This window comes from Myotis myotis, unplaced genomic scaffold (genome assembly GCF_014108235.1).
Source record: "Myotis myotis isolate mMyoMyo1 unplaced genomic scaffold, mMyoMyo1.p scaffold_m19_p_5, whole genome shotgun sequence".
Taxonomy (NCBI): domain Eukaryota; kingdom Metazoa; phylum Chordata; class Mammalia; order Chiroptera; family Vespertilionidae; genus Myotis; species Myotis myotis.
The window spans coordinates 108,857,532-108,964,830 of record NW_023416357.1 but is presented as its reverse complement, the minus strand read 5'-3'; the positions used below and the strand labels follow the sequence as shown (position 1 = coordinate 108,964,830).

Here is a 107,299-nt window from a genome sequence, read left to right as displayed (position 1 = left end):
AGTATGATTCTTTCCAAAGGTAATCCATGTTCTTTGTTGTCAATGTGTGTATGTGATTTTTCTGACTCTTCTACTTCTTATAAACTTTATGTTCCATTTGTTTTGTTCTTAAAGGATAGCTCTTTCCCCCGCCCCCCTTCTTTTTAGTGTTCTATATGACCAAAAGACTTCATTGATTTTTTTTCTTACCCTTTTGCCTAAAGTTTTGGTATTCCCACTTGATGTTCAGTAAATTCACGGTTTAATCTCTTAAGTAAATGATCAGTCCTGGCGACACACGATCTGTTGACATAGAGGAAGGCCCTGAGAGGGTGTTGGGAACTCGCTTTGGGTCACTCTTAGCTATTGTTTTGCATCGTGGGCTTCATGGGAAGAACAGTTGCATTGATTTTGTCTTCATTAAAAGGCTGCTAGCCACAGTTACTCTGACTGTAGTGACTGTTTTACCAACCCACTTTAATCTTCTTCTAAAATTAAACGTACATTCACAATACAAAACAGTAAGCTGTCTTTCAGAGCTAATTTTTGAAGGATAAAAATATGTGAAGGAAAAAAGTGGCCTGTGTAGGTTGGGTTCCCTACACAGGACTTATTGTATCACCGCAAGAGATTTTGAAGTTTGTGATCAAGGTCTGTATATTACCCCAAACTTTATTAAGAATTGTTTTGTAATTGGTTATAACACTTTTCAATTAATAGTTTCAAAATAAATTGTTAATACAAAATGTATAAAATGAACATAATTTTCTTCACTTGTATTTTTGTTATTGAGCAAGTTATCAAAATAAATTGTCTACTAAAACTAAAAGGGCTTCTATTACTTTGAAATAAGCTTTGATTTTAAAAATTTATTTCAAAATTGACTTGGAGATTTCACATATTCACACAGTGGCACTTCCATGCCTTAGTTTGGTTTTGCTGTTAGCAGTGTGGGGAAAAGTCTCCCCCCTCTTCTTCCATTTCCACTCCCAGCTCCCCATCTAAGGAGAGATGCCGTTAATATTCCAGAATAGATCACACCATGTTTACCAATGAGAGTCAGTCAGCAAGAAAAGACCATACACATGTGACTCTCCCTTGTGTTTCATGTTTCTGAACGAGGAGAGAGAACTGAGCCCAGGCTCCTGGAGCCAGCCATCTTTTCTTTCTTCCTTGCACAAAGACCTAAGCCTGTTCATCTTTGCTTCCTTCTTCTGTTTCTACTTTTCCTGCAGGCCAAAGGATCTTAGCGTCTAAGATTTAGATTTGTGTTGAAGGAGGAATAGAGACCCTTGGTGTCTAGACTTGTCCATGTGCCCCGTCAAGGTTTCCCGGAGCTATCGAGATGAGCCTAGTCTGATAACTGATGATCAAGTAAAACACTTTATTTACCCCTTGCTTCTGTCTCCTCTTTATATGGCCCCTTTTGGAGCCTCAATGGGGAGTTGAGAGAGTAAGACAAGGTAGGATTTGGACTTTCTGGAGTTCTGGATCTTAAGTGCATTTTCTTGTGCTCAACTTTTGCAGTTTGCCCAAGACTGAGGGGTTTCCTGGGACACAAGACTTTCAGTGTCTTAACTGAGAAAGTTCCAGGTAAACAGGATAACTTGTTCACCCATCTGCACCGTCCAACCCTACCCTGATGTATAACATAGATGAGAGGTATCAGAAGAGTTCTTTTCCATAAGCCTATTAGTGAATAGGTCAGTTGGAAATTGTAATGGTGGGTTTATAGTGAACTAAGTTAGGGGGGCACTTTTCCCTGCTCTATGGTAATACCTTATGAAAAGGCAACAGATTGGCCCTCAAACCAATAACATGGGTTCAAAAATACTGTTACCTGGTCTCCCACCAATTCTAGCCACTCTGAGAAGATTATAGAAAAAAAACACCAAGACTGTTTCTTTTAAGCAAAGTCAACAGTTCTGGGTCTCAGTTACCCAGCAACAAAATAAAAGTAGTTATAAGTGGTGCTAAAGCTAGAAAGCATAATGTCATATTAACTTTTAGAAGCTTGGTTCTTTTTCTAGCAGGAGAAAATACTGAGATGATATTTTCAAGCACATTCCAGGTTTCTACCAATCAGCCCTGATTCCACAGACTAATACCACCCAAAATTAAATTTCAAGAACTTTTTCATGAGACGTAGAATATTTCAGAGCTGGATGGAATCTGCAAGAGCTGGCTCAGCATTTCCATTTTCCAGATCAGGGACTCAGAGAAGCTTCTTGGCTGTGGCAACGGCACACAACTAGGTTTCAGCAGGACACTCGGTACAGGACAGAATGCCTTTGACAGGCTTGGACAGCTGTTCGAACCCGATAGCCACTTGACCCAGTCTTCCTTCAACTAGTCATCTACTGCAGTCCATCCAAGTCATTCCTGCCCAAATAATCTTAACAAATGAAAGCGTATGGTTCCAGTTCCTGTCATTCCCCATCTACATGGCTGAAGCCCAAACTTCTTTAGCACAGCATGGAAAACCCTTCATGGTCTGGCTTCAGGCTCTCCGTCTTCTTTCCCACCACTCTCTCTCCACTGACAAACCTGTTCATTCTTTCACGACACCTCTGTCTTGACTGTGTCTATACTACCTCCTCCTTGCAGTTTTCCCTAATCCCTCCTATATTTGAATTATATTTAATTTTTTGTGCTTTTTCTTTTGCTTATACCTCTGTAACAGAACTTAATAGAGGGATATAGGCTGCCTGGGTTCAAACCTCAGTTCCACAATTCTAGTGGTGCAACCCTTAATCACTTAGCCTCTGTGAGCCTTGGTTTTCTCATCTGTAGATTGGGCTAATAGTCCCTACATCATAGTGTTATTGTTGGTTTAAATGAGATAAAGCGTGGAAAGTGCCTGGCACATAATAAGCATTCAAATGCCAAAGCTGTTATTATTAAATACTTCTCTATAACTAGATTGTAAACTCTTAAATGCAAGGAATTGGCTTTCTCATGTTCCCTAGAGACCTGTCAGAGTGCTTTACTCATGAATTGAGTTATCATAACTAAATTTAGAGCTGGGTTATAAAGGAAAATCATGAGACTTTCCTGGAGGTTTGAAGGATCCAGTCATCTAGAATTGCTTCGGTGGACTTCTTTCTGAAAGCCAAGGCTTGCCTCGAGCAGCCAGTGCAGTCCTTCATGGTAAGGATCTGGCTGTGTAATATGCCAGTCTCATTGACCTCCTCAAGGTATGTCTGTAGACCCGACACCTTCCTATTGAATCACCGCGTGCTAGTACTGACAGGACCAGGATGCTGCGAGCTCCCTGTGGATCCCGAGACTGGAGGTTTCTTCGAGCTGTGGGTTCTCCATAACCTTGAAATGATACATTGGTTATGTTTCATAAAGACTTGGTTTGGTCTGCCACAGTGGTTTTAATTATTTCTGCTAAAAGGAGTGGACTCAAAACTTTGAACTCATTTTAGATGCAGTTATAAGTCCGTAAAATTAATGGTCTGTCCTCACTCTGGCACTCTTCATGTTGTCTAAATATTTGATTTAGTTGTCTCAGACCATTCAAGAATCTTCCTAAATTGAAAAGTAAAAACTCATTCCTTTACATTGCTTTGTTCTTCAGGGAAAAATACAAATATAGTTGAAGAACCAATCCAAGAAAATCCTTTCCTTTATCCATAATAAATTGCTCAAGAGGAAAAAATAATCCACATATCTGAGAAAGCTTTTAACTGCCTCACCGTCTACATATTTTGCTAGTGTAGTGAGAAGCAAAATGGACGAGTTGCAGTCACCCCCACTCACACGCCTCGTTCTGTTTTCAGGGCCAGCATAACTATTTCTTGTCACCAGTGCCGTTGTGGAGGACATTACCACGGCCCTAAACAGAACCAATTTTTTTTACAGTTACATCTGTAATTATTTTTTATTTTTATTTTTTTTTTATTTTATTTTTTTTTTTTAATATATTTTATTGATTGATTTTTTACAGAGAGGAAGGGAGAGAGAGATAGAGAGAGTTAGAAACATCGATGAGAGAGAAACATTGATTAGCTGCCTCCTGCACATCTCCCACTAGGGATGTGCCCGCAACCCAGGTACATGCCCTTGACCGGAATCGAACCTGGGACCTTTCAGTCCGCAGGCCGACGCTCTATCCACTGAGCCAAACCGGTTTCGGCTGTAATTATTTTTTATATTTTTATTGATTTTTTAGAGAGGAAGGGAGAGGGGAAAACATCACGGTATAGGGAAACATCCATTGGCTGCCTCCTGCACACCCCCTACTGGGGATGAAACCCAGGCATGTGCCCTGACGGGAAATCAAACCAGCAACTCTTGGGTGCATGGATACAACCATCTGAGCCACACTGACCAAGGCACCTGTAATTATTTTTAATGAGTATAGGAAATTAAAGTTTCCTCCCCTCGATCCAATCTCCAGATATTTTTTATATATATATATATATATATATATATATATATATATATATATATATATATATCTTGCTCAGTTTTAACAAAAGCAAGATCATTATACACATCTGCCACTACTTTCTTCTTAAACATATCTTTGTCAGTAAATATAGATCTTCATTTTAATGGGGCTGTAATATGTATATCTTGCTCTGTTAGTGTATGTTAAGGTTGTTTCCAAGTTTTTGTTATTACAAATAATGCTGCTGTGAACTTAGACCTTAGATAACAGAAACTTCCCAAATATCATAGTAACCTGAAATTCTAATGGAAGGATATCAACTACTCTTTAAGGCAATTCACCTTTTTGAAAGCACTGTGGTTAAGAAATAGTGTCCTTCATTAAAATGAGCTGTTGTTGCTCAGTGGTTGTGTCATGCACCTGACAGGTTGCCAGTTCCATTCCCCGTCTGGGTACATTCCCAGGTTTTGGGCTGAGTCCCCAGTAGGGGGCATGCAGGAGGTGGCCAACTGATGTTTCTCATTGATGTTACTGTCTCTACATCTCCCTTCTCTTAAATAAATAAATAAATAAATAAATAAATAAATAAATAAATAAATAAATAAATAAAAATAGTGGCATTCATTAAAAGTTTGGAGAAAGAAATGGGCATTAAGTTCATGTTAATGTGCTTTTCCATATGCCATTTTACTGTATCCTCTGGGGAGTAGGAGGAAGAAGTTTATGGACTAGAAAAACTATGGATCGCAAGGGTGAACAATTAGACTCCTCAACAAAGTGTGCACTGCTACTGCTTGATCACCAATCCATATATATAAAAGGCTAATATGCTAAGTGTCCCTCCGACCGTCAGACCGGTCGCTATGATGTGCACTGACCACCAGGGGACAGACAATGCAGGAGCTGCCTTGACGTGCACTGGGCATTTGCAAAGAAATGGCACCACGGACCTGGCACCAACAAACCAACACTCGGCTCCCCCAAGTGGGACACAGGCCCCACCACCACCCCAAGCAACAGCCCACCAAATCGCAGCCAATGCTGTGGAGACCCCATGGTGCAAAATGCAGCCCACCACCCAGCCCATAAATGGTGGCTCTGGGCACTGGGTAATGACATCAAATAGCAATGCCCGGCTTCTTCTCCTAGCAACTAGCCTCCTTGGAGTTTCTTCAGCCCAAGAACATGACTTGCCTCTATAGCCAGGTACAAACATTTTACACTTTAACCAAATGTCTGTGAAGCGTTTTCCCATACCTCATTTGATCCTCACAGAAGTCCTGGAGTAGTAGATAGGAGACTTGGTAGAATCCTATTTTCATTAGCCAGAAAATGGAGATTTAGAAAGTTTGGAAACTTGACCCAACTGAAAAGAAGAAAGAAATGGTGGACCTTGAAAATGACCAGTTTTTCTCACTGAACAGAATATAGTCAAACACGGCTGCAGTTAAATATTTTACCCTTTGTTCTCCCTGCATGATCTACAATAATAATCTGCTTCATGTTGATATTTACTGCTGTGCTGCTGACAATTACCTAAAAGAGAAGTTGGGGTGCTTCACTGGGCTGGAAAAAGTTTAGCTACATCAGAAAGCAGGTATAATTAAGCAAGTTTATTCTATATCTATAAAAGGCTAAGTTGACTCACACATGCGCAATACATGTAAAACTCTCGCTGGCGCCAATTGCACCTGTGTGTTTCAATCTGTCATTGTCAATTGTGAATTTAGTTGACATTTCTATTATAGAGAAAGGGCAAATAGTGATATTAAAATATTTCTTCTAATTAATTTCCTTTCAATGTGCATGAATCCATGCACCAAGCCACTAGACCTATATAATAAAAGGCTAATGTGCAAATTGACTGAACAGTGGAACAAACGGTCACTATGACATGCACTGACCACCAAGGGGCAGACGCTCAATGCAGGAGCTGCTCCCTGGTGGTCAGTGCACTCCTAAAAGGGAGCGTTGCTCAGCCAGAAGCCGGGCTCACAGTGGCGAGCGCAGTGGCAGTGGCGGGAGCCTCTCCTGCCTCCGCAGCAGCACTAAGGATGTCCGACTGACAGCTTAGGCCTGCTCCCCTAAGACGTCAGTCGGACATCCCCCAAGGGGGGATTGCAAGAGGGCACAGACCAGGCTGAAGGACCCCCTTCCAGTGCACAAATTTTGTGCACCAGGCCTCTAGTCTATACTAATAAAAGGGTAATATGCTAATTAGACCGGGAGACCAGACATCTTCCGACCATCTGACTTCCTTCAGGACAAAGGCGGTTAGGGGTGATGAGGCCAGCAGGGGAGGGCATTTGGGGGCCATCAGGCCGGCAGGGTAGCAGTTAGGCAGCAAACAAGCGGGTAGGCAGGCAAGCGGTTAGGAGCCAGCAGTCCCGGATTGTGAGAGGGATCCCGAATTGGAGAGGGTTTAGGCCGGGCTGAGGGACACCCCACCCCCATGCACGAATTCTGTGCACCGGGCCTCTAGTATTTAATAAAATTCTAGCAACAAAAAAGGGGTGTACTCAAAGTTCTATAACTTGTAATTGGTGAATTGGGTTTCAAATGTGGCTTCCCTGACTTCAAATCTAGGACTATTTCTGCTGTACCACATTACCAGTTTGGCTTGTCAAAAGGATATAAAAAAAAACCTTGTCCCAATTTCATGACATGATTCCTTGGCTCAGGCATGAGCAGCTAACTCTGGTTTGCTGCTTCTGGCTGTGGAATAAAACAACCATGAAAGGTAGTCCTACTTAGAAACATTCTGTGGATGTTACATATTCTGTTGGGGGGGAAACAGTAGGTAAGTTATTAAGTTTGTGTTTAATCTTCCATCATTTCCCTCTCGTTGTCAAGCTTTATCTCTGGAGCTGTCGCTAAGCAGTACTGTAACTTCCTTCATTGGTGAGCTACATTATGCCATCCATTGATTTTATTGAGACCCTTTTGGGAATTAAGCACCCAGGAAATTTTCCCAAAAAGGCTATCAACTAGTTCCCTTCCACCTTGTTAGTGGGAAATCTAACGGTTATTGAGTTACCCTGGACGTTATGCAAAGGTCCAGGGCTCAAACATTAGGAAGGTTCCTCCAGTAGTTTGTCATCTTGTAACCAATCAATGGGTCTGTGCTGCTTGTCACTACTTGAGCCAATTAAGCAGACACGGGGTTGAATCATATGAGCGTTTATCCCAATACTGCCGGCAGCAGGGAGAGCAGCAGGTCAGCCACAGAAATCTGCTCTGCCCCCACCATAAGCCGGCTTCTTATATTGGGTAGAAGGACAAAGATTACATAGGAAAGTAGGCAAAAGGGCAAATGGGCAGTTTATTGAAATGCAAAGGGCTGGGGTCTTCAAAGGGCTGGTTGCTCTGGTTTCTGCCATAGGTTGCTAATCTTCCACGCTAATAGGCAGCTCCAAACGATGGGCTGCGTCTCCAAGTGAGCTCCCAGGGCCTGTGTGGCACTGCCAGCCAGGCTAGCATGTGCCTTCCTTAGTCAGAATAAAATGAACCATCACGGTTCACAGAGCAGGATTAATATTTCTTACAATCTAGCTGGTTCCCAGTATTCTATTTCTGCCCCTATCAATCTGTCTGCTCTTATTACTGCTGAGACCCAACTGTCCCAGGCTGAGGGGGACTGACCCAGTAGTTTTGTGTCCAGCCCACACGTGGGTCATGGTCAGCTCTGTGAGCCGGGAGCCCCTATGCCTGTGGACTTTCTCCCTGCGAACACCCAGGACCCATTTCCTCAGGTTTTGCCATCTCACCGAAGTGTTGCTACCAAACACTGAGCAACTCCCTGCTCCCTCTGATGTCCAGACCTCTGATTTCTTGGCCTCTGGGATTATCCTCATCCCCTTTGGCTTCCCACAGGGGTACATTTGCCATGCCCCCTACATTGGTAAAGAAGACACAGAATCCAGCTCTTTTGTTTGGAAAACTGCCCGTAGGCCACATGGTTTCTCTGGCTCCAGGGCTGGATACAAGCCAACCTGGCCAAGTCATAGTGCTAGGTTCAGGAATAGGCAGGTCATGTGACCAACCCAACGCTGGGACTTGCTGAAACTCCTGGGAAAGGGGTGTTCTCCTCAAAGGTTGCTAAGCCGTGTGGGGAAAGAATAGTGTTCCCAGCATCCGGCATCCGAGCCAGCCCTCAGGAGAGCCTGCCTGAGCGCCGCCTCACAGAGGCCAGGAAGCCCAGAGGGGGAGACCGATTTCCATGGGCGCTTCAGCCTGTGAGCCAGCCACTCCAGAGCCAGAACTGTCCCAGAACTGAGCAAATTCCCTTTTTCCCTGAGCTGGTTTGAGTTGGGTTTCTGTCTCTTTTAACCAAAAGAATCTTGATACACTTCCACTTTCTTCTTGACATACAACCCTTACTTCCCATACTCTGACATGTCACTTTAGTATTTCAATTCTCGGATCAGGCTTAGAACTGTTCACTCCAGGCTACTGCTTCTCAGCGCATCACAAAGCACCTGCTGCTGGTTTGAAATGGACGTAAGAAGTAAAACAAAATACAAATTAATATCTAAAAGTATGTATCACATAAGAACATTTAGTCTGGGCTACTGTGACAAAATGCCACAGGTGGCTTCTAAAAACAAATTTAACTGGTAGGTGCTAACTAAATTGTGGTTACATTTTACAGTATATACAGATATGAAGTCATTGTGTTGTACACAGGAAACTAATACGTTGCATGCCAATCAGATCTCAGTTTTTAAAAATCAAAGGGGGTCGTAAATTGCTAAAAAAGAATCATGAAGTCACTGCGGCTGCTCATTCCCACACGTGGGGATTGCAGGGACTCGATGCCGCACAGCAGTTACTACTGCGCTTATTAAAAATTAAAAGGCCTCTGGAATTTTCCAGATTAAACAAATCAGGCCCCACCTGGGTAGTTCGGTTAGTTGGGATGTTGTCCTGTGCACCAAAGAGCTTGCGGGTACGATTCCCAGTCAGGGCTCAAACCCGGATTGCAGGTTCTAACCCTGGTTGGAGTGGATACCGGAGGCGATAATGTATGTCTCTCTCCCTCTCTCTCTAAAATCAATAGACATATTCTCGGGTGAGGAGTAAAAAAAAAAAAAAAAAAAAAAAAATTGCCTGTCTGGGATGGTTCAGTGGTTGAGCATTGACCCATGAACCATGAGATTACCAGTCCAATCCCAGTCAGGGCACATGCCTGGGTTTCGGGTCCCATCTCCAGTAGGGGGCGTGCAGGAGGCAGCCGACTGATGTTTCTCTCTATCCCTCTCCCCCTCTCTCTAGAAACAATAAAAACATTTTTTTAAAAAATGATTAAGGTGCTGACACTATACACTATATAACAGCAGTTGCCAACCTTTCGGACCTAACAGTCCACGAGTGGTCCACAGACCACCGGTTGGCGACCACTGCTCCAAAGGTTTCCTTAAACCAGTGGTTGCCAATCTTTAGGACCTCAAGGATCACCAGTGGTCCAGGGACCACCGGTTGATGACCGCTGCTATATAGCATCCCCATCAGAGACTGAGGCAGCATTCTCTAATCACAAAACGTCTAAAGATTCACATTAAAAAGAATAAATTGTGCCCTGCCCCGTGTTGCTCAGTGGTTAGAGTGTTGGCCTGTGCAGCAAAGGATCTCGGGTTTGATTCCTGGTCAAGGGCACATATCTGGGGTGCAGGTTCAATCCCCGGCTCCTGTTGGGGTTTGTGTGGGAGGCAACCAATCTATGTATCTCTCTCACATCAATGTTTCTGTCTCCCTTCTACTCTTAAAAAAAAAAATCAATGGAAAAAATATCCTTAGGTAAGGATTAAAAAAATAAATTTTAGAAAAGAAGAAATTGTAACTAACCTCGTGCCAGTTCAAATCATTTTGCCACCAAGTGAGCCTGCTGTGAACTTAAATCTTTCTCTTTTTTTAATTGAGTTTATTGGGGTGGCATCTATATATATAAAAGCCTGAGCGACCGTTCGCCCAGTAGGTGTGACGCACAATGACCACCAGCGGGCAGATGCTCCAACCAGGAGAGGAGGCGTGGGTTGGGTTGCTGCTGGGGCACTGTCCCCCGATCTGCCTCACCCGCACCCCAGGCCCATTGGGGGAGTCGGGGGCCCGGGGCACGGATTTGTGCAGCAGTGGGGTCCCTCGGCCTGGCCTGCACCCTCACAACCCGGGACCCCTTGGGGGATGCTGGAGAGCCAGTTTCGGCCCGATCCCCGCAGACCAGGCCAAGGGACCCCACCGGTCCTCGATGCACCAGGCCTCTAGTTGATTAATAAACTTATACAGGTTTAAGGTGTACAACTTAAAACTTTTAGTTTTAGGGTATTTTACTTTTAAAGTTCCTAAATTCATGCATTTTACTTTTGTGTCTTTATCTTATAGAAATGAAATTTCAGTACACAAAGATGTAAAACTATGGTCATTTCAATGTCGCTTTAAAAAGGTTTATTTCTCACAGTTCCGGAAACTGGAAGTCCAAGACCAGGTGGCCCCATGGCAGCCCTCTTCTGGGTTGCAGACTTCTCGGGTCCTCGCATGGTGGAAGGGGGCTAGGGAGCTCTGCCTGCCCTTTCCTTAATAAAGGCACTAACCCCATTCACAGGGGGTTGGCATGACTCATCCCCAAATTCCATTACCTAAGGCAGGGGTCCTCAAACTACGGCCCGCGGGCCACATGCAAATACAAATGTTGTATTTGTTCCCGTGTTGTTTTTTTACTTCAAAGTAAGATATGTGCGTGTGCATAGGAATTTGTTCATAGTTTTTTTTTAAACTATAGTCCGGCCCTCCAGCGGTCTGAGGGACAGTGAACTGGCCCCCTGTTTAAAAAGTTTGAGGACCCCCTGACCTAGGGGGTTAGGTTGCTGTCAGCACTGCTGCTCTGAGCTGCTCTGAGCCCATGTATTCTACATTCTTTCCATTCGGCTACGCCAAGCACCGGGCTGGTTCCTCCTCAAACCCTGCCCACTGTCCTGACTGTTGGGAACTTAGTCCAAGTTCCTTCTTCATTCTCTGCTCACTAGTTATCGGGGTTGGGTCTGAGCCCTCTGCCTGGGGCTGGACCACCTTGGACGCTGAGCCTTAGAGAAGCAATGAGAGGCTGTGGGTGTATAGGGATGAGTCTTCATTGCAGAAGCCCGTGGCCACATCGCCATCAGACAGGACAGTCCTCCGTGACAGTGCCCATAAAACAGGCAGCTGCACACCGGCTGGTGAATACATGTCTTTCCTACAAAAAGCAGCATTAGTCTCTACACCCACAGCTGTTACCTGAGCAGCCGCACGCTGCCCCCTAGACTCACCGCCTCCCATCGTAGTGGCACCTAAGCTCTGCCTCAGCAGCTTCTCCGTCTCCCTGTGTCTCCTTGCCCAGCACACTGGCTGGGTAGCCTGGTAGCTACATCTGAGCTCTCTATGAGCTCTTAGCCTTACATTGTAGCAGTACCAGCTCTCAGCTCCGTCTGAGCTCTTCTCTCTTCTCCCCCTAGCTGCTCGCTCTCTAGCAGACTCCTGGTCAGTAACCTGTACTAGGATATTACTCCAGACGCAAAGGCTAGTTGCCAACAGGGACAGCAATCATTTGGCTACAGAGGGGCACAGTGTCCTTGCACCCGCGCGTGGTGTCTTGGCTTTGGGCACTCCAATCAGGCTCATGCTCAGAGTGGCCTTGGCCATTCTGGTGTATTGACAACCAGGTCTCTGTGCTCCCATTGGTCTTGACTATCCGGGGACCCTGGCGTGGTCCCCACAGTTTCCAACAGGAGTTTTGGTGGGACACAAACATTCAGACCATAGCAATTATATTTTGGACAATGGTACCAGATTAGCGCTCCTAAATAAAAACAGATAATTTGACCTCAATCAGGTACCAAGAACCTAAGGTAAGAGAAAGAGAAGTTCCTACTGTGCTTCAATCCCTTACTGAAAGGGTTAAAGAGAATAAACCTGGGCAGAGGAAACTTATTGTGCTTACTTAGCAGATATCTTGCAGAAAGCTTGCAGCCTTGAGCACAGCCTAGCTCAGATAACCAGAAGACGCCTGGCATGGGAGGAACAAGGACAGACCGGACCCTTCTGTCAGCAGAGCGGCTTGCAGCCAGCAAGGCTTAATAAAAGTCTGCCTCCCCCTTCAGTCTCCGCTGACTCCTTTTTGTCGGACTCAGCCCTCCTGCACCCAGGTAACTGGAACAAAAATCTCTTTTGATACATTAGGGCCTCATGTCAGACGTGCGGGATCCCGGCCCACTCTGAACCTTTCACTTACTAGTACATGGGGGCCATGGTGAGCCGTGTATGGTCTGAGGATTGCTGAGCAGGATGGTACCCGGACATAGCTTTCCTCATGGCTGCTCACACAGCCTGAAAAACTTGCTCTGCTTATCCGTCTGCTCAGCCTCCTCCAGATTATCTGTGTCATGTAAGCTCACGCAGGAAAAAAGCAGTGACAGAGGCTGCAATACTGGGTTTTACTTCTGTAAAATGCTGAAAACGGACGCAGCCATCCCTGGCCCGAGCGGTGGAGTGGCGAGAGCTCTTCGGTTTGATCTCGGTCAGGGCGCATGCTCCAATGACAGGCCGACCCCAGCGGGGGGCATGCAGCAGGCAGCCCGTCCACGTCTCTCTCTCATCAATGTTTACCTCCCTCTCTCTGCCTCTCTCTATAAAATCAACAACAGTCTGGCCAGTGTGGCTGTGTTGACCCAGGAGCCAAGAGGTCACCGGTTGGATTCCCAGTCAGGGCGAGGGCTGGGCTTCGGACTCCAGCCTCAGGAGGGGGCGTGCAGGAGGCAGCGGATCTAGGATGTTTCTTTCTCATCGATGTTTCTATCTCTATCCCCCCTCCTCTCTCTAAAATCAATAAAAACATTTCCAAATCAATAACATTTTTTAAAAAAAAAACACCCATGTATTCAGGAGCAAAGGAAGTTGTGAGGGTGGTTACCTGTGTCTCAGCCTAGTGTCTCCAAAAACGGCCTCAAAGGGAGCCACCCCGCCCCGGGCAGCGCAGGGACCCGCCTGGTGCACCGAGTGGCCACCGGTGGTTGGTTGCTCCGGCCTGTGCGAGCCTCACTCCCCGCCTGGCTGGTGTTGACCAAATGCCTGGGTTTACACGTGCTGCCTGGGCCCAGGACGGCTGCCCAGAGGGGCTGGTGGCGCCCGCAGTGTCTGTTGGGGGTTTGTTGCTGTGGGAGCCTCTGAAGGGATCGCTACATACAGGACTCCCGCCAGCTGCATGTGATCCAAATGACCGAATTCAAGGCCAGAGCGTGAGGACGCGATTGGAGAACTGGCCGGGAGAAGAAAAACGAAGCAGGCACCCTCGGCCGGGTACAGGCCGGTGGACGGGCAGCCCTGCCTGTGGCTCCGCGTCCAGCTCCGGGGGAGCTGGTGACACCACCATCCCTGGGGCCATCGTCAGAGATTCGGGGGATGTGTGTTTCCTTCGCCCGCAGCCAGAGGACTGCAGGGACCGGGTGCGGGAACCCCTGCAGCAGACGCTGCTCCGAGGCTCCGCTCCGAGGTCCGGCCTGCGCGGCTTTAGCCGGGCGCCGCGGGTGGGCCGCCGCCTCTCCGCTCTCGCTCTCTCCGCTCCACCCGCGGCAGCTCGCTCGGGGCTCTGCTGACCAAACAGGCGCTGGGCCCAGGTGCCCCTCCTGCTCGCAGGCCTTTGTGGGCGGCGAAACCCGAGTGCGGGGGGGGGGGGGGGGGGGGGGGGGGGGTGTTGCTAACGGGCCGCAGTCCCCGCCCCGCCCCGCCTCCGGCCGCAGCGGGGCCGGCCGTTGCCTTGGAGACCAGCTAACACATCCCGGCCGGCGGCTGACTTCCCGGCTTAGAAGCTAGAAGGAACCGACCAAGCCCCGTCCTGCGACTGCGGGGCTCCTCTCCCAGGGATGGAGACGTGAATGGAGGAAGCCAGGTGAGGGCCACGGGCTGCCAGGGCCGGTAAGCGAGAGGGTGGGGGACGCTGAGCTCCGGACTGAGAGGAAATGCTGGGAGCCCGGGGCCTTGGCACCTGCTCCCCCCCTGCCAGGCACTGTGCCAGGTGTGGGGGTGCAACAGTAGGCAAGGGGCTAGTCGGGAAGGACAATGACAACTTGATGTGAAAGGGGGCGCGGGCGGCAATTGGAGAACACTTCTCTCACTGGGACTTGGGGGGCAAGTGGGGTTCAGGAGAGACTTCCCGAGTGTTCTTGCCAAACAGAAATGGCAAAGGACATTTCTAGAAGTTGTTCCAACTTGAGCAAAGAGAGGCATAAACAACAGGGGGTGCGTCGGCGCTGCAGGGACCGTGGGCGAGGAGAGAGGAGGTAGAGGGGCAGCAAGGGCCACAGCCGGGCGGGCGGTAAGGCGACCCGCCCTTCAAAACCCGGCCTGTCCGAGTCCATGTATTCAACGAGTATTTGGGGGAGCTACTGTGCTCTAGGCATTGCTTTATGCAGAAGCCTTCTCGCTGCCAACCGAAGTCCCCGCCCCGTGGGTCTTACCTCCAGTGCGTGTGGGAGGAGACACAGTAAGTATGGTTAGGTGGTGGCACCGCTAAGGATTACAGAAGCGAGGCAGACGCACTGCTCCGAGGTGGCTGCTCCAAAAGGGCCTCCCTCATGAGGTTTCCTTTCACAAAGCACAAGGGCTGTGTTCCCTGCGCCTCAGCCTCGCCCCCCGCACCCCTCTTCCCTCCCCCCAGCCAGCCCCCTGCTCCCAGGCCTCCAGAGGGTGCGGGGAAGGGAGGATGGCTGGTGTCATGGAGGTGCTTACAGTGTGCGACACCGGTTGCCGCTCTTCCCTGGTACTTGGCAGTTCACAGGGCCCTTTCACGTTCTCTGTCTTACTGGGTCCCCTTGGCGACCCGGTTGAAGTAGGCAGGGCCGTTAGTCACCCCCCTTCCATTCTGCAGAGAAGGAAACAAACAGGAGGTCGGGGCTCTGTCTAAGCACACTTGCTACATTGTTCTGCAACCCTCCTCCCCGCCCACACAGGGCACCCCCGTCCAGTCCTCAGGCCTCTGAGCTCATTAGGGGACCTGTCCCTGGGATGGAGCGGAGACCAGCATGCCCGCTCTACACGAGGTGTTGCTTTTTCAGCAGTTTCTCTGCCGCTGGAGCCTCCCAGCAAAGCGCACTTGTAAGACATCGCCACCCTGTCTTGGCGCTTCCCAAAGACGAGCGTCCTCTGAGCAAAGCGCTAAGGCCCGAGAGAGCAGCGAGCTGAGCTGCCGCCCCGTTAGGCTAGTGAAAGACTTCTCCGAGGCACGCTCGCGCTCAAGCTGCGTCTCCACTGCGAGCTTCTCGCTTGCTATAAGTTGCCCATATTTCTTTGGTTGCAAACAGCAGACACTCCAGTGGGCTAGCTTAAGCAACAAAGGTTGGAATGATCAAGAACATGGCCTTTCAGGTACCGCATGGAATCTGAGAGCAGGAAGTGAAGTCAGTTCTCACAAGTGCTTGGGATCAGTAATGAGAAATTCAAGACCTAAGGCAGTTTCGCAATCCCCTCCTCTCCCTTCACCTCCCATCCCAAAATATTTATCACCTGTCCTCCCTGCTCCATGTCAATTACAACCTAATGGAGAGAGGACACCAATGCTTTAGAACCTCACTGGTGTATCATTCTAGATCAGCGGTTCTCAACCTGTGGGTCGCGACCCCTTTGGGGGTCGAACGACCCTTTCACAGGGGTCGCCTAAGGCCATCGGAAAACAGATATAATTACAGATTGTTTTTGTGATTAATCACTATGCTTTAATTATGTTCAATTTGTAACAATGAAAAGACATCCTGCATATCAGATATTTACATTACAATTCATAACAGTAGCAAAATTACAGTTATGAAGTAGCAACGAAAATAATTTTATGGTTGGGGGTCACCACAACATGAGGAACTGTATTAAAGGGCCGCGGCGTTAGGAAGGTTGAGAACCGCTGGTCTAGAAGCAGACAAGTGTCCTGAAAGACAGGAGCACCATCCTCTAAGTTTCTGTAACACAAAGGAACCTGCAATAAAGTGAGATGCTCAAGACGACCTCCCAAGGAAGTGATATTTGAGCTGAAATTTCAAGAAGGATCAGGTCGGGAGAAGATGTTCCAGAGCAGAGACAGCACATCAAAAGGCCCTGTGGTCAGCCCTGGCTGGTGTTGCTCAGTGGCTAGAGCAGTGATGGCGAACCTTTTGAGCTCAGTGTGTCAGCATTTTGAAAAACCCTAACTTAACTCTGGTGCCGTGTCACATATAGAAATTTTTTGATATTTGCAACCATAGTAAAACAAAGACTTATATTTTTGATACTTATTTTATATACTTAAATGCCATTTAACAAAGAAAAATCAACCCAAAAAATGAGTACGCGTGTCATAGGTTCGCCATCACTGGGCTAGAGCGTCGGCCTGCGGACTGAAGGGTCCCGGCTTTGATTCCCAGTCAAGGGCACATGCTCAGGTTGGGGCTCGATCCCTAGTATGGGGTGTGCAGGAGGTAGCCGATTAATGATTGTCATCATTGATGTTTCTGTCTGTCTCTCCCTCTCCCTTCCTCTCTGAAATCAATAAAAATATATACATTTTAAAAGGCCCTGTGGTTAAAGGAACGGTAGCTCTCCAGGAATGAAGAGAGAGCAGTGAAGTGGGAAAGCTGGAGAGGTGGGCAGTAGCAGCCACTATGCGAGGCCTCAGGTGCCACTGTTAGGATCTTACTCTTCATCCGGGAAGTGAAGGGAGGTCTTTGAACAGCTTTAAGCAGGAGAGAGAAGCACGGCATTGGGTTTGTGTCTTTAAAGGATCACTTGAGCTTTAGTAAGGAGAACATGTTGGATACAGGAGGCCAGTCAGGGCTAGTGAAGTTGTCTACGGCAGAGATGACTGGCCTGGACAAGAGAAATGTCAATGGAGACAGATCAGTGGAGAGACAGACAAGATCAGGTGAGGGATTGGATATGGGGAATGAGGCGTCAAGAATAAGTCCTAGGTTTCTGACTCCTGGGTAGATGGATGGTGATTCTTTTCTCTAAACTAAATAATAAAAAGAGGATGGACGGCCTCCTTTGTAGAGAACACGATGGGTTTGGCCATGTTGAATTTGACGTACTCTGGATGGGAATGTCCAGCGTCAGTGAGCAGCCGGGTCTGGAGCCACAGTGGGTCTGGGCTTTTGACACCCAGTTGGGAGTCACTGTTGTTCAGGTAATAGCTGAAGCCATGGACTAGGATACGATTGCCCGGAAAAGAGGAAGTTCACAAACTAGCCTGGAGGACACGGACTTAGAACGCTCAGGTAGTGGAGGAGGAGCCTGGTAGGAGACCGCGAAGGGGGACGCCAGAGAGAGCGGCCCACGGAAACCCAGGCAGGCAATGGCCACCAACTCCACTTTTCTCCAAAGAGAGTCTTTTCCTGCTTCTGATGCTTCCCAGAGAATCTTGGATACATGTCTACCACGGAGTCAATGAGCTGTGAGAGGCAGGCTGTGGGGCTCAGCTCTCTGAGTGCAGATGTGGTTCTCAGAGAAAAAAATTAATCTTATCTCAGTATTTTCCTTTCCCCATCTTCTCAAAAGCGCTATGGTCACTTGCTGTCCCCTCTTTCTCATGCAGCCTTCCCCAGACTCTTAACATGGCCACCTCCTTTTCATCCTTCAAGCTCAGCCAATATGGCTCAGTGATTGAGCATCCATCGATGAACCAGGAGATCATGGTTGGATTCCCAGTCAGGGCACATGCCCTGGTTGTGGGCTTCATCCCTGGCAGGGGTTGTGCAAGAGGCATCCGATCAATGATCCTCTCTCATCATTGGTGTTTCTATTTCACTCTCCCTCTCCCTTCCTCTCTGACATCAATAAAAATGTATTTAAAAAATAAGGTTGAAGCTCAAGAGATACCTTCACTGACCACCTTCCTGATTATTCTCTATCCTGTCATCCTGTTTGCTTCCTTCGTAGCCTTTCCCCAATCTGTGAGTAAGATTGTTGGTTTTAGCCTCAGTCTTCCCCTCTAGAATCAAGCTCTGCAGAGGACAAGTCTAGCTCCGTGCCTCTCCACTGGGGTGGAGTGTGCTCCCGGGGAAACGCAGGCCTGTCCACAGGCCTTTCAGGCTGTCACACATCGGGGGCGGCAGTGCAGCTGGCAGGCAACAGGCAGAGACCGGGATGCTGCCGCGCACCCTGCAAGCCCCAGTGGCGATGCAGTTTGACAACAGGACAGCCTCACAGCAAAGAATGACCCGGTCCCCAGTGTCAAAGGGCCAAGACTGAAAAACCCTGTTACCTTGCTCACTGTTCTATCCTCAGCACCTCGCACAAAGCCCGGCACCTTGTAGGCGGCTGATAAGTGTTTACTGGGTGAATTAAAGGAGAGCTGAGCTGTATATAGATGCCACCAAGGCTGTTGTCTATACATTGCCTTACCCCATGCCTTCTATCACTAAAACCATGCAATTTTTCCTATTGGTTAGAATTTTTAACTCTTAGAAACCTTAAATTTTAGGTGACAAGTAAGAAATTAACATTTCTCAGATTAGCAACACATTCACATTTTTAAGAGATAGAATTCAAATAAAATACATGACATATTCATTAATAGATTCAAATCTATCTCCTAGATTCTCTGTAATAAAATCCAAAAGTAGGCAAACTCAGATTAATATTTCAGTATCCTTTTATTTCAAAATACCTAGATACTTAATAATTTTTAATATTTAACCCAGCAAAATCTGAAGTTTTAAATTACCAAAGACTTTTCCCCCCTTTGGAAAATAAGCATTGGGTATTTTTCTAATAAAACAATGAGTGTTTCTCTAATAAAACACTGGGTGTTTTTATAATGGCTACACACACTCGTCATGATAACAAAGGCTAAGGTAACAAATATCTGGGAAATTCCTGGGAAGCATCTTCTCTGATTTTGTAAATGAAAACAATAATAATATTTTGCTCTTGGGAGTTGGAGGGGCATACCTGCCCTGAATGAGGAGGTAAATGGCATTGCACTGTCCCAGACCTCAGGCTTCAGTTACCTTCCAGAACAGGACAGACGTCCTCGTGAACCTGGGGCCGTGTTTTGTCAGGACCCTAGGGAACCCTCCCCAGTGACTAGACAGAAACGAACTGTTCCCGGAGGCACGGCCAGCTGGAGTGGCTGTCCAGGGCTGGCGCGCTGATCGAGTCACTGTTCCGCAGCATGAAGAGGAACACGGACAGAGCTCCAAAGAAGCAGCTGAACCAGGACGATGGCAGTGGACTCGGCCAGGATCCAGACAATGGGCTCCTGGTTACACACATTAACCAGACGCAGGACTTGCTGGTAAAAACCTTTGTGCTTTAACTGAGTCACAGTGCTTACGGGTCATGGTGAGGGAGTGCAGAATGTGTCCAACCCTGAGTGTATTGTCTCTTCTTGGCGGATCCCAGGACCAAAAAAGATTAGTTAAGCATTCACTCTGCCCCTGCCTTTAGAAATGACAGAGCCTGTGCTGTCCGTAGGCAGGTGCGGTTCTCTTGGGCATGTCATGGGATGTCCAGCGCATGTGAAGAGCGCTCTCCATGTGACCAAAGCCCGAAGTCTAAGAAATTGAATTCCAAAATCCCCCTCCTGAGACCTGGGTTGTTCAGAATTCTCTAAAATCCAGACCTAAAAGGCAGTGCTGCGAATTGCTGTCAGAGCGAGAGAGCTGCGGCAGAACTAGCCTTTGGAATAACCAGGACTGTGGTTTTAGGCTGAGCCTCAGTGTGAGCCGCCTTCCCCTTTTACAGTTATGCTCCTTTAAGATGCAACCGCTCTGCCTGCAGTCAAGGTCCAGGATGCATTTGAGTGAACCTTCAAGTATTTTTTTATTGTTTATTTATTTATTTATTTTTGTTTTGTTTTTGATAATTTTGGCTTTCAGATTTTAAGTTCCATTGTATATTAAAGAAACTTAGTTTCAACATTTTTCACCAGAATCTCTGTTCCCAGTGTGTAGACCCCTGGGAGAGTTTTGAATTGATAAGTCACTAGTGAGACCAGTCAATGATGAGAGAATCATTGATCAGGTGCCTCCTGCACACCTGGTACTGGGGATCTAGCCTGCAACCCGGGCATGTACCCATGACTGGAATCACACCTGGGGCCCTTCATTCTGCAGGCCGATGCCCTATCCACTGAACCAAACCATGTAGGGCTCCTTTGCCCATTTTTAAATAGGATTGTTTGTGTTCCTTTTGTTAAGTTGTATGAGTTTCTTAAATATTTTGGATATTAACCCCTTATCAGATGAATCATTATCAAATATGTTTCCCCATACAGCGGTCTATTTTTCATTTTGTTGATGGTTTCTTTTGCTGTACAGAAGCTTTTTATTTTGATGTAGTCCCATTTGTTTATTTTCTCCTTAGTTTCCCTTGCCTTAGAAGATGTATCCACAAACATATTGCTACAAGAGATGACTGAGATTTTGCTGGCTATGGTTTCTTCTAGGATTTTTATGGTTTCACAAGTTACATTTAAGACTTTTATTCATTTTGAGTCTATCTTGTGTGTGGTGTAAGTTGGTGGTCTAGTTTCATTATTTTGCATGTACCTGTCCAGTTTTCCCAACACCATTTAGTGAAGACACTGTCTTGACTCCATTGTATGCTCTTGCCTCCTTTACCAAATATTAATTGAGCGTAATGGCTTGGGTCGATTTCTGGGTCTCTTTTCTGTTCCATTGATCTGTATGCCTGTGCTTGTGCCAGTACCAGGCTATTTTGATTATGATGGCTTTGTAGTGTAACTTGATATCTGGTATTGTGATCCCTGCAACTTTGTTCTTCTTTCTCAAGATTTCTGCAGCTATTCAGGGTCTTTTTTGGTTCCATATAAATTTTTGGAGAGTTTGTTCTAGGTCTGTGTCATATGCCGTTGGTATTTTAATAGGGATTGCATTGAATCTGTAGACTGCTTTGCTTGTTTATATCTTCCTCTATCTCTTTTTCATACCTTATGGTTGCCAAGTACAAGTCTTTTAGTTCCTTGGTTAAGTTTGTTCCTAAGTATCTTACTTTTTTTTTTTTTTTTTTTTTTTGCAATGGTAAATGGGATTGTTTGTTTAGTTTCTGTCTCTGAGAATTCATTATTGGTGTATAAAAATGTCATTGATTTCTAGGTATTAATTTTGTATCCTGCTACATTCCCAAATTCATTTATTAAATCTAGTAGTTTCCTAGTGGAATCTTTAGGGTTTTCTATGTACAATATCATGTCATCTGTGAATAATGAGAGTTTTACTTCCTCCTTTCCAATTTGGATGCCTTTTATTTCTTCTTCTTGTCTGATCACTGAGGCTAGCACTTCTAGAACTATGTAGAATAAGAGTAGTAAAAACTGGCATCCCTGTCTTGTTCCTGTTCTTAGGGGAAGTGGTTTTAGTTTTAGTTTTTCCCCACTGAGTATGATGTTTGCTTGCTGTAAGTTTGTCATATATGTCCTTCATTATGTTGAGGTATGATCCCTCTATTCCCGGTTTGCTGGGAGTTTTTATCAAAAATGGGTGTTTGATTTTGTCAAATGCTTTTTCTGTATCCGTTGATATGATCATGTGGTTTTTGTCTTTCAATTTTCTAATGTGATGTAACACGTTTATTGACTTGAGAATATTGTACCAGCCTTACATCCCTGGAATAAAGACCACTTGGTCGTGGTGTATGATCTTTTTAATATATTGGGGGATCTGATTTGTTTATATGTTGATGAGGATTTTAGCATCTATGTTCATCAGGGATATTGGCCTGTAATTCTCTTTCTTTGTAGTGTCTTTTTCTGGTTTTATATTAGGAGTAGAGGCCCGATGCACAAAATTCATGCAAGAGGCTCGGCCCTCGCAACCCTGGCCAACCCTCGCAGCCCCTCGCAGCCCCAGCTGGCCCTTCATCCAGAGGTCATCTGGAAGGACGTTCGGCTGTTTGGTCTAATTAGCATATTACCTCTTTATTATATAGGATAATGCTCATAAAAAGAAGTTGGAAGTGTTCCTTCCTCTTGGAGTTTTTGGAATAGTTTGAGGCATATAAGTATTAGTTCTTCTTTGAATGTTTAGTAAAACTCTCCTGTGAAGCCATCTGGACCAGGGCTTTTGTTTGCTGTGAGATTTTCTTTTAACACATTGTATGCGGGAAACATATTTATACGTTTTACGTTGACTGTAGTAGTAGAGCGCGGGACATGTATTAATACGTTTTTTTATAGACTAGCGGTAGAATGAGGGTAACGTATAAATATGTAAACTAAAGTTATCGTAATTTTACTGAACGTTGCCACTTGCGCAAAAAATTAGCAAAAATGGCCCATGCCACCTGTTAGCGCGCGATAAAAACTACCCGCAAACAATGTGTTAATGTATTTTTTATTGTTGATAGTATTACAGATATATTCTAGGCTCCTCTCTTCCCCCCCTCCTCTCAGCCCCTATGCACCGCCCCTTCAGGTCTTCACTACCCTATTGCCTGTGTCCATGGGGTCTGCATATCTATAACAGAAAAGCCTAAGCAACCATTCGACCAGTAGCTATGATGCGCACTGACCACTAGGGGGCAGATGCTCAACACACAGGCATGGAAATGTGGAACACACAAATGAATCTCAGAGGGAAGCAGGGAGGGAGGAGGGCAGGAAGAGATTAACCAAAGATCTTATATGCATACTAGAGGCCCGGCGCGTGGATTTGTTCACCAGTGGGGTCCCTCGTCCTGGCCTGCGGGGATCAGGCCGAAACCAGCAGTCCGACATCTTCTGAGGGGTCCCGGATTGTGAGAGGGCACAGGCCAGGCCGAGGGACCCCACCGGTGCATGAATCTGTGCACCAGGCCTCCAGTAAGTATATAAGTTCTTTGGTTTATCTGTTTTTGTTCCCCCAGCCCCACATCGAGGTGTGTCAGTCTGCTCCATCCCTCCATGCTTTGGGTCTTATTTTGTTGGTCAATTCATTTTGTTCATTAGATTCCACAGATAAATGAGATCATGTGATATTTGTCTTTCTCAGTTTGGCTTATTTCACTTAGCATAATAGTCTCTAGGTCCATCCAGGCTGTCCCAAAGGGTAAGAGAACCCTCTTTTTCACAGCTGCATAGTATTTCATTGTATAAATGTCCCACAGCTTTTTTATCCACTCATCTACTGATGGGCACTTGGGCTGTTTCCAATTCTTAGCTATTATAAATAACACTGCTATGAAATAGGGGTGCATATATTCCTTCTGATTGGTGTTTTGGGATTTTTAGGATACATTCCCAGAAGTGGGATCACTGGGTCAAACAGAAGTTCCATATTTAAATTTTTGAGGAAACTCCATACCGTTTTCCATGGAGTGGCTGCACCAATCTGCATTCCCACCAGCAGTGTACTATGGTTCCCTTTTCTCCACATCCTTACCAGCACTTGTTGTTTGTTGATTTTTTGATGATAGCCATTCTGACAGGTGTGAGGTGATATCTCATTGTGGTTTTAATTTGCATTTCTCTGATGGTTAGTGACTTTGAGCATATTTTCACATGTCTCTTGACCATTTGTATGTCCTCTTTGGAGAAATGTCTATTCAGGTCTTCTGTCCACTTTTTAATTGGATTGTTTGTCTTCCTTTTGTTGAGTTGTATGAGTGCTTTATATATTTTGGATATTAACAACTTATCAGATGTATCATTGGCAAATATGTTCTCTCATACAGTGGGTTCCCTTTTCATTTTGATGTGGTTTCTTTTGCTGTGCAGAAGCTTTTTATTTTGATGTAGTCCCATTTATTTTCTCCTTAGTTTCCTTTGCCCTAGGACAGTGGTCAGCAAACTCATTAGTCAACAGAGCCAAATATCAACAGTACAATGATTGAAATTTCTTTTGAGAGCCAAATATTTTAAACTTAAACTGTATAGGTAGGTACATTGTTATTAACTTAATTAGGGTACTCCTAAGGCTTTGGAAGAGCCACACTCAAGGGGCCAAAGAGCCGCATGTGGCTCACGAGCTGCAGTTTGCCAACCACGGGGCTAGGAGATGTATCTGTAAGCACAGTGTTATGAGAGATGTCTAAGATTTTACTGCCTATGTTCTCCTCTGTGATGTTTATGGTTTCATGCCTTACATTTAAGTGTTTTATTCATCTTGAGTTTGTTATTATATACTAGAGGCCCTGTGCACAAAATTTGTGCACGCTGGGGGGGGGGTGAGGTGGGGGAGACCGAGCTCCCTTCAGCCCAGACTGCACCCTCTCCAATCCGGGGCCCCTCAGGGGATGTCCGACTGCCGGTTTAGGCCCAATCGGGCCTTAACCAGCAGTTGGACATCTGGCTCACAATCCTGAACCACTGGCTCCTAATCGCTCACCTGCTTGCCTGCCTGGTCACCCCTTACTGCCCCCCCTGCTGGCCTGATTGCCCCCAACTGCCCCCCCTGCTGGCCTGATTGCCCCCAACTGTCCCCCTCTGCCAGCCTGATTGCCCCCAACTGCCCCCCATGCTGGCCTGGTCTCCCCTCATGGCCCCCCTGCCAGCCTGGTCACCCCACATAGCCTGCTTGTTCAGTTGTTTGGTTGTCCCTCACTAACACCCCTGCTGACTTGGTCGCCCAACGCAGCCTACTGTTTAGTCCTTTGTCGTCACTCACTAACCCCCCTGCTGGCCTGGTCGTAGACAGCCATCTTGTGAGGGCACGAGGGTTAATTTGCATATTACCTCTTTATTATATAGGATGGTATTAGTTGGTGGGCTAGTTTCATCTTTTTGCATCTGTTTGTCCTGTTTTCCCAGCACCATTTGTTGAAGAGATTGTCTTTACTCCATTGTATGTTCTTCTCTCCTTTGTCAAATATTAATTGATCGTAATGGTGTGGATCAATTTCTGTGGCCTCTCTGATCCATTGGTCTATATGCATGTTCTTGTACCAGTACCAGGCTGTTTTTGTTATAATGGCTTTCTGTGTGTGTGTGTGTGTGTGTGTGTGTGTGTGTGTGTGTAACACGCTATACATTTTATTAAAATTAGAAATTGTTAATATTTATTAAAGAATTACTGCAACAGGAAAATATTTAAAATACATAAAAACATACAATGGCATTTTGGTTAATCTTGTTTTAGAGTTCTGTGCCTACTTTCATTATAAAAACACATTTTGTATAAAAATTTGCATACTGTTCTAAATTCTATTTTTACTTTACTTTCCCTATAGTAAAGAATATATGATATATATATATATATTTCTTTTCCTTTTTTAAAATTAAATCTTTATTGTTCAGATTATTATAGTTGTTCCTCTTTTTTCCCCTCACAGCTCCTCTCCACCAGGTTCCAACCTCACCCTCTGCCCTTACCACCCCCCGGCCCCACTGTCCTCATCCATAGGTGTACGATTTTTGTCCAGTCTCTTCCCACACCCCCCCCCCACACACCCCTTTCCCCCTGAGAATTGTCAGTCCACTCCCTTTCTATGCCCCTGGTTCTATTATATTCACCAGTTAATTCTGTTCATCCGATTATTTATTCACTTGATTTTCAGATTCACTTGTTGATAGATATGTATTTGTTGTCACTTTGTTGTTCATAATTTTTATCTTTACTTTTTTCTTCTTCCTTCTCCTCTTAAAGAACACCTTTCAGCATTTCATATAATGCTGGCTTGGTGGTGGTGAACTCCTTTAGCTTTTTCTCATCTGTGAAGCTCTTTATCTGACCTTCAATTCTGAATGATAGCTTTTCTGGGTAAAGTAATCTTGGTTGTAGGTTCTTGCTTTTCATCACTTTGAATATTTCTTGCCACTCCCTTCTGGCCTTCATAGTTTCTGTTGAGAAATCTGCTGACAATCTTATGGGTACTCCCTTGTAGGTAGGTAACTGTTTTTCTCTTGCTGCTTTTAAGATTCTCTCTTTGTCTTTTGCTCTTAGCATTTTAATTATGATGTGTCTTGGTGTGGTCCTCTTTGGATTCCTTTTGTTTGGGGTTCTCTGTGCTTCCTGGACTTGTAAGTCTTATAATGGCTTTTTAGTATAGTTTGATATCTGGTATTGTGATCCCTTTTACTTCGTTCTTCTTTCTCAAGATTGCTTCAGCTATTTGCAGTCTTTTATGGTTTCATATAAGTTTTTGGAGTATTTGTTCTAGCCCTGTGAAGTATGCCATTGGTATTTTAATAGGGATTGCGTTGAATCTATAGATTGCTTTGGGTAGTATAGACATTTTAATGATATTAATTATTCCAATCCATGAACATGGTATACGCTTCCACTTGTTTGTATCTTCCTCTATTTCTTTTTTTTAATGCCCTATCATTTTCCAAGTACCCGTCTTTTACCTCCTTGGTTAAGTTTGTTACTAGGTATCTTATTTTTTGTTGTTGTTGTTGTTGCAATAGTAAATGGGATTGCTTTTTTAGTTTCTCTTTCTGAGAGTTCATTATTGATTGGTGTATAAAAAAGCCATCAATTTCTGGATATTAATTTTGTATCTGGTTACCTTGCCGAATTTATTTTTTAAGTCTGGTAGTTTCCTGGTGGAGTCTTTTGTTTTGGGTGTCATGTAATTTATTTATACACACACACACACACACACACACACACACACACACACACACTAGAGGCCTGTTGCACGAAGAGATTCATGCAATAGGCCTTCCTTTCCCCTGGCTGCTGGCACTGGTTTGCCTCTGGCACCCAGGGCCCAGGCCTTCGCTCTGGCCGAGTTCTGGCCAGAGCCAGCCCTGGAAACATCAGGCCTCGCTGCTCTGCCGACCCCGGAGTCATGAGGCCTCGCTGCTCTGCCGGCCCGGGGCCGTGAGGCCTTGCTGCTCCACCGGCTCCAGAAACATCAGGCCTCACTCCACCACTTGGAGCCTACGTATGCAAATTAACCGCCATCTTTGTTGGTGGTTAATTTGAATATTGTGCTGATTAGCCAATGGGAGGTATAGCGAAGGTATGGTCAATTACCATGTTTGTCTATTATTAGATAGGATATGTATTAGAGGCCCAGTGCACCAGATTCATGTACTCCGGTGGAGGGGGGGGGGCGTCCCTCAGCCCAGCCTGTGCCCTCTCGCAGTCCAGGAGCCCTCAGGGGATGTCTGACTGACAGCTTAAGCTGTCAGTCAGACATCCTTAGTGCTGCCACGGAGGTGGAGGTGGGAGAGGCTCCCACCACCACCGCTGCACTTGCCAGCCATGAGCCCGGCTTCTGGTTGAGTGGCGCTACCTCTGTGGGAGTGTAGTGACCACCAGGGGGCAGCTCCTGCATTGAGTGTTTGCCCCCTTATGGTCAGTGCACGTCATAGTGACTGGTCATTCTGTCGTTTGGTCAATTTGCATATTAGCCTTTTATTATATAGGATTTTTTTTTATTTCAGAGAGGAAGGAAGAGGGAGAGAGAGGTAGAAACATTAATGATCAGAGAGAATCACTGACCAGCCACCTTCCACATGTCCCCCATTGGGGATTGAGCCCACAATTTGGGTATGCACCCTTGGCCAGAATCAAACCTGAGACCCTTCAGTCTGCAAGCCAATGTTCCATCCACTGAGCCAAATTGGTGAATAATGACAATTTCACTTCCTCCTTTCTAATTTGGATGCCCTTTATCCCTTCTTTTTTTCTGATTGCTGTGGCTAGGACTTTCAATACTATGTTGAATAAGAGTGGTGTAAGTGGACATCATTGTCTCGTTCCTGTTTTTAGGGAAATGGCTTTATGTGTTTGGTGTGTTTTTTTTAAATATATTTTTATTGATTTCAGAGAGGAAGAGAGAGATAGAAACATCAATGATGAGAGAGAATCACCGATCAGCTGCCTCCTGAATGGCCCCTACTGGGGATCAAGCCCACAACCTGGGCATGTGCCCTTGACCAGACTTGAACCCAGGACCTTCAGTCTGCAGGCTGACACTCTATCCACTGAGCCAAACCAGCCAAGGTAGGGGAAATGGTTCTAGTTTTTGCCCATTGAGTATGATGTTTGCTGTAGGTTTGTCATATATGTCATTTATTATGTTGAGGTATGATCCCTCTAGTGACTAGTCTCAGTTTGCTGAGAGTTTTTATCAAAAAGGGTGCTGGATTTTGTCAAATGCTTTTTGTACATCTATTAATATGATCATGTGGTTTTAATCTTTTAATTTATGTGATGTATTACAATTATCTATTTACAAACATTGTACCAGCCTTGCATCCCTAGAATAAAGCCCACTTGGTCATGGTGTATGATCTTTTTAATATATTGCTGCATCTGATTTGCTAATATGTTGTTGAGGATTTTAATATCCATGTTCATCAGGAATATTGGCCTGTAATTTTCTTTCTTTGTAGTGTCTTGTTCTAGTTTTGTGTTAGGTTAATGCTGTCCTCATGAAAAGAAGTTGGAAGTGTTTCTTCCTCTTGGATTTTTTGGAATAATTTGATAAGTATAGGTATTGGTTCTTCTTTGAATGTTTGGTAAAACCCCTGTGAAGCCATCCGGACCAGGGCTTTTGTTTGCTGGGTTGTTGTTTTTCATTAGTGCTTCAACTTCATCAGTAGTTATAGGCCTAGTCAGGTTTTCTGATTCTTACTGATTCTGTTTAGGAAGATTGTTTTTCTAGGAATTTGTCCTTTTTATCCACATTGTCCAGCTTGTTGGCATATACAGGCAGTCCTCAGGTTACATCGGACTCGACGTATGTCATTTCGTGGTTATGTCACCATCTCCCATCTACACTAATAAAAGACAAACATGCAAATTGACCGTACCTTTGCTACACCTTAAGCCACACCCACCAGCCAATCAGAGCGACTATATGCAAATTAACCCAACCAAGATGGTGGCCAGAAGCCACGGAGCTGGAGCAAGCAGGAGGCTTGGTTTCCCCAATGATGGAAGAAGCCAAGCTTCCCGGCCACTGCTGCCTCCTCTCAAGGCAACAAAGTTTCAATTATAGAAGGTAAATAAACCCCAGATACCTGCTTCCAGTCGCCATGGCCACGGAGCTGGAGTGAATGAAAAAAAAACAAAAAAAAGAAAGGCTGGGAGCTTCGGTCACCGGGGGACTTGGCCAGTCTGAAAACGGCCCTCAGCCCCTCATCCAGGCTGGCCAAACCCCCATGGGGTGAGGGTCCCCACTGGGGGGCTTGACCAGCCTGCAGACAGCCATCAGCCCTTCACCCAGGCTGGCCAGGTACCTCAGCGGGACTCCCACCCTGATCCAGGACACCCTTCAGGGCAAACCAGTCAGCCCCCACCCATGCACCAGGCCTCTATTCTATATAATAAAAGGGTAATATGCAAATTGACCCTAACAGCAGAACGACTGGGAATGACTGGTCACTATGACACACACTGACCACCAGGGGCAGATGCTCAATGCAGGAGCTTCCCCCTGGTGGTCAGTGCGCTCCCACAGGGGGAGCTCTGCTCAGCCATAAGTCAGGCTGATGGCTGCCAGCACAGTGGTGGTGGCGGGAGCCTCTCCCGCCTCCTCAGCAGCGCTAAGGATGTCCGACTGCAGCTTAGGTCTGCTCCCTGCTGGCAAGTGGACATCCCCCGAGGGCTGCTGGGCTACCAGAGGGATGTCTGACTGCCAGCTTGGGCCCGATGCCCCAGGGAGTGGGCCTAAGCCAGAGGTAGACATCCTCCAAGGGGTCCCAGACTGCAAGAGGGCATAGGCCCAGCTGAGGGGATCCCCCCCCCCCCGAGTGCACAAATTTTTGTGCACCGGGCCTCTAGTTTATTTATAAAAGATAAAAGTTCCATCATTTTGATATATGTGCTTTATGTTTTTTATTATTTATTTACCACAAGTAAAAGTCAAGAATTGTTATCTTTCTTTTAATTTTTTTCACTGTTTCACTTCATTACTGCTTCATGTGTATGTGCTTTATGTGAGAGACGTAGGTGCCTATGTAGGTGGGTTCTGATTTACAGTGAAAATCACGTTGCATCGCACCGTAGGAACTGATCTCCGACGTAACCCAAGGACCTACTGTAGTTATTCATAGTATTTTCTTATTATCCTTTGTGTTCCTGTGGTGTCAGTTGTTATTTCTCTGCTTTCGTTTCTGATTTTATTTATTTGGGTCCTCTCTCTTTGTTTCTTGAGAGTCTGGCTAATAGTTCATCAATCTTGTTTATAGTTTCAAAGATCAGCTCTAGGTTTCATTGGTTTTCTAAAATTTTTATTATTTTTTAAATATATTTTTTGTTGATTTCAAAGAGGGAGAGGGAGAGATAGATAGAAACATCAATGATGAGAGAGAATCATTGATTGGTTACTTCCTGTCAATCAATTTATTTCACTCTAATCTTTATTATTTTCTTCCTTCTACTTACTCTGGGCTTTTCTTGCTGTTCTCTTTCTAATTCTTTAAGTTGTAGGGTTGGATAAGTTATTTTTAGAGCTGGGCCTGTAGTGCTATGAACTTCCCTCTCAGGACTGCTTTAGTTGTGTCCCAGAGATTTTGGGTTGTTGTGTGTTCATTTTAATTGTTTCCAGGAAGTTTTTAAAATTTCTTTCTTGATCTCATTGGTAACTCATTCATTGTTTAATAACATGCTATTTAGCCTCAATGTGTTTGAATGTTTTTAGGGGTTTTTAATTGTAGTTGATTTTTAATTTTATTCCACTCTGATCTGAGAAGATGCTTGGTATGATTTCAATCTTCTTGAAGTTGTTTTGTGTCCTAACGTGTGGTGTATCTTTGAGAATGACCCATGTGCACTTGAGAAGAATGTATACCCTGCAGCTTTGGGGTGAGATGTTCTATAAATGTCAACTAAATCCATCTGATCCAGGGTGTCATTTAAAGACACTTTTTCCTTCTTAATTTTTTTGTCTGGAAGATCTATCCAGTGAAGTCAGCAGGGGTGTTAAAGTCCTCTACTACAACTGTATTGCTGTTGATCTCTCTCTTAAACTCCTCCAGAAGTTTTAAAATATATTTTGTATTGGGTGCATATATGTTTACTAGGGTTATATCCTCTTATTGGATCGATCCCTTTAGTAGTATGTAGTGATCTTTGTTGTCTCTTGTGATGGCCTTCATTATGAAGTCTATTTTGTCAGATATGAGTATTGCTACTCCAGCTTTCTTATCCTTTCCATTGGCATGAAAATTTTTTTTCCATCCATTCCCTCTCATCCTGTGTGAGTCTTTTGTTCTGATGTGGGTCTCTTGTACATATCATATAATTGGGTCATGTTTTGTATCCATTCAGCTACCCTGTGTCTTTTGATTGAAGCATTTAATCCGTTTACATTTAAGGTTATTATTGATAGGTACTTATTTATTGCCATTTTAATTCTGTATGCCTATGTTTCTCTCTCTTTCTTCTTCTCATTACACCAGTCCATTTAGCATTTCTTGAAGTGCTGGTTTGGTGGTGATAAACTCTTTTAGACTTCTTAGTCTGGAAGCTCTTTATTTCACCATCTATTTTGAATGATAGCCTTGCTGGATATAGTAACACTAGAGGCCCGTTGCACAAATTCGTGCATTGGTGGGGTCCAGTTGGCCCACACCGATGGGGGCCAATCAAGAGCAGGGCCAGCCGGGTGAGGGACCACGGTTGTTCTGGTCATTCTAGTTGTTCTGCCATTCAGTTGCTGGGCTTTTATTATTTAGAATTAATCAGCTCAGCCATAACAAAATATCATAAATTTCTGTGGCTTAAACAACAGAAATGTATTTTTCTCACAGTTCTGGAGCCTGGAATTTGGGGTCAGGTTACCAGCATAGCATCGTCCCATACACCAGAAAGTGGTGGATCGATTGCCAGTCAGGGCACATGCCCAGGTTGCAGATATAATACCCATCCCAGTGAGTGCAGGAAACAACGGAACAATGTTTCTCTCTCTCCCTTCTTCTCTCTGAGACCAATTAAAATGAATGATAAACAATAATGTTCTATAGGTATGGTTTAACAGGAAAGACATTAGTGATTTACGAAGTGAAAAACTCGTTGTAACACATACATACAGCATGACCCCATTTTTTAAAAAAATATTTATTGATTTCAGAGGAAGGGAGAGGGAGAGATAGATAGAAACATCAATGATGAGAATCATTGATCAGCTTCCTCCTGCACACCCCTACTGAGGATCAAGCCCGAAACCTGACCGGGAATCATATTGTGACCTTCTGGTTCATAGATGGATGCTCAACCACTGAGCCCCACCAGCCGGGCCCCACTTTTATCAATACCAGGCTCATGAGGTACATTGGCAAGATCTCACTCCTAGACGAAAGTCTGAAATTGGCCAAACACCTTTGCAGCTAGGTTTCTGGGTATGAATTCGTCTCTGCCAATTGGATGCGCTTGCACAATATTTTGAAGGCAGAAGTGGGGCAGAGGCATCTTCCCGCAGTTTGCTGCTGTGACCATGTTTGCAGACACGTGGAGGTTTTCTGCAGCGAATCCAGGCTGTGCACAGTAAGCTGTGGCAGAGACAGTGCCCAGTGACCTGTTTTGTGGGCGCTGGAAGGCACTTGCGGGGGCAGCCGTTTCCTGATCCCCGGGTCACAGCTGTGCCAGAGTGTCCTAGAAGTCAGTGTGGCTGAGGGAGCAGCTCCTCCCGCTGGGCAGGGAGTCTTTCCTGGGGGCCCAGCCTAATAACAGTCCTCCAGCTTTCCGACGATTTCCCAAGCACCAGTTCCCTGTGCTGAATTCCTTCCTGCCTAAAATGGCAAAGATCTAAAAACATTTTGGATCCTCTACTGTCAACGAAAACAATGCTGCACAGGGTCAGGTCTGAGAAGTGGGTGAGGTGTTGCAGAAGGCTCCCTTGAGTCTCAGCTTCCTCTTCTGTAGAACGGAGACCAAAGATTATCTGCTCATAGTTACTGAAGACCCTTGCAGCTGTGTTTCCCAAAGATGGCCACATTTCCCATCCCTCCTGTGGCCTTGCCACTTTCCGCCACATCCTCCCTCTTGAAGCAGAGCTGACCTCTGGTGCACTGGTAGCCAGTACACTGGTTGCCTGCAGAATTCTAAGGCCAAGGCCGAAAAGGCGAGGGCTGCAGCCCCATCCACTCCCCCAGGGTTTCCAGCTCTGCCCAACCCCCGATGCTGCTCCGGCTCTGGCTGGTGCTGGGCCTTGCCCTCCTGGCTTGCTTCCCCTCACGCCATGGCCCACCTGCTGGTGCTGCTGGGCCCAGCAGGTGGGGTAAGAGCCCAGGTCGGGCCTCGGGCCTCGGGCCTCCGGCTCCTTTATGCCTGTGTCCCGTGGCCCCTATTCCTGCCGCTGCTCCAGCTGGGACCGGATGCCCTGGTGCTGTGCGTAGCCGCAGGCACTGCTGTGGCCACCAGGAAAGCCTCCCATCCCATCCCCGACTCTGGTGCCCTGATCCCAGGTCCACTTCCGCCAAAGGAGAGTTTTGCTTGTGCAGTTGCCAGAGACCGAGCACCTCCAAGGTCCCTGGACCCCACATTTCTGCCAGCCAAGGCGATTGGCCGGCTGGCCCTGCCGTGATGGAGGTGTTGGGGGCGATCCAGCCTGGATCAGGCTGGTTGGCTGCCATAGTGTGTGTCATAGCCACTGGTCGTTCTGGTTGCCCTGGTCGTTCCGCTGTAAGGGTCCCTGGGTTTTTATATACAGGCAGTCCTCGGGTTACGTCGGACTCCACGTACGTTGTTTCATGGTTACGTCGCCATTTCCCACTTACAGTATTTATAAAAAAAAAAAAGTTCTGTCATTTCAATGTATGTATATATGTGCTTTATGTTTGTTATTACTTAGTTACCAAAAGTAAAGGCCAGGAATTATCTTTAAAAAATTTTTTTTACTGTTTCATTTCATTACTGCTGTGTATGTGTTCATGTGAGTGACATAGGTGCTTATGTAGGTGGGTTCTGACTTATGGTGAAAATCGCATTATGTCTCACAGTAGGAATGGATCTCTGACGTAACCTAAGGATCTACTGTATATAGGTTGGTTTCAGATCCTTGTTTTCCATTGCCTTGAATACTCCATGCCATTCTCTTCTGGCCTGTGAAGTTTCTGATGAAAAATCAGGTGTCAGCCTTATGGGAGCTCCTTTGTAGGTAACAGTTTACTTTTCTCTTGCTGCCTTTAAGATTCTCTCTCTGTCTTTAATTTTTGACATTTTAATTATGATGTTTCTGAGTGTGGGCCTGTTTTCGGGTTTTTCTTGCTTGGGACTCTCTTTGCCTCTGAACTTTTATAACTTTTTCTTTCACAGGTTAGGGAAGTTTTTGGCCATTATTTCTTCAAAAATATTCTCAATTCCTTGCTCAACTTTCTTCTCCTTCTAGCACTACTGTTATGCAGGAATTGTTATGTTTCATGTTGTCCCACAGCTCCCTTAAGCTGTTCTGTTTTTAATATTTTTTTCATTTTGGTTATCTGATTGAGTGATTGTTTTTCTGCCCTGTCTTCTAATTCACTGATCCAGTCCTCAGCCTCCCCTAATCTGCTGAGTATTCCTTCCAATGTGTTTTTTGTTTGTTTATTTATTTTTTGTTAATCCTCACCCAAGGATATTTTTCCTTTTTTTTTTTTTTTTTTTTTTTTTTTTAGGGAGAATAGGAGAGGGATAGACAGAGAGAAACATTGCTGTGAGAGAATGAGAGAAGCACATCAATTGGTTGTCTCCTGCACAAGCCCCAACCAGGGCCCGGGCCAGGGAGGAGACTGTAACCATGGTATGTGACCTTGACCAGAACCAAACCCTGGACCCTTTGGTCTGTAGGCTGATGCTATATCCATGGAGCCAAACCGGCTAAGGCCAACCTGTTCTTTATTGGTGCTATGTCATTCTTTATTTTCAACTGTTCTTTTTTCATAGTTATTATATTTTTTCTTATTCTGTTAAGCATCTTTGCCATCATTATTCTGAACTCTGTGTCTGATAAATTTCTTATCTCTATTTTGTTTAGCTCTCCTTCTGGAGAATTCTCTTGTTATTTCATTTGGGGCTCATTTTTTTTTTATCTCCCCATTTTGGCTGCCTGTTTGTGTTTGTGTCTATGTATTAGGTAGATCTGCTACAACTCCCAATCTGTAGTGTAGGACAATGTCAGATGCTGTTTGTGACTGGCCCTTAGTACCCTGTTTGGAGCTATTAGTGATCCTCAACTTGTGTCTCCCTCTGCTTGGACTGGGTGACTTTGGAAAGGACTAAGATGTGCACCAACCAGGGTCTGCTTTGCCAGCCCCAGGCCCAGAAGGGGATCAGGCTAAGACTCAAAGCCTCCAGAGATCCACCGCTTCAAGCTGTCGACCACAAGGTGGGATAAGAGGTCTTCTAACAAGGTGGGGCAACTGCCTTCCCCCAGGCATAAACCGCCTGGGTAGCAAAGGTCTGCAGAGAAAAATAACCGCCGCAGCATGAGGGAATGACCCAGCACACAAAACTGTGATGGCTGCCCTCCAAGCTCCAACCCCTGAGCCCCCAACCCTGGACTCTCCTCATACAGTTCCAGCCCCCTCTAACCTCCCTCTTCCAGACCCAAGGTGAGTGGCTGCACACGAAATTTTGTGCATTGGCCCTTTAAGAGGGTGCCTGCATTTCCAGCCATCTCTGGCTGACAAACAGCAACCTTGCTGCTTCTCACAGCCACATGTCCTGTGGGCACCTTTCTCAGTTCTGGTGCTCTGGGCTGGGGCCCAGATTGGGGTTTAGACCCCAGAGTTCTCAGTGAGTAACCCCCACAGCTGAGATATCCCTCCAGACCTTCCGCTGCTGTCTGTGGGAACCCAGCCACCCCTTCTGCATCTCCACACTTCCTACCAGACTCTATGCAGTCTCCACTTTCAGTCCTTGGTTATCAGGGTTCTCTCCAGCTAGCCTTCAGATGATTTTTCAGGGTCTTTTTTTCTGTTTTAGTTGTATTTCCAGTTTGTCAGTGTAGCTTTCACTTACTCTGCCACCATTTTTAATCTAACCTTCAAGTATTAATAATACAAAATCAGTGTCCAAAACATGATGGATCATTTCAAATGCAAGTAAAATGGAAGGGAAATTGCTTCTGCTATGCTCAGTGTCCTGGGCCAGAGATGGATGAGTCCTGAAAGAGGAGAAGGGCGCCATCTAGTGTTCAGATGAGGAGAGTGGCAGTGCTTTCCTAAGTGGGAATAGGAGGAGGATTTTAGGCAGTGCTTAAGGGCAGGGCATTAATTAGCATAAAATCACATAATGAGAAAGTTATCTTTTCAGTCCCTTCTCTCTCAATTCTTAATGAGGTAGTCACAGTTTGGTGCTAGTTTAAAGACAATATATTGTGGTTACAGCATGGCTTGAGCTATTCTATTCCATTGGAATCCTTGCTTGGAAAGTGTTTGACACCTAATAAGTGCTATTTAAGTATTTGCTTTAATTACCAGTATTTTTCACACTTCTTTAACATTTTCTAATTTCCTCTTGAAACGGAGAGAAAGCAGGCCTCAGGCACAAAACTTAAGACACAATACTACCTTGCTGGAACATGTAGTAGCATTATACTGTCATTATCTTCCTTTTATGGTTACCTTTCCTGTTACTGAGAACTATTTTTGCAGAAGCACGTGTTCTGTACCATAGCCTCACCATGCCCATTTTAATGGTGAAGAAAGAGACTTGCTCAGCGTCGCAAAGCTAGCAAGTGGAGAACCCCATTGTTTGGGCAGCAAATTGATGCTATGAAACAGGTTGTCTTTGCCAGTAATGTATTTAACACAGGTTCATTGAGGGAATTATAACAGTTCCACAGGCCAATAGCAACAAGATAATATCTATATAAATAAAAGCCTAAGCCACCGTTTGACTGTTCGACTGGTAGCTATGATGCACACTGACCACCAGGGGGAAGATGTTCAATGCACAGGCATGGAAACATGGAACAGACTAATGAATCTCAGAGGGAAGGGGGGGTGGGAAAGGAAGAGATTAACCAAAAATCTTATATGCATACTAGAGGCCCGGTGCATGGATTTGTGCACCAGTGGGGTCCCTTGGCCTGGCCTGTGGGGATCGGGCCGAAACCAGCAGTCTGACATCCCCCGAGGGGTCCTGGATTGCAAGAGGGCACAGGCTTCTAGTCTCCTAATAAGCCAATAAAGAAATAACATACTTTGAATGAAGTTACAATTGTTTCAGGCAAGAGGAATGTAAGGGAAATAAAGTCCAAATTCAGCGGAGATGCACCCTCCGAGCTGAAGAGTGGGTTCTCGGAAGAGCTGCTGTCCTGCCGCCAGGGCAAAGGGAAAGTTTCCTGGTGTCAGAGCATGTTGCTGGGCAGTGATGGCACTGTGTTGGGGGCAAGATCACCTCCTTCTCGGGGCTGCTGCATGGTTTTACCCCTCCTGGTAAAGAGCCATCGCACCATGGCGGGAGCTAATGCCTGAGGTCTCTGGAGGGCTATGCAATGAGCAAAGAGTCCTCTTGCCCCGGCCGAACACTCTCGGTGCGTCCTCAGGAAGCCTTGTATTTCCAGGCTAAAGGCCCTCTCGCTGTAGCTGCTTCCCCACGTTTACCCGTAGGCCCAGCAGTGCCCACCATCAGCTGAGCTGCTGCTGACCAATGACAGCGTCCCGTCGCGCTCCCGAAATGAATGCTTCCCTCTTAGATCAAAACTTCCTCTGAGTCATAAGCAAGTGGACTTGAAATATTAAACAGTGCCATGCCCCTTTCTCCTCAGCCACCCTCTTCCTCTTCCCGTGCCCCCTGTCCTATGCAGTGCAGCTCAGTCAGCCACAGCAGGTCGCCTCCATCCCCGTCCACCACTCACCGCTGCAATGAGAGCCTGTGTATTCAAGCCCCGAGGGAACCACTTAGGGTTCAGGCAGGTGCCCAGGCGCAGGTGAAGCCATCTTTGAGTCTAGGCTGGGGTGCCAGTGGGTTAAATGGTGCTCAGGCCCATTCTGCAGTCATCAGCTGCTGGGGGTGGTTTCCCTCGGCGTGGGAAGATAGTATTTCGACTTAAGTTTTGTGTGTGAGGCCTGCTTTCTCTCTGTTTCAAAAGGAAATTAGCAAATGATGCCATTCTGTACCCTAAGAGAGTCGTGGCAACTCTGGTAACATTTAAGGTCAATCCATCACATGGACAGCAGTGATTGTGCCGGAAGCTCTTGCAAACCCCTGCCTGGCGCAGGCCTAGCACGCCTTCCCAGCCTTTTCTCGTCGTGCCGCCCTGTACTTTCTCCACTCCAACCACAGTGGGCACCTTTCCGTTCTTCAGACCCTCTGACCCCTCCCTTCATGCCCCTGACGGGAGGGTGTGCTCCAAGCTATGCACAGGGCTGGCTCTTCTTAGCCTCAAATCCTGACCCAGGCTAACGCGACCCCCCATCCCCACCCTAGTCATTTTCTATTACATTTCCCTGCTCCGTCTTCTTAATAGAACAGTTCCTTTCTGTTCACTGACTTCGTTTCTTCCTTACTGTCCATCCACACACACTAGGGCAGTGACGGCGAACCTTTTGAGCTCGGCGTGTCCGCATTTTGAAAAACCCTAACTTAACTCTGGTGCCGTGTCACATATAGAAATTTTCTGATATTTGCAACCAGAGTAAAACAAAGACTTATATTTTTGGTATTTATTTCATATATTTAAATGCCATTTAACGAAGAAAAATCAACCAAAAAAATGAGTTCGCGTGTCACCGCTGACACGCGTGTCGTAGGTTCGCCATCGCTGCTCGAGAATGTAAGCTCCAAGAAGGCGAGAACATTTCCATCTTGTTTTATCTATTACTAGAGGCCTGTTGCACAAAAAGATTCGTGCAACAGGCCTTCCCTTCCCCTGGCTGCTGGCACCGGTTTTCCTCCGGTACCGGGGACCCAGGCCTTCGCTCCGGCTGGAGCCGCCTTCAGTCTTGGCTCACCATTTCACGCCTACGTATGCAAATTAACTGCCATCTTTGTTGGTGGTTAATTTGCATATCTCACTGATTAGCCTATGGGAGACCTAGCTAAGGTATGGTCAATTGCCGTGTTTGTCTATTATTAGATAGGATTTTTTAAGTTCTCACCTGTGGATATTTTTCCATTGACTTTTAGAGAGAGTGGAAGAGAGAGGGAAAGAGAGAGAGAAATATCAATGTGAGAGAAACAAATGGATTGGCTGCCTCCTGCAGGCGCCCCACAGGGCCCAGCCGGGGAGGAGCCTGCAACTGAGGTGCACGCCCTTGACCCGGAGTCTAACGCGGGACCCTTTGGGCAGCAGGCCGATGCTCTATCCACTGAGCTACACCGGCTAGGGCTCCCTCTTGTTTTAGCACCTTGGTCGTTGTAGCTCTAGCGCCAGGAATGGTGCCTGGTTCGGAGTGGGGCTCACAGCACCCGGGGAAGGGAAGGGGCACCGCCTCTGGAAGGGGGGCAGTCCGGGCAGCTCAGCCTGGGGCGCTGGCGCCCAGAAAGCGGCACCAAAGCTGCCTGCCCACCGGAGGGCTTCCGCTCCACCGCCAGGCCCGCCGCCTGCTGAGCCTCGCGGTGGGGGTCCCAGGTGTCCCGGGTTACATTCTCGGGCTAGAGGGTTCCTCCCCTGCGGCTGTGGGCCCGGAGGGAGCCGCGGGCAGGTGGCGAGCCTGTGGGACTCTCTCGTTGGTCCTGAGCTGGAAACCGGACAAAAGGTGGGAACCTGGCGCCCTTGCCCAAGTCCAGGCCTTCCGCGCCAGCTGCTCAGGGGGCTGCGTGCCCTGGGGTCTGGCGGGGTGTCCCGCGCACCCCAAGGAGGCCTGGTGAGAGCGGCCCCTCGGGGTCCAGCCACGGGGAGGGGCGAGGAGAGGGAGGGGAGCGGCCCTGCCCGGCGCCCCCGTCCGCCCGCAGCGCCCCGCACGGACTGCTCCGAGGACGCGGCAGAGCTGGCCGCCGGATCCGTGCGGAGGAGCGAGCCCCGGGCCGCAGCCGGCCCGCCACCGGCTCGCTGTGCACTCCGCTTCCCTCCCGCAGAGGCTGCGGGGAGCCGAGGCCCAGCCTCCCGCGGGGGACGACGCGCGAGCCTGGCTGTCGGCGCACCGCGTGCAGCTGGAGAAGCTCAGCTTGGCCGACCCGGCCGGCCAGGCACCGGAGCTGTAAGTCTGCCGCCCGCCCGCCCGCCCGCCCCGCCGGGGGATGCTGCCCGGCCCGGGCCCTTCACCGCCTTTGCTCCGCAGGGAGGAGGCCGGCAGCGCCGCGAGCACGCCCGCCCCCGCCCCGGCCGCCCGCCGCTTGGAGTCGAAGCTCTCGGAGTGAGTGCCCCGCGCTCAGGACCTGCCCCTCCCCCCCCACCCCCACCCCCGCCACCCCCCATTTGCCCAGGGCGGCCTCTCTGGCACTTGGGGCCGGTCTCTTCCCGCTCTAGCCCGTTTCGTTTTTTCTCAAATAAGGAGGTTGGCCCGCCTCCGTTTCCTCAGCCTTCGAACATGGATGCTCCCTTTGGAGAGACACACAAAACCCAGCCTCATCTGCTGGTCGCGCTCAGGGGCACCTCGTGACCGAGGGCGGGGCTCAGCCTTTCCCAGATGCTGTCGCAGTGGCAGCCCCTCCAGGCCGGGCGCACAGACCGCGCCATCCGGCTCTGCGCCCCGTTCCCGTTGTCCCGAGGCTCCCCGCAAAGCGGGGATGATGATCCATCGCTCACACTCACTCACGCGCCCGTCCCCCCCACCCCCCCAGGGCTGCGTCCTTGGCTCTGTCCAGGCCCCGCGGCTTAGAAGTTCCTCTGAAGTTCACTAAAAGTCCGCTGCTACACGGCCAATTTGTCAGATTTATCAAACCAGTTGGACTACAACTTTCATAGCAATTTTTGAGTTGGAGGGTTGAAACAGGTTTTAAAGAACATGTTGGTTGGTTGGTTGGTTGGTTTTCATTGTAAACAGAGCATTTGACGTAATGTCCGAGCCCATTCAGTCCATTGGTCATTTGGTAAATTTCAAGGGATTGGCTTTCATTTCCAAGTTGACTTTTGGGAAATTGACTTGAATGGAGTCCCGGTATCATCTTCGTGTTGGAGGTGATGCGGGGCTGGAGCGGTTACCAAAGCTGCCAGGCCACTCCGCTAGGAGACTGCGGGGGATGGGGCGCCAGCAAGCACCTCACTGACAGCTCCCCACCTGGGCCCTGTACATGTTCGGGTCGGAAAACCACACTCCACCCACCGCCCCAGGGTCTCATGCCCAAAGCCTGCCTTGCCCTTCTCTGGACCCCTCCGATCCCACCAGCCTTCATGAGGGCAAATCAGTTAAAGTCCAGTGACGGAGCCTGTACGCGGAGCGTTGGTGACCTGCTGGTCCCCCAACAGCCATCGGGGTGGTTTGCTGCGTGTTGGACGCTAAGTGTGCGCAGTAGCCAGGCAGGTGCTGCTGGTGGCCAGGGAGCCTTTCTGCTCGTCCCCAGGGCCCCAGGGCCCGGAGTCTCTCGGAGAGGAGGGTGTGAGAGGCAGGAGTGCTTCCTGCCTCCACAGGCCTGCCTCCGTCCCTCTCATACCCCCACTCTCTCCGCTGCATCTTGCCTCTAGTCCCCACCCCTTAGACACATGGCAAAGCCATCCACCCACACTCTCCTTCCAGGGAGGTGGCTGTGGCTGGTGACAGGGCTGACCTCGGGTGACGACTCTTTCTGGTGTTTTGACAGAATGATTGGGCTCTATCAGCAGAGAATCCAGTGGCTCTCGGAAAACAGCAGAAAGGTAACACGGTGGGGTTCATGCCTGGCCCCTCTCACCATCCCCTCTGCAGGGCAGAGCCCTCTCAAGTGCCCATCATAGACTTCCGACCGGAGTGTCTTCAGCTACAGAAGAAATGCCTGCCCCTCACAAACTGAACACCACGCAGCTGTGTCCAGGCTCAAACCACGCGCCCCTGTGTCTCCTCGGTGGTTTTATTCTCAGGGAAGCTGTTCCCCGGTCTGGGGAGACGCTCACCAGCTAGAGTGGCGTGCTGGGCCAGGGCAGACCAATCCTATGCCCAGGGCTGAGATACCCACCTGGGCCCTGTGCATGCTCGGGGTCCCTGAAAACCACACACCACCCACCGCCCCAGGGTCTCATGCCCAAAGCCTGCCTTGCCCTTCTCTGGGCCCCAGATCCCACCAGCCTTCATGAGGGCAAATCAGTTAAAGTCCAGTTGAGCATCGGACTGGAACTAGCGCTCATTCCTGGGGAAAACCAGGGCATGGGGAAGCAAAGGGAGGCGGGTGTGACCCACGGACTGAGTGCTGTCTCCCAGGCAGGGGTGGGGGTGGCTGAGTGCTGTCTCCCAGGCGGTGGGGGCGGGGGGGGGGGGGGGGGCGGGGTTCTTGGCCTCAACCGTCTGGTCCTGTGCGCCTCCAGCGGGCGCTCCGCTCCGGTCGCCTTGGGCACTTTCTGGAGGAGAGGGGTTGTCAGGATGGGCAGGGCGGTGGCAGAGAAGCTGCTCGTGTCCCCAGGGCGCAGACCTGTTCTCCCACAGGAAGGTCCGCGCCCTGCAGAGCCAGGCTGGCTCCCGGGTGCAGACCCAGAGGAGGGGGAGCCTGGGTGGCATTGCAGGCGGCGGTGCTCCCCAGCCCCGAGGGCGAGTCCTGGGCTGAGAGGAGAGCCCGCTGGCGGGAGAAAGCAGGAGAGCACGGGTCCGAGGGCCGGGGCTGCTTCTGCTCCCACTGGTTCCTGACGCTCCTCTGCTACTTGCGGCCCCAGGACGCCGAGGACTCGGTCTGACCGTTGGCTTTGGCCAGAGCGAGATCGCTGTCGCCTCGGACACGTGGCTGTGGCGGAGAGTGGGGGCGGAGGAGTGGGGGAGAGGGGCGGAGGCTGAAGAGTTGGGGGGAGAGCCTGGAGGGGCTGAGGAGTAGGGGGGAGAGCCTGGGGGCTGAGGAGTAGAGGGGAGAGCCTGGGGGGTGAGGAGTAGAGGGGAGAGCCTGGGGGGTGAGGAGTGGGGGGGGAGCCTGGGGGGTGAGGAGTAGAGGGGAGAGCCTGGGGGGTGAGGAGGGGGGGGAGCCTGGGGGATGAGGAGTAGAGGGGAGAGCCTAGGGGGTGAGGAGTGGGGAGGGAGCCTGGGGGGGGGTTGAGGAGTGGGGGCGGGGGAGCCTGGGGGTGCTGAGGAGCACAGGCCGCATTTGGGCAGGAAGGCGGGGAGGAGGCAGCAGGAGCCGGTGTCCTGGGGGCTGCGCCCCCCCCCCCGGGGAGGCAATCAGAGCCGCACCGGAGGCAGAAGACCCCCGTCTTCAGAGGCGGTCTTGGCTGCAGGTCCTTGAACCAGGACAGAGGCAGCGCTGGGCCCCGGCCGGCGGGTGGCAGGGCTCGGGGAGGAGGGCGCTGAACGCCTCCGGGTGGTGTCTGTGGGCTCAGGGAGCCGAGGGCACGTGGAGGGCAGGGGCGTCACGGGTCCTGCAGCAGCGGGAGCGGGGCAGGGGGCGAGGCCGGGAGCAGGAGGGACCGCGCACGGGAAGCCTGCTCTGCGCTCCACGCGTGGCCAGGGGGCGGGGCGGGGCCACGGGCTCAGAGCACACGGCCCAGGACGGAGCCAGAGGGGAGAGGGCGGCCGGAGGGGTGACCTGGGAGCTTGCGCACCCGGGCGCCTGGGAGCCGGCGCAGGGCAGGTGGCAGCCCGGGAGGCGGGGAGGGTCCTGGGAGCCGCCCGCCCGCGGGGCCCCGGCTGCAGAGCGCCCCCCACCCCCTCCCGCTCACCCCGCGCGCTTTGTTTTAGGCATTCGGCCTCATCAAGGGGGCCCGCGTCGGCCTCCTCATCGACGCGTCCGCCCTGGGCGGGGGCCCCCGGGGAGAAGCCTTCCAGCGCGACCTCACGGTGAGTCGGGGCGCAGGCCCGTAACGCGCCCTCGCCCCTGCCCCTGCGGGCGCCGGGCTTTGTTTCTCGCAAAAGCAGGTGATTTGTTTCCCCAAGAGCAGCTCTCACCTCGCTGGCACACAGTTCAGGAGCCCCGCTCTGAGCGGGTGAGCTCCTAGCTTCTCCCCAGAGCAGCCCCGCTCCTGCCTCTCTCCCCAACCTGGTCCCTGCGAGCCCAGCCCGCTCAGGCGCCCAGCCTGCCCTGCGCTCTCCGGCGCCCCCATAACTGAGGCTGAGCGCTCTACATGGAGCAGACCTCAGCCCCCATCGCTCTCGGGCTCTGTGCTGCATTACTAATCCGCCTGCGCCTTGGTTATCTCATCTGTAAAATGGGGGTGACCACAGTGGCCTCACAGGGCTGCCAGGGGAAGACAGGGCTTCATTCAAGCTCCATGCTTGGTATAAAGTCTGGCATAGAAAAGACTTTCCTCTCTGAAATCAATAAAAAATATATATTTTCTTAAAGACCAGACCTCTGAGGTCTCTGTAAAGCAACCTGTGGAGGGAAAGGAGCGGCTTTCTGCGGGGACCTGAGCAGCAAGAGCCAGTTCAAAGACCAGAGTCCAGCATGGGCCAGCCACCCAGGCCTGTGCTGGTCTCCGGGGTGCAGGCTGGCCTCCAGCGTCCTCAGGGCTGTGTCCAAAGACCTGGTCTATAGCAGCCAGCACAGGCTTGTGTTGGTGGCAGAGGTGAAATTCCCAGCTCAGGGGAGAGGGAGGAGACATTTGACTCTTGGAAGTTCACCAACTACAGCTTAACATCAACCAAACAGGCTGGCGTTGTGCCTGTTGCTCCATCTCCAACTCACACGCTTGGAGGGAAATTACTGCCCCCAGTCTCCCTTCTCCCTCTCGAGGCCACAGTGAAGGGTTCAACCACAGCGCACACTGAGACCAGTAGCCAAGACACACACAGCCCACCACACTTCTGACCAGGTGGGCAGCAGCCCAAGGCAGGCATTCCAGGGACGCAGGAACGGGAAGATAAGGTTTAGTGGTAATGTAACGGACTATCAGCGGGTCCAGGCTGTTGTCACTACTCGAGCCAATGAAGCAGAGACAGGGTTCAATCATATGAGCGTTTATTCCAATCCTGCAGCAGGGAGAGCAGCAGGTCAGCCACAGAAATCTGCTCTGCATCCACCATAAGCCGGCTGCTTATACTGGGTAGAAGGACAAGGATTACATGGGGAAGGAGGCAAAGGGTATGCCATGTGGGCGGTTTGCAGGTAGGCAGAGGGCTGGGCCTTCAAAGGGCTGGCGCTCTAGTTTCTGCAGCAAAGTTGTTCTTCTTCCCCTGGTGACAGGCAGCTCCAGATGGGATGGGCTGCATCTCCAGGTCAGCTCCCAGGTCCTGAGTGCGGCTGCCAGCCAGGGTAGAATGTGCCTTCTGTAATCAGAACAAAACAATCACGGTTAACAGAGCAGGATTAATATTTCTTCCAGTTCTAGCTGGTTCCTCACATTCTGTTGCTGCCCCTGTCATTTCCCCACTGCTGTTTCCATCATCTCATGTCTATGAGATTAGTTTTAGATGAAAAATCTCATCCTGCTGGACTGCATTTGCTCCTGCCTTAGCAGTTTGTGGGGAAGGAATACAGCAAATGCAGGATCTCAAAAGAGGAAGACATTGAATACAGCAGCAGGCTGTCAGACTACAAAAAACAAACAGGAGAAAACTAAAAAGAATTCCTGTGACCCAGACAGGCTGGGTAGCCAGGAAATTAGGTTGGCTAATCAGTTCCCAAAAACCCTTCTTGTTGTTTACCTTGGAGATGGTTTCCCTAATTTGTTGAAGGTTGTTTTCTATTAATTGAGAATTGTCAGAAAGATTAAAACAGCACATTCCTTTACATCCCGATCCTCTAGCACTGCCTCCCTGGCCTGGCCCAGCTCTCGATTCAGCCACGCACAGCCCTGGAGTGGCATTCAGGGCTTTACCTGCCACAAGCCAGCCAGGCCACTTCTGCATTGAGGGAGCTGCCACTCCCAGCATAACGAAGAGGTCAGAGCCATAGTCGGCAGGGCTCCCAGGGGAGATCATCGGTGCAGTCTGCTGCCACGGCCTGGGAAGGTCTCTTCTGGTTCGACCCTGTGATGCTTCTGGGGCAAAGACAGTCAGTCATCCTAAGGAACAAGCCCCCGGTGCTGCAGGCAGGGATATATGAATAACAGTCACCCCACATATCAGAAACCAGAGGCTAGCAGCTTGGTATGTCCATTACTGTAAGGAAGGGTGAAATTATGAGAACCACTCACATTGTAGTTATTAGATATTTAAAGACAAAAACTAGAACACCCAGCAAAAGTGAGACATTCACTACAGGAAATGACTGCAGCACCTTTAGAGAAACTATTCCGGCATCCTTTTCCCAGACAGGGGGTCCCAATGCATAAAGGTCCGCAGCTATGACTTTCTCCCTAAAATGAATAGATTAATTCTGTATATTAGCAATGTGTCCCAACTCCTACCAGGCAAAATGTAAAGGTCCGTTCCATATAAGTTCCTCCATTGCCAGCTTCAGAGCAGTTGGCGTGGTGAGAAGCATGTCTCAGGGTCCGTCCATTTCTCCTCCAGTTTGCCCATCGTCCTTACTCTGCTCATGTCTAACTGCCCACCACATCCCTCAAGGATCCTGGCTCTGAATTCTTTCATGGAAAAGGGGCGTAGAGTCTCTTCTGAAACTACTTCATGCTGAGGAGGGGCGGAGGTTTCTTTCAGAGCCAAGAGATCCTTGCTCTCTGTCAGAGGGACGATGAGGCCTGGGCGTGGAAGGAGGTGGCATGGTGTCTAGAGGTGGTATCCTCTAAGTACAAGTAGGGCTTGTAACCTGGTAGAGATAAACTGTGTTATAAAATTTAGTACTATTGGGCAAAAATTAGAAGAGCAAGAATTATGGCAAATGGCCTGGTGGAAGGATAAAAACATTTCAATTCTAATAATTCTCCCTAAAATCACCCTCATTTTTATTAAAGAGCCAAATTAATACCAATTTATTTACTGTAGTAAGTCTAGTTGCAATTTGGTCTGATTGTTTGCATGAACACAATAAGAATAACAGTTGATCAGCTAGGATATATATATATATATATATATATATATATATATATATATATATTTTTTTTTTTTGCTGGAATCTCATGATCAAGCTTCAATTAGCCCCACAGGGCAAAGAACCTAAGACACCTAGCTGCTATTAGGTTTTCCTGCAATACCTCTGTACACCTGGATGAATTCAAGTTGAAGTTCCCAATGATGTCTTGAAGTTCCTTCCTTGCCATCTCTCAGGAAAGTAACCTTTGTTCCTTACCTGGAAAGACTGCCATGAACCATGTGACCAAGCAGGGTACCAGGCTTATCTCCAAGGGGCTCTTGTTAGCATCATTCCTTAAAGCTTCCTGGTGATAACCAGAGTCCAGTATGTTAGACATGACATTCCAAAGTCTTCTTAATAAAACCATAACTGGAAACTGGTCTTATTGAATTCATGCAAAGAAATCTTTTGCCATGACTCACTCATTAAGAATTACCAAATTCCGGAGGGATCAGGTAGGGAGAAAAATATAATTTACCAAATTGCTTTAAAAATGCTTCCTATATCTGGAAAAAAGTTCAAGAATCAGCAATACTTTCAACAAAAGTTACAAAAACTATATAATTATTTTCAGTTCATTCAGTCCCATAGTCAATTATTTGTTTCTTCTGATTTTTCCTGCCAATATTTCTATAAATTCAGATACTCTAATAGAGTTCTGATAATTTTCATCCAGTTTGAAGGGGGGTGATATGAAAATGTCAGAGTCTTTTCCATGGATCCCTCAGAAGATGTAACATTTTTCCAAACACACCATAATAAAACACCAACTGTCTCTAAATGACACGAAGAAATTTAAAATGACACGGTTACTGATTGATTATAATGCAAATGACATGGAATCTTGTTCTTTCTGAAAAACACAATATTCCACAATATTAAAACTAACAATCAGTTATAACTGAAAGCATATCAGAATCTATTTTAATAATATGCATATATAAATATAGTTGCTTCTTTATTTGACAAAGCTTCCCATGTACCTGAAGTATAAAATTTTCCTTCATAAAGAGAGAAAAGCAAGTTCTTGAGGCATTCCAGGGCCTATTTCTTAAAATTAAAACCCTGGGAGAGTTGTCAAACTTATTTTACCAAAAGATTATATATCATCATCATTATTATTATGGAACAGTATTAGAAGTTTATTCTTTCAAAGTGACAAAAGGGTATTAAACACAAACAAAGGCAAGCAAAACTTTAGTTCCCACAATTAAGATCACTTTTTAAAAGTAATTAAGTACCTGATTAAAATAACAATGTATAATTATTTCAGTAATTTATAGAACTTTTGCTTCCCAGCTGCTCTGAGTTCTAAATATTCTTCTGAGTCCTACTAATGACTACGCCAAGTGTGGGGGCATAGTTCCTTCTTGAACCCTGCCCGCTACAGTAACTGTTGGGTCTGGGCCCCTCTGCCAGGGGCTGGACCTTCTTGGATGCCTGGTCTTAGATGGAGAAGCCATGAGAAGTTGTGGGTGTATAAGAATGGGTGTGGCTCAGTGGATAGAGCGTCGGCCTGTGGACTAAAGGGTCCCAGGTTTGATTCTGGTCAAGGGCACATGCCTGAGTTGCAGGCTCAGTCCCCAGGAGGGGGCATGTAGGAGGCAGCAGGTCAATGATTCTCTCTCATTATTGATGTTTCTCTCTTCCCCTCTCCCTTCCTCCCTGAAATCAATAAAAATATATTTTTAGAAAAGAAAAAAGAATGAGTCTTTATTGTAGAAGCCAGTGGCCACATCGCCATCAGATAAAACAGTTCTTCACAACAGTCCCATGCAGGCAGCCACACGTCTACGTCTTTCCTACGAAGCAACATCAGCCTCTGCCCACAGCTAATATCTGAGCGGCGCACGCTGCCCCTAGACTCACTGCCCACCCGAGGCACCGGGGCCCTCGCTCTTGACTCTCTGGCCCTCCCCGCGCTAGCCTTTCCTGCACTCCTCTCGCAGCAGCATAAGCAGCAGCAGCACACTGGCTGGTCAGTGACGTATTATGCCACTTAGACAAGAGAGGCCAGTTGCCAACGGTGACATCAGTCATTTGCGTTATAGAAGGGCACAGTGTGCCGTGAGATCGCTGTGGCCTTGCAGCTGTGTAGTCCTTGGACATTCTGATTAAGGTTCCCAGGTTCAGCCCTAGCTGGCTTGGCTCAGTGGATAGAGCATCGGCCTGCAGACTGAAGGGTCCCAGGTTCAATTCTGGTCAAGGGCACATGCTCAGGTTGCGGGCTCAATCCCCAGTAGGGGGCGTGCTGGAGGCAGCCGATCAATAACTCCCTCTCATTGATGTTTCTATCTCTCTCCCTCTCCCTTCCTATCTGAAATCAATAAAAAATATATTATATATAAAAAAAGATTCCGGTGTTCAGAGTGGCCTTCGCCATCCAGCATGCTATCAACAGGCCTTTCACACTCTGCGTTGTCTGGACTATATGGTGTCTCTGGCATGGTTCCCACACTAGGCAAATACAGGAAAGACTTTTTCCCTTTTAACAGATTGGAAAAGGAATAAACAAATTCTGTATTAGCTTACTTTAGGTTCACTTTCTAATTAAACTATTCAGATTACCTATAATTTCCTTTGACGATTTCTCCTCACAATCCTTCTATAATTTTCACAAATCTCCTTATTCATTTAGCTTTAGAACAACTTAATTTCCTTTTCCTTTCAAAAATGCATCTTTATACTTCAGCCTTCTATTACTAAAACCATACAATTTTTTCCAATTAGTTAGAATTTTTAACTCTTAGAAACCTTAACTTTTAGGTGACAAGTAAGTATTTAACATTTCTCAGATTAGCAATACATTCACATTTTAAAGAGATATAATTCAAATAAAATACATGACATATTCATTAATAGATTCAAACCTATCTTCTATATTCTCTGTAATAAAAATCCAAAAGTAGGCAAACTCAATATCCTGTTATTTCAAAATACCTAGATATTTAATAATTTTTACTATTTAACCCAGCAAACTCTGAAGTTCTGTTACCAAAGACTTTGGAAAACTGTTTAGCACATATAATTATCACTGAAAGCTTGATCATACATATGTCTTAACAGCTTTGAGATTTTAAGCCAATTATTATTACCCAAGGTGTTTTTTTGACAACGGGTAACTCATGGGCTTATTCTGCTTTACAGACAGGGAGTGGCCCCCACTGCTCCTTTGCAGCTGCTGGAGGGCACGTCCGCATCTCCTAGGAGAAAGAGTTGGGGGTTATTTCCCACATCTTTCTTTCTGAGTTGTCTGTAACAACATGAAGTCTTGCATATAAGAAGAGATCTTTAAACAACAACAGAAACAAGCGAGCAAACACCCGTGCAGTAAATAAATGAATACTCTCAAAAGGCTGGCCTGGGACAGCGGCCTTAGAATCTTATGTCACACTAACCCAGCACAGCAAATGACGAGAACTCTCCGCCGCTAAGAGTTTCTGGCGGCTGATGCCATGAAGTTCCTGCAATCCCTGCCATGAGCAGCTGGGGCCCCAGCGAAGTGGGAAGTGCCCCATCCTTAAACAAATTAACCCAAACAACAGGGACACAAGGCAACAGTCAACAGAGACACTCCTACATACAATGTTTACAGGCGTGCCCAACCCACAGGCATGAGCTTCACACCTTGTCCTGGTCTATTGACACAGACCCCACAGAATGCCCGGCGTTTAAAAAACCCCTGAAGCAGAACAGTGCCTCTTGTTGCAGAGGGACCTGGCTAAGGGCATCCGGAGCTGACCAGGCTCACCCAGTGGATGCACGCCTTCAGTCCAGGCGAGAGGCAGGACAACGCCTCCCATGACACACACAGCACACACAGCACATGCTTCCTCACAAGGAGCCCAGGCAGGAGGCAGCCACTGCTGCTCGTGCCCTGCAAACACGCTGATTCCTCCCATCTAGGCCTTAGCCGAGACGACGGGGATTGCTGAGGCTGTGGCCGGGACTCAAAACAGGAAAATTCCTGGCAGCGCTGCAAATAGGGTCCAGGCCTTGGCCCTAGATCCCCCAGTCCAGGCAGCAAGCGGGGTTCCCGGTATTCACCCAGGAGCCCCTCGCTTACCTCCCTTCCTGGTCGCCAGAATATGTAACGGACAATCAGTGGGTCTGGGCTGCCTGTCACTACTTGAGCCATTGAAGCAGAGACAGGATTGAATCCTGTGAGCGTTTATTCCAACACTGCCGGCCGCAGGGAGAGCAGCAGGTCAGCCGTGGAAGTCTGTTCTGCACCCACCGTAAGCTGCTGCTTATATTGGGCAGGACAAGGATTACATGGGGAAGGAGGCAAAGGGTGTGCCAAATGGGCACGCAGTTTACGGTAAGCACAGGACTTACCTTCAAAGGGCTGGCGATTCTGGTGTCTGCAACAAAGTTGTCCGTCTTTCCATGCAGAGAGGCAGCTCCAAATGACGGGCTGCGTCTCTGGGTGAGCTCCCGGCCCCCAGTGAGAACTGCCAGCCAGGGTAGAGTGTGCCTTCCTTAATCAGAGCAAAACTATCACGGTTCACAGAGCAGGGCTGATATTTCTCACAGTTCTCGCTGGTTCCCCAACATCCTGTTTCTGCCCTGGCAATAGTGCGCTTGAAAGGAGATTCAAGTGGGCGCCAAGGAGGGCGCAGGCGGGCTCTTTGTCAGGCTTTCCTCTATTTCCTTGGGTTGGGGAAAGAGCAGGAGTTCATGCCAACTACCCACCCTCCTCCCGGGGTCCTCCGGGCTTGTGCCATCTCCGTTCTTTCCCCGACTTCCCCACAGTGCCCTCTCCCTTCTTCCCCACAGTGCCCTCTCCCTTCTTCCCCACAGTGCCCTCTCCCTTTCACAGTTCCCACGTTGGCTCCTGCTGCGCATGTGCTCAGAAAAATGACCCTTCCCCCGCCCTCTCCAGTTAATCCCTGGAGTGGCCCTGAAGCTGTCTGTCCTGCCTGGTCAAGTAGGCGGGATCCCTGGGTGACTGTGAAACTGCTGATTCTACTCCATCCTGCTTAACCAGACGCCTGGCTCCCTCCTTCCATTAGTAACTGGCTCCCTCCTCTGACGCTTCCGTCCACCAGAGCCTCATTGATGAGCAGCTGAGCCACAAGGAGAAGCTGTTCGTCCTGGCCTTCGGCACCACCACCAGCGCCCTCTGGCCAGACCCTGTGGACGTCAGCGCCTCCAGGTGAGTGGCTACCTGGCCAGGGTGTTCACTTGGTCATTTTCCTCCTGAGCGTCAGTTTCTTTAGTGCATGATTCAAGTGCAAACCCAAGACCCCATCAGGTAAGTAAATACAGAGAGGCAACTCACAAAAGCAGAAACTCCAGGAGCCCATCACCTTTGGGAAAGGGTCACCCTCACAAGCAGCCACCAAATGAGAAGACAAGACGACCATGAGACACCATTTCTGTCCAGCAAACTAGGGGGCAGTTTTGTTGCTATTTAGAGGGAGAGCGGGAGGAGCATGGGTTGGGAGCCTCCGGCAAGTGTCCCACCTGAGCCTGAACCTGCCACAGGCATGTGCCTGACCAGGAGTGGAACCCACAACCCCTTGGTGAAGGGACAGTGCTCCAACCAACCGCGCCACCCCTCCAGGGCCACCTGCTCTTGTTAATAGCGACACCGTATCCCGCCGCATAGATGCGCTTCTGCCTCACAGCCCTGTATTTGGGAGTTCCTCGTTTGGGGGAGTAGTGAGAGGGAAGGTAGGTAAGAGTTTCTATTTATACCACTAAGTAAAAACGTCTTTTCCGTGAAGGAAGTATCTTTGACCCCTGCCATGTGCTAGGCACCCTCATGTGCTGTCTTAGTTAATATTTGTGGCCAGTTCCCATTTGGCAGATGAGGAACCTGTGACTCAGGTTAGGGGCGTGCCCCAAGCAGCGGCGCCAGAGTCCAGGGAAATGCAGGAGCGCGGGCTCCCGGGACGGGTCTCCTTGCGGCACTGGTTGCAAAGAGGCCCCTGCGAGCAGAGAAGGGCTCGGCTCCAGCAGGGCTGGCTCTGAACCGGCTCTGACAGCTCTGGGTGGCCTTGGCCAGCCTGTCGCCTCTCTCATGAGCAGGATGAGGCCGAGGGCGCCTGCCCCTCACTAGTTGTGAGGATGAAATGAAAAACGAGTGCTGGCCTGTGGCAGGTTCTCAGTGCAGGCAGTGTTGTTACTGTGGTGTCCACCTTAGTTAGACGCCGTCCCCACTGTCCCAACTGGAGGCGAACTGGAGGTCGTCCGGCCAGCAGTTCCTCACCTCCAGTCACGCCTGGACTGCGTGAAGTCCATCATGTCCCTGCCACGTGTTCCATCACTCACTCTGCACCCCTGGCTCTGCTGTCCATTTTCCTCCTATCAACCCCATTTACTGTGGAAGGAGCTCCCATCAGCACCATCGCTGGGAAGGCCGGAGTCCTTGCCACAACTAGAAAGTGGCCAAAACATAATCTAAGGAAAGCACAGAAAATGGTGATGTTAATCCCAGCGTGAGACCTATTGACCAGGAGGTGCTAGGCATGGATTTGTTCTTTCTCTGTGTAAAAGGGGGACACACTCTACCTGGTTTGGCTCAGTGGATAGAGTGCCGGCCACAGGACTGAAGGGTCTCGGGCTTGATTCTGGTCAAGACTTGTACCTTGGTTGCAGGCTTGATCCCCGGCTTTTTTTTTTTTTTTTAAATATATTTTATTGATTTTTTACAGAGAGGAAGGGAGAGAGATAGAGAGTTAGAAACATCGATGAGAGAGAAACATCGACCAGCTGCCTCCTGCACATCCCCCACTGGGGATATGCCCGAAACCCAGGTACATGCCCCCGACCGGAATCGAACCTGGGACCTTTCAGTCCGCAGGCCGACGCTCTATCCACTGAGCCAAACCATCCCCAGCTCTTGAGCCCCGGTTCAACCTCTCTCTCTCTCTCTCTCCCTCTCTCCCCCCCCTTCCTCCCTCCCACCTCCCTTCCACTCTCTCTAAAAGTCAATGGGAAAATATCCTCAGATGAGGAAGGATTAACAACAACAAAAAAGGGAGAGCCAATAGTTATGATAACGAAAGACAGGTTTCTAGCAACAAGCTGAGATTTTGGGTTTTTTTAGATCAGACTGAAAAGAAATACAAAGAGCAGAACTCTCTCACTAGCCCCATGTGAGGTGTTTAACCAAGAAAGCCTGCGCTGTCCTTTTCCCTGTCACCAGTGGTGTGCGCCCCTTCCCCATGCGGCGGCCTCGCAGCTGCTCCCCCAGAGGCCTCTGAGTGTTCGGGGTTACCGCCACGCTTTGGGCTGCGGGCTGCCTCCCAGGAGAGTTCGCCAGACCCTCTGACAATAGAGTCACTAAGCTCTGGTCCTAGAGTTGAACCTGTTTGAATTCTGTGTTGCCAGTTGGTTAGTATCATCCTAACTCTGAGCCTCAGTCTCCTCATCTATGAAATGGGAATAGAGGCATTCCCTCAGAGAGCTATCCTCAGGCTCAGATGAGCGGGCGCTGGTCCTGGTGGAGCTGGGACCAGGTTGCTGGCCGCCCTCGCTGTCTCCTCAGCCTCCAGGAGCTCAGACTCTGGGTAAGGAAGCCGCAGCCGGAAGGAGGCAGCAATCTGCTCCAAGCCCTGAGGAAAGCCTGCGCTCTCAAGGGGCTGACTTCTCTGGTGGCCATACTGGGAAGCTGGTAGGTCTCCTTTCCTCAGTGGGTAACAGACTACATGGAGGGGCCACGAACCGGGTTAGAAGGAAGAGCATCACGCATGACTCCTGACACATGCCTGACGGACGAGCCGGCGCAGGGCTGCCAGAGCGGCCAGGCCTGTGCTGTGCCCCGCCCGCTCCTCGCGGGTGACCTGGGGCGCGGGTGGCTGGCTGGGCCCGCAGACGTTCCCTGGAAATGATCCCTTTGCTCGGAAATGTCCTCATGCCAGGGCGCCCCTATCTTCCTCCGTCTTCTCCCCAGCCCGGACCAGCCTCCTGAAATCCTGTCTGACTACATCCAACAGGCCACCCTGGGCAGGGGCCTCCACACCCACCTTGTCACCTACCAGTGCGAGGACCGGGTGCCCCCCGTAAGTACCCGCGGCTTTCCCGGTGAGGGGCAGCCTGGGCGACCTGTGTGGACAGGCCCCGAGCTGTGGGCCAGAACACGGTCTCCCCGGTCGGAGGGGACGTGCTGGAGGCTGGAGAGGCTGGGCAGGAGCAAGCTGTCGGAGCACCGGCAGGGCCTGGAGGGTGACCGTGCCGTCCCGCAGGCTGTCCTGAAGAACCTCGCGGAAGCTGTTGGGGGCCACTACCACTGCTACACCGCAGAGTCGGAGGTAAGCCGCTGCCCGCTGCCCTCACCCTGCCGCTGCCAGGGTGCCTGGGGCCCTGGGCCGGGCAGGCCAGGCTGCGTACTCGCCTCCCTCTGGCCCCAAGCTCATGGGCTTACACAGATCTAATCAGGTTCAGGTGAATGTGTGGGAAGAACAGGAAGTCCCAAGAGATCCTGCGGTTAGATGTGTGATGAGCTCGTTGCACACCCGTGAGGCTGCAGGCGTTTGAAAGCCTCGTGGGTAGAGTCCTCTGAGTCTGCATCAGCGGCCCCAGTTCTCTCCTCGACAGCCCCCCTCCCCAGCTCCTGCCCGGCATCCGCAGCAGTCATTGCTGAATGAGCAGTCAATCCGTTACCAACCCACCACCCCGTCCTTGCCCCGTTACCTGTGTCCACAATGGAGGCAACACCAGCAAATGTGTGCAAACCCATTTGGCAGACAGAATGCAGCCATCCGGCCGCTCACAGGCTGCCTGGCCTGCTCACCGCTCAAGCCGCCAGTCCGCGCGTAGCTGCCTCGCGGCCTGTGCAGGGCCCAGAGGAGCATGACTCACGAGGAGCGGACGCCGTGGACATTCTTCTCAGCAGCGCCCTCTTGTGCCCTCATTGCCCAGGTTCTGTGTGCCGGGGTCACAGACTACAGGCGCTGGGAGGCCCAGTAAATAAATGACTTAAGAGAGATTAAGAGAGATTTCATCGTAAATCCTGTGGTCCTCTTGGCGTATCTGTTGTTTTTCCACTCTTTTTTTTAAAAAAAAAAAAAAAATTATTTTATTGATTTTTTTACAGAGAGGAAGGGAGAGGAATAAAGAGTTAGAAACATCAATGAGAGAGAAACACTGATTAGCTGCCTCCTGCACACCCCCTACTGGGGATGTGCCCCCAACCAAGGTACATGCCCTCGACCAGAATCAAACCTGGGACCTTTCAGTCCACAGGCCGATGCTCTATCCACTGAGCCAAACCGGTTAAAGCTGGTTTTCCACTCTTGACAGAGATATGGATATCATGAATTTCACTGTCCCCTTTAACATGAGCAAAATGCCAGTGTGAGGACGATAACGCGTGATGACGGACTCTGGGGGCAGTAGGGAGCGCGGGGCCGCCTGCAGCGCAGCCCGGCCAGGCCCTGCTGGGTGGGAGTGTGGCCCGTGCTGCCAGGTCCTCCGGCTTGTTCAAGAAGAGCCAGAAGTCCGGTTGTTCTATGCTTGTTATTTTTTACATTTAAAATAATGAAGTGAAAGTCACATGACGTAAAGTCAGCCGCCTCACAGTGGATTTAGTCACAGTGCGAGCAGCTGCCGCCTCCTGTTCCAAACACTCCCATCTCCCCAGAGGGAAGCGCCCACCACCAGGCAGCCACCCCCTTCCCCCGCGGCTCCTGGCAGCCACCGCGCAGCCGGCCTCCCTGGGCTTGCTCAGCCCGGACGTCTCACTTAAAGGGAGCCCCCTTCCTCTCGTGGCTGCTGTCACTCAGGCAGTGTCTTCAAGGCCCACCCGTGTTGTAGCCGTGCAGAGCGCCGCTCCTGGTCACGGTGGGAATGTTCCATTTCCTGGTCTGCTCGCACTCTCCAGTCGCTGGCCATCTGGGTGGCTCCCAGTGTGAGCTGCCACAGGTGTTGGTGTACAGGTGGCCGCGCCCCGTTTTCCAGGATTTGAGGTGGATACCGAGAGGGCAACGTGGGGTCCTAGGCAATTCTGCTTGTTTTTACGAGGAGCCACCACACCGTTTTCCACAGCGGCTGCGCCTTTCACATTCCACCCGCAGCGCACAAGGGTCTCGAGTCTTAGCATCCTGGCCAACACTGATTATAGTCCTTTCAAGATTATCATTATTACGTAGCCCTAATAGAGGGTGTCAAGTTTCTTCACAGTTTTAAGGTTAGGCAACCCTTCACTTGTCTAAGTGCTGCGGGCCAGTGCTGTCCGTGGGACACGGCAGGTTTGGGAGCTCTGCCCCGCGCGTGGGCCAGGCCACGCGCCAGGTTTAATGTAAGGCAGGTGCTGGTCGCTGCCTGCCTCTGGCCTGGGCTGCTGCGGGTGGGCGGCCAGGTGGCCTCTAGCTGGCTTCCTGCTCCTGACACCCCCAGATCTGTGCCAGCCCCGACATCGAGGAGCTGCTGGCGGAAATGCAGAAGGCCCAGAGCCTCCTGGGCCACGTCCACGCCCTGCACCAGAGCGCCGCCTGCCCGGAGCTCAGCGGCCCGAAAAAGGAGGTAGGTGGGCGGGAAAACTCTGGGACCTTCTTGGGAGGCTGCCAGCTGGCCTCGCCCCACTCTCCTTCCTCACTCCCCCAACCCCCCTCCTGGAAGTGAGAAGAGGCAAAGCCTCTCACTCTGAGCTGGGTGGGCCCCGGCCTCCCACTGTGCCCGAGGGGCCCGGAGGGTCTTCTAACTGAGGAATTGGGCATTTCCACCGCTCCTTCCCAGCGCAGCGCGTGACGAACGTCGCCCCGCACAGAGTAGGCTGTCTGAGATGCCTCCCCAGCCCTCACTCAGGGCCAGCGTCCTGCGCAGCGACAGTTACCTTATCGAGGGCAGAACAGCACGCGTACCATGAGCGCTCAGTGCTGCTTAGACGCTGCTCTGTGGACAGAGCGCTGGGAGGCGGCGTCCTGGCCGGGGCAGGAGAGCAGCCGCCTGGACGGCTGCAGGTCGGCCCAGCTCTCCTGCTGGTTCCCCAGAACCACCATGGCATCCAGTCATGACCACAGCTCATCTGCTGAGTGTGCAAGGGAAGGGGGCCGGGTGCTGAATTCTCTGAAGGACTTGTTTGTTCTTTCAGCGGCAATAGATTATCAGCCCATCCTACAGATGAGCAGACTGAAGCCAGCAGGTTGACTAACGGCTCTGACTGACCCGGGGCTGCTGGGCGGCCACACCCTTGTCAGAGTTTTCCAAAGTGAAATGCGTGTACTATGTGGGGTTCACAGATGATTGTAAGGCGATACATAGATTAATATTTTTAACGTTATATATTTAAATCTACTCATCAATAGATCTTTCTAAAATTATTTAAGTACCAAAAAGGAGTCTGTTTTTGAAAGCAAATTAAATTGAATATTAAAACACTTTAATGCCATATGTTTAATTTAAAAATAAACTGGGTAGATAATAGCGCAGTGGTATGCAGAGATAGCAAAACTCATGAGAACGGAGCTCAGGGGTACAGTTTGGGAGCTGCTGTTCTACGCTTCGCTTCTGCGTGAGCTGTGTGAGTTAGTCTCTCAGAACCTCAGCCGTCAGCTTATAAACGTGGGCAGAGAGGCCGGGCCGGACCCGAGCTTCCACTTGGCTGGTGCAGAGCTGCGTCTGGGTTCCCTGAAGCCTGGGGTTGGGGCCACGTAGGGGACACGCAGCAGGAGGCCAAGGTGAGGACCCTAATGGATAAGGATGGAGAAGCAGCAGGAAGATGAGCGCACGAAAGAGGAAGTGAATTGTTGGGCACACCTTTCTCCTCCCCTGGAACTCCCAGAAATCTCCAGGAAGGGGGGGTGAGGGTGTGGATGGTGAGAGGGGAAGGCAAACTGCCTTTAATACGATGCCCCTGGGGGAGCTGTGGTGGGAGACTGAATACTCAGCAGCTTTAAAGTGTGGTTATGTGATGAGGAGTTTTCATTTTAATTTAGATTTCCACAGAGATTGCCAAAGGGCCACTCAGAGATCTCCTGCCTAAACCCCCAAAGCACGAAGCTCCCCTCACAATTGAGTTCCCAAACTTGGACAAGACTTCTGCAGAATGGCTCAAGGTCAATGGCCTAAGAGGTAAGTCCCCGAGGAGGGTGGGCCGAGAGCGAAGGTCCCTGACTCGGGCACCAGCCATGGCGTCTTGACGCGGTGCCCCAAGCCATCATTTGTCCTTACAGCCAAGAAGCTGAGCCTTTACCAGGTCCTGGCGCCCAACGCGTTCGCTCCCGTTGAGGAATTTGTGCCTATTCTCCAGAAAACGGTGTCGTCAACTATCCATGAGGTGACTCAGACTCCGGCCTCTCCATCCTCTGCGGGGGCTCCCCTGTGGCATTTCCCTTCATAAATGTTCAGAAACAAGAGTCAAGGCAGAGCCCGAGGAGCAGGGCCTGTGGGCCCTGAGGGGTCCCGGCTCTCGTCCCATCTGAAAAGGAAACGTGGGGGGGGCAAAAGGGAGGGAATGGGAACCACCGTCCCCCTCAGAACGCACTCGCTCTGTGTGTCCTCCTGCACCTGGCACAGACTCCTGCCATAGCGCCTATAGTGCGTCAATCTGTGTATTCGTTACATGTCCAGATCTCACCAGATTATGAACCCTTTAAAAGAAAAAACTCTGTATCGCTAATATGTAGTACAAGTCAGCAGTTAATGAATGTTTACTGGATGACTGAGTGGATGGAGGAAGGAAAGGAAGGATGAATGGGTAGATGGATGAAACTGTTGATGAATGCGTGGACATGTAGGCGGATGGATGGATAGTTGGATGGATGGATGGATGGATGGATGGATGGAAGGAAGGAAGGACATGTGAACAGATGGAGGGAGAAATGGAAGGATGAATGACATGATAGAATAAAAAAGATAAAAGGATGAAAGTAAGGATGGAAAGGTGGAGAAATGGAAGGAGTAATGAATGGAAAGATGGAGAATAAAAGAAAAGAGAGATGGATAATTCACTCAGTGGATGGATGAATGACTAGGCAGATGAATGATACTCTGAGACATGGATATGACAATTTGGTGGAGGATGAAAGAAGAAGATGAACAAATTTGACTTCCAAAGTGTTCATGAAGGCCTATCTAGGTTCCCAAACCTAAGGCCCATGGCCAGGGTGTTTTTAAGGTCTCTTACTCTATTATTGGCAAAACTTCCAACCATGTTTTATAATAAAGACTCCCATGTTCAGCAGAGCCTCCGGGGTGGCAGCCTCCCTTGCTGTCCTGAGGGCCTCTGCTGCCAGCGCCAGGCCAGGCCGTGACCTGGGCATGGGGGTGGGCACATTCTGCCCCCAGAATTTTAAACTTAAAATTCTTCCTTACGGTGTGCTTCCATTCGCCTGCGCGCCTCCCGGCCACACTGAGTGCAGAAGGCAATGGTACAGCTTCAGTGGCACGACGGGACGGTGAGGAATGTCCACGTGGACCTGCCCTTCCTCTATGAGTACCAGGTCGGCCATGGGCCCATCAGTCAGAGCATGGCGTGGGGGGGGGGGGGGGGGGAGGCACCAAGTGATGTGGAGATACCAGGCCAGTGACCGAATTCTCTCCTGTAAACCGAGGCTGTGCTCCACCCACAGGGCACTTTTGGAGCCTTTTCCACCCCATCCATCCCAGGAAGAGACCTGGATGCTCAGACAAAAGCTTCTAATAAAAAATTAAAAAGTAAAGCTTCTAATCCTTTGACAAAATCTACCTCCTCCCAATATATGAGGCAATGAGAGACTTTTCTCCTCGTGATCTCATGGCAGCTTGTCCATGATTAGTGGGATGTTTATACCCATGGCCGTGGCGCACCGTTCCCAGAAGCCGACTGGGGTGCACCCCTCCTCTCAGACCCTTTAATCGGCCACGCTCTGTGCAGTCGCTCACCCCATGTGGCCTGTGGGTTTGCAGAAACAGCTCAGCAGAGCCATGCGGACGTATGAGAGGCGGATTGAGTGGCTCTCACTGGCCAGCAGGAGGATCTGGGGCACCGTCTGCGAAAAAAGGTACTTTCCCCTGAGTCGTGTTCTTGTCCGTCATGGGTTTGGTGTGGACGCAGCACATTCCCAGCTCACGGATTCCCTATTGGAAGCCTCAGAAGCCATCACGTAGACTAAGGACGGCAAACCACTCAGCAGAACCCCTGGGGGGAAAGTCGCCACCAACCTCAGTAACGTCCTCACTGGGTAACTTAGGGTTCTTCCCATTAAGAGGCAACAGAAACGAGTGCGGATGGGCTGAAACAAACTAGTGGAGTCTGGTTAAGGTGACGCAAGACTCCAAAGCAGATTGGCTGGCTGCCTTCATGGCTCGATCCAGAGACCCGTGTATGTCAGTCTCTCTCCATCTCTCATCTCTCCTCCGATGGCTTTGTCTTCAGGCGGCAGGCAGCTTTCCCCTCCGGTTTTAGCTTCCCAGAACTTGGGGCAGGGGCCGTCTATGAGCTCTGCACCCTGACCAGGGGGGCGTGATGTCCTGCTTCCCACATGCCCACTCTCAAAGCTTGGGGTAGGGTCAGCTCTACCCAAAGCAAATGGAATGCTAGAGGCAGAGGCATGTCCCAAAGGAACAGGGTGCTGTCGCCACAAGAGGTAATGAATGCTGAGCAGGGAGAAGCAGTGGGTACCCATTAGAGCCATTATTCTCATTCCATACCTTATTTGATATGTCACCTTTACAAAATAACACACTTTGTAATAATACTATACATCTCTTCTATCCTTTAATTCTTAACCCTGTGAGGAGTCGTCTTATAAACACTGTAGTTTATAGTAAGCATGCCAAGGGTCAGAGGGGTTTTGTGACTTGCCTAAGGTCACACAGGAAGTGGGCTTGAACCAAGGTCGTCTGATTCTAAATCGAGTGGGTTTTCTTTTGTTGTCTACAGGTGTCTCAAAATGAGAACGGAGGGAGGAGATGGGAATATAAGATTTGAAACAGTGAAAGGAAAAAACTGAATGGGGCTAAAGATCTTAAAACAGAGAAAGGAAACAAAAAAGATACAAACATTTCCCCAGAGGCCCAGGTCACATAATGCCACATCCTACTTGCTGGCCATGCTTCCGTTTTTCCTTCAAAGACCCCGACCTATAATGGTATTGAATGCTAGTGCTTTAACAAGGAGGGATGTGAAACTCATTCAGCCCCCGGCCCTCGGCCGTCTGCACCAGGAGGCTTTTCCGGGTAGGACCTTCTGAGAGAGAGGTTCCAGCACCTAAACCTGCTGGAACCCACCTCTGCTGACCTCCACCCAGAGCAACTTGGCCAGCTGTGCACCTGGCATGTGAAGTTCCCCGGAAAACACTTTAAAGAGTAAAACGGAACAAAAAGAACACTATCCAAGAGATTCGGTTCTCCCGGGGCTTGTGTTTCTGTGCAGGCTGGTGGTGCTGCTCGACCTCTCGGCGGCCAGTTCCACGTACATTATTCATATCCAGCACTCCCTGCGGCTCCTGCTGGAGGAGCAGCTGTCCAACAAGGATGCCTTCAACGTCATCGCGTGAGCTCCCGTCCTGGTCCTGGTGCTGGTCCTGGTCCTGGGGGAGGCGGCGTGCTTGGCCTGGCCGCTGGGCTGGGGCTCCTGGCAGGCAGCGGCTCGGCAGATGTTCTGAGCACCCTGCTTCCTGGGACAGCCGTCTGTTTATCTGCCTCGAATGATCGTGTTTGGGGCGTTGAATAATTCAATAGTTGCAGAACAGTCCCACTGGGGAGCAGGTAATGAGCAGCCCCGAAACACACTGCCCGATCGGCCAGGATAAAACAACTCCGCCCACTGCCCCACTGGGCTTCAAACTGAGAAGCACAAGAGGGAAAAAGAAGGGCCAGGCATGCCCCTAACTTGGGTTTGGCAAGGCACAATAGTTCATTTAGGGTTTCAATTCTAAATGTTAACTTTGTGTGTAGCTATATAGAATTAAATTATATAGGTATAAATAGGTAAAACTATATATATTTAAATTATGTAAAATATAATACACATTTAAATTATATGTTTAAATATAAATAATTTAATATATACATTTAAAATATAAATAGAATTAAATATATATATATTTCAATTATATATAGCTATGTATAATTTAAGCATATACATAGTTTTATACATATTTTTAATTGCATACCATTTTAACTAATGGGAGGAGAGAGAGCCAAAGGGCCCACTTGAACTATACATTTACACACCTTCACATCTAGTAGGGAGTGTTCTGAGCCTATTAAGTCAGTAGTTAATATTATATATTACTCTGTATCAGAGCCTAATCTTTTCATAATAAATTCCGAGAAAAAATGCGTTGAGAAACATTTTACGCATTGTCTTCATTCACTTACCCATCCAGCCATTCGTTCGGCAGGCTTTTACTAAAAGCCCAGGCGCAGAAGTTCGAACACAAACCCTCCCTCGGGCCGCATGGCCTCGAGGGACACAGGCTGAGCAAGGCTCTGAAGGGACTGGCTGTGCCGGCTGGAGTCCAGGTGGGATCAGTGTGAACCACGGAGAAGGCACCTTTCCTTTGATGAAGGGAGGAGCCTCTTCTCAGGATTTAAATTCTGCCTCAGAAAAGGTGAAATGATACATATGAGAAACAGATAGAGGGGGACGTGTTGTGAGCGTGAGCCGGTGCCAGGGAAGTTTAAAAAGGGAGAAAGGACCCCCTTCCAGGGGACGGGGCAGTTCACACACACACACACACACACACACACACACACACACACATATACACACGTCTCCAAGACAGGGAGGGAGTGCGGCCAGGGCGCTCCTGGCTCTGCCCTCACCGTGACCGTCCGGGCAGGTCATGACAGCCAGGTCTCGGCCGGCCCAGGCTGGTGACACCCCAACATTTTGGGGGTGGAATCAGGATTTTGGTCTCCTTACAGCCTGGGAGCCCAAGGAGCTGGGACCCAGAGTGGACCAGGCTCCTGCCTGAGAACGAGCCCTCTCCTTCCCTCAGGTTTGGGAGCACCGTCGAAAGCTGGAGGCCCGAGATGGTGTCCATGAGCCGCGACAACTTACAAAGCGCCTGGCAGTAGGTGGCGGGCAGAGGCTGCACCTGCCAGGCCTGCGGGCAGCCTGGATGGCTGCTCTCTCCATCCCCCGCTCCACTGAGGGGCAGTCCCTGCCTCTGTTCTGGCCTCACCCCGGCCTCGCTCAGCAGGGCTCTCCTGCCTCCCAGGTGGGCCCTGACCCTGCAGTGTCGCGGCAGCAGGAATGTCCTCGGCGCCCTGCGCAAGGCGGTGGAAGTGGACTTCAAGGACAAAGACAGACAACAGTCGCAGGGCATCTACCTCTTCACAGGGGGCATCCCCGACCAGGACATGGTAGGTGCTCCGGTCCCGGGCACCCCCGTCCTCATGACCCCACAGCGTCCCCGGGTGGCCGCTGGCCGCTCCTCTCAGCATGGCTTTCCCAGCTGGACTTCGTGTGCAGGAGACCCGCCTGGGGTGGTGTGGGCATGCAGAGCCTGGCCCCGGAGGCCTGGCCGGAGGCCTGAGAGTGCGTTTCTAATGAGCTCCCAGGCTGTCACCCGGCTCTCAGGTCCAGCTCCCGCCACACCCTCCCCAGATAGGGAAGTTGTGACCCAGCTCAGCCGTCTTTCTACCCTCCGCACCCAGTGCTCACCTGGCACGCAGGCCCTCGAGAAAGATGATCAGGCAGAACCGATCTGGGGCCAGCAGGTTTAAGAACCCCCACCCTCTCCCCCCAGCCCACGCTCAGCGCCTACATGGCTGAGGTCTGCGGGGGCTGCGACCTCCAGCTGAATGTGTGTCTTTTCTACGTGGGGGAGCCGCCGATGGACACCACCCCACCCGCCTGCTACGCCAGCCGCACCGACACGGCCGCTGCCTACCGTGAGGTCACCCGGGCTGCTGGTGGCCGTTTCCACTGGTTTGGAGACACAGGTGCGTGAGTGTTGGCTGGTTCCTCCACCTCTCTGTCTCCGGGAACCTCAGTACCAGCACCGCTCCCTGTGCCAGAGATGTATTCCAGATAGGCAGCGTGAAAACCCCATTCAAAAACGGAAAGCTGCTGCTCATAGCACGCGTTCGCTGCAAACGGATGGTGGGATGGTGGCACAACAGTGCGAATGTACTTAGCGCTGCTGACCGTACCCTCAAACATTGTTAGAATGGTACATTTGTGTAACATGTTCTACCGTAATTTTTTAAGTCAAAAAGAAAAGTAAAACTGTTTAAATACGTTAGAATGTGAGAGCTGGAAGGGGCACTAGAGGTCCCTTAGTTTAGTGTTTCCCACAGGGGAGTGTTCACAACAGGTGGGTGGAAGGCAGTTGCTCACAGAACTCATTGTGATAGCTGGAGGGGGGCAGACAACGCCACCCCAAAACATGCCTCAAGGCATCAGAATTGTTGTGAGCTGATGCCAAAAAAGCTCTCTCCCTTCCCCACACAGTCTAAAAGTAGGACACAGGCCAACTTCAGAGTCTGTCTCCTTAGTCATGGCGCTCCAGTTCTTCTCAGACTAGTCAGCAATACTTACTACAGACATCAGCCACTTTAAGTAATCCCAGGGTGGGTGATTTTACTCACTGGAGTATACCAGCACCCTTGCTCCTATCTGCTCTTCCTGTGGGTGCAAGCTCTTGCCTGGGTGCTGGGTCCCATGGCCATCCCCACTGGTGGTAACCTCGCTGTAACTGCCACTGGACTGTCGGGGTGGGGACTGGTCAGCTCAGCCCATAAGACCCCACCCTGCCGCTCCAGCTCAGGTCACCTCCATGGGCCCCTGCTGTGTACCGGCACAGATCGGGCCGGGACCGGTGCTCCCCCATAAATTCTTTGTTTCCAGGCATTTATGAAAGTGACGACATCAACGCCATCGTGTCTGAGATGGAAAAGGCTCTCAACTACTCGCAAAAGGTATGTTTTGGGGTGGGGAAACGAGTGCGCTGGCTTCTATATTATTTCTGGGACTGCACACAAAGTGCCACGAGCCAGGTGCTTAGAACAGTAGGCATGCATCCTTTCATAGTTTCAGCGGCTGGAAGTCTGACATCAAGGTGTCAGGAGGACCACTGAAAGGAATTTTAGGGATAAAATAGGCAGGTTTAGGGAGTCCTGAGAATAAAGAGGGTCCATGGTGGAGGAATGCATAGGTGAGGGCTTGAAGCCTCCAAAAGGCATCCATTCACAGCGGATAAAAGTCATGAAGTGTGGGGAAGAGGGAAACACTTTCGCAGAAGATAGAGAAATGTGGACAGATGGAGGAAAGAGGGGAAGATTTTCACAGGAGATAGAGGAATGTTACAAGGTAAGGGGGGATGGGGAGGGGGGCGCCACGCGGGTTTTGGACTTTGAATTTGATGTTCTGCAAAAGGGTGGCCAATCCAAAAAGCACGGGGTCATAAAATGGGGAAGGGGTCCAATTAGAAGGGAGCATGAAGAGACAAAGAACTACAGCATTTATAAACATCAGCAAGAGAGGCTTTGGGGGTTACCCCCTTGGGACCCCCTCCCTACGTAAGAGTCTGAATTTGCTTCCAATAAATTTCCACCCTTTTACTAACACGTACCTTTAGTCTGTGAAATGTATTCTTCAAACTTAGTGAGATAAGAACCCGCAAGGGGGAGCTCCATCCCACACACCGTACACTCCGCCGTGTTCCCTCAGGAGACTCTGGGTAGGGACCGTCAGTGGCAGCTGGTGTTAAAGAAAAAATATTGCACTGGATGCTGGTTACAATGTCAAGGAAGACTTTATGCAAGACTCTTGCAGTAAGGAAGTGCGATCGAACTCAGCTCCGAAGACAGCTGGAGTTTACGGCCAATGGCAAAGTGACGGGTCACGAATGGGAAATTACTAAGAGAAACGTGTTTAGCTTTCGAGAGTAGGGGGATTCTTGCTAAATGGACTTAGCAGGATTCCTGCTGAAGGCTGGTCACGGACTTAGACATCAGGGTGGGGGGTGAGGGACTTGATCAGTGGTGGGGGATTCTAACTAAACTGACTTGGCAAGATTCTTTGCTAAAACTGGGTTTAGCAGGACCAAGTTGAAGCCTCGTTGAGAAGAGGGCTCAGAGGGGCCGGACTAAAGTTTGGGCAAGGAGGGCGTCCTGGTGGCTGGCAGTCCTTGGCTCACGCAGCAGGCGGTCTCTGTCTCGTCTTCACATGCTTTCCTCTCTCTTTGTGTCTGTCCCTTCTCCTCTTGGAGTGGTACCAGTCATATCAGAGTGAGGCCACCCTTCCCCAGTATGACTCATTAACTCACACCTTAGTGACATCTACACAGACCCTATTCCCAGGTAAGGTCACAGTCACAGGTACCCAGGGTTCAGACTTCAGCGTATCTTTTGGGTGACATGAACTCATCCCACAGCAGCTTCCCCCTCATTCCTGATCCACTGACCCCCAAGGCTTCAGATGAAACATGAGGGTTTCCTATAGGCATTGATTTTAGGTCTGTGAGCTGTACTTTCTGGCCTTCTTTGCATTCCTTGAACACATCGAGCTAATTCCTAAACTCAGGGCCTTTGCACCTGCTATGTGCTCTGTCTGTCATCCCCTCCCAGATCATCCATGGATTGTCCTTGTTATTCAAGACTCACTAAAATGTAACTTCCTCAGAGAAGGGAGTTGAGCCGTTCGAGGTGAGATTAGAGAGGTAGAAAGGGGCCAGATCTTGTCAGTAGCAATGAGAATGGAAATAAGGGAAAACCCATGAGAAGAGTTGGGGGAGGATTGACCAGAGGTGTGGCTGATTATACGGGGTGAAGGAGAGAAAAAAATCCCAGAGTAACTTCCAGGTTCCCCACTGGGGGTCATGGGTGACAGTGGTGCCCATTGACCAGGAGACAAGAACAGGCCCTCCGGAGGGAGTTTGGTAGGTGCGGGGAGGGTAGGCCTGGGACAAAGGTGAGTTCAGGGAGCCTGCTGGGGCCTGTGGATGACAGGTGGAGGTATGGTTCAGACCATTGGGGAAGATAAGGGCCGGGGCAGAGCCAGCCCTGCGGATGGACAGAGAGCTCAAGTGGCCATAGTCAGGCGGTGGAGGGGACTCAGACTGACTCACACTTTACTCACCGCCATTGCAGAGCAGCACCCGCTGAGCCACCCTCACGTCCCCTTCCTCCCTGTCCAGTGCGCGGGCTCCCCTGGGTGAGCCTCCCGGAAATGGCCTCTCTTTGTTTGTTTGTTTTAAATCCTTCTCCTCTGGTCCCTCATCTGATAAACTCATTCACAAGACATGCATGGGTGATGATGGTTTGATGCACACTCCCAGGGTGTTATTTACATTCCAATGGCGTTTCCTGAGCTTTGGTCAAGAAGAATTACTGGAGAACCTTTCAGGCAGTTGTGGGTGACGGAATCAACTATGACATACTATTCTGCCAGCTGGGGAGTTAGCCCCCGGCATCTTGTGGGCCGACCGGCATTTGTGGATGCCGGGCCCACATATGGCAAGAGCAGTGGCTTCGGAGCCACACCCACCTGGGTGTGACTGGAAGGCCCTCTATATACCAGGAGTGTGGCCTTGGGCTTTAGTTTCCTCATCTGTAAAATGGGGATAAGATACACTTGCCTGACCTTTGAGACACCCAGATTGTAACTGGCCCAGTGCCTGGTGCATCCCAGACCCTCCATACATGGTACTTGTTATTAATGGATTTGGTCCACAGTGTCTGTGCCCCCGTTCTAGGGACAGAAAGAGGAACCCAAGGATCCTAGCAGACGCAGGCTCACGCTCCCGTGTGTGTGTGTGTGTGTGTGTGTGTGTGTGTGTGTGTGTGTGTGCGTCCTGCGGGGGCTCCGGCACTGGTGCTGCTAACCGCCCCTCCTGTCTCAGTGTGCCCTCCTGGTGTCCTCCCTGAAGAACCAGTCCAGAAAAGACCTGGAGAGGGCAGCCCTCCTGAAAGAAAAGCCGAAGACGCTCAAGCACAGAAGCCAGCCTAAGAGACTCTATCCTTCCGCGCCCACAGCCGCCTCGGCGGCCAGAATGGTTTGACTCCCTCCCTAATAACACACAGGATGTTGTTTCTGCCGTGTCTCCGGGTCTTTCCTAGATCTCGCAGTGCCCTGGGCCAGGGGGCTGGGGCAGGGTCCTCAGGAGAGTGTCCTGTGGGTGCCTCCAGTCCTGGCCTCTCGGGGGACCTGCTTCTCAGCTCGGCACCTCTAGCCACCTCCCCACCCCCACCGATGGCTCTGCCTGGCTATCCCAGGCTTGACCCCAATCTGGGTCCTAAGGGCCCCCTGAGATTGGAACCCGCCTGACTGTAAGGCAGGCGGGCTCATCCCGGAGGGACTCGGGGGCACGGGAACGAGGCTGTCGGGTATCCAACGGGCTCTTGCTGCAGCTGCCCGGGGCCTGGCAGGAGCCCACGGGTGGCCTGGCTGCTTATCTGCAGTCGCAGCCCGTCAGCTCTGTCCTGCATAAACCACCCGCCTCACGCCAGAGGGGCCTGGAGACATCTGGCTGGGGAGACCCAGACGCTGCTCAGGCGCGGAGGGGCCAAGAACTCGCAGCTCCCGGCCTCAGGCCTGAACTTCTTCGGCAGCGCTGCCTCACTCCGGCCCGGCCGGTTCTGCGAGAGGCTGTCACACAGGCACTGCCCTGCTTTCAGGGCCGCCACCAGGTTTCAGGAACCTCCCCAGGTCTGAGGCGAAGCCCTGTCATTCCAGGATCTGCCTCTCGGGCCTTCAGCACTGTGAGCTGGCTCCCTCCGGGGGCCTCTAACGGCGACCTCCCGAGCCCAGGGCCGGCCTGGAGTCAGCTCATCCCCAGGTCCCAGCTGGTCCAGGGCCCTGCTGACCTCACGGTGCCCACGTTCTGGTTGTGTCCAGTAATGAAGGGCCCCTCCCTTAGAACAGGTGCCCAGAAGGGCACAGCTACCGAGTGGCCGCCTATGGGGCTGGAGGCCCAGGAGGAAGAGGAGTAGGTGATGCGAAGAAAGTTCTGGCAAGTCCACACGCATGCACTATTTCACCTCAAAATCCAGAGCCCCCTCTGAATCTGCAGCAGGAGATGAGGCCAAAATGTCTGAGAATCTGGTCCCTTAGGCCCTGCCCTGCAAAGATTCCTAATGGGCAGATTGAGGCTGGGGTGACGGGTGCCCCTGCCACAGAAGATAGGCCGCTGACGGGAAAGGCCACCTGTTTTCTAGAGCATTAGAGACGGCCCTGCCAGGGAGAGCAGTCCCCCCGCGAGAGCTGTGACGTGGCGTCCACTCGGTGGCAAGGCGGGCATCCCACCAGGTGAGGCTGGGTCGGCTGGGGCACAGGCTGTGGTGAGGCGTGTGAGTACCGATAGGCACCACGGTGATCAGCGATCAGGAGTCTTGATCCTGCGCCGGCCCTTCGCCAGGACGCCCGCCTGAGCTTGCAGCAGTGCAGGTAGCCGGTCAGCTCCCCATGTCACCGGTGAAGAAAGTCAGGGTTGACAAGCATGACTGGTGCCCGCGGGTGGCGACGGGCACGGGTGTTTTTATGAAAGGACTCAGCTCCCAGGACCTAAGAGCAGGTGCCTCACTTCCAACATCAAAGGCGTGGCTGAGTGGCTACGAGCAGGGTCCGGGGACCCGCAGGACCAGGGTGGAAGCTGCTCTCCTTCCTGGCGCTGGGAGCTGGGGGCCGAGAGCACCCACTCCAGCCTCAGGCCTTCTGTCCTCCAGCTGCAGCCCAGTCAGCCAAGGAGGAGCCTGGAGCCGGGAGGAGGAAGACCCACACCGGGGAAGCAGAGGCCGGGAGTCGCGAGGGTGAGTCGGAGGATGCGGAGCCGGAGCTGGGAAGGCCCTGCCTGTGGGAACTGCGCGGTCATCGCAGGCAGCAGAGCCCTGGACCAGGCTCTCCTCACACTAGGTCCCCGGGCCAGGGGGACAGGCATGCAGCCTTACACGGCAAGAGAGTGAGGAGGGTCAATACTGGGGGTCCCCCGAGGCCCTGGGTCCCAGGTCCCAAGGTCCGGGTGCCGCACAAGGGGAGGGCGTGGAGATGGGGCCCCGGGCCAGCCTGACTGCTGCCAATGGGCACAGATTCCAGAAACCAATCCCTGCGGTGTGGAGAAGAGAGTCCAGCAGGTTTGCCGGGATCCACCTTACAGCCTCCCTTTCTACCTCTCAGCAAACTGCACCTAAGGACTTGATTGGCAGAGAAACTGACATAAAAAGAGAGCCATGGGGAAGGGGAGAGGAGGAGAGGGGAGGGGAGGGGAGGGGAGGGGAGGGGAGGGGAGGGGAGGGGAGGGGAGGGGGGGAGGGGGGGAGGGGGGAGGGGAGGGGAGGGGCACAAGGTAACCTCACTGTTCCTCACAGACTCGGGGTACAGAAAGCACCCTCAGGGAAGGGGCGCAAGGAGGACTGGCTCGTCTCTGGAGTTGCCCAGAAAGGACGCAATCTGCTCAAGCCACGAGGTAGTAAGTTGTCTGCACCAGCACATGGCCCCTAGGCAATACTTCCTTCTAGCAGCCGTGCTCAGAGGATGGGCATTCCGGGAAGCGAGGACACCCTGCTTAGAGTGACTGCTAAGGGTTACACAGACCTGGTTGGAGACCAAGTGTGCACCTCCCAGCGGGGAGACCTCGGACAAGTCCTTTTACCACATTTCGCCTCAGTGTCCTCATTTGTAAAATGAAGACAGTGGTGTCTATCAGACAGGATCCGTGACTAATGGAGTTTATTTTGTGTAAAGTTCTTAGTGGTATCAGACCCTTTTGGTTGCAGACAGCAGAAACCCTCCTCCTTGTTTGTCCAGAAGGTAGAACACCTTTCTTCCTCTGCCGTTCAGGGAAGTCAGCTTGGTCCTCACTGGGCCAGTCCTGGTGGCTGCGCTCTGACTGCCGGGGGCCTGCCTGTTCTTGTAGCCCTGGTTGTAACAAGGACACTGACATTTTCTCAGTTGGATTCTAGTATGAACTTCAGACCAATCAGGGTTACGACCCAAATCTTATGGGGGAAGGTTGAAAAGATGTGGGGAACAACAATGTCCACCAGTGTAATGTTAACGTAAAAACATTCAACGCTGTGAAGAATTTTTGTGAGTTTATTTCAGCCAAACTGTCAACAATTGCCAGGAAGCAGTATCTCAACCGATGGGAATAATGCTCCAGAGAATGGCGGCTTTTCATCTATTTTTATACATTACAATCAAAGGAGAAGATGTAAGTGGGTGACATGAAAGCCATTGGTGATAGATTAGGGAGGTGGGAGGAAGCAAAGGGTGGGGGACCTCTGGGGCTGGATAAAAAGTAAAATGAGAGACACACGCTTCTTCTACTCTGGTGGGGCAGGATCCTTAACAGTCAACAATGAACATGATAACAATAGCAGTGAAGGAATCTGTGATCTCTGTCCTGGCGCCCAGGGCATTTGGTTGTGCCCTGAGGTGGTCCAGAAAAAAAGTTACAAGTTACCCTGATATTGCACAGGGAAGGCCTGCATGGCAGTTTTGCAAACTCAAGACCTAAAATAACCACAAAGGATGGTCTGAAATTAAACCTGAACTAATAGCAGTTATGGTGGGTAGTCACCTCCTAGGTGGGTATCTTCCCTGACAAGGTCAACCTTTACCTTAACTGGGCCTATGGTCCTTTTGCATCTAAGATAACATACCTGTGAAATGTCAGGGTAACTTGTAACCTCCCTTTTTCCGGACTTCTCAGGGCACAACCAAATGCCCTGGGCGCCAGGACAGAGACCATAAGTTCCTTCACTGCTATCGTTATCCTGTTCATTGTTGACTGTTAAGGATCCTGCACCACTGGAGTAGAAGAAGCATGTGTCTCTCATTTTACTTTTTATCCAGCCCCAGAGGTCCCCCACCCTTTGCTTCCTCCCACCTCCCTAACCTATCACCAATGAATTTCATGTTACCCACCTACATCTCCTCCCTTAATTGTAATGTATAAAACAAAGTGAAAAGCCGCCATTCTCTGGAGCACTATCCCAATCAGTTGAGATTCTGCTTCCCGGCAATTGTCGACAGTTAGGCTGAAATAAACTCACAAAAATTCTTTACAGCGTTGAATGTTTTTACTTTAACAGGACCAAGGAACCCCACATTTCAAACATGAACTAGATTTCAAAAAGGAGGTTTTAGTCATTCACTTCAGCCTGAATTACCCAAGATAACAGTCCTTTTCTTTATTCTAAAGTGGGTAGCAAATTATGGGCTAAAAACACTGAAGATGGAGATCTCCAGCCGCCTCGGTCCCCCTGGCACTCGTCGGAGGCTGGTAAGAAGCCCGGCAGCAGCCGCAACCTACAGCGCCTTCCCCAGCGGAGAGGCCGAGGTAGTCGGGGTTTGGGAGGCGGTGGTCTTCTCTCCCGGCTCCTCTCAGCCACAGTGGCAGCGGGGGTTGGGGAGGACTCTGTGAATGTACAGGCACGGCTTCTGTTCATCCTGCCAACCTTGCCCCTCCGAGTGGGGCTGCTCTTGGGGGATAAATCCTGCTGGAGGAAAAGGGACCCCTAGGTGCTGCCGAAATGACCGGGCAGCCGGAGGACACACAACCAGGCGCTCGGAAGATCCAGAAAAGGCACTTTGTGCGGGAGCGCCGGTGCTGCTGGCTCAGGGAACCGGTTCCCAAAGCTGAGCCCCGAATGCAGCGGCTGAGCCCCGAATGCAGAGGCTGAGCCCCGAATGCAGCGGCTGAGCCCCGAATGCAGTGGCTGAGCCCCGAATGCAGCGGCTGAGCCCCGAATGCAGTGGCTGAGCCCCGAATGCAGTTTCTTTGTCTCTCAGCTTCCGGGCTTTTCGAGGGCTTTTGCAGCCCTATGACGTTTGTAAGGGGGAAGTGAGATTATGACCATCGCCCTGGCTGGCGCCAGCAGGCAACCCCCCTGTGGGGGCTGTGCATGATCGATGGCCCTGTAAGTTAAGTGTTTAGGGAAACAGGTTTTGCAAGGCTGGGACACAAGCGGGAAGGGGTTGGGGCTGAATTATAGGTTAGCACAGGTGCCAGAACGCAGACTCAAGCTGCCAGCCCAGTTGCCTTCGCACAGGGGGCTGAGGCCGAGCTCAGGTTAGAGGGGCTCCCTGCAGTGAGCGTCAGAGACGTGCTGAGCACACAGGCAGAGGCTGGCATCCTCACCAGAATTGATGCTGGTGCTGCCAGGATGGCGGGAGCAGGGTCCTCATGGGAGGTGAGGGTTCTAGCCTCTATTTTCTACATTTGGGCTCTTGTGTTCTCATTGGAACAAGCACATTTAGTACAAAATGAAAATCTAAACGTGCTTTGTTAAAGACCCCATTTTCTCTCCTTGCCCTTTTATACAACACTAGAGGCCCAATGCACGAAATTCGTGCAAGGGGCTCTGCCCTGCAGCTGCAGCAGCTTGCCTCAGCCCTCGCAGCCCCAGCTTTGTCTGGAAGGTTGTTTGGCTGTCCAGTCTAATTAGCATATTACGTGTTTATTATTATAGATTACCAACGAGAGGTAACCATAAAGCTAAAAATAGCCACCAAATTCAAAATCATCCAACAGAAAATTTTTAAGGGAGTTTAATCATGCTGTCCCCATCTCCATCCAAGGTCACCTGTTAGTTTGAAATTTATGGATCTCCCATCCTACCATGAGTAGTTTTCTGCGTTAAAATTCAGAGATAGGCCTGGCCAGAGTGGCTCAGTTGTTGAGCATCAACCTATGAACTGGGAGGTCACAGTTCGATTCCCAGTCGGGGCACATGCCTGGGTTGCAGGCTCAATCCCCAGTGTGGGGCATGCAGGAGCAGGCAATTGGTGATTCTCATTGTTGATATTTCTATTTCTCTCTCCTTCTCCCTTCTTCTCTGAAATTTAAAAAAAAAATGTATTTTTTTAAAAATGTAGAGATACTATATCTGTTATAGTGACCACTGTGACCACATTTGCCTCAGTACCATTATCCCCAATTCCCCATTCCATCCTAGAACCATACATCTAGTAATAGAATAAAAGAAACGCTTTAAAACAAACAAACAAAAATGTATGCTTAACAATGTTTGGGAAATTATTAACACAGAGGACTATCTTAGAGGGTGATGGGGATTGAAGAAAAGTGATGGGAATTTGCCTTCACTTGCGTTAATCTAGGGGGTGCTGGGACACATTCAGTGGACACCCCGGGAAATGGGAGCATACATCATGTGCCTGAAGAAGGTGGTGAGATGCTGTGTCCAGAGGCTGCAGTGGCTGCTATCTGGTGAGCCTACCTGCTGTCCTGGGGGTAGCGGGGAGGGGAAGAGGAAGGCAACCTCAGGGACCAGGGCCAGGCCTTCCCAGGCCAGGCACTCACACACTGTGAGGTGGGGGATTAGGCAGGAGGGTCGTCAGGTACAGCATGACTTCTGGGTTCAGAGGTCTGGCAAGGTGCTGGATGATAGGGAGGTGGAGCAGGAGCCAAAGAGCACCAGAGGGGGCCCAAGTCTGTTCTGTCCACGTGATTTCTGCAGGGCCAGCTTCCACACCTTGCCTCCCTGAGTGTGACTGAGGGATGACCATCAAGAGGTTCAATTTATTCTTTTTTTTTTAAAGGAGGAGATATATATATATATATATATATATATATATATATATATCCTATCTAATAAAAGAGAAACATAGTAATTAGCGTACAACCGCTACCCTTCCCATTGGCTAATCAGGGCGATATGCAAATTAACTGCCAGCCAAGATGGCGGCCGGCAGCCAGGCAGCTTAAAGTGAACATGAGGCTTGCTTGCTTCAGTGACGGAGGACTCCAATGTTCCCCACCTGCCACTGCAGGCCTCTGAGCTGCAACTCTAAGCAACTATGTTACAAATATAGAAGCTAAACAAAACCCCAGAAACCTGCTTTAGTCCGTTGGGCTTTAGCCAGCAGGATCGCAACTTTGTTTCAAATACAGAAGGTAAACAAAGGCCAGAAACCTGCTTTCAGCAGTGGAGGCCTAAGAGCTGGAGCCAAGCCTCAAAGCTAAAGCTGGCTCAGAATAAAAAAAGAAAAAAAGGAGCGTTTGGGAGCTTCAGTCACCCACCAGCCTGAAAACAGAACATCAGCCCCTCACCCAGACTGGCCAGGCACCCCAGTGGGGACCCCCACCCTGAAGGGTGTGTGACCAGCTGCAAACAGCCATCATCCCCTTACTCAGGCTGGCCAGGCACCCCAGTGGGGACCCCCACCCTGATCCAGGACACCCTTCAGGGAAAACCAGCCAGCCCCAACCCGTGCACCAGGCCTCTATCCTATATAGTAAAAGGGTAATATGCCTCCCGGCACCGGGATCAGCGGAGCTGAGAAGCCTCCTGGCACCGGGATCAGTGTGACAGGGGGCAGTGCCCAAACCCCCGATCACCCTGCGGCTCCGTGTGTGACAGGGGGCGGGGCCACAACCTCCCTATTGGCCCTGCTCTGTTCCTGACAGGAGAAGGCACCCCAACCCCCTGATCGGCCCTGCTCTGTGCCTGATAGGGGGAGCTCCCCAACCCCATGATCGCTCTGCAGCTCTGTGTGTGATAGGGGGCAGCGCCCCAACCCCCTGATCAGCCCTGCTCTGTGTGTGACGGGATAGAGCCATAACCTCCCCATTGGCCCTGCCCTGAGTGTGAGAGTGGCGGTGCCCCAACCCCCTGATCCACCCTGCTCTGTGTGTGACAGGGTACGGAGCCCCAACCCCCCTGATGGGCCCTACTCTGTGCGTGAGAGGGGGCAGTGCCCCAACTCCCCTATCGGCCCTGCTCTGTGAGTGACAGGGGGGAGCTCCCCAACCCCCTCATGGGCCCTGCTCTGTGCATGACAGGGGGGAGCTCCCCAACCCCCTGATCGGCCCTGCTCTGTGCGTGACAGGGGGCAGCGCCCCAACCCCCTGATTGGCCCTGCTCTGTGTGTGACAGGGGGCGGCGCCACAACCTCCCCATAAACCCTGCCTTGAGTGTGACAGGGGGCAGTGCCCCAACCCCCCAATAGGCCCTACCCTGAGCGTGACTGAGGGTGGCATTGCAACCTCCCGATCCGCCCTGCTCTGTGCATGACAGGGGGCGGCGCCCCAACTCCCCAATCGGCCCTGCTCTGAGCCCAACCAGGGGCTGCACCTAGGGATTGGGCCTGCCCTCTGCCACCCGGGAGCAGGCCTAAGCCAGCAGGTCATTATCTCCCGAGGGGTCCCAGACTGCGAGAGGGCACAGGCCGGGCTGAGGGACCCCTCCTCCCCCCCGAGTGCACAGATTTTTGTGCACCAGGCCTCTAGTATATATATATATATATATATATATATATATATATATATATATATATATATATATATGAAGGAAGGCGGGAGGGAGAGAGAGAAACATTGGTGTGAGAGAGACACATTGATCAGCTGTCTCCTGCACAAGCCCCAACTGGGGATCAAACCCGCCACCTTTTGGGGTTCAGAACAACGCTCCAACCGACTGAGTCACACCAGCCCAAGTTCAGATTAGCCTTGGTTGGGCCCCATGGAACTTCCCATGAAGGCAGAGATGGGAGGGGGTCCTGACAGAAAAGTCTCCAAGAGTCCAAGGCCCTCTGGGATAAGTGATGGGCAGGATAGTCAAGGAGAGCCAGGCTCACAGCCCAGAGGAGGGTGTGCTGGGTGAGGAGGTGGACTGAGCATCAGGCCCAGGAGGCCAGGAAGACACTAGAACTAGAGTGGAGAGGTGTAGGCTTGCGGCCTGGAGTTCCGGGGGCAACAGGAAGAAGGCAGGCAGGAGCCTTATGGAGAGCCCTGTGGGGCCCTCGGTCCCTGTGGAATCCAGCCGGCCAGTCCTCGGCGGCAGGCCCTGGGCAGTGGTGTAGTGATGACTACCACTGTCCAAAGACTCCAGAGAGGCCATGGTTAGCGGTTGCCTCAAAGTATACATCAGAGGACCCGGGAATGAATCTCAGCGCTCACTGCCAGTCCAGGTGACCCTGGGCAAGTCACTGGCCCTCTCTGCTTTCCCATGAGATAAATCCCCCATCCATGAACCACCTCTCCAGCTTTCTCTCTTGTCCATCTCCCCATGGGTCTCTCTGCTCAGCCTTTGTTATCCCACACATTGGCTTTCTCTCTGTCCCTCAAGCATTCCATCCCGGGCATCCTCAAGCACTCAGTCATAATTGGTCTGCTTCCCACCCACATCCCTCTAACTCAGATCTCCACGTTATGGGCTGCACTAACACTGTCAGAAGCCACGGCACAGCTATCTGTGCAACGCCTGTCTTCCGTGCCTCTATCTCGCTCACCATTGCACGTGCACAGTACCAGGCGCTAAAGGACGCGGGGCTGATTTCTGTTAGTCGGTCGGTGGACTCTGTGCTCTGTAATATCGTTTCCAGACCAAACAATACTGAGATACTACTGAGTCCAATCCCTTAACTCAAGGCCAGGGCAGTTATAACCACTTGAACAAGCGGTCACAGGCAGAGCCGCAGCCAGGCCACCGGCCGCTCTGCCCTAGGACAGTCGACCCCTCCAACAACACAAAGCCATCTCCCAGGGGGTTGACATCTGATCAAGGATCAATCAGACAACAGGTGTTGCAAGATCATGAATTGGGCAGCCACAGAGAGGAAAGGCAGCCGGAGGGGTGAGCCCTCACTCCTTCCCTGCCTCTGCCCCAACCCACCTGGCGCAGGGAGCCGCCGACAGTTCGGCACCATTTTGGAGAAGAGAGTGTGCATCCTGCTGGACACCTCGGGGTCCATGGCCCCCGACCTGCCGCAGGTGAAGACAGAGCTGATTCTGCTGATCTGGGAGCAGCTGAGAAAGCACTGTGACAGGTGAGAGGCAGGGGTGTGGGGCCAGAAGAAGATCGAAGGGGTAGTTCTGGGCATCCCTGGCCAAGGGCACGCCCTCCTCGCTGTCCCAAGGGCAGGGACGTCTCTGAAGTGCCCTAATGAAGAGCTTGCTGGGGCAAGAGAGCGCTGGATCCCGGGAGTGAGGCGGATTCCAGGAACCTGCTCAGGCCCGGGCAGTTGCACGCAGAGGAAAGGACCGCCTCGAACTGCATCTCACAGGCAGGGTGTCCCCTCTACTCTGAAGGTTTGACCGCAAGGGGACAGCAGGAGGCTGGTCCGAGGCTGGGACTCACTCTCGCCTTAATGGTAAAAAGAAGAAACAGTTATTGAGCACTTACATTCAGGATTCCGCTCCCTCCTCCCAGTGACCTGAGGCAGGGTGATTAGCCCCATTTTTCAGAAAAGGAAGCTAGGACTTAGGTTAAATTTCTCTGAGATCATATAACCTGCAAGGGGCTGAGAGGGTGTTTAAATTTGCTTCTGTCTGCGCCCGGCGCCTCACTGTGTGCCTGCTTATCCTCGGGCAGTCACAGCCCTCTCCCGCAGGGCCCCGGCAGACGTGAGTCTTTGCGAAGGTTACTTCACCGAATTCAGTATAGACGGGCCCTTCTAACCAACCTCTTCCTCCCTCCCCAGCTTTAACCTCATCGGCTTTGCAGAGGGCCTGCAGCTGTGGCGGGGCTCCCTGGTGGAGACCACGGACGCGGCATGTCACGAGGCCACGCAGTGGGTGACACACCTGCGTGCTCAGGGCAGCACCTCAGTCTTGCAGGCGCTACTGGCAAGTTACACCCCTGAGCCTGACCTGGTAGCAAAGAGGAAATAGCGTCACCCTCTATACAGACCTGGCCTGATACTTTAGGACTTGCTACGTGTTAAATCACTTGATCTTCCCAACAACCCAGAGAGAGGGGTTCCTGTTCTCTCCCTCTATGGAAGGAGACACAGGCTCAGCGAGGTGACTGACCTGCTGGGTGGAGAGCCAGGAGTGCATGTGCCTGTCCTGCCGGGGGTGGGCTGAGGGGGGCCTGGGGAACAGCAGGCCGTGGTTTCCCTCCGGTTGGCACCAGCCCCGAGCCACACACCCTGCGTGCTCTTGCAGAAGGCATTCAGCCTGCGCGATGTGGAAGGGCTGTACCTCCTGACCGACGGGAAGCCGGACACAAGCTGCAGCCTCATTCTACGTGAGGTCCGGAGGCTCACAGTGGCGCACCACGTGAAAGTGCACACCATTTCCCTGAGCGGCGCAGGCAGGTGAGCCCCCTCAGACGCGGTCCCGCCGGGCAGTCCCAGGAGCCGGGCACCGGGAGGGCCGGGCAGGAGCACAGCGAGGCCACCCTCAGCCCGCCCAGCAAGGGCCTGGCTGCAGCGAGGGCCTGCGCAGACTCCACGGCCACAATGCACTTCTCCCCATCCTATCTGGGAGCACGTTTATGAAAATTTAGAGGAAAAAGTTTAAAATAGCACTGTTGTGATTGTTATTATAAGTGTTCACCGAGAAAAACGTGTTAGACAGGAGAATTTAAGTGCTTCAGAAAAAATTGTTAACAGTATTGGTAAAATTTGATTATTTAATACTAGTGGCCCAGTGCATGAAATTCGTGGATGGGGGCGGGGGGGGGGGTGTCCCTCAGCCCAGCCTGCACCCTCTCCAATCTGGGACCCTTCGGGAGGTATCTGACTGCTGGTTTAGGCCTGTGGGATCGGGCCTAAACAGGCAGTCAGACATCCCTCTCGCAATCCGGGACCGCTGGCTCCTAACCACTCACCTGCCTGCCTCTCTGATTGCCCCTAACCACTCTGCCTGCCAGCCTGATTAACCCCAACTGCCCCCCCTTCCAGCCTGATCACCCCTAACTGCCCACCCCTGCCAGCCTGATCGCCCCCAACTGCCCCCTCCCGCAGGCCTGCTTGCTCCCAACTCCCCCCCTGCCAGCCTGCTCACCCCCAAATGCCTTCCCCTGCCAGCCTGATCACCCCTAAGTGCCTCTGCCTCGGGCACACCACCATGGCTTTGTCCAGAAGGTCTCCGAGAAGGTCTCCCAATCTAATTAGCATATTACCCTTTTATTAGTATAGATGTGATTACTTGGGTGTGTATTTTATTTCTGTGTCTAAGCTATGAGCTCCATAAAGGTCACACTGTGTCGCTGGCAGGCCTAACACATAGTAGGCACTGGATGGAGGTCCAGTTCGGGAGAGGGCTGAAGTCTGCCAGCCGTGTGCCTTGAGGAGTCCAGTCTAAATGACCGCACCATCACGGTGAATCCACTTCCCGCGCCACAGCTGCTGCACCGGCCAGGACCGGCTGGGAGAGTGGGCTCGGTGATGCTGGCACCGCCTCAAGGGCACAGAGCCTCAGGGTCCAAGGTCCATCGCCCTGCAGACTTCTGCACCAGGACCCACCACTGGGGTCCCAGGGCAGGGCCTGGTGGCTCAGTGGTCTTGTCCCCGGCCCTCTCTGTTCCTCCCTCCAGGGCGGAGGGTAACTTCCTGAAGAACCTGGCCTCCCTCACTGGGGGGCGCTATCACTGCCTTGTTGGTGAGGACCTGGTCTCCCACATTCACCGCCTGCTCAAGAGCTTCCTGCATGACCGGGTAGGCTGTGGAGCCACTGAAATGGCTCAGTAATGTTAGCGGACGTGGCTGTTACCCCTCACTGCGGAGGCCCCTGCGTCTCTTGCCAAAGGACTGGCGACAAAGGCTGTGCCTCCCTGCTGCTCTCCTCTTAGGCGGCTCTCCTCAAGGTTGGCAAAGAAGCAGCGTTTCAGGTGCTATTTAATGACACAACAGTTTGCATTATTGAGCACTTACTAGGCACAGGCCGTTGCTTTTTATAGACAACCCCTTCCACTCTCCCCAGCCAGTCCTGGCCTTTCAGGAGAGGAAGCGGGCTCAGCCAGGCTTGGGAACAGCCCAAGTCAGAGCAACGCAAAGGAGCTCAGACGCCCTCCCCACCCCCGCCCCCCACCCCGTGTTCCTGAACGCTGGGCTTTGATTCCCACATATTTCTGTCTCCCTGGGTTAGAGTCACTGAAACAGATATTCAAATGACCTGGTAAATAATAATCTGTTAAAGTCGCGGGTTCCATCACACATGGGACAAGAGGGAGACATCAGTGGTCCTCTTCCAATCGAACAGAAAAGTACGCACATGTTTCTACCTTTTAGAACATTCCACTGTCAATGATCACATTTCCAAATGATCAAGTAACACAGCCCACCAGAATTCCAGATTTCTTTCTGGATGTTAGATCACTGCCCCAGGCCCTGGCCAGTGTGGCTCACCATTGGTTGAGCATTGTCCTGGGCACTGAAGGGTCGCAGGTTCGATTCTTGGTCAGGACACATACCCAGGCTGCAGGTTTGATCCCCAGTCAGGGTGTGTGTGGGAGCAACCAATGGATGTTTCTCTCTCACATGATGTTTTTCTCTCTCTCCCTCTCCCTTCTTCTCTAAAATCATTTTTTAAAAATAGATGATTACTGTACTAGGTCATGGCATACTTTTAAAAAATATATATTTCTTTTTTTGATTTCAGAGAGGAAGGGAGAGGGAGAGACAGACAGAAACATCAATGATGAGAATCATTGATTGGCTGTCTCCTGCACACCCCCCACTGGGGATCGAGCCCGAAACTGCAACCTGGGCATGTGCCCTTGGCCGGAATCGAACCTGGGACCCTTCAGTCTGCAGGCCGACACTCTATCCACTGAGCCAAACTGACTAGGGCCATGGCATACTTAAGCAGTGGCGAGCTCCCTGTCCCTGGAAACATGCAAGTGGGGTTCACAGCTGTCCTGCACTGGGTGGGAGACTGCGTTTAATTAGCTCTAAAATTCTCCTGCTGAGATTTTGGATCTTCGTGTCCCATCCAGTCACTTAGTGGGTCTAACTGAACACTCACTTCCCGTTCCCAAGGACTCCGTGCTGCCACTGTTTGAAGGAGATGATTTGAGGAGCCTGGCCCAGGAGGCCACCGCGGCTAGGAGCCTCCTCTGGCAAGCCCAGTCACTCAGGTATGCCCTTCAGCAGCCCCTCCCACTCCGTGTGGCTGCGGTCCTCCCGCCCTGGGCATGCGCCCTTGTCCCAAGAGCTCCTGCTTTGTTTCTCTCCACCGGGCCCAGAAATCTGAGCATGGGGAACCCCATTCCTTCATTCCTGTCCACTAGGTCCCAGCTCCAGAAGAAAAACTATGCGGAACCTAAGGTCGCTCTTTGTAGAAAAGCCTTCTCGGGTAAGGGGACGGACTCCACGCCGTCTGAGTGCCTACCAAGGGCCAGGAAGCTGCTCTGTTCCATGGACAGTGGAATTACGGGAAAGAATAAATAACAAGTCCTCTAAACAGAAAGGCCATCCTACAAAGAACCACCAACTGAGCACATCATGACCCTGGAGAGCTGTGCCCCCCCCTCATGTCCCCCCGCCCCCCCAACACTGTTCTGGGCACCAGGTTCCCTGGGAGCTGAGGAAAGGCTCTGCCGTCCCGATCTACACGAACGCTCCTGCTCTGGCCCCAGCACACCCCACACTCCCGTCACAAGATCGTCACTTGCTGGGAAGCCCTACACCAGGCTCCTTGCCTGGAATGTCCATCTTGCCGCCCTCTGCTTGGCGACTCCTGCTCATCCCTCAGAGCACAGCTCCAGTGGCATCCGCTTCACTCTGAAGATGTCGCTGGGACCCAGCGGGACTTGGGAGCCTCCAGCCTTCCTCCCGTAGCATCCTGACCAAACGCCCCTCTCTGTAGGGGTGACACCGCTTCCTACAGCTCGCACTCCACACCATGCTTCCTTGTTCCCTTGTCAACTCGCCTCCTCGACCAGGCGCGCTCAGCCTGAGGCTGCGGGCCTAACCCTCCCTGGCCCCAGAACTGCCGCGGTGCGCAGGCAGTAAACACTGAGCGCGCAGCTAGTGTGGAGCCCAGTTCTGGAAACCAGAGGCCGGTCCTGGGCCCTCGCTCTGTGCTTCCCACCACCCGGGGCCACGGGGATGCAGATTCGCTGCCAGCCCATCCTGGGAGAAGAAACGTGAGCCTCACTGCCACCCCTTCCAGCTGAACCAAATTTAGCAGGTCCGCCTGGGAGCCTGTCCCAGCATGTGAGAGCTGAGTGGGGTCTGCGGGGCCGCCTAGTGCATATGAAATGAATGGCATGTATTATGTGACTGGGGGTCATTTTCTAAGTCAGAAAAAGTTGCCTTTATTTAATTAATAAGATCAAAATTACTTTCGAACTCAAGTGATTATTGGTACGGGTGTGTGCATAAAATTTTGGTGAGATAAAACTTTATTAAAAAATTCATTCAGAATATATGAAGAATTACAAATCAATAAGAAAAAGATAAACATCCCAATTTTTCTAAATGGACAAAAGACTCAAATGGACAATAGGTATATGTACAAATGGACAATAGGTATATGAAAAGGTGCTCAACAACCTTACCCAGTGAAATGCAAACTAAAACCACAAGGAGACACCACTACACACCCACCATGGCTGAACATAAAAATACAATATCAAGATATAAGGCAATCAGAGCTCATGCATAGCTGGAGGCGAGGTGTAAATTGGTTTAACCACTTTGGAAAACTGTGGCGATTCCTATTAAAGTAAAAAATATATGAACTCCAGCAATTCTACTCCAAGAGAAATCAGTGCATGTGTTTGACAAAAGACATATTCAAGAATGTTTTATAGTAGCTTTATTTATAGAAGCCAAATATTGGAAACAGCCCAGCCAGTGTGGCCTACTGGTTGAGTGTCAAGCCATGTACGAAGAGTTCACCGGTTCAATTCCCGGTCAGGGCACATGCCCGGGTTGCAGGCTCGATCCCCAGTCAGGGGCATGAGGAGGCAGCTGATCAATGTCTCTCTCTCATTGATGTTTCCATCTCTCTCTCCCTTCTTCTCTCTCTAAAATCAATAAAAACATGTTTTTTAAAAATATATTGGAAACAATGTAAATGTCCATCCATGTGATACATTTGTACAGTGGAATATTGTCCTACTTGTCTATTGAAAAACAATGAATGACAGCTGTAGTCAACAAGACACATCCATCTTTTTCTTTTTAATTGATTTGAGTGGAAGCGGAGTGGGGGAGGTGGAGAGAAACATGGACTTGTTGTTCCACTTATGCACTCACTGGTGGATTCTTGTATGTGCCCTGACTGGGGAGCGGACCTGCAACCTTGGCGTGTCCGGGTGATGAGCTACCCAGCCAGGGCCAAGACACATCAATCTTATGAACGATATTGGGGAAAACAACCTGAAAGAGAACACACTGTGGAATTCCACTTACACGAAGTCAAGTACAGGCAACTCTACTGCTGGCAGCAGAAGTCAGAATAGTGGCGCTGTTGGGGGGTGGGAGGAGGGGCAGGCACCCCGGGTCACCCAGGGGCCTCTGGTATGCTGGAAGGTTCTATATCTACTTTTTTTTTTAAATTCAATTCTTTATTAAAAGTCCCTTGTAAAAACAAAATAATAAAAACAAACCGAAAAGGCGGGGCAGGGCAAATATTGTAAAAAGGAAAAAGGAACAGAAAACAAGGGCAGAGGACTTATTGCTTCTCCTCAGCTTTCTCCTTGGTCTCCTCCTCTCCAGACTCCTTGCTCTCCTCCACCGAAAGCTTCTAGCTTTTCAGCCACTTTCTCGGCATTATCGTTTTTGCCCGGTCCTCCTTTCTTTCCTCTCTCTTCGATCTCTTCCCTGCATTCTTCAAACTTTGTCTTGAATTTCTGTGCATTTTCCGCATGGAGGAAGCGGATGGCCAGCAGCTCCGGCTTGGGGCGCTCTCAGCAGAGTCGGCATGGCTGTCCCAGACCCAGGCAGTCACTGCCTGCGTCTGGCTTCGGCTCCATCATTGGCGTGACACAGTGGTTGGCGGTATCTTCAAGGTCTTGTCCCTCATGAGGGCGGATGGTCCCCTGTTCCTTATGCTCCAGGAGCTTCACGGGGCGGGTGCCTCGCTCCTTCCATTCTGGGAGATGGTTCTCTGAAGCGAATCGAAACAGCTTTGCCCGCATTCTGAAAAGTTCCTCTTCATCTTCTTCAAGGGGTTTAATTTCTTGCTCAGGAAGAGAAACTATAGGCTCAAACTGAGGGTCGTGGTTGGATTCGTCTGCATTCTCGGTGGAGGTGTCATGGTCCTCATGGGTGTCCTTGGTGCCGCAGGGCGGCGGGCTGGCTCGGTCGCTGCTGGCTTCGGGGCCTCTCTTTCACTCCGCGTCTGGCCGGCGCCTCCCGCCCGCCCGCTCTTCCCTCCACCCAGCGACCCGACTGGAAGGTTCTATATCTTGACCTGAGTGTTGGTTACATTGGTGCATATATAAGAGCTCATCACGCGTTAAAAACCAGGTTGCTAAGGCTTGACAAGCCTTGGCCTTGGCCTTGGCCAAGCTCGGTGGCCCAGGCAGACGGCACTGACCAGGGCCTGACACAGGGGGTCCCGTCTGGTCACTGTCTTGGACGGACCCCCTGTGACACCTGTGACGCAGAGAGCAGGGCCTGTGGTGGCGCTTTGCTAGAGTTGCCATAACGAATACCACAAACCCGCGCTGAAACCACGGACAGGTACCAGCAGTGCCTCCCGCGGAGGCCGGGATGAGGTCGGGCCCAGCAGGGCTGTGCTCCCTCGGAAGGCGCTGGGCGGGTTTGGGCCAGGCCTCTCCGGCTGCCAGTCCTCCCTGGGCTGGCAGGTCACTGCAGCCTTACGTGGTGCGCACCCGGGGCGCGTCCCTGTCCAGGTCCCTTTTCCTGGGGACATCGGTCTGCTGCTCAGGCCCTCGTCTGCAGTTCCATCTGCGAGGGGTCTCCTTCCAGCGGAGGGTTCCTCCGAGGCCTGGGAGCTGGGATTCAGCGGGGGGGGGGAGGGGGGGGGGGCCACAAGCCAACCCGGAGGGCTGTGTGGTAGGCTGTGCCCGGCCTGCTGTGGGCGAGGAGGCCGCTGCCTTTGTGAACAGAGGGCGGCCCAGATGTGGAGTGCGAAGGGGAGGCCCGGATGGTGTGCACCCTGCCTCTGCTCCTGCCCAGCTGGCAGCCAGGAGCCTGGGCGGCAAAGGACACACCGGGTCCCTGAGGAGGAGGCAGCGGCCCTGGACTGACCAACGGCAGCAGGAAAGCGGTAGGGCCGAGGGTGACCCCAACCCTGCTGACTCCAGCCCGCCCTCCGCCTCCGAGCCCAGGCCCCGTCTAAGGCTGAGCTGAGACCGGGCTTGTGGCCTCAGCAGGTGCCTCCCCAGCGGCGCGCAGCACATGCGGCTGAGACCGGTTCCTCTCCCACCGCACCGGCGCCAGAGGGCGTTCCCCTGGGGCACCCTTTCCGGGCCCTCGGACCCCAGCGCCGGCCCTGTGCCCCAGTGGCCGCGCGCCCCGCAGGAGAGGGCGCCCCGAGAGCATCCCTTCGACACGGAACGCGAGCAGGGAGAGGGGGCCGGGGCGGGAGGGACAGTGCACGGAAGGACGGCCGGACAGATGGCGGGGGCACCGGGGGAGGCGCGCGGGCGGGGAGCCCAGCCTGGCCCCGCCCAGGAGGCGCGGGGCAGAGCCGGGCGGGCCGGCGGGAGACGCGGGCGCAGCGCGGGCACGGGCGCCGCGGGAGCCGTGCGAGGTGAGCGCCGCGGGCTGGACGCGGGGGCCGCGCGGGGGGCGGGGGGAGTGGCGCGCCCCGAGGGCCGGGCACCGGGCCCGTCTCGGCGCGGGGGGCACGCGCTCCTGCCGCCCAGAGGCCGGCGCGCCCGGGTCGGTCCCGACTCCCTTTCACCGTGACCGGCTTGCGGTCACCGTCAACCTGGTCCATTAAAGTTCGCGAGGGTTCGCGGATGCTCCCCGAGCCTCGGTTTCTGCCGCTGGTGCTGGGACCGGCAGCCTCCACCCCTGGGGCCGCCCGGAGAGTTAAGCGCGGCGCGCGCTCCGCAGGAGCCTGGCGCCCGCAGTTCCAGGCGGGAGTGCGACCTGCAGGGCCCCCCTCCACCTGTTTGCCCGGGCACTGCCCTCTCGTGACCACCGTGAGGGTCACGGAGCGGCCGGGGTTATTTGGGTCCCTTTACAGCGGTGGATACTGAGGTGCCGCTAGGTTTTAAGGTTCTTGCCCAAGAGCGCACCCAGAAAAATGGGTACCAGGCAGTGTCCCAGCCTTAGTCACTCAAATCGTCCCCACGGGGCAGAAAAGCTGCTCTGGTCCCTCCCACAGACCTTCCCTGGACAGTCCCCTGGGTCTGGGCACAGGAGGCCCCACACAGCGGCTGCATCCTCTCTGCTCCCTCTGGGGGCATCAGACTCATCCCCTGTGATGACTCAAATTTGGGGCCCCCCCCCCCCCCATAAACCCGTGAGGGCCAGGGCTTGTACAGGGCATGACTATCCCTCACTCAGCTTTGGAGAGTAGGGCAGTGTGGAGACGAACAGGCCCAGGCCCGTGCTGTCAGGGTCCCTGTCCCATGGCCACCAGCCACCAGCTACAGCCATGGGGCTCACCGTTCCGCACTCAGCACACCTGTTCCTTTGTGCAGCCACTATGTGCCACACAAAGCAGAGACTTACCTATCTCTGTATCCTTGGGGCTGGCACATAGTGGGCCCGCAGTACATGGTTCCTGCTGTTATTAATGATGATGGTGCCTGGCCCCTGGTCCAGTCTCATCCTCAGAGACAGCAGGAGCTGGGGCGGGGGGACAATGATGGTGGCGGTGTCTGAGCCGAGCTTGCTTTAAGTCTAGAGTGAGGAGGACAGCTCCTCAATGCTGGCCCCTGAGGTGCACAGACCTAACCCTGGAGCCTGTGGGCTTGGGCAGACCTTGTACTGCCAGCCACCTGTACTGCAGGGCACCTGGGAGACCAGGGGCAACAGTGGTCAGGATGGGTGGGTGCGGCATTTGGAAGCATGTGAGTTTCCAGGGCACAGGGCCTGTTTGGATACCATGTGGATTCCTCCCCCTCCTCCCCTCCTCCTCCCCTCCTCCTATCCTCCTCCTCCCCCCCCTCTTCTTCCTCCTCCAGGAAGCCCTCTGTATCTCCGCAGTCAGAAAGCAGTCACCCCCCAATCTGGTGAGGTTCCCTTTGATGCGGTTTGATCTGTCTTCCTCAGGTACTACTTGGGAGCTGGGGTTTTAAGGAACTGGTAGAGAAGTCACAAATACTTGGTGTAAAGCTCAGCCATGCAGTGTGACTTTGGGCCTCAGTTTCCCCAGCTGTAAAACCCAAGGCCTGACTGTGTTGTCTTAGAGCAGTGGTTCTCAACCTTCCTAATGCCGCAGCCCTTTAATACAGTTCCTCATGTTGTGGTGACCCACAACCATAAAATTATTTTCGTTGCTACTTCATAACTATAATTTTGCTACTGTTATGATTCGTAATGTAAATATCTGATATGCAGGATGTATTTTCATTGTTACAAATTGAACATAATTAAAGCATAGTGGTTAATCACAAAAACAATCTGTAATTATATCTGTGTTTTCTGATCGTCTTAAGTGACCCCTGTGAAAGGGTCGTTCAACCCCCAAAGGAGTCGCGACCCTCAGGTTGAGAACCGCTGTCTTAGAGTCTGGGAAGTTCTCAAGATTCTAAATAGGACAGGTTTTCTACAAACCCAGAGGGTCTCTAATTCCCCCCAGCAGTTCTCCTTAGCCCCTAGGGGTGTGATAATCCATGTGACTTGAGACGAATCTGGAACATGGGGGGGGTCTTTTATTTTCCCTACAGGCAGACAGATCCTGGGTCGGTCCACATGGCTCAGTAAAGGATGAAGCCCAACCCAGCAGGCTCCTCCCCAGAAGCCTGCAAAGCTGCAGGCCAGAAGGAGAAGAGCTGCCCTGTCTGCCAGGCCTCCGGAGGGGTCCCCGGCCTGGGGTCTGAGTCAGGGCCTGGCCTGAGTTCTGGTGCAGTTTCCGATCCTGGACCTGGGCCTGGTGCTGTGTCCAGACCTACTCCAGGCTCTGGTGCTCCTCTAGGACCTGGTGCTGCTCCGGGGCCTGGTGCTGCTCTGGGGCCTGGGCTGAGACCTGGTGCTGCTCCGGGACCTGGTGCTGCTCTGGGGCCTGGGCCGGGACTTAGTGCTGCTCCGGGACCTGGTGCTGCTCCGGGACCTGGGCCGGGACTTAGTGCTGCTTCAGGACCTGGTGCTGCTTCGGGACCTGGGCCAAGACCTGGTGCTGCTCCGGGACCTGGTGCTGCTCTGGGACCTGGTGCTGTTCTGGGGCCTGGTGCTGCTTCGGGACCTGGGCCGAGACCTGGTGCTACTCCAGGACCTGGTGCTGCTCTGGGGCCTGGGCCAGGACCTGGTGCTACTCCAGGGCCTGGTGCTGCTCTGGGGCCTGGGCCAGGACCTGGTGCTGCTCCGGGACCTGGTGCTGCTCCGGGACCTGGTGCTGCTCCGGGACCTGGTGCTGCCACGGGACCTGGTGCTGCCTCGGGACCTGGTGCTGCCCCGGGACCTGGTGCTGCTCCGGGACCTGGTGCTGCCTCAGGGCCTGGGCCGGGACCTGGAGCTGCCTCGGGACCTGGTGCTGCCTCGGGACCTGGTGCTGCCTCGGGACCTGGACTGGGACCTGGTGCTGCTTCAGGTCTGGGGCCTGGGCCAGGAGCTGGGTCAGTACCTTGGCCTGGGGTAGGGCCTGGGATCAGACGTGAGTCTGGGACTGGTCCCAAACCCAGTGAGCCCACGACAGCCCCATCACCAGCATTGCAGCAGAAGACTCAGTCCACACCTGCGCAGGCCCCGAGACAGAAGGTTCTGGTGACTGGAGGAGGAGGCTACCTGGGCTTTAGCCTCGGCTCCTGCCTGGCCAAGAGTGGCACTTCTGTCATCCTGCTTGACCTCCGCAGACCCCAGTGGGAGCTGGTCCCAGGGACTGAGTTCATCCAGGTGCAGGGATGAGGGTCTGGGGGGGCGGGGGGGAGTGTGGGCAGTCCAGGCCGGGGGTGGAGGTCTGGAGACAATATCTGAGGCAAAACCAGTAGCGTGATGTTGATGGAGAGCCCAGGCTGTTCAAGCTGCAGCTCTAGCCGGGGCTTCCCAGCTGGACAGCCATGCCACAGGCTCTGCACCGCTGAGCCTCCTGTCCTCATCCATAGGCAGGGGCCCCTCAGGCTCTGCTCCGCAGGCTCTCGTGGGGGCTTGGCGAGGCAGCGCCCGGCACAGCCGCTGTGCCAGCTGGGCTGGTGCTGGTGACGACCTCCTGTGAAGTCGTGTAAATCCTGCCCCCAGCCCTCGGGCCCACAGGTGCTCGGCCTGGCTGGGGTCGGGCCAGCTCTGGGACCGGGCAAGGCTCACAGCTGTACCTCTGCCTTGGACTCAAACCCCTACCCCACTTCTTCCTTCCGTTTCAGGCTGACGTCCGAGATGAGGAAGCCCTGCTCCGTGCCTTCGAAGGGGTGGACTGTGTCTTCCACGTGGCCTCCCACGGCATGTCTGGCGCCGAGAAGGTGAGCCCCTTCCATGCGGTGCCTGGAGTTACACAGAGCTCTGCCCGCCCGCCCCTCAGCCGTGTGCTCATTAGTGCTCTTCGCCTGCACCGGGAGGGTCTGGCTACACCCAGCTGCGCCTTTCATCCATGGGACTGAGAGCCAGCTCTGCCTCTTTAGCCCTGTGACATGGCCGGTTAACACACCTCCCTGAGCCCCCTTCCTCACCTGTCAGGGCTGACATTGCCAGTGCCTACGTCAGCAGCATCTATCAGCACATCCTCATACTCGGATGTTGTACGTATTTGCAGTGCTGTTTTGATAACACAACAAGGAAATAACCTAAATGCTCATCAGTGGGAGACTGTTTATAAAAAATGGTGATGTATTCACACAATGAAGTTCAAAAAAATTAGGTAACTCAAAATGTGTTATACTGAAAATTTTCTAAGGTGCAGAAATAGTGCTTGATATCCTCCTGTTTGTTAAAAAAAAAAAAAGCTCGGGTCAATATTTATGTATTTACTTATTTTTAAAAATATTTCTATTGATTTCAGAGAGGAAGGGAGAGAGAGAGAGATAGAAACATCAATGATGAGAGAGGGTCACTGATTGGCTGCCTCCTACACACCCCCACTGGGGAGTGAGCCTGCAACCCAGGCATGTACCCTTGACCGCAATCAAACCCAGGACCCTTCAGTCCGCAGGCCGACGCTCTATCCACTGAGCCAAACTGGCTAGGACTCAGGTCAATGTTTATATACTCACACATCTGTGTGCCGATGTTAATAAGCACAGATTGTTTCTAGACATACACGCCACTGGAGACGGCGGTTGCCTCTGGGGGCAGGGAGATGGAATCAGGACTGACAGGGAAGTTCCTTTCCTCTCACCCCAAACCGTCCACTGTTTGAATGGCTGTACCCTTGTGATTGAATTACCTGGTAAACAAAGACAGCTGCAGCGAGAACAGTTTCGGTTGGTGCAAGCCCCCTCCTAGCATGGCTGCGGGGACTGAGTGGGTGCAAGGCTTCGCCTGGCCCTGGCTCATGGCAGGTCTCACTGCAGACCAGCTCCTTCTAGGCGTCACCCCTCACCCCTCGCCAGGGCACGGACAGTGTCGCTGTCTGTCAGACAGAGAAGAAGAGACTTGCAGAGCAAGGAAACAATCCAACACGCTTTAGTCCCTCCTCTGTGTAAGCGCTGTACCATTCCCCCCATGGGGCTCGTTTCATGCTGCGGAGCACGCACGGGGACTGCCCTCACCTTACAAATGAGGGGCTGAGGGCCAGCCCCGAGACAGAGCCTCCCCCAGGGAGATGGTGGCCGAGCTGGGCCCTGGAGCTCGCTCTCCCTGTGCCCCTTGGGAGCCCTCCTCAGAGCTGGAGTTCTGCAGCCCCCGCCTTCAGGGGCTCAGCCACACGGCAGAGGCAACTCCCCAACTTTCCCACCTCATCTTGTCTTTTAGCTTCAAAAAGAGCAGATTGAGTCTATAAATGTCGGTGGCACCAAACTGGTGATCGATGGTAGGCGCTCAGAGCCCAGTGTGGCCTGCGTGTGTTTCCGCCTTCTCTCCCCTCCTGCCACAGGCCCAGCTCTGGGGAGCGGGGGAGGGAACAGAGCTGGACCCTCCTCCCTACCTCGCTCGCCCAGCGGGGGCCTGTGGCACACATCCTGCCTGTGGCAGACCTGCTCAAGCCCCTGCCCGGGGCGGTCAGCGGGGCGGTCAGCGTGTCTGGGGTCCGGGGAGAGTCTGCACAAGGGGGAAGGGGTCGGGAGTGAGAAAAGTCACTGAGGAACCAAATAGGAGACCCCCCCTCCGGGCTCTGGGCACATCCTGCACCTCACTTCTCTCTCTGACTCTAGAGTGTGTTTCCTCTGTGTCCCCACTGAGTGAGACTGTCCTCTGACCTGTGCTTGGCAAGGGAGCTGGGAGTCACAGCACAGGGGGGAGGAGGAGTGAGCTGGCCTGGCATCCAGGGGCCCGCAGAGCAGGGACTAGCCTCATCCGAGTGAGGGAAGGAGGGTGTGTGTGTGTGTGTGTGTGTGTGTGTGACTCTCTGCACCTGTCCTGTAGTTTGTGTCCGCCGGCGAGTTCCAAGGCTCGTCTACACCAGCACCGTCAACGTCGCTTTCGGCGGGAAGCCCATCGAGCAGGGCGATGAGGACTCGGTGCCATACTTCCCGCTGGAGAAGGTACCTGCCTGCAGGGGGGGCAGGGCCACGGGCTTGGGAACCACCGCCCTCCGGAAAGGGGAGGTGGAGCCAGAGCCAATCCCCAATTCGGGGCGAGTCCCAGAAGAAGGGGCCCCAACACCCTCCTTCTGAAGAGTGGACAAGCCCTCTTCTCTCTGAGCTGGTCATGGACGGGGACTTTGATGCTAGCCAGACCTGGCCTGGAGCCAGCCAGCCTCGTTCCCCCTGTCCGACCTGAGCCAGGACTTTATTCTGAGCCTCTTTCTTCTGGGCATGACGCCCCCGTGAGGCTGTGGGGAGCAGGCAGGAGCTGGCGTGTGCAAAACCGCCAGGCGAACCCTGCGGGCTGCACGTGAACATGCACGGGGCGTGTCCCGCTCTAGAGCCTCCCTGAGTCCAGGAGCCCTTGGCTGTGTGACGTCGGCCCCTCTCCCCTGAACTGCTTCCACCAGAGGGGAGGGGGCGGCGGGGCTCAGGGCTTGGCCATTCCCCACGAGAGTCCCCAGAACCCAACCATCGAGGGGTCTGAAGCCAAGGTGCCCCCGGGACGGGCTGTGCAGGCCGAGCGGCGGCGGCACTAAGCCGCACCCCCGGCGGCTCTGCTCTCCCTGTCCCCCGGCAGCACATGGACGACTACTCCCGGACCAAAGCCATCGCCGACCAGTTGACCCTCACGGCCAACGGCACGCCTCTCGCAGGTCAGTATCGTGGGCCCTGCTCACAGCAAATGCGCCTCCCCGTGCCGCCCTGCCCCCAACATACGTGTGGTTCTAGCGTTTAGCTGACGCGCTTCTGAGGCCCCTTCCTCCGAAAGGACACTTCCCCGGGGCCTCGGTCACTCATCATTCAACGTATCTGGGCACCTGCTGTGTCCCCACCCCCACCAGGGACAGAGCCCAGTCTGTCCTCACGCTGCTCATGGTCAGGTGGGGAAGAGACCAGATGGGAGCGGATCCTCTTTAAGGACCCGCGTTAGAGAAAAGCGCAGCAGTTCTGAGGACGGAGCGGGCGTGGCGCTTTGGAAGGGCTGTGCGAGTTCCCGCGATCGCTCCCAGGATCACTGGCTCCTGCCCCGGGCAGCCAGCGCCTTTTCAGGCTGCAGGGGAGTGACAGACCGCAGGCAGGTGGCCGCAGTGGCCAGTGGCTGCGCAGTGTCATCAGACTGACAGCGTTCAGAGCCCAGCTCCACCACCTCTTAGCTGCGTGGCCTTGGCAAGCATGTACCCTCTCTGTGCACCAGTGTCCTCGTCTGTAAAGACATGTGATGATGGTGGAGTCTACCTCGCAGAGCTGGTCTGAGGGTAAATAATGACGGGCGCTATTGAAGGGCAGAATCGGACAGTCTATTTAGGAAGTGCTCACAGCACGTCAGGCCCTACTGTACATGCCAGTTTCATAGGCAGGATTTTTTTAAAATTTCTTTATTGGTTAAGGTATTACAAATGTGTCCTCATCCCCCCAATAACCCCCATCCTCCCCGCCCCCGCACTCATACTCTCATCGCCCTGTTGTCCGTGTCCATGGTTTGGCTTATATGCATGCATACAAGTCCTTTGGTTGATCTCTCATAGGCAGGATTTTTGATAACTTTTCACAGCATCCATGAGGCAAGACCCTGACGTTGCACTTGCTTTCCAAACTCAGGAACCGAGTCGATTTATATAAATTCCTTACTATCCAAATTATCCCTATTTGCTTTCCAAAATTTAGAAACTTAAATCGGAAAGCTCAATTACCACCCAGCTCTCGTGGCTCCGTGGTTGAGCGTCGACCTATGAACCAGGAGGTCACAGTCCGATTCCCGGTCAGGGCACATGCCCGGGTTGAAGGCTTGGTTGGGTTTGGAAAGCAAGGATGCTTGCAGTTATAAAGCCCTGAAATGTATAGGGGAGGAAGCTGAGGCTGAGAGGGTAACTGACTTAGCTCAGGTCACACAGTCTTCGGTGGCAGATACGGGATTTGAACCTTTCCCCGACCGCAGGGGTCTAACACCAGAGTTTGGGGCCTCCCCACCATCCTGCACTGTAGCCACAGCTGAGCCGGTCTCTGAGAGTGAGCTCTTTCCCCAAAACCCTCCCCACCACCCGGCCAGATGCTCAGTTAGCTGGAGCCTCATCCCGTAAGGCTGCAGGTTTGATTCCTGGTCAGAGCACATACCTAGGTTGTGGGTTTGATCCCTGTCACGGGGCATATGGGAGGCAGCTGACCGATGTTTCTCTCTCCCTCTCTCTTTCCCTTCCTTCCTCTCTAAAATATAAAAATAAAAATAATAAACATATCTTCGGGTGAGGATTAAAAAAATTTAAAACCCTCCCCACCCCATCACCCTGGGCCTATCAGGAACTTCTAGCTGTGTTTTCCAGAGGTTTCACCCTGTACAGCTGAATTCTCTTCTCTCCTTGCCATCCCCACACACACACCCCCCCCCCGCCACACACACACACACACACACACACACACACACACACGCACACGCACACGCACAGGACCAGCAGCCTAGAAGCCAGACACCTAATCCTCAGGCCAAGAATTATTTATATGAGCATCCCCAACTTTCCATGGTCAAGAGAGTCATGGATACCCTGGGCCCAGGCGTCTGTGATGTGGCTGCCCAGTGCCCTGCCAGCCAATGTCACTGCAACCTGACCCTCCCCCTCTGCGCCCAGGTGACCCAGAGTTTAAAATTAGCCAGAGGCTGTTACAGAAAAGCTCACCTGATACCTGCCTTCCGGAGCCCAGCCACCGCCACTCTGGGTGACTTCCAGTCTTTGCTACCCAGGCTGGCCCCTCTGACCTGGCATGGAGGGCCCTGTCCCTGAGGCAAAGCCCTGAGGTGTGCAGACCACGGCTCAGTGTGCCCTGGCTGCATTCTCTGCCTCTGGGTACATGGTGCACTGGGGCCGCCAGGACACATTGCCACACACCCGTGGCTTAGAGCAGCTGAAGCATTTGCTCTCACCGTTCTACGGGAGGCGCTGGGCCTCGCTCCCTCTGAAGGCTCTAGGAGAGTCCTTCCTTGTCTCTTCCACTCGCTCCTGGCTATGTGGGTGCATCATGCCCATCTCTGCCTCTGTCTCCACGTGGCCTCTTCTCCACCTGACTCTCCTGATCTCTTATAAGGACACTTGGAGTGGGTTTTGGGCCCACCCAAGTGATCCAGGATGACCTCCTTGTGAGGTCCTTGATTGCATGAGCAAAGACCCTTTTCCCACATAAGGCCGCATGCGCAGACTCTGGGATGTGCACATATGTCTTCAGAGCTAACCCCTAATCCGCTCCCCTGGCCTCATTGTCAGGTGAGGGTGTGGATCTGGGAAGCAGTCAAGGTATTTGGCTGGGACCTGCAGACGCTGGTCCTGGCTAATTGACCGGATGAAGGGGACTTAACACTGGAAGGACGTTGGACAGAAATTTCTAGAAAAATGGCCACCAGGGCTTGGACAGGACAGGGTTGGGGCAGCCCTGGGGGCCCGAGGGGCAGGAGCTGATGATCAGTCTCTTGGGTAACCCTCCTCCTCGGAGTGTAGGTCCTGGAGTCACTTTCCTGGGTGACCACACGTCATTGGCCCAGGTTAGGTCCCACGGCCACCACCTCAGAGGCCAGAGGCACATCTAGACTGCCAGTCCTCCCAGGCCTCACGCAGGGAGAGGAGGTCCGCAAAAGAAGGTGAGCTTTGGCCCCAGAGCTGATCTACACTGGGCTTTCCAAACCGGGGAGCCGACGCTTGGGTTCCCAAGTAGAACATCGTCCAGGAGGCGCCATCTCCATTAAGGAGTTGCGGTTGAGTGTCAAATAATTTACAAATAAGTAATTTTAAAAAATTTAAATTTAAAACACAAATGGATTGTGAGAATAAACTGAAAATTTTGTAGGCTTTCCTAAAACTTGAAAGGATATATTTGTGGCAACCCTTCAGGCTACACCCCACAGGAGACACATTCACCACCCCACAAGGGGGGCCCTGGACCGAGCTCTTTCTTGGTCTGGGGGCCCTGCTGACACAGAGCAGGGAGAGTTAGGGGGCAGGCTCATGTGCTGACGGCGCCTGTCTTGTCCTTTCTTCATTGCTGGTCTAGCCCAGTGGTCAGCAAACTGCGGCCCCTTGAGTGTGGCTCTTCCACAAAATACCATGTGCGGGCGCGTACGTACAGTGCGATTGAAACTTTGTGGCCATACTCAAGGGGCCAAAGAGCCGCATGTGGCTCGCGAGCTGCAGTTTGCCGACCACTGGCCTAGAGAGTATATCTTCTACCACCACCTACAAAGCACCCATTTTCCAGGTGAGGAGACCGAGGCTGGCAAAGCTGGAGACAGGGTCTACTTGTTATTTCTGTGTCACCGAGAGGCAGGGGGGTTAGTGGAGAGAGCCTGAGCTTGGTTCTCCATCTCAGCTCCACAAAGCTGAGCTGTGTGCCCTTAGGCAAATCACATCCCTTGTCTGAACCTGGGCTCAGAGGGCTGCCTTGAGGGAGAAAAATTGCAGCCTTCCAGAGTGCCAGGCACATAGTAGGACCTCCCTGAGAGCATCATAGTCCTTATCTAACTGATGATCAGGAAAAGGAAAGAACTGCAGCTGTTGGCATGAGGGAGTGTGGGTCTGTGTGCACCTGTACATGAGCACAGGAGGGAGCGGAAGGAATCATGTCTGTCAAGGGCAGTGCACACACCTGCATCCAGGTCTTACCTGTCACTGGCCTGTGAGCATCATGAGGGCGGGAAGCATTCTTGGTCACCTTTAGATTCTCCACAGTGTCCGACCCAAGGCCCAGTGCAGGGGGCAGGGGACAAGGAGAAAACCTCTGAACCGTGTTTGTTGAATGACTAACTGATTGACTGAGGGAATACTAACTGAATGAGGAAACCCCAAGGACCTGTTTTCCCTGCCAACCTGCCCAGTAAGGACCAGGAGATGTGGGCAGCCATCTGTCCCCCTCTCTTCTGGCCCGCCTCCCTCTGACCGCCCTCCCCGTGTCCTAGGAGGAGGCACTCTGCGCACCTGTGTACTCCGGCCCCCGGGGATCTACGGCCCTGAAGAGCAGAGGCACCTGCCCCGTGTGGCGGTATGTCATTCCCGCCTTGGACCTGAGGCCCAGGAGGAACCTGGCTCAAGTTCTCATGGATGCGGGTCCTCCCAGCCCACGGTCCCTGCAGCAGGCTTGGGGCAGTGTTCCTAGTGTGGGGCGCTCAGCTCCGGGAGGTGCCCGAGCCCCCTCAGGCCCACCAGGCGCAGCTCTCAGTGTATGCCAGCCAGGTCTAGACATGGGTGGGCAGACACGGAGCTATGGCTCCAAAGAGACAGAGGGAGCCTGTTATCCCCACTCAGACCTGGGCTCCATGGGGGCAAGTGGCTCATCTCATGCCACCAGCACTACAGTCTTCATGCAAAAAACCCCTCTCTCCAGAGAAAGCTGGTACAGGGGGCTTTTGTCCTCAGATTTCTCAAAGCCTGGGCAGGAGACACGTGCAGGTCATAGACTCAGTGTGGTGAGGACTCTATGGAGGGAGGAAGAACAAGAACAAGAAGATGAGAGCTTCGGCAGAGAGGGAAGCCCAGGAGGACTTCCTGGAGGAAGTGATGCCTGAGCTGTTTGGAAGGAGAGGAAGGAACTAACCAAGGAAATGGATGGTAGAGAGAAGGTTGTCCAAACAGAGGAGACAGCGAGGGCACAACCTGGACACGAGAAAGATAGATGTTCTAGGCTTGGGGACAGATCAGTGAGCAAAACAGACAATCCCTGCCCTCGTGGGGCTCACATTCTCATACAAGAAGGTAGAGGGTAAGCATGACAAATGACCAGGTTCTCTGCAGAGCAGGAAAGGTGTTAAAGGCTGAAGGAGCCGGGAGGGCTGGCAGTCCGAGCATCATGCAGCCCCTGAGCAGCAGTTTAAGGGGGTAGGAGAGCGCATCGCACAGGGATCTGGAGGAAGGGCCCGCCAGGCAGAGGGAGCAGCAAGTCTGAGCCCTGAGGTGGGACCCGCCAGCATGTTCCAGGGAGGAGGCCGGGGCTGGGAGACGGACAGGCGAGGGGCTTGTCCTCACAGAGAAGCTGCAGCCAGATCAGAAGGGCTATTGTCAGGACTGAGGCTTTCACCTGCAAGATGGGCGCCCAGGAGGTTCTGCTCAGGGAGACATGCCCTCTGCCTGGGTTTGAAAGGGTCCCCTGGCCTGTGGGGGCGCAGCAGAGGGCCCATAGGTGGCTGTTTCGGGATCCAGGTGAGAGATGAGGCAGGGAGGGCGGTGGGAAGCAATGGATTCTGGACGGATTCTCACAGTGTAGCCAACGGGACTTGCAGGTGAGCTGGATGTGGGGTATGAGAGAAGGGAGAGCAAGGCCGTCCCCTCCCTCCCAGCGGGGTTGAGAGAGAGCAAAGACCAGGCATCAGCTCCAGGACCGGAGAGTTCGCTGGGACTATTGATGGAACCTGGGGTTGGGGCAGAGGGCTCCCGCCTGGAGCTAGAAATGCGGGGCCCATCAGCACAGAGATGACATGTAAAGGCACGCAGGCTGGGGCCTGTGTTGATCGCCCCTCTCCTCCACCCCCAGAGCCACATCAAGAAGAGGCTGTTCATGTTCCGATTCGGGGACCGCAGGACCAGGATGAATTGGGTCCACGTGCACAATCTGGTGCAGGCGCACGTGCTGGCGGCCGAGGCCCTCACTGCGGCCAAGGGCTACGTGGCCGTGAGTCCCCGTGCCGCTCCCACCTCCCCGCGGGCTGCAGCCAGGCCCCACCCCTCGGGGATTCCTGGCTCGCATACAGCATAGAGCGTTTCTCCCCAACCCAAGAGGGCGGTGGCGAGGACTGTCAGCCCAGAGAAGCTGAGCTGGATTAGCTCCGAGCAGTGACCCTGTGAGGTAGCTGGTATTGATGCCAGAAGCACCGTCACCAAATGCCAGGCATTTGGCGTACACTTTTCATCGTTATAGCGGTCCAGGAGCTCCCACTTCTATCCTTCCATTTCTCAGACGGAGAAACTGAGGAAAAAAACACAAAGAAATTGAGGTTAAGTGACTCCATTGGGTCACACAGCCGGTCAGCTCCAGAATTGAAAGGGAATTGCCCAGGTCTGGGCCCAGGGTGGCCGCCGGGAGCCGTCTGAAGGTGGAGGAGGCAGGTGCCTGACTGTGCCCTTTTCTGGTGTCCCTGGCAGAGCGGGCAAGCCTACTACATCAATGACGGGGAGAGCGTCAACCTGTTTGAGTGGATGGCTCCGCTGGTAGGTGCCCAGATGCCCACCCCCACCTCCGCTCTCCCCGTCACCCTTCCCTCCTTCTAAAACATCACATTTCATCTGCAAAACCAGTTCTGGAAACAGTGGCCATTGGGTAACGCTGGCACTGCCTGGAGCTGGGTTGCAGCTGTCCTTTGGGGGCCTGTGTTGCCCGGTTGGCCATAGTCCCTCCCAGTCTGCTTCCTCTTCTACACCCTCCACACATCTGGTGTCATTCCCCCACCCCCCGCAATAGCTTTAGGAAAGTCAGATTCTGCGCCAGTGCCTGGGTGTAGGCAGACGTAAAGAAAAACAAAATGATGTGGATGATCCCAAGTGAACCTCCACCCCATGCATTCAATTCCTACTTGAGTTTTCCAGGTCAAGGTGTGGATTTCACTTCGAGACTGGCACTGGCTTGGGCTGGCTGTGGGGTGGGTGGGTCAGGGGCCAGGGTACCTCTGTGGGCCCCAGGGTAAAGGAGACGTGTGGCTGTTCCACACGAGCCCCTGGAGGACTGTTTTCATCTCAGGCTGTTTTCTTGCAGTTTGAGAAGCTGGGGTACAGCCAGCCCTGGATCCAGGTACCTACCTCCTGGGTTTACCTGACAGGTAAGCAAAAGCATGTGTGTATTAGAAGCCCTCCATGTGCCGGGTGGACATGCAGTCCCAGGGCCAGGACTAGTGGAGGCCAGAGAGGGACCGAGGGCATAGAATTTAAGGAGACCCTCACTCAGGGTCAGCGCTCCAAGCCTGATCTGCCCTGGCCCAGCCCCGCACGTCCCTCCCCTCACCCTAGTCCTGGCCGTGTTTAAACCTTGTGCCACTTGCCAGGTGGGTAGTGTGGGGCCCATTGTAGAGGTGAGGCAACTGAGGCTCTGATAGGTTAGTGACCTGCCCACGGTGCCACCGTGAGAAGAGGGATTCACACCTGGGCTGCGCTGGAAGGCATTGCACTCAGGGGGAGAGGGCCCTGGGCTCTCCAGCCCCCCAAGGTCATCCTGAGTCAGGGTGCTTGGGGACATGTGAGGTCCCACTTTGACCCTAGACCAGGGGTGGGCAAACTTTTTGACTCGAGGGCCACAATGGGTTCTTAAACTGGACCGGAGGGCCGGAACAAAAGCATGGATGGAGTGTTTGTGTGAACTAATATAAATTCAAAGTAAACATCATTACATAAAAGGGTACGGTCTTTTTTTTTTTTTAGTTTTATTCATTTCAAACGGGCCGGATCCGGCCCGCGGGCCGTAGTTTGCCCACGGCTGCCCTAGACTCTCCTCCTCACCCTGAAGGTCAGTCTCTACTCACATCCCAGCCCCCGCCTGCCAGCCGCCTCCAGTGCGTGCAGAGCCGGTGTGAGGCATGCAGTGTTAGCCCAGGGCCAGGGCCCTCACGTCACAGCGGGCTGTGCTCCAGGAACCTCCACGGGGCTTGTATTTTAAACGCACTGGGATGCTTGCCTTTCTAAACAACATATATTTTTACTGATTTCAGAGAGGAAAGGAGAGGGAGAGAGAGAGAGAATCATCAGTGAGGAGAGAGAACCCTTGACTGGCTTCCTCCTGCACGCCCCACATGGGGGCTGAGCCTGGGGCGCTTGCCTTTTAAAGCAGGGGTTTGTACAACATTGTCCACCAGGGCACACAGGCAGGATGGCTGCTCAGTATGCATCGCCACGGTGATTGACACTCCTTGGCCCCAGCTGAGGAAAGATTAGGGTTCCGGCAGTTTTACGGGGCTAAAGGGGGAGCTAACTGTAACCTAGAGGCCCTGGCTGCACATTGGAGTCACCTGGGAGCTTTAAAATGTAAAAATGCCTCCGCCGCACCCAGAACAATGACATCGGTAACAGTGGGAACCAAGGGGCAGAGGAAGCACCAGCTTTTTTTGAAGTGGTCCAGAGTGCAACCCAGGAAGAGCCAGTACCCCAGCTTCTTCCTCTCCTACGCAAGAGAGCATCCTATATAATAAAAGCCTAATATGCAAATTGTCCCCTCAACAGGGAGTTCGACCAGGGGGTGGGGCCGGCTGGCAGCCAGGAGCCACTAGGGACCCTATCTGTGCATGAATTTCATGCACTGGGCCTCTAGTATTGGAATAGAAGTGATGAGGCAGACATTACTAGGAGGTAACTTGGAATCTTCTTGGTCCGACCTTAAAATGTGATAACAACTTAATTGTGACATTTCTCAGCCAAACAAGGCACCCCAGCATGTGCTGTGAAGTGCTGATTTAAAGGAATCCACCGACAGAACATTTTTTCAAAGTGAAGACACCCCCTGCCCCCCGCCCCAGCAAAGCAAATAACTGATACGTCCCCAAGGGCCCCTGGAGCTCTCATAGAGCCAGGCAACCTGGTCAGCGGCCTCTCTCCCACAGCCACGGTGATGGAGTACCTGCACCTGGCCCTGAGGCCCATCTGCAGCATCCCGCCACTGCTCACCCGGAGTGAGGTAAGTGGGCTGCTGCTGGGGAGCCCCGTGCCCGGGTGCACCCTCACTCGGCTTCCTGCCCTTTTCCACACCCACTGCCACTACCCCTCACCCCTTTGGCACCATAACTGGAAGCTTGTCTGAGGTCTCAGAACCTCCCAGGTGGGCCCAAATCTAGGGCTAGGTCCATAACCATCTGATCTCTGGGTTTTGCTTAGGCTGTGTGTACTCTTGATCCGAAGTGTGCCAGCTCCAAGCCCATTGTTATTTTATCCAGCTTATCCTCCCAGCCAAGCTGGTGGCTCAAAAAAAAAAAAAGGTTCCATGACCATTACTGTTTATTTTTATTTATTTATTTTTAATATATTTTTATTGATTTCAGAGAGGGAGAGGGAGAGAGAGATAGAAACATCAATAATGAGAGAGATCATTGATCAGCTGCCTCCTGCACACCCCACACTGGGGACCAAGTCCACAACCCAGGTATGTGCCATGACGAGGAATCGAACCATGACCTCCTGGTTCATAGGTTGACGAACAACCACTGAGCCATGCTGGCCGGGCATGACATTCACTTTTTAGAATGCCACCACTCCCCACCAACTCTGCCAACTCTCAACATGCTCATGCACAGAGCCTTTAGTTGCAGGCTCGCTGTCCATGCTTCCTGAATAATACGTATATACTAAGTACCTACTCTGTACGGAATAGTGCTTTCAAATAATGATGATGTTTCTATTTGCATATCCAGTTTAAAAGAGAGGGCGTTTTCTTGCAGCGAACTTTATGGGAGTTTGGGGTTATTTGCAAAATCCTTCTGGTCCACTCGTTTGATTTTCTCTGATAGCCTGGAAGGCATTGCACTCAGGCATTCCTGGTAAGTTAGGAGGGCTAAAGAATTATGATTGTGATCTCATTTTCTGGTGATAAACAGGACTAGAAAGATTAGTGATTTGTCACACCATTCTGGAATTGGCTTGACACTCCAAGCTTAGTGCTGTCTGACTTGGCAGTGGAGACGGGGCCACAGAAATGGCAATCCCCGACTGTTTCTCCTTTGAACCATCCAAACTAGCAGAGGAATGAGACCAATGACAACAGCGACCATCTTTTGAGTGGCAGCGATATGTCAGGCCGTGTTTCCTGTGTCAGTCTCATTTAATCATCACTTATACAATATATTACCATCTCCACTTACTGGGAAGGGAATGGGACACATGGGTGAAACAGCCTGCCTATGGTCACTCACTGAAGTAGCAGAGCTGAAATTTGAACTGCAACCAGGCCTAAGTGATTTTAAACTTAAGTACCAGCTTGTGCAATGAGTCAGGAATCACATCAGTGTAAAAGAGCTGTCAAGATGCTGCGGAATCCTGACAGGCAGGGACCTGGCTCCCTCCGGCTTCTTGACTTCTGGGCAGTTCAGGGCAAAGGATCCCTATTTCCTGGGGAATGTGGCTCTGGCGCCCTCTGCCGCTCAGTCTGTGCACACCAGCCAGCCCTCTAGTTTGAACTGGTAGCGTTTCAGTCCTTGAACTTGTACCTCTGTGCTGAGCAATGGAGGCCACACATGGTTCTTAGCCCAAAGAGCTCACAGTCCAAAGGGGAGGAGAGCCCCGGAACCGGGCAGCTCAACACACTGAATAAAGACCAGGAGGCACAGTTGGGAAGAGCTCCAGGGCGCACAGAAGGGGCACCGACGCCAGGTCTGAGGAAGAGAGGGAGGAAATGAGCCCCAGCCTCGGACCTGAGAGCACGGTCTTGCAGAACCCTGCTGGTGGAGCTCACAGCTGCTGCCGCCCCAAAGCCCGGAGCTCCCGAGCCTGGGCCAAAGGATCCAGAGCCGATTCCCTCCCTGTCTTCTCCCACAAGCATCTAAGAACCGGGCTAGACCCAGGGCAGCTCCAGCTCCAGGGGACAATCAGCCGTTAGTGGGCCCCGCCCAGTGGGTCCACCTGGGCGGGCATCCGCCCAAGTCGCAGGAGGAGGATTCTGGCTCCCCGTGTGACCTGGGCATCTCTTCAATGTTCAACTATGTTAAGAGGAGATGGGGGTGGTGCCACAGAACACCTCAGAGCATTAACTGAGACTTAGCGCAGGTCGAGTGCAGAGAGTGAGCTCTGGCCGAGAGCTGCATTGTTGCCCGGGAAGCCTGTGGGCTCCAGGCCATGTGGCCGCAGCGAGACGAGACGCAGCTCAAACCCTAGCGCCTGTGCGTGACGGAGTTCCTCGTGGGGAGGCTCCGTGGCTCAGCGAGGGCTGAAGGCCTGGTCTGGAGCCGAGGCCGAGCCGCGCAGTGCAAGGGCCTTCTGCTCCCAGCACGTTGCGAGGCCGGCAGAGGGGCGCTTCGGGGCCTGAGTTCAGCGCTCGGGTGGGGAGACGCCGGAAAGGCCCCTCCAGGCGCGCCTCCAGGGAGATGGAGACGGGCGGACGCAGGCTGTCCCTGCGGAGGGCTGCGCGGGAGCCAGACCAGCACGCGGGTCCCTTTAAACTTGCCCGGGAGGTCGCTTCCCGCCCCACCCCCACCCCCGTCCCGCCCTCAGCTGCCCGCCTCTCGCCGCAGGTGCACAGCGTGGCCGTCACGCACACCTTCCGGATCGGCAAGGCCCGCGCCCAGCTGGGCTACGCTCCGGACAAGTTCAACTTCGCGGACGCCGTGGAGCGATACGTGCAGACCACGGCCCGGCGGCCCCGCGGCCCCAGGGCGCGGGCGCTCCTGCGGCTGCTGCTCGGGCTGCTGCTGCTCGTCGGGCTGCTCGCCGCGGCCCTGCACTTCCTCCGCCTGCAGCCGTCCGTCGTCTGACTCGGCCGTTCGTCCTGGTCCCGCCTCTGCTCCACCCTCCGGCCTCGGACCGCCCCTGCCCGTTCCGGAGCCATGGCCACGCCCCTGTCTGTCCTCTGGGTCTTGGTCCTGCTTCTCGCTCGGGCCCGGCCCGGTACCGATGAGGTCCTAGCCTTAGGCCCGCCCCGTCTGACGGGACTTCTCCCCACCCCTGTCCAGTCCCGGGTCGCCCCCGGTCTTCCCTGCTTCGGTTCCTCCTTTTCCTGGACCGAGGGGTGCGCCTGAGCCCACCCGTGTTGCTCCTCCCTCTGGATCCGGCCCCTCCCCTCTCCCGCGTGCCCTACCCTGGCCCCGCCCCCCGCTCTGGCTCCACCCCCTCCAGCCGCGCCGCCTGGGTGAGTTCCGGGGGCCTGGCCTCCGCGGACCGTAGTGGCTGGTGCAGGCTGGGGAGCTTGCAGAGTGTTCATCGTCCGCTGCGGCCTCTATACGGACTGCACCCTCCTCGCTCCCCAGCTTCCCGGGCTCGTCCTCAGATGCTCCGGGATCCTGGTTCGGCCCGTTCTAGCCCCGCTGCGTCTGATCGCTCCCGCCTGGGCACTCCCGCCCGGGCTCGCTCACTCCCGCCCGGGCTCGCTCACTGCCGCCCGGGCTCGCTCACTCCCGCCCGGGCTCGCTCACTCCCGCCTGGGCTCGCTCACTCCCGCCTGGGCTCGCTCACTCCCGCCTGGGCTCGCTCACTGCCGCCTGGGCTCGCTCACTCCCGCCCGGGCTCGCTCACTCCCGCCCGGGCTCGCTCACTCCCGCCCGGGCTCGCTCACTCCCGCCCGGGCTCGCTCACTCCCGCCCGGGCTCGCTCACTCCCGCCCGGGCTCGCTCACTCCCGCCCGGGCTCGCTCACTCCCGCCTGGGCTCGCTCGCTCCCGCAGGCCCCTGGCCCGTGTGTTGATACCCACGCGTCTGCCCAGCCCGACCTGGCCGTTTGGGTTCCGGTTTACGCGTCCGGGGGTGACTCAGCATAGTAAACACAGTACTAGCGGCGACATTCAAAACAAAACAAACTTTTTAAATAATTAAACGTCTGGAAAAAGTACCAATATGGTTATAATAGGAAGAATTAGAACTTGGTCCTGTCTTATAATTTAGTAGTGCTTCTATTTGTAAAGGAGACGGCAGTGGTGGTCACCATAATCTTTAATATTTAAACCCACAAGATGTCTTCTTCAGCCTTGCTCCCCACGGAAGCGGCGCCTCTCCCATGTGCTGGTATGGACGCCAGGAGCAGTGTGTAAATACTCCATGGATATCACAAAACTCACCCGTGAAACTGGCCGAGCAAACTATGGATCCTGGAAAAGAGGAAAACCGGCACAAACCTATAAAAACTGTGGGGGAGGGAGGGAAGGTGCTAGTTAATCAGAGCGGATGGGCGTCCAAGGCTGGGTGCCCCTCTGCTGAGCAATGAGGTTTGTGAAGCAGCTAAACCGC

The 107,299-nt window shown here is 52.1% G+C and overlaps 2 protein-coding genes and 1 pseudogene across 2 annotated transcripts; 2 read left to right on the top strand and 1 right to left on the bottom strand.

The window, feature by feature from the left end:
* The first annotated feature begins 14,156 nt into the window (after window positions 1-14,156).
* VWA3A (von Willebrand factor A domain containing 3A) lies at window positions 14,157-83,175 on the top strand. The gene is made up of 32 exons (XM_036311076.1): window positions 14,157-14,294; window positions 19,541-19,664; window positions 40,210-40,331; window positions 40,413-40,487; window positions 41,872-41,926; window positions 43,920-44,018; window positions 52,203-52,309; window positions 54,650-54,775; window positions 55,055-55,163; window positions 55,347-55,412; window positions 57,499-57,624; window positions 59,037-59,172; window positions 59,274-59,377; window positions 60,462-60,542; window positions 60,988-61,082; window positions 62,456-62,575; window positions 64,029-64,103; window positions 64,251-64,395; window positions 64,782-64,977; window positions 65,885-65,955; window positions 68,880-69,032; window positions 70,195-70,285; window positions 70,702-70,769; window positions 71,319-71,438; window positions 73,179-73,316; window positions 75,098-75,206; window positions 78,622-78,766; window positions 79,421-79,565; window positions 79,887-80,038; window positions 81,262-81,382; window positions 82,706-82,803; window positions 82,957-83,175. Exons 1-32 carry the CDS (start codon window positions 14,281-14,283, stop codon window positions 83,114-83,116), a joined length of 3,546 nt encoding a protein of 1,181 aa, XP_036166969.1. The 5' UTR covers window positions 14,157-14,280; the 3' UTR covers window positions 83,117-83,175.
* Window positions 83,176-85,312: 2,137 nt separating this feature from the next.
* LOC118656594 lies at window positions 85,313-88,255 on the bottom strand (annotated as a pseudogene).
* A 1,275-nt stretch (window positions 88,256-89,530) lies between these two features.
* SDR42E2 (short chain dehydrogenase/reductase family 42E, member 2) lies at window positions 89,531-105,969 on the top strand. The gene is made up of 12 exons (XM_036309793.1): window positions 89,531-89,583; window positions 90,466-90,652; window positions 91,117-91,212; window positions 92,660-92,717; window positions 93,269-93,387; window positions 94,010-94,085; window positions 98,366-98,448; window positions 99,934-100,071; window positions 100,542-100,607; window positions 101,149-101,212; window positions 102,980-103,053; window positions 105,596-105,969. The coding sequence occupies exons 1-12, from the start codon at window positions 89,531-89,533 to the stop codon at window positions 105,833-105,835; spliced, it is 1,254 nt and encodes a 417-aa protein (XP_036165686.1). The 3' UTR covers window positions 105,836-105,969.
* The last annotated feature ends 1,330 nt before the right edge of the window (window positions 105,970-107,299 follow it).

Excerpts from the sequence above, each read along its gene's own strand:
- VWA3A (XM_036311076.1), top strand. Across the intron at positions 55,164-55,346 it reads GCGAGGACCGGGTGCCCCCC|GCTGTCCTGAAGAACCTCGC; the intron begins GTAAGTACCCGC and ends GCCGTCCCGCAG. Across the intron at positions 73,317-75,097 it reads TCCCCAGCGGAGAGGCCGAG|GGGGTGCTGGGACACATTCA; the intron begins GTAGTCGGGGTT and ends GCGTTAATCTAG.
- SDR42E2 (XM_036309793.1), top strand. The coding sequence starts at position 89,531 with ATGAAGCCCAACCCAGCAGGCTCCTCCCCAGAAGCCTGCAAAGCTGCA. Across the intron at positions 89,584-90,465 it reads GCCTGCAAAGCTGCAGGCCA|AGCATTGCAGCAGAAGACTC; the intron begins GAAGGAGAAGAG and ends AGCCCCATCACC. Across the intron at positions 98,449-99,933 it reads GGCACCTGCCCCGTGTGGCG|AGCCACATCAAGAAGAGGCT; the intron begins GTATGTCATTCC and ends CTCCACCCCCAG.